The sequence below is a fragment of the Dermacentor andersoni genome, chromosome 3 (genome assembly GCF_023375885.2).
Source record: "Dermacentor andersoni chromosome 3, qqDerAnde1_hic_scaffold, whole genome shotgun sequence".
Taxonomy (NCBI): Eukaryota; Metazoa; Arthropoda; class Arachnida; order Ixodida; family Ixodidae; genus Dermacentor; species Dermacentor andersoni.
In genome coordinates, this window is record NC_092816.1 from 207,961,674 (window position 1) to 208,083,569 (window position 121,896).

Genomic DNA, 121,896 nt, shown 5'->3' on the forward strand with positions numbered 1-121,896 from the left:
ATGAGTTGGGGTGGGTGTGTGTAGATAACGCACAAGAAACTTACTGTGAGAGGCAGCGGCGCTACTCCTTTTCTCACTGTGTTACGAGCAGCATCGTCACTTATGCCGGTGTTTCGAGGTTGAAGTCCTTTCTTTGAATATTAGCGATACAACGCGTGCGGAAGAGTGAAATTTTTGATCATCGAGGAAAGCCGTGCATCACGAAAGGCCGGCAACACAGGCAGTCCTTATGCAGCAGCAGTCTGTGAACTTCGCCTCACAGATTCCTTCCATTACTTAAGATGCGATTCACTATTTTCGCAGCCAACCATTGCACACGTATTCCCTCTGCAGTTCCACACTTTGGAGCCCGAATGGAGCACAGTGCGTTAGCGAACACCCAGTTGCATTTCCAACAGCTGATCGTACAGTGGCAGCGCAGAAGCGGTAATGGTTTTGTATACTCTCGTTGAAGCAAGGTACCGCGCATCGCCGAAAGTGCCGTCTCATTTCTCTAGAGCAAACTGCTCCGCGAAAAGGGTCTATAAATAGACGACGCCCTTCACCCGGAGATCCGATTTCGACGAGTGGGCTTGCCGCTGTCATTGTGCTGTAAGGGTTCGTTCTCTTGCTGGGCGCAAGTTCTCCCAATAAATAGTTTCGTGACTTGCAGTCGGGCCACTGTGGTTCTTCACCGTCACTAAGACGTATAGTTTGCTCAGTGCACTGGAAAGCCCTGTCTGCTAACGCCGGGAACAGATTTCAGAGAACAGTACAGACAGACCTAACCTAATAGCGCCTTCACACGTTGCTAATAATACTTCTGAGCTTCTGCGTAATTCCGTAACACGTGTTACGAATAGATATCTCGAAGCTAGCGCTTGTCTCAGAATTGCTATTTCCAAAATTTCAAATGGGGCCTGAAGTCACTGTAGCTTAGTTGTAGTAAACACCTTTGCATGGTTATGATTTGTCGCGAAAGTAATATTTATCTGTAAGTAACGGATCCGAAAAGAAGATATCTTCCAAAATCGATTTCTGAGAATTGTCTTCGTTAACCTGCGGTGTAACGACAGTATAGAGAATAACGTCTAGTTCTAGTGATTAACTGCATTCCATCAGCCCCTAACACGTGGGCACTGGTGCGAAAGAGCCATCATGATTAAGACACGTAAAGCACTTTTTGTTGTGCGTAGCTTACCAATACTTCGTCATCAGCACCGTAGACATGGCTGGAGTATTTGGATATCAGGTTCTCCCAATTTCCAGCCTCGCAAGGCGCCAGGTGATTTAGTTCTGACACCATGTAGATGAATTCGCCAAAACCCTCGCCCGGGTTCGAACGCCCGATGAGCTCCGCTATCGCGACAGTCTCGGCGTTGATGATCTCCCCAGCCGCGTCTCTGGCCCAGGTGCTCTTCGGGTCCAACCCAAACGGCCCCAGGTGCCGGCGGTAGAAGGAGTTGGCGTCGGCACGGCCGCGATTGCCGAGCCACCAGAGATGCGCAGCGCTGAGGCCCACACGGAGCACGCGGTGACCCCGGTAGACCCGCGTGTCGACCAGGGACAAGTCCAGCACGCTGCCCAGATTGTAGCGGAAGAACAGCATGACCATCTTGTCCAGGGGCTCAGCGCTGGCGTAGGTGTTCGCAGTGAGGCCCACGTGCTCCATGAACTGCTTCATGAAGGCGCTGTCGTCCACTTCCCCTTTGCGGACCCCCATGCTGCAGGCTTTGTAGAGCGCGGCCGCCTTCTCGGGGGCGGTCTGTTCGCTCGGCGGGAGCTTCGCCTTCTCGAGCGTCTTGGCAAGCGACGCGTACATTTCGTCCTCCATCTGCGCGAGCATCTGGCGCGAAGGGCTCTCGTAGTTTCCGCACACGAACCGGTAGAAGTTCTCGCACGGGTCCGCGTCCGTCTTCATGATGGCCTTGAGCCTGGCGGTCGCGTCGGCGCAACGGCTGCCCTGGCACAGCGGGTCGTTCCGAGCGGCAACCGAAGAGCCGGAGTTGTCACCGTCCATGTCGCTGGGCCAGAAGGACATGTACAACCCCACTGCCGTCAGCACGCCCGCCAGCACGAGCACGACCACGGCGCACACGACGCCTTCCTTGACGTTGTCCGTCTTCTCTAGCTCTGGCGCGTCCACGCGGGTGGCCATTGAACCTGTAAACTGCGCCACGACGAGACGCGATTATTGCACTTCTCGCGAGAGCGAGTCTCACTGCAGGCCGCACAAGAATGCCCGCACGGGCATCTCGGAAATAAAGCCTCACATTTTTTATTCGTTTCAAGAAACCCCTAAAGGCCCTCATAACGAGAGTACTACATCGGGGGGGGGGGGGGGGGGGGGGGGGCAAAATTGACATGGGAAACTAGAGAACCGCGATAAATGAATAGGAAACAAGAATCAAAATGCGGTGGAACAACAACACTCAATGCAAACACAATGCGAGTCACTTGATTTGTACAAAGACGAAATCTGGCACAGGTGCCTTCTACCGTAGCCGCTCTGAATACGTTGGCCGATTGGGTTGGCCGATTGGGTTGGCCGAAATGTCATACAGAGTGTATTTTTCAGATTATACATATTTTTATAAGACGTTTGCGAACGTAGCGTTATTGCAGATTAGTTGTAAGGCGAGGCGGACATACTTTGTCACAAATGACGTAAGTTTACGAAGAGTAGCAGTGTGTTCAATGGGGCTGGTTGGTTCACCTTTAAAATAAAAACAGGAACAGCGCAACACCGGACGACCGAGTGAAGAGCACAGGACTGAGCGCTCTGTCCTATGCTCTTTACACGCCCGTCCGGTGTTGCGCTGTTCCTGTTTTTATTACAAAGATTAATCAGGAAAACTCAGGGCTAGTTGTTTATGTGGCGAATATGCAGGTGGACACATCTTAATACAACCACATTTTTAAATGTTGAAAATTGCATCTAATTCGAGGTATCATCTAATCTTAACGCTCAACTCAGGCAATATGGAAACCGAGGGCGCCGGGACCACGGGAAGCGCACCCGCGGTATTATGTCTGACTGAAATGCCCTGTGACAGAGTCCGCCTGACGAAGTTCGAATGGCAGGATCTTCCAAAGCACTGAATACGATCCCGTACGACGCTGCATGCTACAGCACGCGACAACCCAGGATCGCGCATCCGAACGCGCGGGCGGCGCGTATAATTTCGGGCCAGATTCAGCACCCCGGCTCGTGCGCTCGCAACACTTCATCTGTTCGTCGAGGAGCACAAAACAAACAACTTTGCACAATACTGCTTCCCGTTACGCGAACATTGGCCCTCTTTGATTTTCGGAGTTTGGGCATATAGACAAACATACTTAGGTAAAGAGCGGAGACTCGAGCCGTTTCGTGTCCGAGCAAGTAAGGGTCTGACCACCTGTCAGGTGCGGTAGCGATTTGCGCTTCCATTTTACCTCAAAGACAGACAGCTAGTCATACGGCTACGGAGGCTTTAAGTTACCATAGAAGAGACGTTGATGCAGCACCGGTCCAGTGCCGCTGATCACGCCCCCACCCTCCCCCCTCCCGCACTTTTCCACGCACCGCCTCGCTCGTGCGGTAAGGTGTTTCCTTTTCTATGCAGAGATAATTTTGCAGTCTCTTGCGTTAAGAACGTTGTTAGCAAGAGGTTTGTTATGCTGGGTGTGGGTACTTTGGACGTGTAGCATGGAAAAAGTCACGTGGCACCCGTTTACCGCGCAGCCACCCGTTTGTTCTTGCACCCATCTTTTCCGAAAGAGAATTTGTATTACTTCGAACGCGTAAGTTTCCAAAAGTCACTCGCGAGACCTTCGGTTTAAAGTACAGAACTTGTTATATGCGGCTCACCCGTACCATCACACAAACGTGTCATTTGGCGCGACTAGCGCAGTGTAATGCGGATTTGGGATCGTCTTCTGAAGGATGTTTATCTCATTGCACGCTGCATGCACCTGGCACGGTTCGTAAGTGCCACTTTTACTTTACGCGTTGCTTGTCATTGCTAAAACGCGATTCTTGTAGTTTGTGTATTTATCAAATGTGTGGTCTAGTATATTTCTGGGCATTTGCCTATGTAAAGAGGATAAAAATCAACTTTTTTTGGTATGCAACCACTGCTTCCTGCTGTGTGCGGCTCAGAACTGTAAAAGAATTGCAATAAAGAGAGCTCTCATCGCATTATTTTTCCAATCTGCATTATCTGATTCAGCGTTGTTGGTTCTTCGACAAGCTTGGCGGCTTTTCGAGTAAAATGTTTGCGATCCGCGCGTTTATTACGTCCATTTGTACGGCAGGCGTAAAAGTAAAATACTAAAGCTTTTGCGGTCCACTAGAGACGACGTATTGAACATTTTTGCAGCCAAATGTAAAGCAGAATCGAAAACCATTCTTATCGAAACCAAAACCAAAACAGATCTAAACCACACGCCTAAACTCTCGGAAGACAAAATTAGGGATCTGACCAGCCGCTCAGGGCGCTGGTGGCAGTGCAGTAGCTCGACCGCAGGGCCCCGTAGGAGTGTCCGCTCTTTACCGATAAGTTTCTCTATGGCATCTCTATGGTAATGGCAGCCCGCTGGCAGCCAGACGACAGCCAGCTAGTTCCGGTCCTGATAGGAAGTCCCGTGGGCTGGGTTCCTAAGACAACCCGAAGCTGCCCGAAGTTTCTAAAATCGAATGCCGGGACAAATTTATGGGTTGCCAACTTGAAAATGTATAGTTGCATTCAGGGATGCGATCACTTTCGCGAGATTTTGACGACTCGGCACAGGACGCGCACTGGGCCTACCTCACCATGCACGGCGCAACCAACAGCCTTCGACGCGTCCATCGTGCGTAAGTGTTACTATCCCCGAAAGCGATCGCTCGAGGATCTTTGCTCGCAGCGATCACGTCGCCCACCAGCGACATTGATGAGTTGGCCTTATGGGGTTACTTGACGTGAAAAAAAAGGATATAGGGTACATATTATACGCATAAACTTTCGTGGCGACCTCCTTGGGCTTCGAATTTAGAAAGTTTGTTTCGGCTGATCGATGGTGCTTCTCATTTTCACCCTAAAGAGCTGGGGATGCGGCTGGCGCACGAAAATGCATGCCGCCTGTGTTCAGCGAAAATATCACACGAAAAACCACATTGGTCGCGATCGTGAGAGCAATAAGTTTACGTACGTGTGCCTAATGTACAGTGGCGATCAATTTGAAGGTGATCGCGCGAGCATCGACCGGGGGGCCTTCCAAGCAGCATAGCGGCCGATTTCGGAACTGCGAAGATAAAAATTGCGCTGCCTTCTTCCCCTATTATGCTCTTCCAGGCTGCAACCATCACCCCCAAGACCAACTCGCCACATTTTTGTGTTTGTTTCCCTTTCATGGCAATGATCTGTGTGCGTCGCTTCCTCATGCATATCTTGGCTAACAATGGCGCCTCTGAGCAAAAGGTCATAACGCAATCGAAATGAATTCGCAGGTTATGCCGTGAACGGTGACGGGAGTGACAGCTTTTCAGGGAACACCAAAAGAGAGAGAGGGGAGCTATCTGATGTTTCCCTCTCGACCGACGGTAATGACGTAACGTGGCGCTGCTCCTAGTTTTGGTCGCCGCTCGAGCGATCACCTTCAAATTGATCGCGACTGTACGTGTTCTTCTTAATATGAACGGCCTGCAGTTCGAGCACATATTGGTTTCGAGCTGCCACCTAAGCATACGACGGAGAGACGGAGCGAACACGGGCTAGGTGCAACGCATTGGCTAACTGCAGAAAAAGATGTCGCCCACACGTACGCGAGATATGGGAAAAAGAACACCATCAGAGCAATACGAACCGAAAATGTGCCGCAGTGTTTGTGAATGAGCGTGTACAAGTTGCGCAGAACACGATGCAGATAACATGCACTCATGAGAGCGCAGCGCGCTGATTAGCGCCGCGAAGAAGCCTTGATGTGACGCACACACATACGCACACAAAATCTTGAAACGGTTCACCGCCACTCGTATCGCACTGTCTCGAAATGCGGAACGATGCGTTAGCACCTAAGATAACGCTAGAAGTAAGGAAATCTGAAGATGACTAGAGGCAGTTGGCTGAGCGAGGTACATTTAACTCCTTAAGCGCCCGCGTTGCAATCCGTCAAGTCGCCACAAAGATGGCGGCGAGCGTCCATCGCCTCTTTTTGTCGTCTGCTAGCCAGAGAACTTCCAGAGAGCAGCCCGACCAAAATCGTCCTGGCTAGTTCTGGCAGCCCGCGCGTAGCCAGAACCGTCCAGCACGAATAACACGAACGCCCGGCCGATGTGCGTGACGCGGTGGGCGGCGCAACCCGAGAAAAACGAAGACGCTCTGGCTGGCTCTGGCAGCCCGCAGTTGCCAGAGGTCGAAAATCGAAGAGGCCCATTGTCAAAAAAAAACTTTGGAAGACTTAACAGTGGAACGCGATAGCATTCAAAGATCCTTCACTGCTTCTCACACTTCCCGGCAACTGGAGCGTATGTAACCGTAATGTTTACCAGGAAACGCTGGTCGCCAACGCTATGCACGAAGGCGGGCTTTCTGGTAGAAACGCGGCCTCTAGCGTGGGCCACGATGCGGTGGAGGCGAGTGCCACTTGGAGGTATCTGCAGGACCATGGGTGAAAAATTCAAAGCAAAAAGCCGCCGAAACGACACAGACATCTGGCAGAGCAAGCACCAACATGGCTCGCCCTTTTGTTCGCTCAGTACTGCAACCACGACGCGTCTACAGGGCCCAGTTTCATCATCTCACGAAGATAAAATGGGCTCGCCTTGATGCCATTAATCACGAAGCCATGCGGGCCATACGGGACTACCACGTCTCAATCCGCTGCCAACCCTACAGGCCTAGTCCCAACTCAACACTACCGACGAACTCACGCACCAACGTTTGTACTCGCGCGCCCTTAAGCCATCAAAGGTTTGCTCGGCCATTGCATTGACCCGTTACATGGGACATGAAATGGGCAATTCAGCTTCTGCGACACCCGAAGTAGCTCCGTGGAACCGAATACAATTAAGTGGCAATAAGCCTCTTGGTCACCTGTATAGCCCGGTTCCTCGCCAAGCGGATGCTCAAGTTTCCTGCCTTCGTGCGCCTATGATAATCAAGACGATGTGACTCTCCTAGCATGCACTGATGCCAGTGCTATGGGCACCGTGATTCACACAGGACTCGTGTGCCCACTCATACCAGAGGCAGGCCAGACCTGCTCGTATGTTGCCGATCCTGCACCATTGGCCTATCTTGCCGAGCTTACTTCCATACGAGACGGTTTGGCCGCGTTGCGCCCTTTTGTACAAACTGCTCGGTGTTCTCAGCTCATCATTCGCACGGGCTCGACTCATCCACGAAAAACGTAGAGTATCTCGGTTCACTCTACTCTCAGATAGCATTCACCCACCGTCTTGCGGTCACTACGAATATCGTGATACGCACCCAGAGAGCGCCTCGAGCAGCCCTGCCGGGTCTCCTTGAAGCAGGTTTGGCAACCCACAAAGAGAGTATAACGTATCCACTTCCGCATTTTCCTTGACACGCCTGCGGACAACTGATCCGGAAAAAGCAAACCTCCGTCATACCACACGAGCTCTTATAACCACGTGTGGGTTCTACGTGTGGGTCCCTGGTGGGTTAAACCGCCGAGAGGAGACTACGTGTCGGGGTCGCACTTACCCCGTCTCTGACCGCTCTCTAGCCACAACAGCATAATGCTTACGATAGACCGAGCCCATTTTGCGGCACTACTATCCAAAATGTGACAGCGACACACCTATATGGATGTGCCCGGGACTTCATCTAAGCCACCGCGGCCACAGGCCTTTGGCCTGGCCGCACACGCGACGTTGAACGTTGGATTCATGGACCATATCATCGTTCACATCTAGATATTTTGGGTGAGTCAAGTCTATTCGTGCACTTTTGACACGCTCTCTATTATGCATAAGGGCAACCTTTCAAAAATGAAAGAAAAAAAGCTGCGCCGTGCACAAGCTCAAGCATCGCGAGATTTCGCGTCGCATAGGCTGAACATAACCATATCACACTTTCGCCATAAGAGCAAAGCAATGAATGCGATAGTAGGAACACGTTAGAATATTACAAGTGTAACTCGAAGATGTAGTGGCAGTATGAATTAAACGTAAGCTAGCTAAATAAAAGAGAGCCGTTGTGCTTGGTGTACTTTGTTTGAACCCTGCCATTGTACAATTTAATTTATGCTTATTAATAACACCCAAAATCAGCGGTTGTGCTAGCAGTACTCTGTTTGAACTCTGCCATCGTACAATTTAATTTCTGCTTATTAATAAAACCCAAAGTCGTTCATAGCAACTTTACCACCGCTTTTCCGTATAGGGTATGCTTCAAACCTCTTTCCTGGGGAGATCCCGGAGGTAGTGCACAACCTCTTCAATAAATCTACATCATTTTCGGGTTTGAGCTCTATTATTGTTCCGCACATTTAATATTTAAGTCTGAGAAGATTTAAGATAAGAGGCTTGCGATATAGATGTTTTATTTCGTGACATTAATTTGCGGGCTGCCATCCTAAAAATTCTGACAAATAATTTTGTCAAGTACGTAATACCAGGTATGAGCAACTTTAGTGATAGAATGGCGTGGCAGTATAACCCGCATATGCCGCTTTCACACAGCATGGCATGGCACATAGCATACATATGCCTAAATATATACGGAACAGCCGGGCAACGGTGGCAGCGACGGCAAGAATTCGCTTTTAGTGTCCACAAAATTGCTATCGCAAAAAACAGTTCTACGCATCAGTTTACAGCGTTTCATTAATCTTAAAGCATATTTAGCGCCAGCGAACAAGGACGGAAGGGAGACGACACCACAATGCGCTATCTTCAACAACTTGATTTTCAGGAAATACGCCTATATAACCCATGCAGAGTGGCGCCACCTCATCCAAATCTTAGCCATCCAAAAAGCCGTCTCCTTATCTGACAAGTCGACCGAAGGGGCACTAACACACGCATCACTATTCCGCCAGATAACCTGAGCCTCAATCTCTCGCACGTCTTTATCTTTGTGCTTCGCAAGAACCCGGCAGGATCCATACACCGGCGCACAGCCGCATTCCTGACAGTGAGTTGACAGATGACCGTATTGCTTATTTTTCACGTTTAGGCTATGTTCCCGTAATCGGTCATTAAGACATCTCCCTGTCTGTCCGATGTATTTTTTCCCACAGGACAGCGGAAGCTCATATACAACAGCTTCTACGCAACCCACTGGTGCTTTTCGATGATTCGTAGAGCATCCGGCAGCTGGCTTACGGTACGCGTCCGTGAATCGACATATTTTTGCCAGCTTTTCTGGTGCTGAAAAGATCCCTTTTTTTGTCCACCCGGCTAGCCATTTTCTTAAAACTATGTGCCGTTCTATGCAGGTAGGGCATTACCGCTACCTTCCCTCTGCGTTCCGTTCGTTGATTTGCCCCGTGCCGAATTGTGCTATCTAACCAGCACCGTTTTAGCAGCCCCTCTTCGACCGAAACTTGCACTGATTCCGGAAACCCTGCTGCTGATAACCTTCCCGACTGATCCATAAGACTCGTATAGATCTTATGGTGGCAAGACTTCTTTAAAGCATTTCCAAAGCATAAGTTGGCAATGCTCCTCTTGACGAGCTTCGAGTGGGCTGACCGATACGTAACAGGGGCTTATTAGCTCTAGGTTTATACTCCCAACACGTGTGCCGTTCCATGAACTCGAGCTGAATATCTAGGAAACGCAGCACGTTATCGGTGGGCTCTTCAGTCGTGAGAGTAAGTGGGCTAAGGCCTGTAGAAAAAACTTCGTAAAGCTTGCCTACTGTAAAACGTGCGTCTGCTTCAAAAACGACGAGATAGTGATCAGCGTACCTGACGACTTTAACCACCATGTACTGCGACAAGGTACGGGACAGGTTTTTATTATGGTGAGCAAGAAAAATGTCACTTAGTCAAAAATGTCACCCTAACGAAACGCAGAGGGAAGGTAGCGGTAATGCCCTACCTGCATACAACGGCACATAGTCTTAAGAAAATGGCTAGCCGGGTGGACAAAAAAAGTGATCTTTTCAGCACCAGAAAAGCTGGCAAAAATATGTCGATTCACGGACGCGTACCGTAAGCCAGCTGCCGGATGCTCTACGAATCATCGAAAAGCACCAGTGGGTTGCGTAGAAGCTGTTGTATATGAGCTTCCGCTGTCCTGTGGGAAAAAATACATCGGACAGACAGGGAGATGTCTTAATGACCGATTACGGGAACATAGCCTAAACGTGAAAAATAAGCAATACGGTCATCTGTCAACTCACCGTCAGGAATGCGGCTGTGCGCCGGTGTATGGATCCTGCCGGGTTCTTGCGAAGCACAAAGATAAAGATGTGCGAGAGATTATTGAGGCTCATGCTATCTGGCGGAATAGTGATGCGTGTGTTAGTGCCCCTTCGGTCGACTTGTTAGGTAAGGAGACGGCTTTTTTGGATGGTTAAGATTTGGATGAGGTGGCGCCACTCTGCATGGGTTATATAGGCGTATTTCCTGAAAATCAAGTTGTGGAAGTTAGCGCATTGTGGTGTCGTCTCCCTTCCGTCCTTGTTTGCTGGCGCTAAATATGCTTTCAGTTGACCAACGCGCCCAACAAATGGCAATGCTGATTAATCTTTTCACGAAAGCCAAGTTTCTAACATATTCCAGCACGTGCGTTATATCTGCCTATGCTTCTTTTGTCAGATGTAGCGAGGCGTACGTGGACTGTCCGCCATAGATCGGGCTTTGCGAGGAGGCCGCGGCGCAACCAGTGGCCTAGCTCTCTTACGTGGCGCGGCTTTCACTGAGCGACACGCTGCAGCGAATACGTCGCAGCTCTTCACGACGATTGGCTCCACGGTGCGGCCGAGTTGGTCGCGTCGTCGTAGCCATCGTTATGATGGCTGCGGTCGGCACAATTTCGGGCGGGGCGGCAGCAAATCCCATCAAAATAGGGGGTTTTCTGTCGCCGTCTATATTAAGACGTATTGTGCCCGCGTATCCGCAGGTGCGGAGTAAAAGTAATTCTAAACGTACCAGACTATTGAAAGCTATAGACCGCTTTTTATCAAAGGCGCCACCATTTTGTGATCACAGCGCCGTATATCGTCCGTCACCATGCCGGTATGTGGGATCGCGCTGTATTGTGCAGGTTTTCGTACTTTCCCGAGAAGTCTCAACAAGTTTTTGCGATTGGGAAACTTCTTAGCATGTCGTTACTAAGATTTGAGCTTCGATATAGCGGCAATGTCAAACGGCTATGTCAAACGGGTCTTGACGTCAGCACTTATGCGAGACGCCAAGTAGCTAAAGCTTAACGCCTATCTACGTATACCTTTATCAGTAGCGGGAGAATACGCTGAAAAAACTAACTGAACCAGGTGGTATAAGCGCGAGCTTGCAGCCATGAAAGGAGAAAGAAGGTGGTTGTACCATACATGCATGGTATATCTCATGGTTTAAAGAAGGTGGCGCGATAAGTGGATGTGGACGTCGTATTTTCAGCTCCACAAAAGCTATCAAGCATATGTAAAGTCACCGATCCGTTGAGAAAGACGCGCCGAGGCTGCGCGAAGAACCATCGGCCGCCGTTTGTACACAGCGCGCAAGGCGCCGTATATCGCTTCCCTTTCTCATGCGGCAAAGTGTACATAGGGAAAATAGGCAGATGCCTCAATTACAGGCTAAGGGAACACAAGCAAAAATTGAACTGCTATCGAGATGCACATGTCTCCGTGCATTGTGATGATTGCGGGTGTAAACCACTGTTTAAGGATTATGTAGTCGTCTTTAGAAATACACAAACATACGACGGAGATTGTAGAAGCAAGCTTGATTGCAAAAGAAGGTGTAAGCTGCGTCAGCACTACGCTGATTTCTCTGAGCAGAAAGGAAACAGCCTATCTGGAAAATACTGGGTTGCGCGTGCAATGATTTCAGCTTGTTTGAGCCGGTATAAGTACCATGCTTTTCTGAAATAAAAGTCAGTTGATAGTTAGCGCACGCCCTGTCGCCTTTCTTGTCCGTGTCAATTCAGCTCTATGGCTTCAATTGATGCAACGAACCAACTAGCCCAAACATCTGCACTCCTGGCAGTGGCGGAGTCCACGGAGTCGCCGTGGCTGAAGCTGCACTTCGCATTCACTTCAGAAAGTTATTTATGGAGTCGAATACCGCAGGGTTGTCTGACATCGCAGGAATCATGGACGGAACCCGGTAGAATTGCAATAATTCGCAATGGCGCCACTACCGTTCCAAGCTGCCGCTGGGATAAAACGGCCATCAGCACACACCAAAGCGAGGAGAGCGGCGCGCTGATGTGAGGCTACGTTCGTCCTCGGCGATAAAACGACCTATAATGCATGTCTCTTATTCTTTTTCAATACATCATCAAATTAAAACATATGCCCGATTTCCGTGTTGTTTTTTCGTAACAATAGAGGTGTGAACTCATTGAGAGGCATTCTTGCGCGTCGCTGCGATGGCAAACGAGCCGTCACCAACGCATATGAAAGCTGGCAGAGAATATCGCACTGCGACGCGCGCGGCAGCAATGATTTTTTTCGCAGCAGTTGCGTGTGAAGCAGGCGTCAAGGAGAAAGAGTTAAGAGTGTTGGCGTCTAGTTCTTTCTATTCCCGCATTGCCTACCTTTGACAGTGTAAGATAATAATGTTATCTAGCGGCGTGGACACGGTGACGCCTTTATATGAGAACCCACAACGCATCGCAAAAGCACGCAGCTATCAACGTGCTTTCCCCGGTCAGCGCATCGGGCCAATAAACGAAATGCCGAAAGGGCCCGCTCACCGACATGGCTGATGAAGTCGGCAACTGCGGCGGACACAGAGGCGATGATAGGCAAGGGACGTTCTCTGCGGCGAGCACCGTCCAGGGAGCGCGTGTAGCGAAGAGCGCGTGCAAACGCTGCAGCTGATACCGAACTGTGTGGCCTTTACCCACCACAGACGAGAAGGGGCAGAACAAGGGATGTCGCTGCAGCCAACGTTTCCCCAAGGGGACTCGTAAGGGCATCGACTGCTTTCCTTAGCAGCGTCTTTATGTACGCTTCGCTCACTCTTGCCCACCATCGACGGGACAGGAGGGGCAGAACGAGCCGGCGCGTTGTGTGGGGCAACCATTGTCAATGCAGTAAAAAAATTCGGCGGAACCTGATCACTTTCGTCGGTGGTGTATCTATTATTAGGAGCAAATAACACGCGTGTTTTCTAACTTAAGAACGTTTTGAATTTTAAATTTGTTTTTGAGTGCGCAACGGCGGTTCCTGAAATTCAGTGCGAAGAGAGACGGCGTACGTGAACCCATCTGGTTGTTCAGCGCTGTGTTTTCTCATTTGCCTTCTATGTCTATGTCGTCCTGCCTGCGCTACAAATTACAATATGGCCTATCAACAAGCCCATATCGCCACCCTCACCGCAGTATTCGGCTGCAGCAAAGTCGTTGTTGTTGTTGTTGTTGTAGCCTGTGGCACGTGTGGCTCCTACCCACGATGGGGCATTGGCCAAGAAATGGGTAGATTATTCCAAAATAATATAGAGCATAAATTTCGTAATATCTATGGGAATAGCATTGAATAGGGTTGAATTACCGGCTAAAATAAAATCAGGAAGATGCTGTTGAATGAGAAATAATTAATTCCTATCAGCGCAGCGAGATCCTCGCGCTACCCGTGCTCAGCGTAACCTTCTGAAGAAATTATGTGTATATATTGCTCGTGATTGCACATAGCGCGATTCCGTGGACGTGGATCGTCACATTAGCCTCTTGACAGCTTTAATTATCCCTGACCGCCCGCAAAACCTCTGCAGAAATTGCAGCGCTTATCTTTCTACTATACCCAAGTCCAGGGGAAAGCTGGATAGAATGGCAGAGAGGAGGCGGGAGAGGAGGCAGAAAATGGGTAGAACAAACGCAGTCGCGAAACGAGTGAATAACAGCCTTGCCACTCTTCGCTCGCAGTTCCCATGCAAGGGAGGGGGGAGGGGGCAATGAAAATGTGACGTGAGAAGGCAAGGAAACGCTGCTACTATACGCCTCGTGCACCGCCTATAGAGGCGCCACTGAAAGCCACCTAGCGGACGCTTCCAACAGTACACGCGGGAGTAGTAGCAGACGACAACCCTTTGCAGCAAGGATGGCTGAAGTTCGCGGCTGCGATTTCTCCTTTGTTCGGGTGCCAGGCTGCTTCTTCTGCGGTGACAGCTGTATGGAAGATGCTGACCTCTGTGCGAGCGGGTATAAACACGATGTTACCGGTGTTTGGGACAACATGGTCCACATACGTGCAAGGTGTGTCCCGCAGACAAACACCATGAACCCCATTTACATGAAGTGGAGCTCATGTTGACTAGCCGATATATTTTGTTGAGTGATGCGATCTCTCGATGGTATTTTTTTATTCTACCCTTGCCGCAATGCTGCTTCTGTACCTGAATAATAAGCACCCGTCATTAGTGCAGACTTATATAAACAAATCCGCACGGTGCAATCTCCGCATATGCCGTTGTGATTTTTCTGCCGATGAATACATGCGACAGCGCCGAATAAGTGCAGTCAAAGTCGCCTCAAGGAGAGTAATTGCCAATTTATTGATGGAAACGCGTACACTAGCCAACGAAGTCACCAAACACACGGGTTAATAAAAGCGCGTGTTAGTGCTGTACCGCCGATGAAATTTTGCTGCATAGGCCGATGAACTACTGTTGCCGCTGCAGTTTGTGCAAATTTAAATTCCCCAATAGAGCTGCTTGGAAACGTACAAAGCTAAAGACTGACTAACTTTTCAGTACTTTTTTCTATTACTAGAGAGAGGTTCCACATGATATATTTAAAGGCAGAGCAGCGCCAGTCAAAGTAGATGAGCGCTGGCGGCAAGGCCCGGTTTAGTCGTCTGCAGCGTAAGTATAAGAAAGAATTCAGTTGAGTACAAAACTCACATGCAAGAAGGGACTACGTTGTGAAACAAAGAAATCACTTGGCGTGTTAAGTTTGCTCAGGCAGCATCGAGGTGTGATGACTTCCCAAACGGGACGCGAACTTTTCAGTGAGAAATGGAACACAAATACCACATGCAGCAGCTATTAGTAATTCTCGCCCTGAACTACCTATTTTCTAAACACATTTCCAAAAACGCAAACAATATCTAAGATGCCCTCGGGTGAAAAGAATAAAGCTCTTAAAGAAGCACTTCCTTGGTATCATTCCGATAAGACACAGCGTGATTTATACCCTTTACAAACATGGCAGGGTGAAAACTTCGTAGCTCCAAAGAATCGACAAGCGTTATGCATGGAGCGACTAGCAACAGTTAAACGTGTGCGAAGCCACGCATAAAATAGATGTAAAAACATGAAGTGCGCGACAGCTGGTGCGAAGATTTACCGCGCCACATGAAACCAACAATTTTAGTTCTTGCAAACTTCCGTAGCTTTAACATACAACGCAATGCGCTCGTGCGGTCGTGCTGTCAGCTAGCGCAACGTGGTAAGGAAGCGGAAACCAATATAAGCGGCAAACAGCATTCCGAACTTTAGCGAAATGCCTTTAAACCGCATGCTGCACTGCAGACGAACTTCGTTGCCCACGCGTCTTACTATGATCGAGTGGAAAAAAACACCGACGAGACAAAGGAAAGGATGAGAACAAGAAATTTCCCGTCGAAGCGACTATCCATTTTTGCTACCGTTGCTCCCGCTAATGAGGCTTTGCCGGGAATGATTAGAACCGTATCGCGGGCACGTTTTCACCGGTATTTGAGTCCCTCCACCCTGCAACAATTCTTCTTCGATGTTCCCTGAAGCTTTGGCCACCGCACACGTGCGAATGGTGTTGCATATCTTGCTTTGAAAACGTGAATAAGACAGAGAAGCAGGATCAACAACACAACAAACTACGGCGTGCGCCAGGCTCCGCTCCCGCGTTTTCTGCGCAAGGCCGCCACCAGTGGCGCGTCTGTCGGCGTGCACGGCGCGTATAGAGACGACAGCGGTTGCGGGGAACTGGATGAATTGACGTTCTAGGTACGGTGACACGACAACCCTCTCCGCCCCCTTCGGACCGCTGCTAACCCTCACCTTACTTTCAGATTCAAGCTTTCCCTTTTATCCATGTCGTCCTTTCGGAGCCCACCTTCTGAAACTTTCTGTTCCGTGGGAAAGGAGGGATCTTGTCAGACAATTTCGGGGGGGGGAGGGGTTGCCACCCACAACTCCCCCCCCCCCCCCCCCCCCCTGGCTATGCCAATACCGTGTGTTCTTTGTAGGTGAAGGGGCCCTTCGTTGAATTCAACATAACGGCTTTCAATAGAGCTTGTTCTGAAGGCGCCTGTGGCCAGGCGGATACCCAGATGGTGGACGGGATCCGGCGCCTTGAGTGCGCTAGGCGCGGTAGTGATATACCATGGAACCGTAATCCAAATGTGATCGAACAAGGATCCTGTAGAGGTTTAATATGTACTTCCTGTCACTTCCCCGTGTTGTATGACATGGAATTTTCAATAAGTTCATTGTCTTTAGGCATTTATCCTTGAGAGATATTTGATATGTGGAATGAAGATCAATTTTTCGTCAAGCGCGATGCCTAAAAATTTGTGCGCCTTGTTTACATGTATTCGTTGCCCAGACACTTCTATACTGGGATCTAGGACTAGTCCTCTCTTCCTTCCAAAAAAAAAAATAAAAAAGCACAGGAACTTTTCGAGGGGTTAAGTTGAAATCCGTTTTCTTGTGCCCATTTAAACACTTTGTTTCGGCCTTGCTGTACCTGTGGTTCACAAACTCCGAGGTTGCAAGGTTTGAAGTCTAATTGTACGTCGTCTACACACAGAATAGATAATTGCTGGAGGTAGCGTTGCACGGAGCGGGGTCACCTTAACAATGAAGAGCGTGCAGCTGAGCACACGACGCCTCCTTGAGGAATACCAGTTTCTTGTGTAAATGGACGGACAATATATTGCCGATCCTGACTCGGAAAGTACGGTTGGACAAGTAGCTTTCTATAGTGTTAAGCATATTTCTTCGAATGTCCACGTGCGACAGGTCTCGTCATATACCGTACCGCCTTGTTGTTTCGTACGCCTTAGCCATATCAAGAAATATACGCAAGTATTGATGTGTACAAATGCATCACGGATGTTTGCCTCGATGCACACGAGATGGTCGCTTGTAGATCGGCCTTCCCTAAAGCCTTATTGAAATTGGTCAAGCATTTTGCTGGATACTAGGAAATGTATGAAACGACGATTGATCATTTTCTCAAAAATCTTATACACTCAGCTCGTAAGCGCTACAGGACGGTAGCTGGTCAGCAATAAAGGATCCTTACCGTGCTTCAAAACTGGAATCACAATACCTTCTCTCCATTTAGATGGGAGATACCCAGCAGCCCAGATAGTACTGAAAAGTGTTACTACCGTAATTTGCATGTCACAGTGCAGGTGCTTAAGCATATCGCACATGAGTCTATCGGGGCCCGGTGCAGAGCCCTGGCATGCTGATAAGCAAGCTTTAAGTTCGGCAATGTTAAAAGGACGGTTATAAGGAACCTTTGGGGTACATTTCCGATTCAGTGGCTTAAGTTTATTGCTTTACATTCGAGAAAGTGTACAAATAGTGAGTTGAGCTAGACACGCACTCGAAGTGTTCCCCAAGAAATCGGCCTGCTCTTCCAACTTTTCTTCTTCTTTACGAACAAGAGGCAATGGATGAATTTGTTGTCCCTTAAGCCTCCTTAGCCGGTTCCATACTCTTGCCTCCTGTGAAAGTAATGCCGGACAGGACCCTCTCCCAGCTTGCCTTCCTAGCTTGTCGTCGCGTTCGCCTGCCCTGTTATTGAATGTTTTTAAATTCTATCAAATTTTCTGCAGTTGGAGAGCAGCGAAGTATGCCCCACGCTTTATTTTGTTTTTCCGCGCCTCCTTGCACTCATCATTACACCAAAGAACTCATCTTTTGGATGAGCTACCACGTCGTCAATAGTAAAATCGGTGATAAAATGTCGTGATAGGTAGGTCGATTCCTTAAAATAATCCCACTCGGCGGAAGCTAGCTTTCACCGATGCGCATGTGGAGGACATTCTTTTGTTGAATTAAGTTTAAAATTACAGGAAAATTTTCACTTGCGTAAGGATTTTTAATAGCGCTCCAAGGATAAGAGCTACCGAGCCAATCGATAGGTCTATAGAAGAATAAGACTTGTGAAACATATATAATAATTTGTTTCGTTTTTATTCAACAGGCATGTACCGGTGTTTACTAAGATGTTCTATATGAATCGGCTTCACGCATCCCATCGTGAGTCTCCCCACATCGTGGTATGAGCGTTTAAGTCCTCCATGAGTATGCAAGGCTTGCCAGCTGATCAATGAAGTTCTAAAACTCCGTTTTTCTTTTTTTTGAGCCGATGATTCGGGGGTATATAAATGGAGCAAACGGTTACCAATTTACTGAGAATGGTATGAACTGACACAGCCTCAAGGGGCGTCTGAAGGGCCACATGTTGAGAAGCTACAGGCTAGTCGACTATTACTACACCGCCAGATGAGGCGTTCGCCTCGTTGCGGTCTTCACGATATATGGTGTACTGACGAAGAAAGCTTGTGTGTGTGGGCTCCAGGTGTGTTTCTTGAACACACAGCAACTTTGGATTATGCTTGTGTAGGAGTTCAGTAATGTCGTCGAGGTTATGAAGGAGCCCTTTAACATTCCGTTGTAGTATTTCTGTCTCCATTATGATAAATGTGTTTTGTGCTGTGTGTTTAAGAGACGAAGATTAGCTCACGCGTCCTTTCCAGCCGCCGTGGCTCGAGATTTGTCTTTTTTGGAGCGATAGCGACAGTCTCGCCGCTCCTTAGGGGCTGGTGGCGCCGCCTGGATAGTTGTGTCCATCGCCTCTTGCGAGGCACTGGACACTCGCTCTTCCGAACGCAGCGTTTGACATGAAGGCCTCGCCACGTCAGACGAGCCCTTTGAGGCCACCGGCCCGGAGGTCGACAGTCCCTTCTGCTGGAGTGGCGGAACAGCGCTAGTTGCAGCAGCCGGGGGAGAGGGGGCGAGAAGGGGACGGGTTCGTCACCGCCGGCTCGCTGCCTGTGGGCCGTACAATCCCGGATGGATGGACAGATGTTATGAGCGTCCCCTTTGGAACGGGGCGGTGGGTTACGCCTCCAAGCTCTTGCGATTATACTGCCTTATGTCCTACCTAAGTAAAAAAAAAAGAAAAGAAACGCACGATGAATACCCATAACCAAATTTTCTGACCCCCTGTTTGTTTATTTATTTATTTATTTATTCATTTATTTATTTATTATTTCATTTATTTATTTATTTATTTATTTATTTATTCATTCATTCGTTCATAACTCAAATACCCCGTTTGGGGTTTTACATGAGGGGTGGGCATATTTAGGTCATATTTTCAATGAATGCCTTGAATGATGAACGAGTGGAGTGGTGCACCGCTTCAGCAGGTAAATGATTCCAGTCTTTCCCTGTTTGAATGAAGAAAGAGTTCAGATGAGCGGTGGCGCGAGCTGGAAGGGGATGAACAGCCTTTGAATGGCTATGACGGGATGAAGTGCGATGCGCAGGCGTGAGGTCGGTCTGGTGAAGCAGCGAGTGATAAAATTTGTAAAAGAGACAGTCTTGTTGTTTTGCGGCGGCACTCGAGGGTTGGAAGGTTCAGCGAACACTTAAGTTGAGTGACGCTAGCGTGGTAAGAATAGTCAGAATGAATGAACCTTGCCGCGCGATTCTGTATGGATTCCAGTGCTGTTGCCAGGTTTAATTGGTATGGGTCCCACACTGAGCATGCGTATTCCAGTATGGGTCGAACAAGTGTTAAATATGCGAGTAGTTTTACTGACGGGGGAGGGGGGGGGACAACACGTACATTACGGCGCAGGTAGCATAGTACACGATTGGCATCATTGCTAATGCTGCAGATGTGGGAGGACCAACTGAGGTTAGTGGACAAGTTGATACCTAAGTACTTATAAGAAGTCACAGCACATATTTGAGAACCGGTAATAACGTAATTAGTTGAAATATATGAGTGGCGACAGTGGAAAGTAAGTAGCGACGTTTTTTTGACGTTGAGAGACATTAGCCAATTACTACACCAAGTTTCAATGACGTTAAGGTCGGACTGGAGAGCACGAGAATCAGCGTCGTTAGTAATAGGACGACAGATTGCGCAATCGTCAGCGAATAAACGAATTTTGGAAGAACAACCTATCGGTAAGTCGTTAATGTATATCAAGAAGAGTAGTGGCCCCAGGACTGTGCCTTGCGGCACGCCTGAGATAACTGGTGGTAAATTAGACGAGCATTGGTCAGCGTAAACGAACTGTTGACGGTTAGTCAGAAAGTTGCGTATCTATTGGAGAACACAAGGGTTAAGATTAAGACGCGATAGTTTTAGGAAGAGTCGCTCATGAGGAACCTTGTCGAAAGCCTTTTGGAAATCTAGGAAGAGGGCATCTATGGGTACGTTTTGATCAAGGTGTGAGCTGATGTCATTAACGAAGAGAGCTAGCTGAGTCTGGCAGGACATGCCTTTCTGAAAACCATGTTGATTAGGATTAAAGAAATTAGCGGATGTTAGGTACTTTACAACATGAGAATAAATTATATGCTCCATTATTTTGGAACAAACACTGGTGAGGGAAATTGGACGGTAATTGTTGCACGATGACGATGATCCTTTTTTAGTACTAGAGTTATCTTACCTATTTTCCAGTCTTGCGGCACCACTCTAGATGACAATGCTTGCTGAAAGATATGGCATAAAAGTACACTAGATATGTGCGCAGTGTTCTTGTGCATCTTGGAATTGATTCCATCGATACCGGCCGAGGATGTTAATTTGAGGGATTCTATTAGCTTGGTGATACCGTATGCCTCAAGTGTTATGTCTGGCATGGTTGGGTGGTTGAGGTAAGGACAGTCTGGGAGGTCAGTGTTAGATTCAGAAGTGAACACGGAAGAGAAGATAGAGTTTAGTACTTCAGATACTTTATGGTCGGCAACACGGTTATTGTCGTTGGCGTATAAAAATAATGGTTTACGGTTATTTGGGCTAATGTACTTCCAAAATTGTTTTGGATTGTTTTGCAGTATGTTAGGGAGTGTTGTTGAGTAGAAAGTTCGTTTAGCTGTTGAGGCCAAAGAATCAAACGCCTTTTCAGTGGTGTAATATTTTCCCAGGCAGGAGCGGTATTGGAATGCTTGGCTTTGCGAAATAATCTTTTCTTTTTATTGTTTAGTCGTTTTAATGTGTTGTTGAACCATGGGGACGAAGGTCACTCGGTTAAGGTGGTAGTTGGTATGTAGGTCTCAGTGAGTTCGATCATTTTATTTTTGAAAAAGCGTCCAGTTAGTGTCTACTGTGCGCTTCGGGAAATCTATAATATACCAGCTGTAGGATTCGGTCAGTGCATAGTTAATACTGATGTAATCACCTTTATCGTAAAGTGTGATTTTGATTTTTTTTTTTTTTTTGTTTTGCTCTGAGGTAGTTGCCAGGATAATTCTGCATGCAGTAATGAGTGGTCACTTAGTTCTGGTAGATGTGTTACAGAAAAAACACTGTCGGTATGGGATGTTAAGATAACTTCGAGTATGTTAGAGCACTGTTAGTTCTTTCACGTTGGGGTAGATACTAGTTGCGTCAAACCGAAGGTGAGACATGTGTTAAGAAAAAAAAAAAAAAAACATTCGAGGTTATTCTTAGACAGTGGTATGGCTGGTTCGGACCATGTTATATCAGGAAAGTTAAAGTCACCTAAGAGGGGTAGTTGCGCATGACTAAATGATGTCGTAACAGTTTGCAGTGCCTCGCGGAAGTGAATAGTGATGGAAGCATCTGCGTCGGGGAGTCATTAGCATACACCGATAATATTTTGTAGGTACGAAGAACTTCACAATACGTACAAAATTTCAAGAGGTGAAGTGATATTGACAATGGAGCAACAGAGGCTGCGATGGCGAGCTATCAGAACACCACCTCCGCGTTTGCCTACACAATCCCGCCTAGATATGTCAAAATTAGGGAGGAATTAATTAAGCTCTGTGTTATCGACGGTGGAATTCAGCCACGTTTCTGTTAGTACGAGAAGCTTACAATCAGAACAATCGATGAAGCTACAGAGTGCTTCGAGTTTGGGTAACAAGCTTCTAATGTTGGTATAAACAAATGATGCAGGGATGCTATCTGGTTTTGCGGTAATGCGGGATGGTAGCTATGAAGTTGCTATAACTCTATTTGTAGTGTTATCTTACTTGTAAGTTCTCTTCTCCATGATTAGTTTATCGTACCGAAGTTTAAAAGGCTTCTGTTGTGACTTTCCGAACTCGTTTAGTTGTTTACGTGCATACCGAGTATTAGCTGAGTAGTCTTCTAATATTCTGTGGTTGGACCCTCCTAGTTGGTTAGCCTTTGAAAGAATGCGTTGTTTTACTTTGAAATGTGCTAATCTGACCATTATAGGTCTACTTTTATTTGAGCTGTATCTGCCAATTCTATGAACGCGCTCGATATCTAAAGGGTGTAACTTGATGTTAAGCTTAGAAGTACAAAGTTCCGCAATCTTGTTCTCCGATTCTTGCCACGTTTCCCGCTCAGTATCAGCTACCCCAAAAAAAACACAAGTTGAAACAACGAGCCCTATCTTCTCAATCGTTTAGTCGGGATGATATGTCGGAAATGGCTTTTGTGTTTTTATCGACCACTGTCCTGATACAACTAGCTTCGCTCTTCAGTGTAGTTACGGAGGAAACATATTCTTCAATGTTTGTGAGTCGCCTCTTAATGACGTCAAAAATTTTATTGTTCTGTGATAGTTTACTTCGAATTGATTTCATTTCGCTTAGAAGAGACGCCTGACCCGAGCTTATTTCCTCCAATGTTGCAATTATGTCACAGGATGCCTGCGTAGAACTGGAACGGGTGTCAGGGCCGGGATTCGATTCTATGTCGCCAGAGAGAGCAAGAAGTTGTAGGATGACATGCGTGCAGTCACGAACGATGGTGATGCAGCAGCCTGGGCTTGGCAGCACTAGCAAAGTGGCATAGCGGGAACGACACGCATAAATTTTGCAATTGGTTGTTACCTGTAATGCGAAAAGGCATCGGGCGTCCGTGAACCGCATTGTCGGAGCGCTTCCAAGCCCACCGATGAGAGCGAGGGGGTTACGTGTTTTATGCGTGAAGGTTTATGTCTGTGTCGATGCGTCGGCTGAGGTAGCTAGGGTAGCATGGCGACGATAAAATGCGGTGAATTTCCGTTCAAGGGTGGTGCGGCACAGTAGTCAACAGCGCTTGCGTCGATTTCAGAGCACTGGAGGGTAGACGAGGATGTCCCGTCTGTAGTACTAGCGCGCCGAAGGTAGGGCGAGCCTACACCTTGAACGGCGGCATACAGCAGGCTGTAGACGTGGGGTGGCGCAGAGTATTGGTCCGCGTTGGCATTCCCTGGCCCACGACTGAGGATGCTCCGCCAGGTAGGCGCATCCCGCAAACCAGCACACCGTAAGCCGGGGGTGCCCGCAGGCTTTGTGGAGACTCCGGGAGAACAGCAGGTGCCAACGGGAAAGCAGAAACTTGTCAGCACCTGTAATGCGAAAAAACGTCGAGCGTCAGTGAACCGCATTGTCGGAGTGCTGTTAAGCCCACTGTTGAACAAAGTTCGTGAACAAAGTTCACTTGTTAACTTTGTTCGTGTACGTCTCTGTTTTTTTCTCGTTTCCCTACTTTTCTTCCACCAATTTTCCAATCGCACCATACTAATCTCTATTGCGGACATGTTTACTTCCGCCCTCCTCTCGCTCACCCTAAGGGCTTCAAGGAGTCCATTGGTGCCTAAACCGACCTCTGGGCAGATATTTTCACATTCTAATAAAACATGCTCCATCGTTTTCCTAGCTTTACCGCGGCAAGCACATGATTCTTCTTCCTTCTGATATCTCACTTTATAGGTGCGTGTTCTAAGGCGTCCTCACCTCGCTCCGAAAAGTAATGAGCTTCCCGTTGAGTTATCATAAATTGTTTCTTTCCTGGTTACGTTTTTTTTCCTCTTAAGTAGTTACTCATGGCAGGTTTCTTTTCCGTTCCGCCACCCATGAGATTATTTCAGCCTCTCTGACTTTCCGCTTGACGTTCTTTGTTGCTGTGTTACTCGCCCTACCGGCCGCATACTTTCTTGCAAGCTCCCCAGTTCTTTTTTTCCACTGTGAATCAAGGTTATTTCTGTACAAATATCTCAACACTCTCCCATCCCATTGACTTTCCTCCATATTCCTCAGTCGTTCTTCATACTCAATTTTACTGTGAGTTTCCCTCACTTCAAAACTTGTCCAGCCCATATCATCCTGCACAGCTTTATTTGTAGTCTTCCAGTGAGCGCCCAATGCGAGGCGTCCCCCTGACCTGTCGTTGCCATCGAGTCCTGATTGCACCCCGATTTCAAGCAAACAACCGCATTTCTAAAAGTAAGTCCTGGATAAAACACGTTGGCGGGCTAGTTGGTTAGAATCCATGGTAGTGTGTATAAGCGCGACTGCACCAGGACGAAGAAAGAAACAGATACACAGACACAGCGCTTCACTTTCATTTATAGATTTTATTTTCGCACGCATCGATAAATATATATGAAACAGATACAGAGACACAACGCTTCACTTTCAACTATAGATTTTATTTTCGCACGCATCGATAAATATATATATATATATATATATATATGAAACAGATACACAGACACAGCGCTTCACTTTCAACTATAGATTTTATTTTCGCACGCATCGATAAATATATACCGTATATCGCACGGTATATATTTATCGATGCGTGCGAAAATAAAATCTATAGTTGAAAGTGAAGCGCTGTGTCTGTGCATCTGTATCTTTCTTCGTCCTCGTCCAGTGGCGCTTATACACACTACCATGGATAAGTCCTGGAACCATTACACGTTTCCACATACTCCGGAGCACCTCGTGCCTATTGTATCCCCATAGAGCTCTGTGCTTAATTGTGGCTGCATTTCTCTTCCCCTTTACTGTTATTGTTCTTTCCTGTCTTTCCATATATCTATTGCCTTCGTTTATCCATATACCAAGATATTTCTATTCTTTTAACCGAGCTATTTCCTGGCCCTGTATTGCCACTGTCTCTTCACTGTTTTCATTGAATACCATAACATCTGACTTTCTAACGCTAAATTTCACACCTAAATTCTCGCCTTCCTGTCCACCGATATTAACCAGACGTTGCAAATCACTTTGCTTGTTCGCTAGCAACACAATGTCGTCCACATAAAATAAACCGGGAAGCTGCTGCTCTACTACTGTACCCGCCTCTTTGTACGAGAGATTAAACCCAGTATTACTTCCTTCTAGCACCCTCTCCATCCTCACCATGTACATCATAAACAGCAGTGGGGATAAAGGGCACCTTTGTCGCTTGTTGATATAAACTTTCTCCTCGCTCCTCATCCCTTCCCATTCAACGCAAGCGGTATTTCCTAGGTAAATCTCTCTCAAAAGCTGTAGAGAATCGTCGCCTAAGCCTTCTTTTTCCAGACTATCCCACAAAATGTTGCGGTCTGAGTTGTCATACGCTCCTGTAATGTCTAAAAAGGACACATATAACGGTCTGCTTGGTACTCTTGATATTTCAATACACTGAGTAAGAACAAATAAGTTATCATCCAAACGCCTACCTATTCTGAAGCCATTCTGAAGTTCTCCCAAAATGCCACTATTCTCTGCCCATGCTTACACCTTTAATTTGATTGGCTGCATCGCTAACCTGTACATTACCAATGTAATGGTCAACGGTCTACATGAGTGCATTCTTCTTTCTCCCTCTTACCTTTACCAATTAAATTCATTGTACTTTGTCATCAACTGTCTGGTATTCTATCTTTAAAATTATTTTCCACTGCTTTCACTAGACCTTCCTTACTTTTGGTTCTAGTTCATTAATCAGCCTAACGGGAACCTCGTCCAGCCCTGTGGCTGTGCGCTTGAGAATTTTCTCTTCGGCTTTCTTCCAGTCAAAATTTGTCAGCACCAGCTCCTTTTCGTCTGGTTCTCTTTCACGCTCTTTCTTTCTTCAAGTACAACCTCGTCATTGCCTTGGAAAGATTCGGCTGTTATTTTTCGGATGTAATTTAATGCCGCTTCTCCTTCCAGTTTGTTTCCATCTTCGTCTAGGATATGTTGTTGTATTGTTGTTGACTTCCTGCCTAATAATTTTATGTGGTTCCAAAATTCCACGTATTTCTGATAACCAGCCTTCACTTTCACTTTCTACCTTTGCTTGCACCAGTATTTCAACCACAGACTTTCCCTCCCGGTAAGTTTCCCATTTACTGGCCACTACATTCTGCGGCAGCTGCGCCTTCTTTGCCTCCCTGTGCTCTCAGGATGCTTCCTGTCGTTCGGTGATCGCTTTTCGTATCTCTCTGTTCCACCAGCTTTTCGGTTGCTTTTTTTCCTTTCCAATGAACATGTTTCTTTTTCCGTATTTCCGTCATTACACTTAGAAGCTCACTATATTCCCACTCTTTATTTGGCCATTTGGCCAGTTCTTCCCCGATTCTAGTGACTATATTTGTTATTTAATTGTTCAGCATTCAAATTTGGACTGGCCATTTTGCACTCCCTGCTCTCTTTCCCAACTAACTATTCCATTTTCAACATGACGCGTTTATGGTCACTCCCTGTGCTGCTATACCCTTCCTCGTCAATGACCATTTCTCTCAACTTATCATGAATTCCTTCTGTCATCATACAGTAATCAATGGTTGACTGCCGGTTTTCCACTTCCCACGTGATCTGCCCTTTACACTTAGGCCCTGTATTCACGATAACGAGGTCATGTTGCTCACAAAGGTCTAGCATTGACTTCCAGTTGTTGTCGGTATAGCCATATAAATCCTGTATGTGGGCATTCATGTCATCTAATAGGATAACTTCAGCACCATTCCCGAAACCCTTAATATCAGCGCTTATGCATTCCACTAACTCTTTATTCTTCTCTGTGCAATTATTTCCGGTTCACAAATACGTAGCGCCCAGCCGAGTTTTTTTCCCACTCATTGTACGTGATAAGCAAAGATGCTCTTCACATTTTGAATTTACTCTATTCTATTTGGCTCCCTGATGGATAAGCATTCCGACTCCCCCTCCCTTTACTTCCGACTTAGTTCTGTTCCACCCTTCCCAAACATAATTCTCAATCACTGGCAGCTCTTCTGAGTCTCTAAGGTGCGTCTCTGTAACGGCATACTCCCCTAGTTGTTCTCTATTTAACTGCTCCTCAATCTCTGCCCACTTTTCCTTTCTTCTGCTGCTCTACATGTTCATGTAGGCGGCGATAATCACCCTTTCACTCTCTCCTACCTCTCCCTGCTTCGCTTTGTGAGCTCTCTTGTTTTCCCCCTTTTTCTGTTATTGACGGCAATGCTATTCTCAGGTTCTACAAAGGGACCTTCTTCATTGCTACCTACTGTGGCCTCCTGGGCTCCCGTGGGCCCCCTAAAGAAGCAACAGCAGGACCAGCAAGTCGCCAGCCCGCTTCTCGTCCAAGCCTGTAACTGAAGTGGATCCCGTCTCGTTCAAAACCACGACACCTACTCACTTCCCTGTTTACTTCGACAACCTCGAAACCTTTCACTCGGCTTATTTTGCATATCGCCTCATTAGCAGCCACTACGACTCTTTGTACTTGACTGTCACGTACAGGCACCTCCGGCACCATACACACTACGATCTACACCTGAGGGGACAGCTCGCGCAAGCCGTCTACCCCCTTCGTCAAGCGCTGGGCTAGTCCTGTCCCTTCCCTGTTCAAGGCGTCATTTAGCCCACCTGCTACTATGACAAGGTTGCGCACGTGGGCATTTTCCACGAGCTTTTCTTTTGCTCGCTCCATGACAGACCCCAGTGTCCGCCCTGGAAATGTCCCTACCGTCACTCTTTTTTCGCCTTTCACCCTGTCCACAATTGCTTCTGAGCACCCAGCCAGGTTTGAGCCTCCGGCAATAATCACCTTTTCACTCTCTCCTACCTCTCCCTGCTTCGCTTTGTCCTTTTCCGCCTGATTCGGACTCGACAAGGGGCATTGTCCCCTGTGCCTCTGCTTTTTCCGCGTGGCAGCCTCAAGGTAGGTGCCGCTGTTTCCAGCTAACCCTTCACCACGTTGCACGCATTCCACGTACTTTGGTAGCACTTCCTCTCCTGTCACGTCGGGGTACTGTGTTCCATTGTCACGCACATTCTCGTTCACAACGGCGGCCCTGTTCAGCTTTTCCTGCTTCAAGTTTTTTTTGAACTACCTTTGGTGCATCACGCTCCCTGTTTAGCTCATTTTAGAGATTCGATGGGGCCGAGCCACTGCACTAAATATCGATAACCGCATGAAAAGGGTGGTGCCGGCGTCTGCGATTGGTCCGCTTTCTCTTAGCTTGCGGTGGCTCGTCGACAATCGTGGCGGCATGTAAAGGAAGCTTAAGAAAGACGCTAAAACAGATCATCAGCAAAGAAGAGTTGGCAAAACCAGGTCGTAAACGTGCCGAAAGTTCTCGAAAACGTTACACGAAGTTTTATTACAAGCAAATAAACCCATGCTCTCCGGCAGGGGCGAGTAGCTAGTGCCGGAGCGATCGGCGGCAGCCATCTTTTATTCCTTTCGGAGCGGGGCAGCCTGCGGCTGTTCAGAAGAAAATTCAGTTTTGTTCGGCATATTAATGCATCTTTAACGCGTAGGCGTCACTGTGACGCGGTAAGTTTTTGCGGTTTTGTGACGTCGCGTGAGAGGCAGGTGAAGTGGGTGCAGCACGAAAACTTTTGACCAATAGCCGAGGGCTAATGGCAAAAAAGGCGTCGAATCAGAAATAACTATTTTTTTTATCGGTCAAATTATGCATAATCAGTGTGTACACGTACACGTAATATCAGATGGGGAGTTATCGCAGTTTTCGTGACGTCGCCTGGCAGACAAGTGAAGTGGGCGTGCTTCAAAAAAGTTTGTGACCAATCACGGTGGGCTGATTGCAGAATTGGAATAGAAAAGTTTGGAATAGCTTTACGTTATAGCGCCCCTGCCTAATGCCCTACCTAGGTTAAACAATAAAAAAAGAAAAAGCCCTATGAAGTCCCACAAACAAATTTTCTGATCCCTTATTGCGAACTGCAACATGTGCTATTGTACGTGTCCGTTTTTTGTCGTTTCCCTACTTTTATTCCACCAATCCTCCAATCGCCTCTTACTAATCCCTATTGCGGACATGTTTACTTTTCCACTGCTCTCGCTGAACCCAAGGGCTTCAGGAGGCCAGTGGTGCCTAAATCGACCGCTGGGTAGACGTCTTTACATTCTAATAAAAGATGCTCCATAGTTTCCCTAGATTTACCGGAGCAAGCACATCCTTCTTCTTCCTTCTTATATCTCGCTTTATAGGCGCGTGTTCTAAGGCATCCCGATCTCGCTTCGAAAAGTAATGAGCTTCCCTTTGAGTTATCATAAATTGTTTCTTTGCTGATTTCGTTTTTTTCCTCTTAAGTAGTTACTAATGGCAGGTTTCTTTTCCATTGCCACCTACCATGAGATTATTTCGGCCTCTCTGACTTTCCGCTTGATGTTCTTTGTTGCTGTGTTGTCCACCCTACAGGCCGCATACTTGCTGGTAAGCTTCCTAGTTCTTTTTCGATAATTTTTGCAGCGCCACCTCACGGGAATGAATAAAACTATCCCAACTAAAGCATGGCCTGCGAGACATGTACGCATACACAAGCCTGCCGACGCCGGCTGGACGGTGTCGTCAGGCTCCTCTTGCTTCGCTGGCTGTGCTTCCCGAAGCCGTCGACGCAAAAGGGGAAACGGGCTGTAGTAGCCGACGTTCGGTGACCGCGAAACGGCGCAGGTTCGAATACCACTAAAAAAGTGATATTGTGCCTGTGCTTTCATTCTTGCTAGTTGTAAACAAAACTGTGGACATGGTAGTTTGCACGAGCGAAGTGTATGTAAATGAGATTTATGCGTAGAGATAGGTTTAATTAATTAACAGCGAAGACTACATTTCTTGAACAGCCTTCTTTATTGGCATAATCCTTTGACTTTTCAAAATATTTACCGGAGTGCATGCTTCTTGCATACCATCAGCGACGGGATACTTATCTTGAGGTGCATTCAGTGCATGAGAACGCGCGTTGACGCAGCATATGCAGTGGCTGTTGAAAGCGCTGAAGCGGATGCAAGAATGAGCGTTCTAAGCAGAGAGACCAGAACTTGAGCATATCGAGAGACAGGCATGGATGAAGAAGATAAGCGAGCGGAAAGCACGCTGGAAATGTTTGGCCGGTGCTTGGTGTGTTGCCAAAAGTCAATATGATTGGTTTAAGCTTCCCGTGCACAGGTGCGTGTGGCTGAGAGCGTGTCCCATAGTGAATGAATTAGCCTGGTCTGAATCGTGATCAAATGAATGGAAAGCTGGCGCGCAACTAGAAGCACTGCCGACGGAGCTGAAGAAAACAGACATTTACTTTCTCTGCATTTGCATCAGACCTGTACGTAGGTAATTGCAGTTAAGTGATTAATTATATTAATTAATTTGTAATCAATAAATTTTCTGCTAAATTTGTAATTTAATTATTGCTTTGTATATTGCCACCTGGTGTTTTGAGCCAGCGTTGCGTGCCCAGCAAAAACGGTGATTGAAGACGACGAAGTCAAGGATCTTGCGCCGGCTGGTGAACCGTCCTCCTTGTGTCTGACATATTCGTGTCTGGCTGCTGATACTGCTGCTTATTCTTGCCTTAGCGCGTGACAAACTGGTGGAGGTGCTGGGTAATCTAATCTATGCACCAAACCCCTCCGGGCAGCAGGAGCTCCAGCCTCGTACCGGTGGTTACGCCTGTACACCGCGCCAGCAGAAGGATCCGTGGACAAGCCCTTGAGTTTGGACTCCTCCCAGAGAAAATGGCAGCTCCGACCACCCCAACCGGTATGGAAGGCACAACGCCGATTCATTGTACGCTATTCAATCCGCGAACGCCGAATCCCTTCCACGGCGCCATACATAAGGACGTTGAAGATTGGCTGGTGCACTATGAACGTGTCGCCGCGTTCAACAAGTGGGATGACGCAGACAAGCTGAAAAATGTCAGACACAAGGAGGACGGTTCACCAGCCGGCGCAAGATCCTTGACTTCGTCGTCTTCAATCACCGTTTTTGCTGGGCACGCAACGCTGGCTCAAAACACCAGGCTCAAAACACCTTAGCGCGTGACAATATACTTAGTAAATCTCACTGTAAATTAATCAATATGTAAAGAGTCATTTTACTGACGAGATAAGCTAGCTCTAACATGGTGACACGACTTTGAGAATTAGCCTGAACGGATTTGCCGGGAAATCCAGTAGAATTGAGACCTAGAGCGTGCTCGTCTGCCCCTCGGATGTGAATGTTCAGGCACGGAAACCCGGGAGCTCATGAAGTATTTGTTTCCTCTTCTGAACACTCCACCAGATGAAGGCCAACTAATTGAACCGATGTTGGTACGCCTCGAGAGCGACGAACACATATCTAAGACGTCGCTTAAATGCCTGGAAATCACATAAGGGCGATTTTTTTCAACGTTTTTTTGGGCCAACCAGGCGCGTCTTTTCTAAGCCACATCAGCAATGAAGCGCTACACTTCATAGATCGAGGATCTAGATGCTTGATCCAGTAACGATCAATCGTGTGCGTATGTTATCCCTTCATTGCAACTTTACCGCCCTGCCCTCCAGTGCGCACATCGAATGAGTTTTCAACGTCGCTGTACATGCATTCACTACAAAAATAAGGGACGATGACCGGCAAAATTTTCGAAAATCAATATTGTTGGTGAAGTTACCCAATGTATGTTAAGGGCCGCAGAGGACGCACTGAAACTGGCAAGCCAGCTGGTCGGTCTGTTTAGTATATAATAAAAGTTCGAAGGAAAGTAATGTGAAAGTAATCAATTATGAATACTGCTATATGAATACAACAATCAATTATGACACGTGTACTCATGTATCCTTACCTCGGGGACTGCATTTCACCCGCTGACAAATTAATGTTATCACTCAGCGTTAGACGCGCCTGCGCGATGTCGAACTGAGTCGAATGTTAGCGTCGATTCTGTCTGTTGTGCGTATTCTCGCCAAGCCTTGTATAAGCAGATTGCATGCTCGACACAAATTGTGTAGCAGTTTTTGGAAGGCGCGCGGGCACCAGCAATTACGGCCGTAATTTTCGACGAGTCATATGTGTAAAAGCCGACGCGCTCGACTCGCAGATCAGATATCGATGATCGCCGACTGTGCTTACCGCTGTCTTTGTGCTTTGAGTGCCGCTTTGTTTTGCTCGGCACAGGTTCGCCCAATAAAGCATTAATGTTTTGATGTCAGGCTGTTTGAGAATATGTTATTATACGACGTGACGACAGCGTGACAATATTTTGAGTAATTCCTCAATTACTTTTCTGGGGCCGTAATTGGTAACCGCGATGAGTAACATTTTCGAATGAAGTAATTGTGATCGTTGAATTTTCTTGTGGTATGTGTGCAAGTCTGATTTGCATACTGCATGAATTAATGATATAGAGCCCGGGCTGGCTCAGTTATAAGCACCTGCTTTGCTTTCTCTCTTGCGCAGATCTACGCCTAGATGGTCGTGCACGGTTCAATGCTTTGCCGTAGAAGCGCATGCAGCCTCGTTAGTAGACAGAAACCCATGATCCGCTCAGTCAGCTGAACGCAGTGGTCTTCACACCCCACTGGCTTGACTTTGTTGCCTTTTAGAATTTCCACCAAATCAAGAATACTGTTGTAGTGCACGCGGCGTGCGCTAAAACAGTCTGTGAATGTGTCCTTCAAAAAGGCTATAAAGTCAAACAAACTTGACGCCGGGTACAAAGGGCCACCGTAATCGCACTGCAGGGTGAGCTCGCCGACGGTGCTGCCTGCATCTTGAGAAACGAGCAAGTGTCTTTCACAAGCGGTACACTTCAGTGGTGTTGCGTTTCGCCTACGACGCGCGGTATAGCCGGCGCGGATGCAACGGACGCCGGGGCTTCGTTCAAAGCGGCGGACATTTTGGCCCGTTCAGCGCTGCCGCAACGCCTCCCCGCCAAGCGCGTCCAGGCATGTTTCAATGCCACGTGTCTTCGTGTGCGCGCGTGTGTGTGTGCATGTTGGTGCCCACGCTTGTCAAAGCGCGGCAGCCGGGGAGAGGAGCTCCCCCAACTGTGAAGCGAGGAGGTCTGACCGGCGCCGGCCCGGCGGATGCGTCACCTACTCGTTCCAACGTGCCCGAGCGGCGCCGTCACGTGCGCCTCTATCGAGGCGTTCCCTCTTGCCCTCAACTCCGAGAGTATAAAAGCAGCTGCCCCCCGGACGCCGGGAGAGGCTCCGATTTCTTCTGTCGAGTAACGTGCTCTCCCGTCTCTCTACTTCGGTCGACCTGACCGCCCGCTCTTATGCGATGCTAGAATAAACAAGTTGTTCTGTTACCAGTCGACTCATGCTTTGCCGGGACCTTCGGATGCTTCCAGTTGTACCCAAGGCCGCCAGGCCAACGCTACCCTTGGGGCTTGCGACCCAGATGCAACAACTCGTGCCAACGGTGCGATTGCAACAGTGGCAAGACACATTCTCGTGCCACATACCCGCCGATGTAGTGCACCAGCCAAGCTGAGACATAAGCTGCATGGCCGTTCTCGTCTTCTAACAAATCGTTGAGCAGCTCTTCGTTGCCTACAAATGGAATGCTTGCAAGTTCATGTGCGAGACACGGTTTCTGAGGTGAGGATCGAGGGCGCATTTGGCAGACAAAATAGCTTGAACCGTGTTAGGCCCTACATTGCCCTTGTCTGGCGAGCGCACAAGGTTGGAGAAGCTGATGCAGGACATTGTGTCTAGGAACTGCTGCGGTCTAGCGTGGCCATTATTGCCGCTGCACTGCCGCACTATAGCAAAAGTGCTCTCCAGCGGGTCTCGGTTGAGCCTGGAAGTCATAAGGTATTTGTAACCTATTTTGACCGTCAGGCACTCTAACAGCAGTAGTGCGCTTTTGACCCGTAAACCTGCTGCTGTTGACTAACATCCTGCATATATAAAAAAGAAATAAAATATAAGAAAAGATCCGTCGCATTAATTTTTTTGAAAAAGTTTGTGTCGTTACTACGCGCGGTCTGATTTTCTAAAACAATGCACAGATACTGCCTGCTATGCGCGGAACCAGGTGCCTCATTCCATTATTTAGTCTCACGACCATCTCGTATAATTTCGATCTAGAGAAATATATACACCGTAATTTTTACGCAGATGATCAAAGGCGCGAAAGGTTGCAAAATTGCCAGAAAATAAACCCAGCAACTTTAAAATGAGACAGAATGTGTGTAAACAAAATTGGCCTTTCACTCGATAAACGCGATGCTTCTGGACACGCCGCTCTGATTTCGAAACAACGAAACTTCAGGCGTGCTAACAAGCGCAGCCAGCTTGTTCCCGGTGAATTCGGGAGGGGAACGAAAGGTCCTGGCGATGAGGTGTCCGGTGCCTACCATAATACTATGCAGTTCTAGTGGTTAGATTCAGGCGCTGAAGAGTCCAAGTGGAAGCACTGCAGGATGACGCAATGAATAAAATGCCTTAGTGACCGTCTGCACTTGCCTGTCATCCCTTATGACAACAAGCATGGCTCTGTAGAGTGATACAAGTCGACACCTTACAAGCTTAACTGCGATATGTGCGCTACACTCACCCTAGAGTATATATGCTCGCCCCAGCGCCTTGCGTAAAAGCCCAGCTCGGCACCGTCTACATGATTCCGTTCGTTTTCCTATCTTAGATATCACCTCGTTGGCTTTTTCCTTGTGGCCACCTCTAATACTAGGCAAACTTACTAAAAAAAACGCAGGGTTGGCTCTATACGCAACTGCCTGTTCCTTGCTCCACATCTTGCTGGATAAAATGCAGGCCACGGATTACTTGTGGACCGAACAGTTGGTAGACGTACGTGACGCGCATTTTCTCGAAGTTGTTTGGGTTCAGGTGGGCCTCGTGTATCCCATGCATCACGCGAAGTATCACGGCGCTTCCATCCTTGTCGTAGACATATTTTGATGGCGTCCAAAGATACCAGCACGATGAGGGCCGTTTTCCAGTCTTCGGGTAGCGCTTCGTTCCTCCAGGTTTTGTAGATTTCCTCTGTGAGGGTTTCGATGGAGGTTTCGTCTAGGTTTTAAGTGATTTGTTACTTATGCCGTCTGGCCCCGACCCTGACTTGCTGTTTGATGCTACAGACAGAATTTCTACAGACGCTTCATACGTGACTTTTCGAAGATTGCTGCACCTCTCCAAGTCGCCAATCGGACTGTCGTGTTCGAGTGGACACCTGAGTGCCAGAGGGCCTTTAACACTATTCGCTCTGCACTAACATTAGCGCCAATACTGGACCATTTTGATGCTGATGCACCTACGACAGTCGCCACAGACGCATCTGCTACAGCCCTTGGGGCAGTGCTCGCCCAAAAGAAGGACGGCAAAGAGACTGTGATCGAGTATGCCAGCCGATTGCTCAGAGAACCTGAGCGTAAACTGCACAGCAACGTTTGGGAAGCTTTGGCCGTGCATTGGGCCATTACAGTGAAGTTTCGACATTACCTACTCGGACGAAGGTTCCATCTTCTCACAGAAAACTGGTCAGTCGCCTGCTTGACGACAAACTTTAAGCCGTCTCGACGCTTCACAGGAATGCTATTCGATCTAGCAGAGTTTGACTTCTCTGTTGAACATCGACCAGGACGTCAGAACCATGTGGCTGACATGCTTTCACGTTACTCATGCGCCACAGTGTCTCAAGTCCACACCCTCATCACAATGCAAGCTGAAGATGAGACATACAAAGCCATCCATGCAAAGCTTCTGTCAGGACATGAGAACCAGAACTTTGTTGTGGCCAATGAAATCCTCTGCAGGGTTGTGAGTCCAGATCTGTACACAACTGTTGTCCCAGCCAAGATGCAACAGCAAGCCCTTGAACTTGCTCATGATGCCAATGGACACATGGATGTGTCACACACCCTCACAAACATCAAAGACCACTATTGGTGGCCTAAGATGGCTGCTACTACAAAAGAGTATGTCGAAGCATGTCAAGTTTGCCAGGTGCACAACCAGCCTACCACACGTTCAGTTGGCACAATGTGTTACATGCTTACTACTGAGGTTCCCTTCAGTGCCATAGCTCTTGACCACATCACAATGCCAGGAACAGAAGAGAAGTACATCCTCAACGTCATTGACTTCACAACCAGATACATCATCCCAGCAGCGGTGCCCACAGCCTCAACCAAAGATTTCCTGAAGCACTTGCATTCGTTGTTCTACAGATTTGGAGCCCCTGACGACTGTCTCTTCGATCATGCCAAGTCATCTGAGTCTCCCCACTTCAAGAGTTTCATGCGCATGTATGGTGTGAACATGCATTTTTTCAGTAGCATACCGTGCTACCAACGAAGGACACGTCGAGCGTGCCAATCGAACACTTGTCGCGGTACTTTGGAAACTGTGTGATGGTGATCAGTCACTTTGGGTCACGAAACTAAAAGACGCTGCTTTTGCTGTCAATACAACCCACCATCGAAGCATTGGCTTTTCGCCCTTTGAACTTTTGTTTGGGTTCATACCAAAGCTGCCACATCAAAAAGTTTGCCCACATTAAGCATCTAACCTCAGCGAAAGGCTCCTGACACTGCCAGACCAGCGAAGCGAAGCAGTCAGTAACTCGGAACAAGCGCAAGAAACTCGGAAAACAATATATGACAGGACCCACTGCGGTGCATCATTTGACATTGGCGACTTTGTATGGGTACGAAGACAAAAGCCTATCCTACAGGGATCTGAAAAGTTTGCTCCCAAGTTCAAAGGCTTATGCCAAGCCATACGCAAGCAAGCTCCAGTCATCTACGACGTTCGACAGGTAACCAACTCCACAATGCCTAGACAAGACACTCGAGTTGTTCGTGAAAGCCAGATGAAGAGGTACCGTCCACAATACTTCGACCCAATCCTGGCCCATCCGAATGAGGTCGATGAACCCCCTACTCCAGACTCCGCCGAGTCGCCGCCTGAGGACCACGTCCCTGTTCACACCTCCGCTGAACTTGTAGACGCACATACCTCACCTTCATCCGTAGATGAAGGCTCGGCCCACCCTCCAAGTCGATGACCCCTGCGTCATCGCACACAACCCTGATATCTACAAGACTATCACCTGTCAATGAAAGAGTAGTTTTTCTTTTCCAAGTGGACTTGGACTTCTAGGTGGGGTGGGATGTGAGCTTCAGCTCTAAACATAGCTGTATTCACAAACCAGGTCAAGCAACCCTGAGAGCCATTGGACGTTTTTCCGGACAAGAGCGGAGAGCCAGGTTATTTCAGTCTCGTGCAATGTGACCGTACTTTGTAATTCTGCCCAATTAAACGTTTTCCACCCTTTCCGCCCGCTTTCTCCGCTCACACATGCAGAGCACGTGCCTTCTAAAAAGAACTGATACGCACAGTATCTAAATCCTTAAAATCTCGCAAAGTAATTCTCATCAATGTTTTAAAAGCAATCAATGACGCATAGACTTAAGGTATGCCGCGTTTTTGCACGTGTTCAACCACGCAGCCACGCTCCCACCTTCCTACCAAAGCAATATTCCCAATACCAAAGCACGCACAGTAAAATCACTAATAGCTATTAGTCTTGCCATTTCCTAGCTATTATTTAAAGGCTACAAAGACTTAACGTCCCATCCGGTTGCACGTGTTGAAGCCCGTGGCGCGAAAGGACGCTCTGACTATCCTGCATGCAAAACCAAATATACACGAAACACACCCGCGCAAAAGAAAAAGAAAAAAGGAAACTACCCAATTATTATTTAAAGGCTAAGAAATTCAGCAAATCAAAAACAGAAGCAAGCTCAAAGCATGCATAAAAAAGACATGATTTCGCCGCCGCCACGGAGCCCTCGAAAAACACGTCCATCCGCCACAAAATCTCCCGAGGAAACTGTTGTGTCGCCGCACCCTGACGTCTGAGGTCTCACATCGGCAAAGGTGTTCTTTGGCAAAGGTAGGATACCTGCCTGCACGCCTCCTTAACAGTTATATTTTCCTTTACTTTAATTGTTACTATTTGTTTTTCTTTTTTCCATGATGGGCATGACGGCGAGTATGCGGCGGGCTCTCCATCACAGTTCACACAGTGGAGAGAGTTTTCACAAGGCTCACATGAGTGTTCATTAGTACTGCATTTTGCACACGTTTGGTGGCCTCGGCAGCTCTGTGAACTGTGGCCGAACCTTAAACACTGAAGCATCTGAGAGGATTTGGAACGTATGGCCTGACACAAAGCTTGATGTACCCGACCTCGGTTGACTCGGGCAGAATACTTGAGCCGAAAGTAAGCACCAAGGGCTCAGTCTGGATTTTCTTGCCGTCAAGCCACATCTTAATTCTTTTAACATTGATAACATTCTGCTCAATGATGCACTCCAAAAGTTCAGCCTCACTCAGTTCCAACAGATCATCGGCCGGGAAAACACCGCAGGGTGGTGTTCATAGTACGGTGCGGGTTATGCTGTCGTGTGAACGTTCCCAAATGACACGAGGCTGGGCAGCTTTACATACTGTTTCTGATCATGGAGCTCCAAGAGGTGATCACCACTTGCCATGCTTGATGCCTTAATTGCAGCTTGGTCCATCTGCCTCAGTTAAAGACTTAGAAACTAGAAAAGGGGCGATTGTTCGTACTTGGTTTTCAGGTTTTTCGGAGTGGATGATGTGGAATGGTGGGAATTTTGGTCTTTGATGTCCAAATAATAATTGGAATGCATCTTCGGTGCACCTTCTTTTTTGAGGGCGATCAGGGAGTAGTAGGAATTAGCCATAAGTATACGTGCAGATTTCGGCAGCAACGCTAGCCACCCACCAGGGAGCCCTAAGGGCGCCGCCGGAGTTGTAAAAAACATTCCCTGTGGACGTCAACTGTACGTTATTGCTATAACCAAATATGTGCAGCCAACATTGGTTGCTCCACACAAGGTTAACCCTTGCTGTATGCGAAGTCAGAAGTAAAAGAAAATTAAAGAGAGGAGAGGAAAGACTGAAAATGAGAGAAAGACGAAGGTTGGAGGGAGAGAGACAGGAAAAGGAAACTAGTGATTTCCCCCGGGTACGAGTCCGGGGGTGCCATCTACGTGAATTGTGGTCCTCACGATTGACTTCAAAGCGCGGAAAGCACAACGCGTTGCATAATGCCGGCTCCCAAAAGTCAGCTTCGCCTCAGTGCAGCAATGTTACGCGGTGGAGCATATGCAAAAGTAATGCAGTGAAGCATAACAAGCGTGGGAAGGGGCAACTGTCAAGGGAACACAGTATATAATCCTCAATTATGCACCTGCCATCTCCCGTTGCAGTATGAGCACCGACATGCCTAATAAATGCACTAACTGGCCTTCACAGCTTTTTCGGATGTACCTGTGGCAATTTGAGCCCTCAAGAGCAGTAAAAAAAAATTCATTCATTTTTCCAAACTACCCGAATTTTTGGACGTTTTCGCGGCCCCCTAGGGAGTCCTAAAATAGGACGTTGACTGTACAACTGACCAAAAGAATGCTTCAAATGGTCCGTGGGGCAAATGCGCGGCGGAAGGAGGACGAGAACAGAGAGGACCTGCGCATTGAGGAGGGAAGGAAGTGTGCCGGCACTTCTTTGAAGGAGTTTGAGCTCAAAAAACAAATTGTTAGGCGTCGCTGAGATGCAGGTGTCCCTCATCCAAACCAAAATAAACTCTTTAAAGCAGTGAAATTCAACACTGGCGTTGTGCGCAGGCTGACAGTACGTCAGGACAATTAAGTCGACTTTCCAGCTGCGGTGAGAGAATCTCACTTGTGACGAAGTTCGGGCCTCATGTACCAATGAGCTTGCCACCAGTTGATAGTCACTGTTCACATTCGAAAATATTTGCTTCTGTATGCATCTTCTTTTTATTCGTATTTGCCAATGTACGACTCGATTTGCAATGGGTTTTGAATTTATTAATATATTTTATTTGCTGTGTATTTTACTAACCCCTTCCGTCTTCTTTTTGAATAAAATAAACACTACTCCTTACTATTCAGACTGGATTGAGTCGTTTTTTTTTACTTTTTGACATGCTTACTAGAGAGTGACAGCATCGGGCGACATGGTGTCAAGTTCTGTGTCACCCAGGGAATTTCGCAATGGCACTTGGGCAAAACCTGGAAAACTTGGGGAATTTGGAAGTGTCAACTTGGTAGACACCCTGTAGACCTCCCTATCTTCAGCGCACAAAAAAAATTTTTTCCCTTTGAAGTGGCAACCTGAAGATGAGCATTTGCTGCAACATGCTTCTTTGGTGGTACTGCTGCGGGGGCCAATGCAATTAACCACTGCTGCTATGTTGAGCCCAGTGTATGAACACCAACCAGGTAACGCTACGGAGATATGGATATAGCAGCTCATCTCCAGCGTCGCCTGAATCAATGCATTGGCCTTTCGTGGCACCTGATTGCATTCTAAGGAGTGCTGCAAGTTTTCAAAAATGAGACAAACATAGAATCTTGCTATCTAGTGTCAGGCTGAGTGTATGGAAAGCATTGAGAGGGTTTAAAAGGGCTGATTTGGTACTGCTAGGAGCGGCTGAGCACTCTCTGCAGCATGGTGTGGTCTGGTGCCACTACACTTGGCTGACTAGTGCATGCCAAGTGTGCTGTGGCACCAGGCAACCACTAACTACAATTACACTTACATTCCTTATGATCCATGAATCTACACACAAATTGGCTATTTTTCACTCGCATGGAAGTATGATATAGTTATTCTACTCGAATAACTTAGAGAATACCGTGGCTGTACTTGGACTGCGTGCTTGCTTACTTCAAGAAAAATGAGGCAAAAATTGATATACTTCCCAATTATAACAGCTTTGTGCCATCTGCAAGTCATTTGTGAGAGAGAATATGTTAAAACAATTTTTTTTTTATGTAGCAGCTGTGTTCCGAATTTTTCTTCTTTATGGAGAATCTAATTTGGCCCCCTTTGCAGCAGGGCGTTGCCTGCTTCTCTTACAGAATTTATCATTGCGCTAACATACTGGTGGTTTTCAAGATTGTTTTTCCTATAGGATATTGCTGTTTTGGGCCTTCAGCTGTTGCTCTCATTTATTTATTTATTTATTACATACTGCCAGCCTAGATGACAGGCTTTAGGCAGGACTGGGGGTACATAGTAATACAGTATATAAGAATGCGATGTACATTTGGTCGAGCAAGTGCGGCATTAGAAGAACCTACACAAGACATACAAAGCGAAGTACAAACACAATGCCACAACAATGTGAAGCATCGTTAGCGATTGCGGAAGGCACTCAAGAAAGAAGACACCGTCGAACACTCAACCTCATTGGCAGGTAGATTATTTCATGTGTGAACTGTGCTCGGGAAAAATGAGGCTTTGAAAACATTTGTTCTGCACAAGAACTCGCTCACCTTCTTTGAATGGAAAGAAGGGGTTTGTCGCTGGGTCATTGAATGAAAATATGCATTTTTATCTATTCCAAGTTGGTTATGGTAAATTGAGTAGAACAGTTTTATTCTTTCCTGGCGTCGTCTTACCTGTAGGGTCTCTAAATTGGCTGTTTGCAATAAGGCTGATGGGGATTTTTTCCAACCATAACAATTATATATGAACCTGACACATTTGTATTGGACATTCTCAAGTTTGGTAATATTGCTCTTTGTGTGTCGATCCCAAACAACTGCTGCATATTCTAGAACTGATCTCATGAAAGTTTTGTACGTGAGTAGTCTAATTTCTGTTCAGGATTTACGAAGGGTTCTTCTTAAATATCCAAGTTGTTTCATTGCCTTATTTACAGTGTACGTTATGTGGTCATTCCATTTCAGATGATGTAATTATGACTCCTAAGTATTTGTATTTTGTAACCTGAGATAAGGTGTTGTTATCAATGGTGTAGCCGAACTTCAAAGGATTAACTTTGCGTGTCATAGTTATAGCTACTGTATTTTTATAATTAATGCACATTTGCCAAGTTGAGCACCAGGCCTGAATTTTACACAGAGATATATTTAATAATTCCTGATCGTTGTGGCACAAGTAAAGTATACAATCAGTACTTTGTGCACCATTCAGCGTAACGGAAGAGAAAGGAAGCAGGAATGCTGTCAATTCCTGGCGACTTTCTGATATCTACATTGAGCAGAAGTGTCAATACACCCTCTTCACTAATAGATAGATTATTTATTGCAGGAATTTCGTCAAAGGCATTGACTTGTGGAGTTCCATCATCATCCCTGGTTTAACTACGCTATTTCTATTTTTTTGCTGAATACAAAGCTAGTCAAATAGTGCTTTGATGTTCCATACGTGAATTCTGCTTGTGTTTTTATTCATGAGAACTGTCCCATAATGGGAATTCACAATGAAATTAAGTGTCAATTTGGGAAGTTAACCACAAAGAACCGATGGGACGAAGAAAGAGACAACGCAAGGTGGTGCCTACTTTTGAAGCAATGTAACTTAGTAGAGTGTGGGTGTAGGCCAGTTGGTGATTCATGATTTGGGAAGTTACCACAAAAAACACACAGAATGAAGAGAAAACACTAAGCGGTGCCTACATTTGAAGTAATTTTGATGCATAAATTGGGTCGCAAGGTTCAAAACACCTTCAATTGTGCCGTTTACATTTGCTTGATGAGGATCAAAAATAGCACAAGTGTACTGGAAGTTTTAGAAGGATGAGAGCGGCATAGGCCAGTGCCATGATGTGCGCTGAGTTGCCATGTACACATCATCAAGGACTCGCGAGTTTATGGTGCTGCACAAGCTTTGTGTGCGATGATGACGTGCCATGCGGCTTTGGTGCGAGCGCGCCAAGCACCACAAGAAAAGACAAAATAGAAAACAAATATTCAATAAGAGAAGTCTGCGGGTGACTAGAGAGAAAAAGAAGAAAAGGGAGGAGAATGAAAGAGACATGTCGGCATATGGGATTCGGTGGAAGACGACCTGGAATGCGGATGTTAACACTCGTTGGGCCACAAGGACCCCAGTGTACAAAGTCTTCACCCAGCCGCAATGAAGCTTCCCCGATGGCCTGGTGCCGGGAAATGGGCACAACATGAGCAGGGACTGTTCTAGGAAGGCTGCTAGGATGCGGAAGCACGGGCTTGACGGGCTCCTGGACCCGGACTCGCAGAGACCTCCACCCGGACGCCTTGTGGTTTCCCGACAACCTGTGGTGTTGGCTCTCCCGGTGTTGCAGAAACTGAGCGGCATTTCAACGACCAGAAAGCTGCACAGCTCGGCCGTTCTCAAGCGTCTGCGAGCGTCACTGTGCTGCCTACGCTGTCCGCACTTCTAACCAGGATAAAGAAACAACCAAGGAACTTTTTCTTTCCCAGTTTTGACAAAATGAATTCGGACTCTAGTTAACTCTGTACATTTGCAGAAAGGCGTTAAACAACACGTTTATATTTTGACCTTGGGCAATTTCTTCCATGCCCTGTTTGCACTCTTATGTTGCGATCCCCTTCTTGTCAATCGATGTTGAGATTTTGTAGACTCAACACCGTCACACTGTTTGCCACTGCTTTGATTTGTTTTATAGTGTTTTTTGTGCGTCTTAAGTTGCAGCTGGCTTTGTTTATTTCTGAAACCGAGGCAACACCTCGGTTTGTTAAATAAGACATCAACCAAATCGTTGCAGCCAGTAACATTTGAGAGCAATGTGCGGGGGACAAATTGCAGTGCAAATAGCCAAGGGAACAGTTAACTTATGTGAATCATGTCAAGTCCAGGTTAGATCATGAGTAATGTAGACACCTAATTACTTAACACAGTCAACCAGTTATAAAGCGGTCATTTGAGAAGTGTGAAGGAACATATAGTAATTACTTCAGTAATGAAATGAAATTAACGATGACACCAGTTTCGGGATGTTGTTTTAGAGTGCGATGAAATACATGAGATTTGCAGTTACATTTGTGCTTCAATGCACAAAAGAGCGGTTTCTTTAAAAAGCTAGCGGCACAATAGTGCATTCTTACTGCAAGTTTCACGGTGCATATCTCGAAGCCTGTGTGATCTATAGAAGTCATTCTAAGTGGATATGCCTTAGAAACTCAGACTACAATTAGAAGATTGCAAAATGGGACTGTAAGTAATCAAATGTTAGTGAACATCAAATAAAATTTACAATTATGCATTTCGCCTCCTTGTGTGAGTAATGTCTGCCGCTTTAATTAATGCAGCTCAAGGACTACAATTAAAGGGTGTTCCAAGGTAAGTTTCACACCTGCAGGTGAAGGATGAAAAGAGGCCATAACATGAGCGAAACAACATTTATTGCACACATCGAAAAGCGATGTAAAGCTTAAAAACGACAGAATGAATTTTATCGGTGGCTTCCTCGTGGAGTTCCGTTTGATGGGCTTATCAGAAATGAAAGGCAATAATTATATGTAAATTACAGCTATATATACTGACGATGCATATTTTTATCTAATTAGTATCATCATCATCATCATCATCATCAGCCTAGTTACGCCCACTGCAGGGCAAAGGCCTCTCCCATACTTCTCCAACTACCCCGGTCATGTACTAATTGTGGCCATGTTGTCCCTGCAAACGTCTTAATGTCATCCGCCCACCTAACTTTCTGCCACCCCCTACTACGCTTTCCTTCCCTTGGAATCCAGTCCGTAACCCTTAATGACCATCGGTTATCTTCCCTCCTCATTACATGTCCGGCCCATGCCCATTTCTTTTTCTTGATTTCAACTAAGATGTCATTTACCCGCGTTTGTTCCCTCACCCAATCTGCTCTTTTCTTATCCCTTAACGTTACACCTATCATTCTTCTTTCCATGGCTCGTTGCGTCGTCCTCAATTTCAGCAGAACCCTTTTCGTAAGCCTCCAGGTTTCTGCCCCGTAGGTGAGTACTGGTAAGACACAGCTGTTATACACTTTCCTCTTGAGGGATAGTGGCAACCTGCTGTTCATGATTTGAGAATGCCTGCCAAACGCACCCCAGCCCATTCTTATTCTTCTGGTTATTTCAGTCTCATGATCCGGATCCATGGTCACTACCTGCCCTAAGTAGATGTATTCCCTTACCACTTCCAGTGCCTCGCTACCTATCGTAAACTGCTGTTCTCTTCCGAGACTGTTAAACATTACTTTAGTTTTCTGTAGATTAATTTTCAGACCCACCCTTCTGCTTTGCCTCTCCAGGTCAGTGAGCATGCATTGCAATTGGTCTCCTGAGTTACTAAGCAAGGCAATATCATCAGCGAATCGCAAGTTGCTAAGGTATTCTCCATCAACTTTTATCCCCAATTCTTCCCACTCCAGGTCTCTGAATACCTCCTGTAAACACGCTGTGAATAGCATTGGAGATATCGTATCTCCCTGTCTGACGCCTTTCTTTATTGGGATTTTGTTGCTTTCTTTGTGGAGGATTACGGTGGCTGTGGAACCGCTATAGATAGCTTCCAGTATCTTTACATATGGCTCATCTACACCCTGATTCCGTAGTGCCTCCATGACTGCTGAGTTTTCGACTGAATCAAATGCTTTTTCGTAATCAATGAAGGCTATATATAAGGGTTGGTTATATTCCGCACATTTCTCTATCGCCTGATTGATAGTGTGAATATGGTCTATTGTTGAGTAGCCTTTACGGAATCCTGCCTGGTCCTTTGGTTGACAGAAGTCTAAGGTGTTCCTGATTCTATTTGCGATTACCTTAGTAAATACTTTGTAGGCAACGGACAGTAAGCTGATCGGTTTATAATTTTTCAAGTCTTTGGCGTCCCCTTTCTTATGGATTAGGATTATGTTAGCGTTCTTCCAAGATTCCGGTACGTTCGAGGTCATGAGGCATTGTGTATATAGGGCGGCCAACCTTTCCAGGACAGTGTTCCCACCATCCTTCAACAAATCTGCTGTTACCTGATCCTCCCCAGCTGCCTTCCCCCTTTGCATAGCTCCCAAGGCGTTCTTCACCTCTTCCTGTGTTACTTGTGGCATTTCAAATTCCTCTAGACTTTTCTATCTTCCATTATCGTCGTGGGTGCCACTGGTACTGTATAAATCTCTATAGAACTTCTCAGCCACTTGAACTATCTCATCCATATTAGTCTCTTAACGCATACATCTGATTCTTGCCTATTCCAAGTTTCTTCTTCACTGCTTTTAGGCTTCCTCCGTTGCTGAGAGCATGTTCAATTCTATCCATATTATACTTCCTTATGTCAGCTGTCTTACGCTTGTTGAATAACGTGGAAAGTTCTGCCAGTTCTATTCTAGCTGTAGGGTTAGAGGCTTTCATACATTGGCGTTTCTTGATCAGATCTTTCGTCTCCTGCGATAGCTTACTGGTTTCCTGTTTAACGGCGTTACCACCGACTTCTATTGCGCACTCCTTAATGATGCCCATAAGATTGTCGTTCATTGCTTCAACACTATGGTCCTCTTCCTGGGTTAAAGCCGAATACCTGTTCTGTAGCTTGATCCGGAATCCCTCTAGTTTCCATCTTACCGCTAACTCATTGATTGGTTTCTTATGTACCAGTTTCTTCCGTTCCCTCCTCAAGTCAAGGCTAATTCGAGTTCTTACCATCCCATGGTCACTGCAGCGCACCTTGCCGAGCACGACTATGTCTTGTATGATGCCAGGGTTCGCGCAGAGTATAAAGTCGATTTCATTTCTAGTCTCACCATTCGGGCTCCTCCACGTCCACTTTCGGCTAACCCGCTTGCGGAAAAACGTATTCATTATCCGCATATTATTCTGTTCTGCAAACTCTACTAATAGCTCTGCTCTGCTATTCCTAGAGCCTATGCCATATTCCCCCATTGACTTGTCTCCGGCCTGCTTCTTGCCCACCCTGGCATTGATATCGCCCATCAGTATACTGTATTTTGTTTTGACTTTACCCATCGCCGATTCCACGTCTTCATAGAAGCTTTCGACTTCCTGGTCATCATGACTAGATGTAGGGGCGTAGACCTGTACAACCTTCATTTTGTACCTCTTATTAAGTTTCACAACAAGACATGCCACCCTCTCGTTAATGCTATAGAATTCCTGTATGTTACCAGCTATGTTCTTATTAATCAGGAATCCGACTCCTAGTTCTCGTCTCTCTGCTAAGCCCCGGTAGCACAAGACGTGCCCGCTTTTTAGCACTGTATATGCTTCTTTTGGCCTCCTAACTTCACTGAGCCCTATTATATCCCATTTACTGCCCTCTAATTCCTCCAATAGCACTGCTAGACTCGCCTCACTAGATAACGTTCTAGCGTTAAACGTTGCCAGGTTCATATTCCAATGGCGGCCAGTCCGGAGCCACGCATTCTTAGAACCCTCTGCAGCGTCGCAGGTCTGACCGCCGCCGTGGTCAGTTGCTTCGCAGCTGCTGGGGACTGAGGGCCGGGGTTTGATTGTTGTGTTCATATAGGAGGTTGTGGCCAAGTACTGCACCAGGGTGGCCAATCCTGCTCTGGTGAGAGAGTGCGTTACCGGTTCTGGTCACTGGGATCAGGCCGCACTCCAGGCCTGTTTGTGCAATTTTCTCAACACACGGTTGTTTTTTTTTTTCTGGTATTTTCCGGTGGAGAATTGTGCGGCCCGGGATTTGAATCACGGTCCTCTTGCACGGGAGGCGGATACTGTACCGTCCCCGCAGGAGTTAAATTTAAAAATAAATTGTGGGATTTTACGTGACAAAACTACTTTCTGATTATGAGGCACGCCGTAGTGGAGGACTCCGGAAATTTCGACCACCTGGGGTTCTTTAATGTGCGCCTAAATCTAAGTACACGGGTGTTTTCGCATTTCGCCCCCATCGAAATGCGGCCGCCGTGGCCGGGATCCGATCCCGCGACCTCGTACTCAGCAGTCTAACACCATAGCCACTGAGTAACCACGGCGGGTGCCGCAGGAGTTGTACGCCTCATTCAATATACAGTGGTGCCCTATTTGATCAGTCAAGGTGGACCAATCTGAGCTCGGTTATACCGCACGGATGGCACTCGGCTAGAGAACCTGTTATTTATGACCTGCACATGTGAGGCCATACATATTTGAAGATATATATCTTTATTTTTTTTATTTTAGGACGGTTCCCGTACAGTGATAAAATTAAAAGACATTAAAAGAAAGAAAAAAAAAAGAAAGAAAAAGGGCCGAAAAAAAAAAAAAAAGGAACATAATAGGTGATTTGAACTCGTGACCCTTCGATGTTGCCCGGAAAGATAGCTCAGTCGGTTGGTTAGTTAGGCCCCAGGCTACTTTCAAGCGCCACAGCTCCAGCTCCGAGCCTCACACTTTCGTGGAAAGGGACTCATGTTGTCCGCGATAGTCGGTTCGATAGTCGGTATATATATATATATATATATATATATATATATATATATATATATATATATATATATATATATATATATATATATATATATTCATCTCATCTATGGGATCGCATGCGCGCGCTGTTGCTTTGTCTCTGCGTGTAGTAGTTAAGAGAGCCAGTTTAAGGGCGGAGAAGAAGGAAGGAAAGGAAAGCAAAAAACTGCAGCGCCGTAGTTTTAAAGCGCACCCGTGGTAGAGAAACGGAAGGCGATATAAGCGTGCGTAGCCATGATACGCACACGACAAACTGCCTTAATATATTTAGACTTGAGGGAAAGCTTCGGTAACAAACAATAGCACAGCAATCAGCACTCGAATATAATTTTAACCCTAATAATAATTGTAAATATTCATCTCATCTATGGGATCTAATGCGCGCGCTGTTGCTTTGTCTCTGCATGTAGTAGTTGAGGGAGCCAGTTTAAGGGAGGCGAAGAAGGAAGGAAAGGAAAGTCTCTGAAGCAAAATTGCAGCGCCGTGGTTTTAAAGCGCACCCGTGGTAGAGAAACGGAAGGCGATATAAGCGTGCGTGGCCATGATACGCACACGACAAACTGCCTTAAAATATTTAGACTTGAGGGAAAGCTTCGTTAACAAACGATAGCACGGCAATCAGCATTCGAATATAATTATAATCATAATAATAATTGTAAATATCCATCTCATCTATGGGATCTAATGCGCGCGCTGTTGCTTTGTCTCTGCGTGTAGTAGTTGAGGGAGCCAGTTTAAGGGAGGCGAAGAAGGAAGGAAAGGAAAGTCTCTGAAGCAAAATTGCAGCGCCGTGGTTTTAGTATACCAGATGCCAAAGTTGCCCCGAATTCCGATACACTACCTGCTATAGTTGAAACACCCCGTAGAGGCAAAAAGGACAGAAGTAGGCATTTACAGTAAACTATCAGTTGTACGAACGTCAGTTTAGTGAACCCCTGCTCATTTTTGAAATCAGGTCAACGAAGTTTTGCGCTGGCATAGCCGATGCCCATTGACCCCAAATCGCCCCTCTAGCGGCCACTATGTGCAGTGCAACAATGAGCTGGTTACCTGTGCCGAACCATCAGATCGGGAAATCATTTCCAGTGTTCGTGCAAAGCGTGCGATGAGGAAGATGCAATGTCAGAGGCAGATTCAAATTGTGTAATTCTAGCCGAGGCTGTAGGATGCCTTGGAAAGTTGCAAGACTTCCGTGTCTCAGCAACAAGTTGTGCCAGATGGAGATGCACAAAAACACTCACTGGACAGCTTTCTTACTTCTTGCACTTTAGGAGCACCAGTGCAAATGAAAATTATATATATATTTTTTAAAGTGAGATAGGCAGCAACGTAACTATTACACACTTCGTATATATGGATGTACAGAACTCCATAAATTGCATTTCACACTTCGGACTCAATGTCTGCTGTGCCCTATGCTGTTGCATGTTCTAGTGAATATTCAGTTTAGTGAACTTTCAGTCAAGTGAACCATTTCCTTAGGTCCCTTACATTTCACTGAAGTGAGAGTTCACTGTGCCAGCTGAACCACTTCTTAATCCACATTTCATGCTCGTACAGTCGCCGACCGATTTTCCGGACTCCAAAAATTCGGACATGCCCGATTATTCGGTCAGCTTCGCGGCACCGCCGTTCTCCCCATAGACCATAATGTATAACAACTGCCGAAAGTTCGGACACCTTGCAACCTCTCATCTGATTTTTCGGACACTACTTGAGCCAACTCGATCGAGGGCATCATGCACCGACTCTGACCGGCGCATAGTTAGACTTGCTGAACGCCATTTTTGTTTTGAACGGAGCCTCCTTGCTGCCCCACGAAGTGTCGCTACTGGAAATCCCCGCTCATCATCATCGTTTCGCCTGGTTCGATAGAGTGGCCGTACAGCAGTTCCGGTTTCAGCTTAGTAAGCCATGTCGAGACAATCCAGCACCTGATTTGTTTCTTTCGCGCACGACGCTGCGAGCAGGCCGCGCTTTTCGTTTGTGCGACTGGTGTCGGCACGGTGGTGTTTGCTTTGTGTGCTGTGTCGAGGTTTCGGTGTTCCAACGCGGCGTACAGAAACATCGCGTCGAGTGTCTAATGGCGCCGACAGTGCCCGCGCAGACTGCGCTGGGGAATGCCGGCAAGCGGTTGCCGGGAGGCCTAAGATTTGTCGCCTTCCGATGTGCTCCCTACTGACGCGGAAAATGTTCTGCCGAGACCTGCGCAGTGGTTGCATTGCGATTCCGGAGACCGTCTCATTTGACAGTTTCACAGGTACTGACACTGCTGTACTGACATGCGCAGAACTCGACGACGGCGAGATCATTAGTCAGGTTTCTGCTGCACCCATTCTCTATGCTGCACCGCCGGACGATGACTCCGAGTCGGAAGATGACGCACCATGTGCTACGCTGCCGTCGCATGCGGAGCGTGCACAAGCAGTGACTGTGCTTTCCGCCGCCTATAGTGACCGTGCGACCCTCTCCGAGATTCAGGCTTATCTGATTGCGCGTAAACGGAACAGCGTGCAACGGCGCACTCACGATTTCTTCAAGCCTAATGCCGAGCCCGAATAAGTGCGTGGAAATAAAGGATTTCATTTTTTTAATTTAATCTGCTTTTTCGGACACCTGTTTATTCGGACATTTCCGCAGTCCCCGTGAGGTCCGAATAAACGGTCGGCGACTGTATACCAAAAGTGCGGAGGCATTTACCTGTGATTTAGTTAGTGCAAACTATTTTGCAAGGTCCTTTCTATAAGCCTATGTTTGAGAGTAATGTGAAACAGTGGTCCACTGTGGTTGTGACAAGAAAAGGCAGGCAATAATGTGCTTTGAAAATTGTCTTTTATTATCAAAACATAAAATCTATTGTCCTGAGATCATACAATGAGGTCATGTTGCACAAACATGATGAGTGGCCAATCACTTTACGTGGCTACAATCCAGTCACACACGACTAAAACAAAACTTTCTGTACAGTTCGCAAAAAGGTGATGGGAAAAAGAAAGAAGCAACAAAAATGGCAGGAGATTCTCACACAACCAGAAGGCAATTCAGGGCAGCTTATTGCTCACAACTTTGGCTACCTGAGGCACAAGCCATGACGCATTTGCTTTCCACCTGATGCTCCCACAGTTAATGCCAATGTGAGTATTTGCTGGAAGCATGGTGGAATAATAAAGCGAACGAATGATTGGCCGCTGATCGTGTCGGGTGCCAGGGATACATATGATGCCAGTGGTGGTGTATGTACAGCAGCAGGGGTGAGCTCAGGGTTGGAACTCGGGCAGGCGGCGAATGCGGGCCCGCTCCTCCTCGCTCTCGTCCCTCGCAATGAACACCGAGTGGCCCAGGCCACAGGCCACAGTGTGCACGTGGATGCCCTCCAGCAGGCGCACCTCCTGGGGGGTCGTCGAGGATTTCTGCCGACCTTCGCCATAGCCCTGCGCAGAGGCACTCGCGATGAACCTTGGTGGTTCGCATCTTCGTGGGATTTGTGAAAAGCACAACATGGGTAGGTCTTAACGTCAGTACTAGTGTGGCATACAGCCTGTGGGCATTGATGACATGACGAGGACCCTGGCATGTAACGCTCATTTTGGCCGACACTGTGCAGCAATTGTGCAGCTTCTGCAGCACTCACTGCCCAGAAGCCGTGCAAACAAGCTCTTTTTAACCGTGCACTTCGAGAGCGACATGCTAAAATGAGCATAGCACTGAAGAAGCATGGCATTGAGAACGTGGATCCAAATGTTTGGCAGCAAGTACTAAGAGCATAAAATGCCCTATTCACTTTAAGGAGACAAAGAAGAGCACACCCGTAATTCCAAAATACTACGATCCGAGCATGCAAACCAGATACTGCATTTATTCACCTAATGAACTCACTTCCTGAGAAACCAAAGCAAAGTTACGGAGCACATACTCCTGTATTTTGACTAGGTGTAAAGTTCCCATGAAGGCATACACAAAGAAACAATATCACAAGAACTATGAACAAAAAATAAGCGATTCACCAAAGCACGTGACGTTGGCAGAAGTAAGCCTACACTGGAAACATCACGCTGCTGATTGTACGTAAGCTCATGCAAGTCCACAAACATTAAAGGGCACCAAAGAGAAACACCAAATCAGTGGATTCTGATAAAATATTCTTTTGAAGCTATATTTTCTTCAATTTTGTGGTAATAAGTGATTAGAGAAGAAAAGGAAGGTCGCAGTTCCATTTACATTCGTACCTCGTAATAACGAAACAGGGTTTACTGAAGTAACTAAAATTATCCTTGAAATCCCCATAGAAATCAACGTATCTAAAACCTCGTTTTAACGAACTGAAATTGTCCTGCCAATGGATGTAATGAACTAGATCAGCCTCCGAAACCAAAATATAGCCAATCGTTGCGTGCAAATTGCGTTACTTTCCGCTGGGTTTGGCACTTGTGGCAGTTCAAAGCTCCCGCATCCCTGCTTCGAATACGCCGTCGAGCAGCATTGCTTTTCATGGTCGTGTGTAGCTGCATGTCTGCGTATATGCATCAACTTACTATCACACTTCTCTACCGACCTCTCGCTCTTGTGTGTGCCTGGCTGTGCAAGGCTACACGCAGCGGTGCAAAAGATTAGTGCATTCGCATCTGCACACCACAGGCAGGCGTGGCCTCCGAGATCTCCCCAGTGCAATCTCGGGGTCATGCCGCACAGGCAGCCACAGCTGGGCCTTGCCTCAGACCTCCAGACACAATCTCGGGGGTCACACCACAGGTTGTGCATTCACTTCTCCATCTCCCTGTCGACGTGCCACATGGGCTAGTAGCTGAGTGTGGCCCGAGAGATCTCAATGGCATTGGTGCAATCTCGGAGGCCATGAGCCAGCCGAGCCAAACTGGCACGGCGAAGTTCGCTTGCTGCCTCGATCACAAAGTGGAGGTGGAGTGCTGTGTTGTGTGCCAAGTGCTTGCCGGACTGCGACAAGCCAAGTGGAAAGGGGGAGCGAAAGACAATCACAATAGAACAGAAGGCAGTCATCTAATGGCTGTCGTGTGAGGTGCTAAGCTGCTTGTTGCGCACGCCAAAACATCTTCCGTTTCTTTATTCAAATTTCATCACATGCGTGGTTGTGTAGTGGCTCCATGGGCTGCAAAGTGGTTTTATTTCCCTGTTTAAACTTGCCTCGAATGTAGGCCGAACAAAAAAGTGAGGACAGTGCTCAGAAAATGAAAACGGCATTTATTGAATATGAACCTGCCGCGCTCATTCTGCGCTGCTATCTTCCTTATCGCTGTCATCTTTTTGTGGCCGGCACACACAACAGCGTCTCCCGTTGCCCCTCCAACAGCAGACATATTTCTTATCGATGCTTAAGTGCCACATGGCTTGAACACTTGACAATGCCTCTGTGACTAGCACAACTTTTCGTCCGAAAGTGGCAGCATAGTGGCATCGCCCGTTTGGTTCTATTACAATAATGCCACGCCGCCCGTCGATAAGACACAGGTCAAAATGTCGACATTGCTCATGTACTCATTGGCTAGAGGTGCTGCTAGCTGTAATACAGACTTCTCTAGATGGCACGAGCCATCACACTATTTATTAATTTCTATTAAAACTGGTGCACTTTTTTTCAAATCCTCGAATGTAAGCGAACCCTAGAAGTTTGGTATATCATACCTGCCAACCTGGCGAGATCACAAATTGGGATACTTTTTATTTGCGCCAACGGGGGTGGGTGTTTCGTTTAAACTTTCAGGCACTGTTCGTTGAGTCCTTTTGCAGGGACCTTGCAGTAGCAGACTTTGCTCACTTAAAAAATTTGCCGGAGTAGCTTTGCTCAAAAGATGGTCCAGACTGACGGCCCTTCACTACCAGAAGGTGTTGGAGGGTTGTGTTGCACGCTGATGAGTGAAATTCAGTCCTAGTCTTTTGTGCCGTGCTAAAGGTGCTATCACACTCTGCGTTGCTATGCGGTATCACGAGTAAATCCAGCATCACCTTAGCAACTCGGTGAAATATGTTTTCCATCAGTGTTTTTCATTTTTCCAACCCTAGACCACTGCCTGTCCCACCTTTCTAGATTCACAATGTCCTCTGGAAGACTGTACACCTGTAGTGTGGCAAACTCAGCTTCGAGAGCAGCTAAAGCGTCTTCAGCAGATTCATTGGAATCTCAGGGCAGCAGCTGAGGGAAACTCTGAATGAAGAAACGAAGACTCGAAACCTCACATGCGGGTCCCAGCGATTACTCTGGTACATTCGACGACTGATATATAAAAACCGACGCGCTTGACCCGCTGATCAGATTTTCGCCAATCACCGACCGTGTTCGCTGCTACCATTGTGCTTTAAGTGTAGCCTGTCTTTCCGGGCACAGGTTCGCCCAATAAAAGTTAATTTTGTCTTTCAAAGTATTGCTGCTGTGTTCTTCAACGTCACTACCACGTGACAATACCCTCAATGCACGCACCTTGTTGAGGTGCCAGTTTCAATAGGCAGGATCGAAAAACTGTAAATGTACTGAAATGTGGTGGCTATAACCGGCGCGCCAAGTGCACTGAATACCCCTTGGCAATTTTTTCCTTAAGACTAAGACAACGTTTCCGTTTCTCTCTTCGGTAGTGTTCATCCTCAGCAAAAATACCCACGCATGTGTCAGCAAAGCACAAACTTGACACCTGTTTCAATGACATGATGTAGGTTAATGAAATTGCTTTCACAATGCACAGTGTCTCTGTTTATTGTCATGGTCTGTAAATAATAAACTACCAGCAATTTGATGTGATTCTGCTGGTTTTCTGCAACCTGACACCCGACTGCCTACCGAACCTTCCCAAATTAGCTGTGTTTTCCTTGATATTTTCTGAAAGGTTTTCAAATTTGGGACATGCGCTGGATAACTGTTGACAAATTGAATTAGGAAGGAACAGCGCCAACTAAGACAATCACAAGTGGGGAGTACGACACAGGACAAGCGCCTGACAAACTGTTGACAAAATGCTTGCATTATTATTCATTCTTGAAATAAATGATATGCTTTTCAACTGGCATCTCAACGAGGTGGATGCATTGAGGGTACTGCTTCCGCCGCCGAACCTGCTTTTTAAAAACATACCGTCTTAAATGCCTACTCGTTTGATTTGTGAGCTCTACGAACATGCAAGAGCTCATACTGCTGATGTCAGGTGTCGTGATGACAGCAATGCCCCCTAAGCCTCACATGACCACACTGCATAGGACAAGAAAGGACAGACATACCAACTCGCCGTAGGTGGGGTGTGGCCCCCAAGATATGACGCTCTCATCAGCCAGCACCACGATGCTCTTGTTGGAACAGCCAATACCCCGGACGTGCCAACCCGTCAGGTCTTGGATGGGCTTGGGGTACATGGTTGCCTCGCCACCATGGTTGTTCATGCCCCAGAAATAGAGCACCCCTGCAAAGCCAACAACCATACCAACTAGCATTGTGGGGCCTGCTGCAGGCTATTCCATAGATATAACAATGTTTCACTGCTACCTTTAACAATATTGCTAATCACAACAAACCAACAGAGGCTTTCAGAACGTACCTTTGAAAGGTATAGTACAAGGTTACATTACGTGAGCAAAAGTAAATGGACCACAAGCCCGCCACAAAAGCTTGGTTTCTTTTGCACAATCTGAAATGCATATGCAATCTGATGCATAGTCTGAAACTAACAAGTTTGCATTACGAAGTTTGAATTGCAGTCTTGAATTTCAAGTTACGTTCACAGGCAGGGAAGAAAATTGGCTTTATCCTGAATCTCTGGTCCACACACATTTTCTTGAGGGAGTACATCAATTCCAGCACTCCTTAATGATTACTGTGCATGGACGTTTATTTCCCAACAACTTTAGGGTGTGCACGCAACTAACACTTCCCATGTGCGTCTCGCTTTATGCACTTGCGGCACTGCTGCAGTGACCCTAACAAACAATTCCATATGTTTGCCCCTTTTTAGAGAAGCAAGTGAAAGGCATAACAGAGAGAAAACTGCCAAGCTTGACAACGGGAGCTCTGGTAAAGTTGTTGAATTGCTGTTTTTCCATCAGATATTACGTCAACCTTTGCCCAGTGCCCATGGCAGCCATACAGAGTGCTGTGCCTAAAAACTGAGAAAGATGCAGATTGATTAGCTCAATGAGTACACTATTTCAACCACGCCATAACCCACATTGCATTCTTGCTTAGCGGCCCCATGGTGTGAAAGCCAGGGAGAGAGTTTGCCAATGCGATCTGTGCATGAAACCAAGAAGTGCTTTGAGGATTTAGTTGCTAAAAGATACACAAAGAAAATGTAATGCAGTGACCTATTCTTTTTGGTGAAACTTGCACAACATACACTGAGGAAGTGCTCTAGTTCTGTGAGGTTCTTGATCCTCAGTCAATGGAAGAGGACAAGGAAGAATTGCTGAGGGCAGTTCCTCATCAGGACAACTCTCTTTGAGTGTTTGTATGTGTGCCTGCTAGTACGCTACCCCTAGCTGATTATGATGATGATGGGAGTTTATTGGTGCAAGAGCCAGAGGTGGCCGAAGATCACCAAGGCTATGGTAATAGACAGCCATTGGTAAATGAATAATGAATATCGAGACGTGGATGAAACATAGCTGCATAGAGGCCTAAAAAATATTTGTTAGAAAGTGCGTAAATATATTCATAATAAAGCTGGACAATGATACATGGCATGCTATGGAGAAAAGATGTGCTATGAAGAGATGTACTAAAATATGTCCCTACGAGTAGCACTACTGCTTCACCAAGGCCCTTAAATCCAAGTGCACGGAGGCATGTGCCATACAGGTCACTAGAATTGCAGCATCAGCCTCTCATTAGAGGATGCGCTACGAATATTGTGGGCTAACAACACACAATAAATCAATATCTTGTAAAAAAATTTAAAACTGATTTATGATCAAAAACTGGTTCTGCTCCAAGAAACAATACCGGATGAAGGGGAATGTGGCAGCGGTACGCTAGAGGAAAGTGCTTTTTTTGTTCAGCTTCTGCTTCCGGACACTCCAAGACGTGGAGAACGGTCAGCCTCTGACCACACGTAACACAGAGGGGAGGTTCACTACCAGTCAACAAGTAAGAATGTGTACCGTATGCATGTCCTATTCTCAGTCGACAGAACATGACATCAGTTTGTTGCCCTTTTGTTACTGAAGGCCACTTTCGTACGTTTGGCTTAGTTAAATGAAGTTTATTACAGGTTTCATGGTCTCAGATGGATTGCCAAAAGTTTCTCAGTGTTCCACGCAAGAAAGGCTTGAAGTCTGTGGGAGTGATAGCTATGGTAGTGTTACGGGCTCTCATTATACATGTAGCAAGTTCATCTGCAAGCATACTGCCCACCACACCTTGGTGGCCTGGCGCTCAACATACTACTATATGTTGGTTATATGCATACATAGTGCACAGACTTGAGTAGAAGTCACCGACTACTGGATTTTTATGTTTCCGTAAAGATGTCAATTTTTTGTAGTTTTAATACCTTTATGTGTTTCACAGTTAAGAGTAGTAAATGAACTTCTGCAATAAAGATGCTCGCTTCTACGTGCAGAATATTGCATTCCGAGACGGATGGCCCGGCTCAATGCATCAAATTTTTTTATTCTTACAAGTTTATTTCATTTTTATTGGTATTCATGGATGAAGAGTGCATATATACCAACGCAAAAGATTTTTTTCTCACTTTACGGTCATCCTAGAAAAATTACGGTAAATTTTTTCGAAATAAGTCCCTAAGAAGAATTGGAATCTGCAATAAAAGAATCACCCCTGGGCGGTCGCATACGGCGAAAAAAATCGACCCTCAAAGGGTTAAGCAGCCCCCATCACTGCCCCATGTCATGTACGCCAGAATTAAAAAAATATTGTTTTCGAATATATTATTTTCAGATACTTTCAGCTAGCGGTGTGATGAAACTAGAAATAGAGAAACAAATGCAGCGAGATGCTCGAGCAGTCGAGCGTGCGCCAAAAAGCGCCACACCAGCAGGAGCGAGGCGCACGGGGTGTGCGCGCGCTTTGGTCAATCAGTGGCACGGGCACATCCTTCAGAAATGGTACAACAGCACCACAAAATGTGCACAAAATGTGCACCAAGAAAACGGCTTCAAAACAAGTGTAAGATGGTGGCCACTGTCCACCGTGTCCGCAAATGGTGATGGCGCGAGGTTCAAACATCTTTTGGCCAATTTTTGCTGTTTGATGTCCACCCTGGCTCGTATGCGCGGCGCGATGGACGCGCCGCTGGTGGCGGCCTTGCGCATAACACACGGGAGAGGAGCCAGCCGCCCGCCGTAGTTTGCTGTGTCGTTGATAGTGCTTCCCTGTCTTATTCTCGTTTTCAGAGCAAAATGGGCAACACCTTTCTAATGTGCGGGGTAGCCAAAGCTTCAAGCAACGTCGAAGAAGAATTGTTGCGCAGTGGGGGGCTCAAATACATGTGAAAACGTGCCGGCGATACGGTTCTAATCATTCCCTGAAAGCCTCATCAGTGGGAGCAACGGTAGCAATGGATCGTCGCTTCGGTGGGAAATTTCTTGTTCTCATCCTTTCCTTTGTCACTTAGGTGTTTTTTTCCACTCGATCGTAGTTAGACGCGCGAGTGACGAAGTTCGTCTGCAGTGCAGCATGTGGTTTAAAGGCATTTCGCTAAATTTCGGAATGCCGTTTGCCGCTTATATTGTTTTCCGCTTCTTTACCACGTTGGGCTAGCTAGGCAGCATGACTGCACGAGTGCATCCTGTTGTATGTTAAAGCTACAGAAGTTTGCAAGAACTGAAATTGTTAGTTTTATGTGGCCCGGTAAATCCTCGCACCAGCTGTCGCGCACTTCATGTTTTTACATCTATTTTATGCGTGGCTTTGCACATGTTTAACTGTTGCTAGTTGCTTCACGCATAACTCTTGTTGATTCTTTTGAGCTGCGAGGTTTTCACCCTGCCTCGTTTGTAAAGGGTATAAATCACGCTGTTTCTTATCGGAATGATACCAAGCAAGTGCTTCTTTAACAGCTTTAGTCCTTTCCCGAGGGCATCTTAGATATTGTGTTTTTTGGGGAAATGTGTTTAGAAGATAGGTATTTCAGGGCGAGAATTGATAATAGTTGCTGCATATGGTATTTTTGTTCCATTTTTCACTGAAAAGTTTGCGTCACGTTTGGGCAGTCATCACACCTCGATGCTGTCTGAGCAGACTTAACATGCCGAGTGATTTGTTTGTTTCACAACGTAGTAGCTTCTTGCAAGTGAATTTTGTGCTCAACTGAATTCTTTCTTATTATGCTTACGCTGCAGAAGACTAAACTAGGCCTTGCCGCCAACGCTCATCTACTTTGACTGGTGCTTCTCTGCCTTTAAATATATCATGTGACACCTCTCTCTAGTAACATTAAAAAAGTACTCAAAAGTTAATCAGACTTTAGCTTTGTACGTTTCCAAACAGCTCCCTAGGGGAATTTAAAATTGCAAGAACTGCAGCGGGAACAGCAGTTAATTGGTGGTACAGCGGTAACACGCCCTTTTATAACCCGTGCGTTTGGCGACTTCGTGGACTAGTGTACGCGTTTCCATCAATAAATTCGCAATTACTCTTTTTGAGGCCATTTTAACTGCACTTATTCGGCGATGTCACATGTATTCATCGGCAGAAAGATCACAACGGCATATGCAGACATCGCACCATGCGGATTTGTTTGACGTAAGTCTGCACTAACGACGGGTGCTTATTATTGAGGTACAGAAGCAGCATTACGGCAAGGCTAGAATTAAAAATAAACACGATCGAGGCATCGTATTAGTCAAGAAAAGTTATCAGCTAGCTCACATGAGCTCTACTTCATGTAAATGGGGTTCATGGCGTTTGTCTGCGGGACGCACCTGGCACGTATGTGGACCATGCTGTCCCAAACACCGGTAACACCGTGTTCATACCCGCTCGCACAGAGGTCAGCATCTTCCCCGCAGCTGTCACCGCAGAAGAAGCAGCCTGGCACCCGAACAAAGGAGAAATCGCAGCCGCGAACTTCAGCCATCCTTGCTGCAAAGGGCTGTCGTCTGCTACTGCTCCCGCGTATACTGTTGGAAGCGTCCGCTAGGTGGCTTTCAGTGGCGCCTCTATAGGCGGTGCACGAGGCATATAAGAGCAATTTTTTATTATTTTCTGATTAAATTTACCTTCAAGATTTCACGGAGGAGTTCTTGAATGCAGGGTATTTACAAAGTTGACATTTTCAAGTTCCCTGAGTATTCCAGGTTTTCCTTGAGCGACACAGAACGTTACTTTATGTCAAGACAGGTTAACAACACATCACCCAACGTTATCACTCTCACGTAAGCATTAAAAAAACAAAAACAAAAAAAGAACAAACAATAAACTTAATCCAGTTTGAATAGTTAGGAGTAGTGTTTACTTCATTCAAAATAGAAAACTTAAGGTAGGGGACAGTAAAATGCACAGCAAATAAAATATCTTAAAAAAATGATAATGCCCATTGTAAATCGAGTCAAAGATTTTCAAATATAAGTAAAAAGAGGTGCATATAGGTACAAATATTTTCGAAAATGAGCTACAGTCAACAACCGATTTTTCGGACCCTCTAGGGAACGTAAAAACGTCCGAAAATTCAAGCAGTCCGAAAAAATGAATGCATGCAAAAAAACGCACCTTTTTTCTTTTTTTCTCGGATCTAGAGGTAAAGGGCGAAGTACCACACTTCCGAAACCCTGCCATAGCATCAATGAACGTGCTATAAAAAGAGGCGTTCAAAAACTCTGTATGCAGCCGACTGCCGGTTTATTATGTACATGTGCATCGTCGGGCAGCCAGTGTTATTGCTGCAGTGGCTTGAAGAACTTGTTGGTTGTTGTTTGGACGGCGTTCCGGTTGCATGCGATCATATTCACCTCGATCTGAGCAAGGGTCATGTCAGCACTGTACACCGATGAAAGAGTGAACAGTGCTCGCGTCAACTCGGCGCTTGTAGGCGGCGCAGGCATTGGCTCCTCATTTTTAACATCGGAGTCTTCTGAATCCCCCGCAACCTGACGGACTATTCCCTCGTCAGTCAGTTCTGCGCAGAAGTTGAGCTCGTTGTTGGCGTCAACAAACTGTTCAAAAGTTATGTCTGTGGGTACGGTACTGCTTTCCGTGCTTCGATGCCATCAGCGAGGATGACGAAGACGAAGTGGGGGCCATCGAAGGCAAGCGAAATCCTCAAGTTGCGAACAGCGGAGTTCGCTGACGAGCGTTGAAGCACCTAGGCCTAGCGTCGCAGAGCACACTTGACACAACAGCACAACCACACACTACGCTAGCCAAAACGTGGCCTGTGCAAACAAACAAAATAGCGCCGCTCCGGAAACTCCGCCGGAGGCGGAAGTGCGGCCATTTGCGGCGATGAACATAGCCAGCGTGGCCAGACCAAATCGGTGTGTGTGACGGCTAGGTTCGGCTAGTTGTGGTTCAAAGCGGTGATATGCTTCGGCTGCGTCGATCTCCTTCGCAAGGGCGCTGTGCGAGGAGCCAAAGGACCTTCCGTCGCATCAAAAAGTCCGGAAAATTGGACGGCGGGGGGTTCGAGCATCCGAAACTTCAGATGTCCTTATGCATCGATTCTATGGGGCTCGTGGCGGTGCCACGAAGACGTCCAAAATATCAGGCATGTCCAAAAATTCAGTCGTTGACTGTATATCCATCAAGTGATAACAAGATCATTAGTATTGGGCCCGAACTTTGTCACAAGTGAGATTTTCTCAGTTGGAAAGTTGGAAAGTCAACGTCAACTCTCCTCACATACTCTTAGCCCCTCACATACTCTTAGCCCACACACAATGCCTGTTTTGTGCTTCACTGCTTTCAAGAGTTAATTTAGGTTTGGATGAGGGACACCGCCATCTCGGCATCAGCCAACACTTTGTTTTTTGAGCTTCAAGCTCCTTTAAAGAAGAGGCTGCACAGTTCCTTTCCCGATCATTCCTCATTGTGACGGTCATTTCTGTTCTTGTCTTACTCCTGCCATTCGTTCACCCCACGGACTATTTGAAGCATCTTTTTGGTCAGTTGCACAGTCCACATCCAATTTGTCAAACTGCTTAGGGGCTGAGAAAACGTCCGAAAAATCGGCCAGTTGGAAAAAATAAATGCATCTCTTGATGAAAAAAGAGCGCTACCAAGACGAGGACGAAAGAACAACATGTACGACAGACAAGGCGCTACTGTAATTGCCAGCAAGTAACACCCTTATCTACTGCGATGGCCACACTGCCTGACAAGGCAAGTCTGCCGGTCTTTTGGGTAAATGGCATACTGTGAAGGATTAAGATGCGTTTCTTGGACACACGGCACCTTTGGATTGCACTTATGTAAGAGTTCCTTAATGTCTTCTAGATTGTGGAGTAAACCCCTGACATTTTACTGTATTACCTGTGTATCCATATTACATGTGTTTTGTGCTGTGCGTCTAAGTGATACAAATTAGAGTAACTCACGAGACCTTTCCAGATCCTGCGATGCAGGATTTTCTTTCTTCCTGGTGTGCTTGAGGGAGCTACACTGTTCCTTGGGCATCTGAAATGCCGGCGTTGTGTTCATCGTGTCCATCACCTCATCTGAGGCAGCGGATAGTGTCTGCGGGCGTTTTGGATCTATCTGCACAGGCAGTGGCCCCGAGTCCGGCGGGCCCGGGCGTCTGCTGGCCCTGCTTGGTAGGGAGCAGAACAGCGCTAGCTGTTCCAGCCGAGGGGCTGATGGCGTGACCGACGTCCCACTCCGTGCGACTTAGGTGGCTGCCGAATTATGCGGCGCTGCCATCCGGTGCAGGAAGGACTGGACCAATTGTGCGAAAAAACGTCTAAGTGCTTCTGCGAAACAGATTTAGTTTGACCTTCAGTTTTATTATTTGTTTTTCTTTTTTCCACGCGGGGCAGGATCGCGAGTAGGCAGGGTAGTCTCCTTCACAGTTGGCATAGTGGGTTGCTGAAGTGCAGATGTCAGAAGTGTTCAGTGGAGCTACATTTAGCAGGAGTAGCACGCGCTCTGCAGCTTTGCTGACACTTGAAGCATTGATGCGGATTTGGGATGTATGGTCAGACACGAAGCTTACAGTAACTGGTTTCAATTGATTCAGGAAGGTTGCTGGTTCTGAAAGTAATGATTATATGCCTAGTTGGTATTTCCTTGTCATCTCGCCTTATTTTTATCCTTTGCACCTTGACAACGTTCTGTTCTTGCCATCCTTCTAGTAGTTCACCTTCATTTAGTTCAAGAATGCCATTTTCCGAGATGACTGTGTTCACTGACCTGTGTGGGCTTACTGAAATAGGAATGTCCCCAAATGCTACAAGTTTAGAGAGCTTCTTGTACTGTGGTTTGTCACAAAGTTTGAGAAGATCACCACTTCCCATCTTCGTTACTTGATAACCTGGGCCTATTACTTCAATGAGAGATTTGGCTAAAAGAAACGGTGAAATCATTTGGACTGTCTTAGTTTTGTGCTTACTGTGGACAACGTCGTACAGTCTATGCTCGTTACAACGGACCCGCCTACAACAGACTTTCGGATATAACAGACTATATATACTTCAGCATTAGTTTGTTCTACCTATTTTATTAATGCAACGAAGTTCGCTTTTAACGGACTGGGCTACCACGGTCTATTGGCTACAGCGGCCGAAATTAGCGCGAATTTTTGAAGCGAAAGCTTTACTAACCTAGTCTATCCAAGTTTTGCCGTCGCCAGCAATTTGACCTTCACTTGACCGCAGCTGCGCCGCAGCCTTGGCAATGCATCACGTGACTCGCCGTGCCGAGCTCCGCCACCAGCATGGCGCATGCGCTCTCCGCAGCTGTGTCGGCGCCTGACCACATGACATGCCGTGCGCCTGGCTAAGAGGAGCTCCGTGCTCGCCTAGTCGGTGTGAGCTTGGCCATGGATGAGAGCGAGGCCGGGCCGTCTGCTCTGAAGAGTTGCGCGGGAGCGGGAGGCTTTGAGCCGTTGTCGCCGAGCTGCGTCTGACCACCCTGCGGATATCGCCCGGTGAGCTGCTTCACTGGAGAGCATCTGGAATGCCAAGCACGCGAAGCTAGCGTTGAAGACTGAGGAAGAGTGAGCCGATCGGCTCTCGAAGCCTAATCACAGTCATGTCTAGCCACTGATTTAGGCGCAGCCATTATACCTGGCTTAACGATGATTGTACAGTCGCCGACCGTTTATTCGGACCTCACGGGGACTGCGGAAATGCCCGAATAAACAGGTGTCCGAAAAAGCAGACTAAGAAAAAAAACATGAAATCCTTTATTTGCACGCACTTATTCGGGCTCGGCATTAGGCTTGAAGAAATCGTGAGTGCGCCGTTGCACGCTGTTCCGTTTACGCGCAATCAGATAAGCCTGAATCTCGGAGAGGGTCGCACGGTCACTATAGGCGGCTGAAATCACAGTCACTGCTTGTGCATGCTCCGCATGCGACGGCAGCGTAGCACATGGTGCGTCATCTTCCGACTCGGAGTCATCGTCCGGCGGTGCAGCATAGAGAATGGGTGCAGCAGAAACCTGACGAATGATCACGCCGTCGTCGAGTTCTGCGCATATCAGTACAGCAGTGTCAGCACCTGTGAAACTGTCAAATGAGACGGTGTCCGGAATCGCAATGCAACCACTGCGCAGGTCTCGGCAGAACATTTTCCGCGTCAGTAGGGAGCACATCGGAAGGCGACAAATCTTAGGCCTCCCGGCACCCGCTTGCCGGCATTCCCCAGCGCAGTCTGCGCGGGCACTGTCGGCGCCATTAGACACTCGACGCGATGTTTCTGTACGCCGCGTTGGAACACCGAAACCTCGACACAGCACACAAAGCAAACACCACCGTGCCGACACCAGTCGCACAAACGAAAAACGCGGCCTGCTCGCAGCGTCGTGCGCGAAAGAAACAAATCAGCTGCTGGATTGTCTTGACATGGCTTACTAAGCTGAAACCGGAACTGCTGTACGGCCACTCTATCGAACCAGGCAGAAACGATGATGATGAGCGGGGATTTCCAGTAGCGCCACTTCGTGGGGCAGCAAGGAGGCTCCGTTCAAAACAAGAATGGCGTTCTGCAAGTCGAACTATGCGCCGGTCAGAGTCGGTGCATGATGCCCTCGATCGAGTTGGCTCAAGGAGTGTCCGAAAAATCAGACGAGAGGTTGCAAGGTGTCCGAACTTTCGGCAGTTGTTATACATTATGGTCTATGGGGAGAATGGCGGTGCCGTGAAGCAGACCGAATAATCGAGCATGTCTGAATTTTCGGAGTCCGCAAAATCAGTCGGCGACTGCATTGGTTTTGAAAGGCTAAAAAAAAAAAAAAAAAAAAAAAAAAAAAAAAAAAAAACTTCATAAGCGCCATTTGCATCTTTACATTCAAATACAGTATTCTAGGCTGTTTGCAGGATACAGTAGACTCGCGATAATTCAAACTCTGATAATTCATACTTTCAGTTAATTCAAACAAAAATCAAATTTTTGGTTGGTTCGCCATGTTTTCAATGTATTTTAAGGCCGCTTAATTCAAACACCGCAATTCGGTTAATTCGTACTTTTTGCTTGTCCATACCGGAAAATTATCGGCTATCGTTGCCACCACTGGTGAAAAATCTGACTTCTTAAATCACCACAACGGCAGAAAATGTTAAAATAAGCGCACTATGGCCTAAAAAAATAAAAGAAAGCAAACAAGAGCCTAACAAACAAACGTTCGAAACAAAAGCCTCCCGAAGGGCACATTGTTGCTCAACTTTCTGTGGCTTGCTAGCATGCTTGCTAGCCAGTTCAAAGCAGGAAGTTCGAAATTAAAACACATAACCCTCAAAACTTGTGGAAATGACGACTGTCCACCTGCGTTTGTGAAAACGCTCAAAACTGACGTAAAACCTGACGTAAAAAGAAAGAGCACGAGAAAAGGAAAAAAAAAAAAAGGTGCGAAAGTGACGCGAGTAGCATCGGCCGATTCCGAATCACGTGACGGCTCGTGCTTTTCTTTCCCTGGTCGGTCGCCCGCGTTGGTAGCATCATGTCTCCGCGGGGGAAGTACCGAACCCTTTCTGTGAAAGAAAAATTGGCAGCTATAGAAGAAGTTGAGGCTGGAGCGAAGAAGACTTCTGTGGCATTGAAGTACGGAATCACAAAAAGTACGCTGACAACGATTGTGAAAGCGAAAGACAAGCTGCGAAACAACGCAGGCCATTTCGCTCCCGACAGAAAGAGGCTTAGGGAGGCGGCGCATCCGGAGCTTGAGAAGGCAGTTTTTCTTTGGCTGAAGCGCGCTCGGAGCTGCAGTCTACCAGTAAGTGGACCAATCCTGCGAGAGAAGGCCGAACAACTGTCTTTGCGCTTTGGAATTGAAGACTTCAAGTGTAGTGATGGATGGGTGTCGCGATTCAAGGAGCGACATGGCCTCACTTTCAAAACAGTAAGTGGAGAAGCGGCAGCGGTCGATGAGGCGGTTACTACCGACTGGCAGCAGACGCGTCTTCAGAGCCTACTGCTTGAATACTCCCCGGCTGACATTTATAATGCTGACGAAATGGGACTGTTCTATAAGTGCCTTCCTCAGCAAACATTGTGTCGCAAGGGGGAACGTTGCACCGGCGGAAAGCTGAGCAAGGAGCGGCTCACAGTCATGGTTTGTGCCAATATGGATGGTAGTCACAAGCCCGAACTTTTCGTTGTTGGCAAATCGAAGCGTCCGAGATGCTTTAAAGGCGTCCGAACTCTTCCAGTTTCTTATGCAGCAAATACACGTGCATGGATGACGCAATCTTTGTTTGAGGATTGGCTGCGGAAACTTGACGTGCGGTTTAAGCGCGATAAAAGAAAAGTGCTGATGATAGTGGATAATTGTCCCGCTCACGGTGACGTGGAGGGGCTGGAGGCAATTCGTCTTGAATTCCTCCCTCCAAACACAACAGCTGTCCTCCAGCCTCTGGATCAGGGGGTAATCAAATGTCAGAAGATAAACTACAGAAAGCTACTCCTTAAGAGGATGCTAATATGCATGGATAATTCCATGTCGTACAGCATAACACTGCTGTCGTCTGTGGGAATGCTAGCTGACGCATGGAGTGCAGTAACATCGGCAACGATACGGAACTGCTTCCAGCATGCCTTCCGCATACCAGGCCACACCAGTGATACCTTGCCTGACTGCGCTCGAAATGAAGGTGAAGACTGCCTCCAAATGGAGAGCGATGAAGCAAGGCTAGTGCTTTCTGCACTCCAAGCACACAACATAGCTGCTGACCTCAGTGAATTTGCGGCTGCCGATGATAACCTCTGCGTGTGCAGGGAAGACACCCTGGACGACTTGGTGGCTGAGGTGCTGCCAGCACAGTACAGCAGCGAAAGTGAAGAGGAATCAGAAGAGCAATCCTCTGTGACAGCAGCACAGGCCTTCCACTACCTTGCCGAGGTCCGCAAATTTCTGACTGTAGAAGAAAATTCTCAAGAACAACTGGCTGCTCTTAATGGAATAGAGAACTTTGTTCTTAATGCACATGTAAAGAAAAAACCATCAACAATTCATCATTTCTTCAAACGGTCTAGTCAGCCATAGATTTCCATTAAACTTGTTCTGGATCCTTCACCTCTGCTCTGTTTTTACTGTGTAATTAAAGAGTGAAATGTTTAAAATATGATTTAAGTGGATAATTAATTGTAATGTGCGCTGTAATCTTGCTCAGAGTCATATATGCGAGAACTTCCGATAATTCAAACTTCCTGATAATTCAAACAAAATCCTGGGGTCCCTTCGAGTTTGAATTAACGAGAGTCTACTGTATTGGTACGAAACATAAAAAGATTTTGATCAATTATTGGTTGAAGAAGGTGTGTAGACTGCGATTCCTTATTCTGTAGATGACCCTTGTAACATAGAAATATTGGCATATGGTCACTCAAATCCGACACGAATACGCCAGTTTTAACTGTATCTCTATTTATATTTGTAATGAATATGTCGATTAGAGATGACGTATTCTTGGTCACTCTGGTAGGCTGAAGCGTGACATGCTTTCCAGTACTTTAAAAATGTTACTAGAGATATGCCACATGATACTTAATTTAACCCTTTGAGGGTCAATGACATAAATATACGGCGCTGCGAACAAGTCCGAATTTAGTCCGAACAAGTCCGAATGCCGTATATTTACGGTGCCGTCTGTACATTTAAAAAGCGCGCCCATTTCCTAACTTTTTCTTTTCTGTCATGTGCTGCCACTATGTGAGAATACAGAGAATATTTCTCGCGCGCCTCCCTCTCGGTTTTCGTTGCATGGTTTGTTTTAGTGCTAGTTCGCTCCCACGCGTCTGTATAGTACCGCCCGCGCATTGGCATGTGTGCGGGCGGGTGGCGGTTTGGGTTTTATTTTCGCGGGCGATTTCGGCTTCTTGCACTTGCAAAATTGATGGCTATCTCGTTACTAATCGCTCAAAGGGCGACCGCCTCTTTCTCGCTTGTTCAGTGCTCACAGGGGTGCGCATAGGAAGGATGCCGCCGTGCATGCATTTCCGCTGCTTCTTTTTTTGACACTCGTGAAAACTAATCGCCTCTGGTTGGCGATAAGATGAAGATTAGCGGAAGTTTGTCACACGTTTTGCTTTTTTGACGGGCACACAACCACACAGTTTTGTTGAGTGTTTGCACCTACGCAGTTCGATTACGCTATGGATGTACATATTAGTGTAAGAGCAGGAACATTTGAGTCTTGCGAAACATTCTTGTGTGCGCATTTTCAAGGCCTTGAACTATTTGTATACAATTGCATCAAATTTTTAGTCCCTATAAGTCTTTTTACTTTTTTTATTGTTGTTATTCATGAATGAAGAGTACATATATACCAACGCAAAATATTTTTTTCTCACTTTACAGTCACCCTAGAAAAATTGCAGTGAACTTTTTGGGGAATAAGTCCTTAAGAAGAATTGAAATCTGCAATAAAAAATATCGACCCTCAAAGGGTTAAAGGAAGAGCAGTGCCAGTCAAAGTAGATGAGCGCTGGTGGCAAGGACGGGTTTAGTCCTCTGAGGCGTAAGCATAATAAGAAAGAATTCAAATGAGTACGAAATTCCCATGCAAGAAGGGACTACGTTGTGAAACAAACAAACCACTCGGCGTGTTAAGTCTGCTCAGACAGCATCAAGGTGTCATGACTTCCTAAATGTGATGCGAACTTTTCAGCGACAATGGAACAAAAATATTATATGCAGCAACTATTAGCAATTTTCGCCCTGAACTACCTATTTTCTAAACATATTTCCCAAAAAAACACAATATCTAAGATGTCCTCAGGCAAGAAGAATAAAGCTGTTAAAGAAGCACTTGCTTGGTATCATTCTGATAAGACAAAGCTTTATTTAGACCCTTTACAAACAAGGCAGGGCAAAAACTTCGCACCTCAAGAAAATCAACAAGAGTTATGCATGAGGCAACTAGCAATAGTTCAACATGCACGAATCCAAGCATAAAATAGATGCAAGAACATGAAGTACACGACAGCTGGTACAGTAAAACCTCGTTAAACCGTACCCGCTTAAACAGTAGTTTCGGTTTAAAAGTAGTAAAGTCAATTCCCCGACTCAGCGGCCATTGAACATAATGTATTTAGTATCCGCATAAACCGTACCAGCTTATTGCGTACGCATCGGTTAAAACGTAGCCTTTCCACTTTTCGTCGCGCGAACACGGCGGTGCGTCGTCTCCACCGGGCGGTCCGGCAGAACAACAAGCCTCAGAGATCGGTACAACGGCCTCCAAGCGCCCTGTGCGTTTGCACGTGAAGCCGCATCAACATCAACATCATTTCGACGCCATTCCAGAGAGCGAGAGAGCGTCATGGCGTCGCGCAAGCGAGGACTCGCGTCATGCCGAAGCTCGGATAAAAAAGACGCCGGGTGCTCAGCATAGAAGAAAAATTAGACATCGTCTGTGCTATCGAACGTGACATGAAGTCGGCGCTGGCCCGCGACATGGATCTGCTGTTGACTACAGTGTGTGGCATTTGGAATGCGAAGTTGCTCGGCAGCGCTGCTGCGACCGCAAAGAGATGTCGGCTACGAGGTTCGACTTTTCGCCATCGTTGCCTCTGTTGTTGCCGAAGTGTCGACTAGCGACAGTGATGAGGACGACACGGAAAGCGACAGCACGGGCGATTCAGGCCCGACAGTGGCAGAAGCTGCGCGTTACGTCAGCCTCGTGAATGCAATCGTCGCAACGAGAACAGGGGCGCGATAACGTAACTATTCCAAACCAAAAGTTTTCCGAACTCCGGCACCCGGCAATGAAAAAGGCGCCCCAGAACTTATGCAGCACTAGTGCGCGCGTACACGGAGAATACGTAACGCCAACGAGGAATCTGCCGTGCGAGTGTTTGCCGAGAGGAGGGGGGCTGGCTGAGAAGCTGGCACGCAGCTTGAGTAAGTTTGAGGCTGCTGTCGTCGTGCTAGGCCGCCGCGGCATCAAACGAAAATAACACTTATGTCGCGCGAAGTGAATAAATACTGCATGTTTTTTCCCCTTTCATCGCACTCTCTCTGAGTTCCGTTTTCTACAGGTAAGTGGGCGATCTCATGCTATTTCGGTTAAACAGCACTACCATTTAGTACGTACTTTTTCCGAGCTCCGGCCAACTACGGTTTAACGAGGTTTCACTGTACAAGGATTTACCAGGCCTCATAAAACCAACAATTTCAGTTACAGGCCTCAGTAGATTTAACGTACAACACAATGCGCTCGTGCAGTCGCGCTGCGTAGCTAGTGCAACGCGGTAAAGGAGCGGAAAACTGTATAAGCAGATGGCAGAAGCAAATGGCATTCAGAACTTTAGTGAAATGCCTTTAAACCGCATGATGCATTTCAGATGAACTTCTTTGCTTACCTTTCTAAATATGATAGAGTGGAAAAAACACCGAGGCGACAAAGGAAAGGATGAGAACAAGAAATTTCTTGCCGAACGGCAACGATCCATTGCTGCCGTCGTTCCCACTGATGAGGCTTTGCGAGAAATGATTAGAACCGTATCGCCGGCACGTTCTCGCCAGTATTTGAGCAGCCCTCCATGCAATAATTCTTCTTTGACATTCCTTAAAGCTTTGGCCACCCCACACATGCGGAGAGTGTTGCTTATTTTGCTCTGAAAAAGTGAAAAGACAGAAGTACGATCGACGGCACAGCAAACTACGGCGCGCAGCTGGCTGCTTTCCCGTGTGTTCTGCGCAAGGCCGCCATCAGTGGCACGTCCATCGGCACACACTACGCGAATAGCACCCGCACGCTTGCACATCACCTGCATTGACGGAGTGAAAAATCACTGTCGCTTTGTGTTTCCTCCTCTTGTTTTCGCCTCTGTCCGTGGGCAATGTGCGTCACAGTCCTCCAGTAGTGTGCCTCGATGTGCGAGCTCCCAGGCGTGGCACATCAAGGCACCCTAGCCTCCAGGATCGATAGTGGTGGCGGTCACTCCGAATGTTTGTCTTAACTGAAGAGTGCATCCAAGGCGGTTCATCTTAGGCGGACTTTTTTTGCATTCAGTCTATGGAAAACCAAACAAACATTCCCATGTTCATTATACCTGAGAATTCGGCTCGACCAAGTATGTCTTAACGAGCGTTCACTGTATATTTGTAGTGCCTGTAACCGTATAGTGGAACTTTGGGTATGCGAAATTGTTAGGCATAAGGGATAAATCTATGTACATGGGTTCGACTGTACTACTAAAATTGCTTTGCGTATAAAGGCTTTTTGCTGCAAGTACAATACAGCGTTTGTATGGTGCACTAGGAAAACTCTACAAATACCCTGGATGATGATGCTCCAGGGGTCAATGCCCCATTTAAAACTGGTAGGGTTCCATCTGGGGAGCTTTTGCTTATGTTTCAAGACAGCCTAATGGACTTCCTGAAAGCCAGCGTGTTTCAGAGATTCAAACAGACGTTGACTATGCTGCTGGAATTTGAACTAACAGCACAGAAATGACATGCAGAGTCCTCCTCGCAACACAGGAGGTAATCGAAGCAAACTTTACATGGTAAGCATTGACACCTGGCACCCAGAGCAGGTCCATTATGAATTAACTCTAGGCATAACTGTTACTTTGATGCACCGGCCAGGCATTCTCGGTGGATGCCACTGACTCACCGAGCTCGCTGACAGCCATGCTGAACGTGCCACCCGCATAGACTGAGCAGAGTCCCCGGTTGGGTCCCTCGAAGGCCTTGATGAGGCGGGGCACCATCTCGTCCTTCGGCTCATTGTGGCCCAGCCGCCCATAGCCGCCAAAGCCCCACGAGAAGCACCGCTTGCGCTCGTCCAGGGCTATCTGTGCACACGGAAACAAGTGGTGCAGGCTCATACACCGCTTCCTTCACAGCCCCTCCTGCCAGTCGCATGCAGGAGCTCAAAACTGGGTTTGCAGTGTCCACCCATTTCATTAAACTCATGACAACCATTGTCATCATGCCTGCCCATCATGCCATTACACTGGAGACAAAGCCCCAGCAAGGCTACTCAAATAATACATGACCCGGACCCACACAGTGGTGCCAGTGAGCATTGGAACTGTTAAACCTGTTAAAAAACATATCAGGTGCTGCATACAAACGTGGGCAAAATGTGCAGTGTACATAGCCAAATATGTGCTTAAAAAAGAATTGTATTCTGGGGTTTTACGTGCCAAAAACAAACTATGATTTGATTATGAGTCATGGCGTAGCGAGGGACTCCGGATTAATTTTGACCACCTAGGGATTCTTTATGTGCACCCAATGCATGGTACACAGGTGTTTTTGGATTTCACCCCCATCCTCATCGAGATGTGGCCGCTGCAGCCGGTATCCAATCTCGCACCCTTGAGGAATATGTGCTTAAAACGAAGCTCTGCCTCACATCAGAAATGGGATTTGAACTTGGCAACATGCACATTGGAGCCAGGCGTGCTAACCACTGCACTATTGTGCAACAACGCAAGTGCTTGCAGAGCACAAGGGTCGAGTCATTGAGCAGAGCAGCAATAGCGATATTTACATTTTGATACGTCACCGGGGCCTGCTCAAAACAATAGTAAAGATAATACGGGTCGTGATTCTGTAGCGATACCTTCTGCTCAATTCTATGCCATTTTTATTAACTGTTTGTAGCCAGCTGATCTCACTGACAACACATGCGGAGCGTCACTCTGGCCACTGATGAAGCACAAATATGCGTGAAAAGGCATGTCTAGGCCTGAGGCAAGCGTATGTGCACATAGCAATGCATAGACAAACTAGGACGATCACTTTTAAAGATACTTTCATTTTCACAATATTTCTTGTAGCTAGCACAGCATTTCTGCACTGTGATAGCGTGCTTGGTACTGTGCTGAGAATGCAGTCACTCATAGATGCCAATGAGTCTTGCACTAGTCACATGGGATCAAAGGTATTCCTTGAAGGTGACAATCCAAGAATGCGGCACCCTTTTTTTTGCTGCTTGTGGAATAAAGTCTCTTATCTTTCGCAAATCTGGTATTTTGTACTCTATTATTCTGACTTCTTGGCTGTCTCCAACGAGTATGAATGATTGGTCGGCAACTGTTTTGGTATGAAATTCTTCGTTGTCATGGTCTTAGAAACAACATGAATGGCTCAAATGAGGTGTACAGGCGTGGCCACTGCTAGCGGGAACACGGGAACTATGGCATTGCTCTGCAGAGAGCCCCACCACCAGTATCTCATGAAGCCTTGAAATGCATCTGCTTGGGCCCCTTTTCCTCTGCCTAGAAGACGGGCCGCATTATTTTTATACTCAAGCCTGGCCGTTTCCCTCACCTTCCTTCCGCCTGTAGAGCGCTCATTATGAATTCTCTTTTCGGTAAAACTCTTGAATGCCTTCTAAATTTCCTTAGATTTTACTGGGGCTTTTGATAGCATCTGGCATGATACGGTGTTATTCTTTCTTTGCAAACACTATTGCCCTGCGAACCTTTATCACCTTCTTCAGTATTTTCTCACTGGCAGCACGGTGGTTCTTCGGACAAAGACTGAAATCTTGGCCCGCCCTTCAATTGGCAATCCACTTTGGAATTTAATCATTCATTCCCTGCTTAGTCTCCCCTTGCGCGAAGGTGTTCACATACAAGCATATGCGGATGACACCATCGTCCGCCTTTCTGGTTCATCGCGTTTGCGATTGCAGGCTTTAGCAGAATTGGTTTTAATCTGGTCAAAATCAGTGATCAAAAATCTTTTTTTGTCTTTTTCAACAACGGGCCCATTGGCACTTCTAAGCGTCACCCGTCAATCCGATTAGACGGTGCTTTTTTAAAACATCAGGACCACATTAAACTACTCAGCATGGTCTTTGATGACAAACTAAATTTCACGCCCACGTTCACTACCTTAAGACTAAAAACCAGATATTGGTCCCCCAAGTGCTCAATTTTGTCTCCATGCATTTTACGCTGCAGCCTGTACTTTTATGTCGTTTACTAGACAGGTTCTGCTGCATACGATTGCATATACGTCGCCAGTTTGATAGCCACCTTTCTTGATGACGCACCTTCACATGCAAGTGCTGTCGGTGCAACATTCTCTACTTGTGGCATTGACCGGAGCGCATCACGCCACCAGAACTTCGGCGCTACAGGTTTTGTCCAGCTGTCCATCCCTCCCAGTGGAGTCAGGCCGCCTGAGCACTGAGTTTTCCCTCTTTATGTTCCATCAGGTCACTCATTATGGCTCTGAGATGTTCCATCCGCGTGGTATCGACTGCCCGTTCAACCCGTGGTCCCGTCACCCAAGAGAAATTTGTCTCTTCTCATTCACGTGACTCACTTCCGACCTTTAAGAGTGTGGACATGCTGTCAAAGCGCTGGTGTGACCAAGTGCGGGAGCAGCAGCGAACTAAATTATTTTCGTGCGGCCTCTCACTTCAATGCGAACTAAATGTCGAAAGCACAACGCATTTGAAGCTACTGGCACTGGGTGCACTTTGTCTACACTGCAGATCACTTTCAAGGTATGGCGGCTGCAAAGCCGCACCGTAAGCAGCAGCCGCCGGAGTAGAACGCCCTCGAGTGCAAAAAAAGACGGCACGTCTCCACCCCCCACCTTCCTCCGTCGCGCGTGTGATAGTGAGCTGCAATCATCCACTGACCCTCGCAAGCCAGTTGTCAGCCTGTGTCGACACGGCAAAACTCCGTTTTATACGCCTTATTTTAACAAAAATTGCCGCTAATTTCACCCACCATAGCTGAAAGCCCGTTGTACCATGATCCGTTAAACAGAAACTTCGTTGCATTAATATAAATAGGTAGAGAAAACTAAGCTTGAAGTGCTGTTACATGTGGAAAGACACAGACGAAAGAGGCTACTTACACTAGAGCCAGACAGACAGGCCGACACTCGCTCGCACCAAGGGCACAGACCAACTTCGTCGTTCTCGCGGCGGCTCGTCTCTTGAGCATCGCTCGATGATATCGTAATAATATGGTTCATTATACCTAAAAGTCTGTTGTAACATGCGTAGACTGTAATCACTGCCTGACATGGCACATCACATCGTGGCAGAAGTACCTTAATTTAATTATGGCGCTTTAAGTGCCAAAACTGCAATCGGATTATGAGGCACGTCATAGTGGCGCACTCTGGATTCTGACACCAAGTTGTTCGTTAACATGTACCTAAATATTAGCGCATGAGTGTTTTTTATTTCACCCCACTTGAAATGCGGCTGACGTGGTCCAAATCAAACCTCCGCGACCTTGGGCAATGCCACAGCCACAAAGCTATAATCTTAAATACTCCTTGGGTATCTTGTATGTGTATTATATGTCTGCAAGATGTGTATCAGTATCTGTATTTCTGATGCATGAAAAAATGTATCCTGTATTTAAGATACAAGATACTGCTACAGTTGAACCTCGCAATAGCAAAATCAGCAAGGAATGCGATGTTGCAATTTCGTTGTTGCAGAATGAGACAGCGCAGACAGGTAATGAGTTGCAGAACAACACTTTACTGTCAAAATTCTGTTAACCTACTTTGGCAAATAAATTATCACAGAGAGTGTGCACAAGGACAGGTGCTGTCCTTGTGTGCCCTCTCTGTGATCATTTATTTGTGCTGTTAAATGTTTGCTAATATGTACCAAGTTGCCCACCAACAAGTTCTATACTTTGGCAACTTGCGAGGATATAGAACTGCATTGCTGACATTACAAAGTGCACTGCATGCATCTAACAGCACTGCTGTGGAACAGTATTCTCAGTCAACTGTTTTCAGAGATACAATAACTTTTGCAAGACATTGCGTAACTCAGCACTGGATGCAGGGCAACAGCGCTCCATGCATGCAGCAGCCTTTCTCCAGTGCAAGCCATTTCCCTAGGTGCCGATGCGTCCAGTGCCGAGCGCGAAAGTGATTGTATCTTGTATACCTGAAGGCAGTCGATACGAGTTTACGGCCCCTTTGCACAAATCTATGTCTGGTGCCGAATCCGCAAGCAATGCCTGTCAGGTGGCACTAAAACCAGCATCCTTGAAGCAAGGAATGCGGATTCCCAGAGGATCGCTCAATCATGGCCCGATGCATGGCGCTCCATGCTGCGACTGCCATCTCAAGCGCCATATACAATACCACGTCGGTGGGATGTGGATTTCGCTGTTTTTGCTACATTTTTCTTTCCCAGGCACACATTACGAGCTGCACTGGGTGTGCAGAAACCGTCGTCACATGTCGGTAGCAAAATGCTGCAGCTTCAAACGGGCGATCAACAAGATGGCAGACATTACGTGTTTCCAGTGCGATGGCTTCCCGCATTTGGTTGTTTTTGTAAACAAAAATAGCAGCACCCATGGAAGGGTAATGTTGAGGTATATTACGCAATTTTTAGGCAAACCAATTGCAACTGAGCACATTTTGGAGCCTGATTGTAATACAGAGACATTTCGTTGTCGAGAGGTACGAAATGCATTGAATCCTATGGGCATTCGCCGAAGATACGAAAATATTTTGTTATAAAAATTTCATACCCACAGAATTTCATTATCGCAAGTTTTGACTGTAAAGCAACACCACCATGCGAAACTATAAACGTTGGCAGAACTCGGCTTCTCAAGCTGAGGACGTATTCTGCTACGATCACTTTCGATCACTATCTCCATCAGGCGCGCTTTAATTGGCTGCTTGAGCAAAATCGGATGATGCAGTGTTAAACCTGCCAATCAGCTCATCCGATTTTGCTCAACCAGCCAGTCAGCGCGTGCCTGACGGCCAAGGCGTGGTCAAGGCGCGTGGGGATGCGCGACCCTCGCGCCTCCCCTGATGTTTTCCCCGCATAGCGCGCCTCCTGTAGTGCGGCGTCGCCGCGTGGCCTGCGTGATGCCCGCGGCGGTCGATGTGGTTGGGGCGCAGTGCAAGAGATGGCGCGAGTGTTGCGCTGCTAACGCCGCCGACAGGCGGGGCTACTTGGGCGCCGGAAGAGAAGGCGCTCACTCTTGGATTCGAGACAGCGAGCGGGACGGACGTGCCGTGCCGCGCGTGTGCCGATGCATGCTTCGGCGAGACAGTCTCGCGTGGCCGCCTTGGAACACGCCACCGTTGGCGTGACTGTACACGCGAACGACCAGGCGTTGGGATCCAGCATGGGGCGAACATATTCGCTCGCTATGCGGTCGTCGCGGTGAGTTGGACTTCTAGATTTGTCGCGCGCCCATCGGCATGTTTTGTGGATTCAACACGGCTAGCTGGCATTGATCTATGAAAGGTGCAATAAATGCCCTTGTGATTGTTTGCACTACTGTGTTGTCGTTCCTTTGTCCCAAGAGTACGGAGGAGAACCCCGTATCTCCCACAGGCGACAGTGTCGCCAAAGTGGGTCATCGCAGAATGATGTACCCCTGAGTCACCTGTATATTACCAAAGACAGTGACAATTTTTTTATCTCTCCACCAGAGCCCTCCAGCAAGGGCAGGCGATGATATCCGTGCTTGGTGGAGCATTGGTGCAGCAGAGTCATGTGGTGGCTGTCAGTCAACACTGAGACTAACTCAAGGCCTCCGCATTTTGCCGCTACATCAGACGTACATGATGGGCCTGGAAGTTGGGGGTTCACCTTGTGCAATGTTCTTCAGCAGATTTTGAGCGTGCTTTTTATAATAAGGGCCGTCAATACCATCATTTTGGCCATGTAAGAACAAGAACTAGGACTACTGTTAAAAAGTTTGTGGAAAGAAACACTGGAAAATACTTTGTTCTATGGCTTTGCCTGTGCATAAATGCTTGTGTCCCACGGAGGCCACAATGAATGTTAAGATGTCAGTGATTAGTTTTCTTAAGAATTCGCTGAAATGTTTGCGTCAATCTAGGCTACAGGCAGAATATGAACACCATCTTTGCGATTTGAGAGAAGGCTCTGAACCATGAAAAGATTAGCTGTTTTAGCTGGACATGAATCGTTACCAGCAGCACCTGTGACAAAACCACCTTTGTAGTCAAAGTATGTTTGTAAATGGACCTCATCCATCATCACGGCCACAGTTCATGCGTGCTCTTTCATCACATTTAAAATCGACTTTGCATAGCTTGGGAAACGAGTCGGGCTGCTCTAGGGCAGGGCTCACTTGATATGAAAAACAGAGACGCCTTATGTTAACAGGGTTGGGCAATTTCACTTTCATGGAGCTTTGAATAAACTTGTAGTAAACAGCAGTCCTACAAAAACAAGCATTCCTGGAGAGTACCATAAAAAATTTTTCAAAATAAGCTCCACTTCGCTGCTTACAAATAAGCTCCACTTCGCTGCTTACACTTCGATGCGTACCAAGTGCCGTCTGTGAAATTCTTGCAACTGGTACTGATTGCACACATCCAGCAGCCGCATCAACACAATTTCCAGAAGACTATGAGCTTTTTGGCTGCCATTTGTAGAGCAATTAATGGGTAGCTACTCAAAAGACTGCAATACATCACTTAGTTGGCTGAGGTCTTGCAACTGTTAAAGCACATTTACACTGGGAAGGTTCTCGATGCAGGTTTCTCCAATAAAGACGGAGAACGCGCAGTCGACTAGCATCGTTGAAATAGGCACAGCGGGTGCACGGTGAAGTGCAAGGTTCAAAGACACGACCTTTGACTCCTTGATGATCACAGTCCAGAAGTCTTGACACTGAAAAGTTTGAACGAGCATCGCAAAACTCCATGAAAATGCCGGCTTTGTCCTTCCGGTCTTTTTCTTGTACAGCAACAGAAAGCTTAATAGCTTTTCGCAACGATGCCGCTTTTAATCAAGCTTTCTTTTCTTCTGGTGCCACTTGGGCGGGCAGTGTAGGGCGCAATATATACTTGTGGCACTTGGCAAACACGCTGGGGACTGCGGTTTCTTGAGGAAAATACGCTGCAGAGGCATTTCAGTCACCTTGCCGGTCTGCGCAACCGTGTACATTGCTGTTTCGACGAAGTCTGTAGAGCAAAATGTTTCTCGCAGAGCTCAAAAATAAAAGAAGAAAACATAATTCTATGGCCGCATAATACGTGAAAAGGTGGAAGCGAGCACAACAGACGACGCTTATCCCTACAAAGGAGAGAGCTAGTGCGCTGCAGATAACAGAACATCGAGATAAAATCTTAAATGTTACATAACACATAATGTTCACAGTGGCAATACTGTGAAAGACAAAACTAACTTTTATTGGGCGAACCTGTGCCCACAAAAACAGGCTACACTTCTAGCACAACGATAGCGGCGACCACGCTCGGCGATCGTCTAAAAAATCTGATCAGCGGGTCAAGCGCGTCGGCTTTTATAGATCAGTCGTTGAATGTTCCAGAGTAATCGCTGGGACCCACGTGTCTTCTACAAAGTTCTACACCATTTGCGTCGCGCATACATGAAATCAGATTACACAAGGTTCGGTGACAGACAGCGGATGGAACCATCGATAACATTCCAGAAACTTCCGATACATACAGGCATGTTCTGCGCTGTACGATAACATTTGCTAGGCGGTGACAAGCAGTCGCCTGGAAAAGATAAACAAGTACACGTGTGAATATGCTCTGCGCTTGTCAGCTCAAAATGGCCAGACTTGGTGAGGCGCCTTTAACCCCTTCAGGGTCAATGACGTAAATTTACGGTGAAGCGAAGAAGTCCAAAATTGTCGATGCCGTATATTTACGGCACCGTCTGTACATTTAAAATGCGCTGCAATTTCTTAACTTTTTCTTTTCTGGCATGTGCTACCACTATGTGGAAATACAGGGAATTCTCTTTCTCGCGCCTCTCTCAGTTTTTGTTGCATGGTTTGTTTTAGAGCTAGTTTGCTTCAGCGTGTCTATATACTACTGCTCACGCATTGGCACGTGCACGGCCGGGTGGCGGTTTGGGTTTTGTTCCGCGGGCTGTTCCGGCTTCTTGTGCTCGCAAAACTGATGGCTATCTCATTACTAGTCGCTCAAAGGGAGACTGCCTGTTTCACGCTCGTTTAGTGCTCACAGGGGTGCGATAGGAAGGATGCCACCATGCATGCGTTACTTTTTTTTTTTTTTTGGAGACTCGCAAAAAGTAATTGCCTCTGGTTGGCGATAAGACGAAGATTAGCTAAAGTTTGTCATACGTTTTGCTTTTTTGACAGGCACACAACCACACAGTTTTCTTGAGTGCGCTCACCTACGCAGTTCAATCATGCTATGGACGTAAATGTTAGTGTAAGAGCAGGAACATTTGAGACTTGCGAAATATTCTCCTGTGTGCATTTTCTAAAGAAGCCTTGAACTATGTGTATAGCAATGCATCAAATTTTTAATTCTTATAAGTTTATTTCCTTTTTTATTGTTGTTATTCATGATTAAACAGTACATATACAATCGAACCCACTTATAACAATATTCACATGCCACGAAAATTCCATCGTTATAACCGATAATTGTTAAAACCGGGTTGCATGAAAAAAATGAAGGGGTAACACAGAGCTGACCTTAGCAAACTATAACGGCGGGGAGGCCAGTGTCCCTCCCACTATATCCCCACCACCTTCCTCCATCCGGCTGCTGATTGTGCTCCCTCGTTTAACTGCTTCCTGGGCGCTCCGATCACATGTAACAAGCTGCGGCTGTCGGCGTTAAAGAATGGCAGTGCTATAACTGCAAAGAGGGGTCACGGACCGCAAGCGATATGTGAGCACCGCCGAGGCAGCGCTTTGGTGGGCCCAAAAGGGGCCTTTCAAAAGATGCGAGGAGATTGCCGCGGCAGCCTGTCAGCTTGAGAAACCTAGAAGAAATGCTGAGGCGAGATCGCTGCAAGCGTCTAGCCACATACGCCGCACTGCATTGCACGAGAAAACCCTATATCCATCTGCCTTGCCGACATACTTCTCCAAGGTATCCACAAGTGTTACACGTAGTGCAGCGGAAGCTTCCATGCGAAAACAAAGCCCCGGAGGGACTGAATCATCTGCCGGGCCTCCTGTGAGGACAACGGTGAGGCAGCCTGCCCTACCGCATCATCGCTGTCGCCGTCACTATCCGATGCAAGCACGTTCGCAACTATCACCTCATGGGTTAGAAGCACTTAGTTTCCAAATCTATAACCGCACTTCTTTTCACCGGCAATGTAGTGCACTGCTGATTATCAGCGGGGGGGTCAGCCACCTTCTGTTTTCACGGTAAGTCATAAGAGGCTGAGAAACTATGTGGCCAAGAATGATTTCAACGCAAAAGACAAATGCAGGGCTGTTTGCAGAACTCCACTGAATGAGGAGCCAGTAAGCAAGATGCGAGCAGCGCAGTTGGTACGGTCCGTTCGTGTTTTGGAGGGTGGCGCGGCGTAGAGATATGGGCGCAGCCCATCTGTGTTTGGAGGGGTGGAAGGACGACGGGTGAGAGGAGCGTGGAGAAGGCTGGAAAATGAGCGCGCGGCGGCCATTCAAGCAGCAGGCCATCGGCACCGGCTCGAATTTCTAGTCTTCTTTTTTTCTTTTCAAGGATTTCGCAATTCACTACCTTTTGGCTCGGACACCGAGCAGCCAGACTTCATCGTTACAACCGATAATGCAGCATCGAGGCATTGTAGTAAACAGGTTACTTCACCAAGCAAAACATATAAAAGTTGACAGTGCAGCAGCTTTTCATTGTTATAATGGATATATTGCTAAAACGGTATCGTTATAAGTGGGTTCAACTGTATACCAATGAAAAATATTTTTTCTCACTTTACGGTCACCGTAGAAAAATTACGGTAAATTTTTTTTCAAAATTGGTCCCTCAGAAGAATTGGAATCTGCAATAAAAAAATCAACCCTGAAAGGGTTAAGGTGCTCAGGGCGGGCTTGAACCTGCTGCTAGAACTGCTACACAGACAAGGACATTTGTCTGTGTCCCCCTGCCCTCTTTTTCTTCCTAGAGACGACAAGCTGCATTAACTGTGAAAGCTCATTTGATGGAAAAAAAAAATGTTTTCCTTGTGTGAAGTAAATTCTGCGTGTCATTTTTTCTAATCGTGCACGTGGAGACATGCTAATTTTTGTGTTCTAAATCTGGCGGGTGTTACAGTCGGGTGCATGTTACATTCAGGTGCACTTTTATTTGTTTTATTTCAAGCCTGTGAAAATTAGATGCGCATTACATTATGTAATAGGTTAGATATTCACTTCGTATATTCAAGTATTCACACACTCTATTGTGAAGAGGCTGCTGAAGTGTGAATTTACAAAATGGGATGTGGCACATGCACAAATTTTTGGGGAAATATACTGTAACTTTCCTTGCGCATACATCACACGCCAGTGCTGTGGAAACAAAGCTTACGAAGAGTTGGATCCCAACTCACCGTGTGGTTGAGCCCCGACGCCACGTCAACAATGTGGACATCGTCGACGGAGACAACATGCCCCTCGCGGTTGCGGTCAATGAACACCTGGACACGCCGAGGCACCAGCTCACACTTGAACTGCAGCTTGTTGCTGGTGACGAAGTAGCGGCCGTCAGTGTTGTGGCCCAGCTGGCCGTACTCGGGGCAGCCAAAGGTGTACACATGGCCCCGACAGTCGACGAGCACAGAGAACTCTCCCCCACACGAGACACGCACGGCTGGCCGTAGCTTGAAGGCGACGCGTGTTGGCACATGGACGGAGGCGTTCTGAGAGCCAACGCCACACTGGCCCATTTTGTTGTCCCCACAGGCGAACACTGAGCCATGGTCGGTGAGGAAGAGCGTGTGCGCACGGCCACATGCCGCAGACACCACCAGCGAGTCCTTGAGCGTGTCCACCAGGGCGGGCAGGTCACGCCGCTTCAGGTCACACTGGCCCAGCTGGCCCTTGTCATTGCGCCCTGGAGGACAACCGTCACCATTCATTGCTCTACTTGCCAACGACAGAGGACCACAGTGAAGCTGTTAAGGGGAGTTCCACAATGGGTTTTCGCATGCAGTGGCAGGGTGACAAGAGCCAGAAATATATTGGTGCTGAAACACAGTCATCGCGAGTTATCGGGTAAAAGTTACTTCTGCAGATATACCCGACACGAGACATTCATTTGAAGGATCGCCAGCCATTTGTGCGCAGGCACCAGTAAGAGCGGGCACGAGAGAGAAAATTTTGGGGGCTTTTGCTTCTTGAATACATGACTCGGCCTAAGCACTACAGAGGAGGTTTCTTAGCGGGTGTTGTATACGTTTGTGACCACCGCATGCAAGGTCATGGTTCCAGTGGCATGCGACAGATTATTACATGGTGAAACAGTTGCAGAAAGCACTCTCTTCTGCTTTCTCAAGATGTTTTTATAGCAAGAAGCCTTATTGACCTCTATGATGGCCATTGTGAGGTTCTTGTCACGAACTTCAGCTACAAAGACCAGCACCTTTTTCCCGATACTGTCATCGCCTGTCATGTCAATGTCATTGAGTGTTTTGTTTCCGAGGTGACAAGCACTGCAGAAGCACCTCTACGCAATGTCAACATCAATCCAATGCTTCCTGAAGAGAACGAACAACCCCTGCACGAGCGGTTGCTCAAGCTTTACACTTGCTTTGCATGGTCTTCGAAGATACGTCGAACATCGATTACGAAACACCACATCAGCCTATGCGGCAACAGCCCTATCATGTTTCTCCAACCAAACAACATGCGATTCAAATGCAGGTGAAGGAAATGCTTCAAAATGGCATAATACAGCCTGGTCCTCGCTAGTCGCTCTTGTTAAAAAGAAAGATGGCATGCTTTGGTTTTGTGTTCACTACCGGAAGCTAAACAATGTCGCAAAGAAAAAAAGTCTACCCGTTGGCTCGTGTCAATGATTGTCTGGACAGGCTGAGGCGCGCGAAGTATTTCTCCTCTATCGATCTCAAGGCTATACAGGGTATTACTCAAGTTCGTGCATGCGCACCTGACCCTTCTCTGGATCCCACCATGCCAGCGGAGCGGCAGTTGCTGGCTAGCACTTTCGCAGCAGCCCTAACAGTCAGAGCTGTGACCCCTAACCTGCGGTTCGCAGCGAGTTGCGACCACAGCGAGTTCAAGCCAGGAGGGGTAGGGCGAGTCTCGAACTTAACCCTTTGAGGCTCAATTTTTTTCGCCATATGCGACCACCCAGGGTCGATTTATTTTATAGCAGATTCCAATTCTTCTTAGGGACTTATTTCGAAAAAAATTTACCGCAACTTTTGTAGGATGACCGTGAAGTGAGAAAAAAGTATTTTGTGTTGCTATATATGTACTATTAATTCATGAATAACAACAATAAAAAAGAAATAAACTTATAAGAATAAAAAATTTGACGCATTGTTATACACATAGTTCAAGGCTTTGCAAATGCGCACACGCGGATATTTCGCAAGACTTAAATGTTCCTGCACTTACACTAATATCTAATATGTACATCCATAACGTAACAGAACTGCGTAGGTGTGCGCACTTAACAAAACTATGTGGTTGTGTGCCCGTCAAAAAAGCAAAACGTGTGACAAACTTCCGCTAATTTTCATCTTATCGCCAACCAGAGGCGATTAGTTTTCACGAGTGTCACAAAAAGAAGAAGCAGCGGAAATGCATGCACGGCGGCATCCTTCCTATGCGCACCCCTGTGAGCACTGAACGAGCGAGAAAGAGGCGGTCGCCCTTTGAGCGATTAGTAACGAGATAGCCATCAATTTTGCAAGTGCAAGAAGCCAAAACCGCCCGCGGAACAAAATCCAAACCGCTGCCCGCGCGTGCGCAAGCGGTAGCATATAGACGCACGGGAGTGAACTAGCGCTAAAACAAACTATGCAACAAAAACCGAGAGAGGGAGGCATGCGAAAAAAATTCCCTGTAGTCCCACATAGTGGCAGCACATGACAGAAAAGAAAAAGTTAGGAAATTGGCGTGCTTTTTAAACGTACAGACGGCGCCGCAAATATACAGCATCGACCATTTTTGGACTTTTTCGCGGCGCCGTATATTTATGTCATTGACCTTCAAAGGGTTGTGGGGATGCGCGACTCTCGCGCGTCCCCTGATGTTTTCCCGCATAGCGCATCCCCTGAGATGCTGTTTTCCCGCACGGCTCGCGTGGCCTGGCGCTCGGAGTGGTACAAGCGCGGTGCGAGAGATGGCGCGACCGTCGCACCGCGGCGGGGTTACTCGGGCGCCGAGGGACAAGGGGCTGGCTCTTTCCCGACGGGTCGGCGCGCGGCGGAGGACGTCTCCCGCGAGCGCGCGGCGACCGATGCATCTGCGAGACCGCCTCGCGTGGCCGCCTTGGAACGCGCCACGATTCGCGTGACTATACACGCGAACGACCAGGCGTTGGGATCCAGCATGGAGCGAACATATTCGCTCGCGAGGACGCGGTGAGTCGGACTTCTAGATTTGTCGCGCGCCTATCGGCATGTTTTGGGGATATGAACTCGGCTAGCAGGCATTGATCCATGAAAGGTGCAATAAATGCCCTTGTGACTGTTTGCACTACTGTGTGTTGTCGTTCCTTTGTCCCAAGAGTACGGAGGAGAACCACCCGTATCTCCCACAGGGTTAAGGTGTTTATTCACCTTATAGTAACAATACCAACTGAGCAACCACAGCAACCACAAACACAAAAACCACAGTGGCGGAGCATTTCGCATGTCTCAGGCGAAAAAAACCACACAATGTTGGAAACCACAAAAGAGGCTGAGAAGGGTTCAGGTTCACCCAGAGTGCATCCGCGCTCGGGCCTTGGGGCGGTCAGTCCCTCACGAAGGCCGAGCGCTGCAGGGGGACGGCGTGCGGAAGTCTCAGCGGCTGAGTTGAGATGCGGCCGGTCGCAAGCTCCTCAGCCGAAAGACCAAGACGTGTGGGGGGAATAGCACTTTTCCCAGAGAGGCGGAGAGGGAGTCTCCCCGGTTACAAGAAAGGGGAAGGAGGGAATGGGGTGCCTTGGCTGTGGCGTTGTGGCTGGATGCAAAGAGCAGCGGGAGTGGCGAACGTCCCCTCTCCCTGCTACCCTCCACGAGCGAGCACATGATTATCACGTGATAACCGTGTGGCTGCTTTAGAGATATTGGGATGCGCATGCGATCCCACAAGACAAATTGAAGTAGATGAGCAGTACCGCAAGAAAGCTGCTTTTGTAAGTCCGGCCGACCTTTACGAGTTTAGAGTACTTCCTTTCGGCCTCTGTTCCACTCCAGTCACATTACAGAGAATCATGGATATCATTCTTGCTGACCTCAAATGGAAAACCTGCCTCATCTATCTCGATGATGCCGTCGTCTTTTTGTAAACTTTTGACAAGCACCTTTGTCGCCTTCGGAATGTACTTGAAGCTCACGCTCGAGCCTCAGAAATGCTATTTTGGCTACGAAGAACTTAACTTCCTTGGTCACGTCGTGAGCGCCGCTGGAGTGCAGCCCGATGCTGAGAAGACTGCTGCAATAGCCGCTTTTCCAGCCCTAGTCGATAAAAAAAGTGTCCAACAATTCTCGGGCTTGTGTGCATATTATCAAAGCTTCGTTGCGAATTCTTAGAAGATTGCAGAGTTGCTATTTCGCCTTACGCGTGACGACACACCATTGCTGTGGACTGATGAACAACAGACTACCTATGCAGAGCTACAATGTTGATTGTCTTCTCCTTCCCATGCTCGGTCATTTCAACAAGGGTGCTGGTACAGAAGTATGCACTGACGCCAGCAATATCGGTCTCGGAGCTATCCCGGTACAAAGGCAAAACGACGGGACTGAACGAGTTACAGCCTACGTAAGCTGCGCTCAGTCATGTGCAGAGTCCAATTATTCCACCTCAGAGAAGGAGTGCCTTGCAGTCATTTGGGCTACCACAAAATTTAGGCCATATCTGTATGGGTGGAAATTTAAAGTTGTGAGCGACTATCAAACTTTGTGCTGGTTGGCCAACCTCCAAGACCTTTCTGGACGACTGGCACATTGGAGTCTGCAACTCCAGGAATTTAACAACAGTATCGTATACAAGTCAGGCATGCTATCACGAGAACATGTTGAATCTAAGAATCCAGACGAGGAAGTCGACAGCGCCTTCCTGGGAGCTCTCAGTGGGCCGGATGTGCTGGCTAAACAGCAATCAGACGCCGAGTTTGTTGTTTAGTGACGCAAGGGCCGTGTATGGCCAAAGAGCATCATGCGATTGTTAGTGACTTTGCAGTGAAGTGACGAGTTCTATGAAGTTGATGCGACATGGCTGTAAAGGGGCCTTAAAAAATAGTAGCTGTAACGTGCTGAGTTAAGGCCCATCATTGATCATTGGCAACGTGTCCATTCCTCACCCTATTTCGTGAAGGTTGTCATTTTGCCTACGAGGGGGCATCTTATACAAAAGAAACACAGAAGCCAGTGTCAAATCCCATCTAGTAGTGCCTCGAGCCCTTTGCAATGACATCTTGTTAGCCTGCCACAACAAGCTATCTGGACACTTGGGCTACTCAAGGACTCTGGACAGGGGTGTGGCAACTGTACTACTGACATAGACTGGCTGCTTGCATTAAATGCTACGTGAAAGGATGCCATGAATGCCAGTGCTGCAAGTCACCATCCTTCACACCTGCAGGCCTTCTACAACACATCGACCCACTGCATATGCCATCCAATCAAGTTGGAATGGACCTTCTTGGACCATTTCGCTCGTCTTCTTCCGGAAACAAGTAGATCTTTGTCGCAACTGATTACTTGATGCGTTACACTGAGACGAAGGCACTGCCACGCGGGACAGCATTTGAGGTTGCCCAGTTTTTTATGCATCACATTGTGCTTCGGCATGGCGCACCGTCATACATCATTACTGTCCGAGGGACAACATTTACGACGAAGCTTCTGGACGGCATTTTCAAGCTGAGTTGCACGAGTCATCGGAAGGCAACTGCATGCCACCTTCAGACTAATGACCCGACAGAAAGACAAAACGAAACTCTGGCAGACGTGAGCTCTACGTACGTGGATGTGCAACACAAAACTTGGGACGAAATTCTGCCGTACGTGACGTTTGCGTACAGCACTGCCATGCAGAAAACTAGATGATTCATGCTGTTTCGCAACATTTATGGCCAAGATGTTCAAACTATGCTAAACGCCAAGATTCTGTATGAAGACATCGATCAGCTCAACCAGTTAGCTCCTGATGTCGAGGGGTACATTTAGCACGCCGAGGAAGCACATCAACTGGCCCACGCACACATAAGACAGCAGCAGTGTGCAGATACAATAAGGTACAATCTCCACCATGGACAAGTTACCTATGAACCTGGAGACAAAGTTTGGGTTTGGACCCTTATTAGACGGCAAGGCCTCAGCGAGAAACTCCTGAGCAAGTGCTTTGGACCATACAATGCAGTAAGGCACAGAAGCAATGTGAACTATGAAGTGATTCCAGACAGAGACGTGCGATCGCCCAAGCGCCGATTACCACGCGCAGAGATTGTACATGTCCTCCGCATAAAGCTGTATTTTACGCGGTCCCCCAGAAACTACGAACCATTTCTTTCTCTATATTTTTTTTGTCTGACCTAACTTGTGTGCCTTCCGTGTATGTCTTGTGTTTGAGCATGCAGCTGATGCTTCATTGCGTGGGAGAAAAATGCGATCTGGCGTCAAACACTAACGGTCAGCACAGCATGTCCAGCAACAACAGCGAAGCAGAAAACAACGAAGACGCGCCGGCTGGAGAACAGTTCCTTCATGTCTGGCTGCTGTTCTGCTGCTTGCTTTTACCTAGCCACATGACAATATGTTCTACTTTGTAGTTGATTATGCGGAGTTTGGGCAAGGCATCATTTGTATAACTGACAGCAGCACGCATTAAAGTGGAGTTAGATCTAGCCCGGACCCAAGGCTATCAACTGGCAACTGCCGCGAACGCTTACCAAGCTTGCATGTGGCTGTGCTGGTAGGGACATTGAAATATTGCATGTGGACATAAGCTAGAGCTCCAAACTGATTTTGCAAAATACATTCTAAACTGGCAGCGTCAGGGAGCGAAAGTCTCGTGTGCAATGTTGCAGATCATGACAGGGGAACGCGAAATGCCCTTGTGGCCTTGAATGTCATAAAATAACAAGTGCAACATAGAACACTATTCTGTAAACGATTTTTCAACGGTGCTGCAAAATTAAGCTTTTCCAACCTCCCAATTATTCTTACATTTTCACAACTCCATCTGTGTCCGAAAGGTTGCTCGTATTGCCGTCACGTTTCTCTTTTGCTCGTGTCTCCTTTTCCTCCTCCATATTGGCCTCGCCACTCTAATCTGGGCTGGTGCATCTGGTTGAGAAGCACGCTTGCTACCTCACCTGTCTATGGGGCAGCTGCATCATTTGTCTCATGTGGCTGCACTACAGTAGATTTTCATTAAGGGGGGGAACAAGTGTTCAAAAACTTTTTTTTATTGTTTGGTTAAATTTAATACAAATTGTCACCCAGGCAGTTTTCATGCTGATTAAAAAAATATAACTACTTGTTAAATTGACTGACTGGTTCCAGATATAATTAAAATTAATTGCCTATTGTTTATCAGAACAGCTGCAAGATGAGCATCAGCCAGAATGTTTATGAAGACATGGCTGGATACTGCAAAATGCAAGGAACACAAATGTAGGACTAATTTTTTTATACTGCAGGTATTACCGATTTTACAGCAATTTGAAGTTCAATCTCCAGACATGGCTATGATGCGGTCTAATTAGTAGCCAGATTTTAAAATTTTGCGAAAACAATATGAAAAATCTGCTTCTAGCGCTGTGTAGCACACACATGTAGCTATGTGCAGTGTTAAAATTATGGTTCTATGTGCCCTGAAGACCGAGATAGCGCTTTGGCAAGTTTGAAAAACAAGAAAAACGAGATTCCGAGAAAAGCGAAAAGCTTTTTTTTTTTTGCATAATGAATCCTTACTAACTAGCTCAGCTTTCTGTTGTTCTAAGCTTAATTTCTAGTACTCCGAGCCCTTTTCCATGTTGCCCTACTCATCTTCACAATTCTGCTTCGTCAGCTTCCTTAATTGTGATACGTATGTTCCGTGCTAGAACCATGTCGTGGTTTAGTCGTAATCGTGTCGTCCCATTGGAAGTTCAAATGATGTGTGGCTTCCTTCAACCATCAACTGAGCATGCAAGGAGGATTGAAGCTATTCTTTCCGCTGAATCATGGCGCCAAGTTAGGTTCTATCAGGAGTGTCTAAAGGTCCGTTGCATGGCCTTGGGAGTCGGACGCCATTGGAACCACCCCTATGCCGATTGGAATAGGCTAGCCGTGCAACACGCGGACTTCCTGTGGAGGATGAAACTTCCGGAGCTTCAACAAAGTAAGAGGAAACACCTTTCTAATAATTCGCCGTCAAATAACGTACTGGTTCTAGGAGACGCCATCGTAAGTGATGCCCATAGAAAAACCCTTGCTTTAGGTCTTAAGCACTGTTTTAAGCCCAACGTAAAGCCCGTTGACGTTTTAAGCATACCGCGCTGCATAACCAGGTTCGTCCCAGAAGAACGCTCGCGCTGTATTTCAGATTGCATTGCTAGCATTAAACAATCAAATTCTCATTTTAAGACATCTGGCCCTGTCCGACCGTTATTTAATTACCTTGTGGAGCGTAAACTTAGGCCAGTAATATCTGACAAGGAAGGTTATTTCGTAATTATGCCAGATGACATGTTTTCATTCAGCCATAGAAAAGAATTTACAGCCAGTAAAACTCAAGCCGTCGGCAGTTAAGCAATGTGCGCTTCACTTCCTGTCAAGACATAATCTTGATAGGTTTGTTTCTAATGTCAAGAAAGCAAAATTCCTCCCCTTAGAACTGTTTTTCTCGGCGAAGACCCATAAGCAAGAAATTCCTTTTCGTGCTATAGTGTCAAAGAAAGGGACGTGGCAGGTCTGTGTCGCTAGTTACCTACAGAACTGCTTAGCTTCACTAGCTTTTTCAGACCCCTTTTGATTATGTAATTCTCAGGCACTAGTTCAGTACTTGAGAGAGGAAAATCCTGGTGATTGTACAGCTTTTAATAAGGATATCGAAGACCTGTATTATTCCTTGCCGCATGACGGGTTGCAAGAGTCGGCCTTTATTGACAGATGCGGTGTTTCCACGGAAGCTTTTCTTGAAATTCTTTCAATGTACTTGAAGTCGACGCTGATTGGTTGGAGAGATGGCGTTTTACTGCAGAAATCAGGCATTTGTATTGGCTCAAATTGCCCCTATTCTTAGCAATATTTACTTGAGTAAGGTAGACAGCTGCTTAGAGAAAGCCTTAGGTGATAGCGTTATCAAGATATTTCGTTACGTTGATGATTACCTGATTTTCTGCAATAGGGAAGAATTTGATTCCGCTGCTACCTCAGTAAGTGAGCAATTTAAACTTTATGGAGGAACATTAAAGTTTACCAAGGAAATTCCTCAGCGACGCGTAATTCAGTTTCTTGACATTTCCTTGGTCTTCGAACAAAATCCCGTTTGTTGGCAGTACTCCCCAAGATCTTCGAAGCCAGTGCTAAACTTTCAATCCAAGCATTCCAAAGTAGTAAAAAACGGAACTGCTATGTCGTGCCTCAAGTCTTCTCTCACCAGATGCTGCATGCACAAAATGAGCGCCAGTTTTAATGCACAGCTACGGGGCCTATTAGAAGCAGGTTATCCTGTGTAGCAGTGGCCACTGTGGCTGAGCGCCTAAAGAAGTCTGTTTCGAGGGGGACGGACGAGATTACAGAAAGCAGTAATAGCAAAAAAAGAGTAGTGGCTATTCCGTAGATTCATTCAGTGTCGCACAGGCTTAAAAAAGTTGCAAGTAGATATAACGTTAATGTTGCTTTCACTGCTCCCAATAAGCTAGGTAAGATATGCGCTGCCGTGCAGAAGAAAAAGGAGCAGGTAAAAGGCAAAGAAAGAACAGATTTGTCCAGTGAAGCACAATAAGAACAACAGGTTTACTGACTGTTGTATGGGTGTGGTTTACAAAATTCCCCTTAGCTGTGGCCAGTTCTACATAGGGCAAACGGGGCGGTGTATCAATCAGATGCTAATGGAACATAAAAGGTCGTTAACCGGTGGAGCGCCTTCTAATCTTTCCCTACATTGCCAAGATGTAACTGCACGCCAGAGTTAGATGAATGCACGATATTGTACAGGCATAAGAATGAAGATACGCGTCTTATGGTAGAGGCATGGCATATCTATAACAGTGGAAGTGCGTGCGTGAGTCAGCCTTCGATTACTTTACATAAGGAAGAGATTAAGTGCCTTAACAGTTATCTCTCACGTAGACCGACACATGTACCCGACTGACACGTGGTGATACTATTCCTGAGCTTGCGCAGATGAGTTTTGAGTCTTCTTTCTTTTTTCGCCTCAGTGCTACCTTCAGTTGATAGTTGACGTTCGTGTTGTCCACTTCTCTACTCTTGTGTCCTGTCTGCACGCCTCACCTCTTTTTTTGCATAATGCCTCATTTCTTTCATCACTTTTCGGCACTTCCATGGCAAAAAAAAAAAAAAAAAATCTACAACCAAACTTGCCTTTATTTGTGTAGGCTTTATAATAGTTGTGGTCAACAACAACAAAAAAGGTGCCTTTTGATTCTCGTCTGCACTCGTGAACACGCAACAAATCGCGGGCAGCAAAGATAGTAGCCAAGTTTACTCTGATACGTTAGAAGTGCACCCTATTCATACGCAGACGCTTGTAACACAGCTAAGATATTCGCCCACCCTTAGTGGAAACGTGCTGTATTAGGATAGTAGTGAAGACAAATGCCGCAGTTTCCGCAGCATGCCCGCCATGCGTTTCTGTGTCACTGGCAGCTAAGCGCGCCCATCTGCTTCTGTCCACTCAAAGTGCACATGGCTATGTTATTGCCGCAAACTTGCCGATATTAATAATATTATTGATTGCTGATACGGAAGCAACTGTTTCAGTGCACGTAGTGTACTCACGAGAAGAAAAGAAATAGCATTCGCCGCGTTCGGCTTGCTCCGCCAGCCGCCATTTTTGTTTTGGTGTCCCGCAATACATACAGTGGCAGCCACCTATTTGTTGACCTGTTGTCATCCCGCAGCAAACGCGGGATGAAACAAATTTTGTTTTTCTCGTTGCGGGAAGTTTAACCGGCGTAACGACCGCACCCCTGAATTCGTGTCAACTTTTTTGACAGAAAAGTGCGATCATTATGTGAGTAAATACGGTATTGATTTTTTCGCAATTTTTCAGTCTCTAAAGCTCGTGTCCCCCCTTTATTCAAGCCTGAAGAGGCCTATAAAATTAAACGAATTACCAGCGGGCAGAATGAACAAAAGGCAGAAAAACATGCTTTAACACAACGCCGATTCACTTGGCAGTATTCGCCCGAACCTAAAACGTCCCTGAATCAAAGGTCTTTTATAGGTTCAATGTGGAAACTATCATAGATATTGTAACGAAGTGAGATCGACGAGGACGCGGAGCAGCACCACCAACAACGTCTTCTTTGTCTCCACGCTTAGCCTAAAGACTCGCGCTACTTCAGCCTTATCCTCCATGGCACATACCCATGGCAATGTAGTTGTGCCATTTTCTCCCCCTTTAGAAAAAATCATTGTCCCGATGATAGAGGCTTGGAAAACGGCGAAAAAAAGAACTGCGCCATCCTGTCCGTCTTCATAGTACGGCTTTATACGAAGCATGAGGACGACCTCAGGTAAATGCCATCGGCACTTTGAACAGTGAGAGCCATCTGGAACGACTTTGTAGTTGATGTCGCTGATGCGTCGGAAAACTATGTAGGGCCCGAAGTATCTGCGCAGGAGCTTTTCAGAAAGCCCACGCTGATGAATAGGTGTCTAGACCCACACTTATCACCGATGTTGTATGTTATGGGTCTGTGCCAAAGATTGTAGCACCTGGCGTCACAATCCCGTTGTTCATGGATTCGCAGATGCACAAGCTGCCTAGCTGCTTCTGCTCATTGTGTGATCTCTTCAGGACCTGTCTCACTGTCATCAAATTCATGAGGCAGCATTGCGGATAATGCTGTCGTAACATCACAGCTGTATACGAGACTGAAGAGTGTCTTGCGAGTGGTCTCTTGACGAGCCGTATTGTACGCGAAGGTGACATAAGGTAAAACCTCCTCCCAGTTCTTGTGGTCTACATCTACGTAGATGCTCATCATATCAGTTAGTGTCCTATTGAGTCGTTTCATCAGTCCGTTTGTATGGGGGTGATAGGCCGTTGTCTTCCGGTGGGCGGTACACTTAGACGTAGAACTATATCTAAAAACTGCGCCATGAACGCAGTACCTCTGTCCGTGACGACTAATGCGGGAGCGCCGTGCCTTAAAACAATGGATCCTAGAAAAAATTGTGCCGCTTCGTCTGCTGTTCCCCGTTACAGAGCACCTGTCTCGGCATATCTAGTGAGATAATCAATGGCAACAATTATCCACCTCATGCCGGTAGTAGACGGTGGGAAGGGTCCAAAAAGTATGTGCCTACTTGTGCAAATGGTGTAGCCGGTATTTGAACAGGGTGAGGGTGCAGTAGGCCAGCTGGCTTGACGGATGGCGGTTTGCGACGCTGGCAGTCCAGACATATCTGAATGTAACATTTAACGACCACATTAAATCTCGAGCAGTAGTAATTGTGCTGAATCCGTACCAATGTGCAAGTGTAGCTCAAATGGCCAGCAGTCGGCTCGTTGTAGCAGGCATGCAAGATTTCACGTCGAAGCGATGAGGGAACAACGAGAAAGTAGTTGCTGCCGCTAGGTGAGAAGTTCTTCTAGAGGATGTTAATGCGCAAGCAGTACGACACCAGCCTTCTTGCAAAGAGCCTCAGCGCGCTGTTGGTTCGTCCTTCCAGGTAATCAATAAGCGGCAGGAATTCCACATCATCCTGTTGCTGGCGTGAAACACAGGCAGTGTCCACGAGTCCCAGAAAGACCATGTCACCATCGTCCTGTGCTGCTGGCTCAACAGGAGACCGGGACAGGAGGTCGGTGTCTGTGTGCTGTTTTCCCAACTTGTATGCGACAGCGAAGTCGAAGTCTTGGAGTCGAAGACTCCAGTGTGCGAGTTGGCGGGAAGGATCTTTCAAATTATTGAGCTAGCAGAGCAAATGGCGATAGGTAACGACGGTGAAAGCCCGACAGTACAAATACGGACGAAATTTGAGAACTACCCATACCATTGTGAAGCATTCTGTTTCAGTCGTGGAGTAGTTAGTCTTGCCTTGGGATAATGTCCTACGGGTGTAAGCGATCACATTATCGCTGTCGTCCTGCCATTGTACGAGCACCGACCGTAGACTAACATTACTAGCATCTGTATACAATGTCATCGGGGTGTCTTCATCAAAGTGCGCTAGCACGGGAGGCGCTGCATGCGTTGCCGGTGCTTGTGAAATGCCCGCTGCTGGTCTTTGCCCCAAGTAAAAGGGATATCTACTCTGGTGAGCTGTATAAACAGCCATGCGATGCGCGAGAAATTCGCAATAGATGGGCGGTAATGTGCACAGAGTCCCAGAAAACGTTGCACAGCCTTTTTGTACGATGGGGTCAGGAAATTAGCGACAGCAGCAATTTCATCCGGATCATGTCGGACTCCTTGGCTATTGACGACGTGACCGAGGAACTGGAGGTCTTGAAAACCAAAATGGCACTTCTAAGGCTTCAAAGTGAGACCGGCAGCACATATTGCTTCAACAACAGTTTTCAGCCTCTGTAAGTGTGCCTCAAATGCTGTGGAAATGACAATCACGTCATCCAGTTACATCAGTCATGTTTGCCATTTGAGTCCCGAGAGCACAGTGTCCATTAGACGCTGAAATGTTGCTGGCGCCGAACACAAACCAAAGGAAAGTACCCGAGATTCGTAAAGTCCGTCAGGTGTCACGAAGGAAGTTTTCTAACAGTCTCTCTCATCTACTTCAATCTGCCAACAATCACTTTTCAAGTTAATTGACGAAAAGTAGCACGCATTTCGCAACCTGTTCAAGGAATCGTCAATGTGTGGCTGTGGATAAACGTCCTTCTTTGCTACCTGATTAAGCTTCCGATCGTCGACGCAGAAGCGCAGGCTATCGTACTTCTTTTTGACTAAAGCTACAGGTGATGCCCAAGGACTATTAGATGGTCGAATAATGCGATCTTCCAGCATCATCTTCACTTGCTTTTCTATTGCTTCGCGTACCTTTGGGGCCACATAATAAGGGTTTTGTCGAATGAGTCTGGGGTCGACATCAGTAATGATGCGGTGTTTGGCAAGTGGCGTTTGACTGACTCTTGATGCAGATGAGAAACAGTCCTGGCACCGATTGACGAGTTCAAGAAGACGGTCTGGCTCAACGACCGTTAACATCGGACTAATGTCTACAATAGGCGCAGCTGTGTGGATTGTATAGGCCGCCTCCTGCGCTAAGTGACAGCCTTGTTTGTATTTGTGTTACTTCGCCGAAATAAGCTACAGCAGTGCCTTTAACGATGTGTTGATGCACCTTACTAAAATTTGTTAGCAAGAGTTTGGCGCTCCCATCGATTACACTGATAAGTGCTCTGTCAATGGAGACGCCGCAGTTCGGTGCTAGTGCATTGATGTGTACAGCGACTCCAGTCCCATTCTGCAGGCTGTCACAGTGCATGGGTACGAGAGAGCAACTCTGCGGCAGAAGTATGATGTCATCCGCATCAATACGTAAGCGAGCTTGTTGTTGCTCCTCATGGGTGGCATTATGCGAGTTCGTGGCAAACGTGATGCTTCTGTTACGGATGTTAATCATGGCGCTGTACTCGCGTAGGAAATCCATCTCCAATACAGTCGCCGACCGTTTATTCGGACCTCGCGGGGACTGCGGAAATGTCCGAATAAACAGGTGTCCGAAAAAGCAGATTAAGAAAAAAGAGAATGAAATCCTTTATTTCCACGCACTTACTTGGGCTCAGCCGTAGGCTTGAAGAAATCGCGAATGCGCCGTTGCACGCTGTTCCGTTTACGTGCAATCAGATAAGCCTGAATCACAGAGAGGGTCGTACGGTCACTATAGGCGGCAGAAAGCACAGTCACTGCTTGTACGCGCTCCGCATGCGACGGCAGCGTAGTACATGGTGCGTCATCTTCCGACTCAGAGTCGTCGTCCGGCGGTGCAGCAGAAACCTGACGAATGATCTCGCCGTCGTCGAGTTCTGCGCATGTCAGTACAGCAGTATCAGCACCTGTGAAACTGTCAAATGAGACGGTGTTCGGAATCGCAATGCAACCACTGCGCACGTCTCGGCAGAACGACATTTTCCGCATCAGTAGGGAGCACATGGGAAGGCGACAAATTTAGGCCTCCCGGCACCCACTTGCCAGCATTCCCCAGCGCAGTCTGAGCGGGCACTGTTGGCGCCATTAGACACTTGGCGTGATGTTTCCGTATGCCGCGTTGGATCACCGCAACCTCGACACAGCACACAAAGCAAACACCAGTCGCACAAACGAAAAACGTGGCCTACTTGCAATGTCGTGCGCGAAGAAACAAATCAGCTGCTGGATTGTCTTGACATGGCTTACTAAGCTGAAACCAGAACTGCTGTAGACCCACTCTATCGAACCAGGCAGAAACGATGATGATGAGCGAGGATTTCTAGCAGCACCACTTCGTGGGGCAGCAAGGAGGCTCTGTTCAAAACAAAAATGTCGTTCAGCAAGTCGAACCATGCAACGGTCAGAGTCGGTGCATGGTGCTCTCGATCGAGTTGGCTCAAGGAGTGTCCGAAAAATCAGACGAGAGGTTGCAAGGCGTCCGAACTTTCGGCAGTTGTTATACATTATGGTCTATGGGGAGAAGGGCGATGCCGCGAAGCTGACCGAATAATCGGGCACGTCCGAATTTTTGGAGTCCGGAAAATCAGTCGGCGACTGTAAAAGTTCCTTTAACACTCAGTAAGAATGACGAGGGTGGCGACGAAGTTTGACTGGTGATTAAGAGTCGGGCCGTGCATTTCCCTGACAGGTGTCATCAGCTAACCCCCAGCAGTTCTTTTGATGGGCCTGTGCTATAGCCTCTTCACCTTCCTTAGTTTGTTGGCCAGCTGTAAGCTTGTGATTGAAAAATGGGAGCCAGCGTCAACAAGAGCGGTTACTTGGTGGCCGTCAATGCGAACAATGAGGTCGGCGCTGACACCAATTACGTCTTTCATAGTTGTATTCGTCGTATTTGTCGTTGCATTCGGCGTCTTCTTTGCCATCGGAGTCTTCACATCGTCGTTCGTCGATAATGGGGGATGTGGAGCAGTTAGAGTACTGGCAACCTCACCCCCGGAGGTCGCTGCAGCTAGTTTCCTCGTCGCAGCCTAGGAGACCTGCACCTAGTGCCATTAGCAAAACTGCGACAAGTTGGTGAATTGTAGTGCAGAGGAGATGGAGAAGAATATGACCGGGCGTCATTGTATTTTGCAGCTGACTGTTCACAGGAGCGTCATTGTAGGCACGTCGACCATCATACGGAGTATGCTGTTCACTGTACAATCAACGCAACTTCGACGCTGTTGACACTCGCAACTAGAACATCACCTACGCTACAAACAGAGTCGATATCGTCACCCCTGTCAATTCTACCGACCCCACCGATCACGCCAGCACAAGGAATGCCGTATCTTTGACATGTACACATTACTCTTTGGCTCCATGGAGAATTGCCACCGAACTATCCGCGTCGGAAAACCGATTTGTGGCGGACTGTCAACCAATGTGCTACCATTGTGGCGAAGCTATACAGGTCTATCGAGTTTGTCACAAATGGAATAACTATTGCGCCGCTCAATACCCAGAACCACCAACAAATACACCTTATCAGTCGTCAAAGAAAACCAACATCTTTTCGTCTCCACGCTTAACCCAAAGACGCATAATACTTCAACCTCATCACCATTGGCACCTACTCGAGGCAATATAGTTGTGCCAATATGACATTCGAGCTCCTAAACAAAGTATAAATCTAGCACACACCTAAACTTTGCCTTAAATTTATTTTTGCTTAGTGGCCACTATCATCACTCACAGACAGCACTTTATTGATGTCTACATGAACAACATATGGTCTATTCTGCATTTGACATTTTGTGTTTATCAAAAGACTCCACAATTGTAAACGGTATGGTGGCCCAACTCCAACCAACGCCGAATGTAAAATGAAGCAGCATGATGGGACAAGGACAAGAAAACAACCATGACAGGTGGCCTTTCTCGTTCTCATCTCATCGCACTGCTTCAATTTATATTAACGACGAACTAACTCAACTAAATCAAGTTGCTGCTGCTAGGCCAACCATTTCACTAGTTTGCCCAGCAGCGCATGCAATTCTTTGGAATGCATAAAGCACTAGACACAACTTGTTGTCACTAGCTTAGCATTTAAAAACATCCTTTCAATGAACTTTCATAACTGAAGAATGAAAAAAGTGCTTCGTTGCCATTGTGCCATGCAAGCTCATCTGTTGCCATCTTGCGGTGGCAATGACGATGATGCTGGCTAGGCTGGCTACATTTTCAAGTACTGACAGTATAATTTTATTTACAGATTTACAAATTACCACATGAACATCAAGGTCTTACTTCTGCAAGCATTTCATTGTTGCTGATTTTGCCTTCAAGAATTTTTTACAATTTAATGAAATTCTCGCGTCTTACATTCTACAACCACCATCTGATTATGAGGCACGCCGTAGTGGAGAACTCCAGATAAATTTAGACCATCTGGGGTTCTTTAATGTGCCCCCAATGGACAGCACATGGGAAATTTTGTATTTCGCCCCCATTGAAATGTGGTCGCCGTGGCCGAGATTTCATCCCATGAACTCATGCTTAGCAGTGCCAAAGCCACTAAGCAATCACGGCAGGTGTTGAAAAATTCTTCAGGTAACAGTTGATTGTAACAAATTGCATTACTTTCACATTTTACAAGGAGGACACTTCCCAGCGTCTTATCACACATGGATGAGCAGAACTGTGTCCATCTTTTTCACCATGTTAAATTGCCGCTCGCACTCTGCACTGCTCTGTGGCATCAACAAAATACCCAGAGTCACTTCGGTTTACCACTACATTAAAAATACTTGAAGGTACTTTTCCAGTTCGTGCTCCTTGCTTAAAGGGGTATGGTAGGGTAAACCCCTCAAAAAGCGAATTTGCGATTTCGGCACAGAAAAATCGACAGCGCTATGAGGAACAAACCTACGGAAGTGCGACCTCGAGCGCCCTCTCAAAGCGGTTCAAATGTCGCGCCGAATTGTGCCGCGCGCCTTGGCGTTTAAAAATGACGGGCGAAGGCCGGTTTGTTTATCGTTGTCGTTTGCGGTTTTCTTTGTTATGGCATGTTTTTTATATCTTTTTGCTTGTGTGCGTGTGGCAAGTAAATGATGTGTACTAAAAAAGTCATATATTAAAATTTTAAAAAAATGAGACGTCCACCCAATCGTAGCAATAAGGAATCCCATACGGGTTCCTCGGAAGGAAAGCATTGCAATTGATCAAAATTCGTTCTGGTCCGGGGCCCGAACCCGGGACCACCGCCTTTCTGGGGCAGCCGCTCTACCATCTGTGCTAACCAGGCGGCTAGCAGATGGCAGAGCGAAGTCAAATTTGTTAACTCGAAGCAAGAGTTTGACGTAATAGTCCTTTGTAGAAAAGAACTATATTACGTCAAACTCTCGCTTTTGCTTACGTGGTCGTGATCGCCTCTCTGTTTCGAGTTTCAAACTTATTACTTGCCCAGGAGATGGCACGATCATCCAGCAAATAGAGCAGAAAGAGAACTTAAAAAGGTAATCGGTATTCTTAGCAAATGCATTCATGGACGAACACAGAACACCAATGAGTCGCTCAACCAACTCATCTGATGCCGCTCCCCCAAGAAAATTTTATCAGTGCTTAGACACTGAAGACAGCAACTAACAATGCTGTAGCCTACTACAATGATGGTAATTCTGCATGAAAAGCTGTTCTGGAGGCCCTTGGAATTGTTCCAGGTCTGTTTTGTAATATTGCCCTTGACAGGATGGACAAAGAGCGTGTTGACAGGGCAGAATTCTATGACTCTGTCAAGAGCATGGAAGGACGACGGATAAAAAGGAACACTACGAACGGTTTTGGAGACACCTGCAAGAAATTCAGCAGTGAAATATATTCTCCTGTGGCATATTGAGCATCCACAAGCAGTATTCGAACATAAAACTTCCATTTTTCTCAAATTGAATTTTTTATGAATTTGTCAAATTCAATGTACCTTTTCTCAGAAAGTATTCATCCCATTCCAGTGAAACTTTGTACGCATGTACTACAACCAGTAATAATTATTCTGGACTAAAAAAATCTCTGGCAATATCAATGGCAACACTGGAAAAATTTACACTGCAAGAAACCTCCCTTGTGGCTTTGTGCAAGGAGAGATATTTTTTTTGGGTACGAACTCCGAAGTGGATATGATATCTCTTTATAGTTCAGATGTAACCTATGAGTATTTAGAATAACACTGTGTAATATCATCACAACCCTCTGCGTGATTGCAGAGAAAAGGTACATCAAATAATTAAATACTCCTGAAATTTTGGGAGTGGGCTACAGGAAAGGCAAGCCATCTAGACACAAACAAAGTGTCTCGCGTTGTACCCAAGAGCATCTTTTGTAAGCACTTGAAATTTGATGCGAATATCTGCAGCCGTTTCTAAAATATTACATTTAAACTAACATGTACCATTTACCCTACCATACCTCCTAAACCCATTCGCTGCCGCACGCCGCGCTCATGTGTGGGCCATCCGTACCGCGTATTTTTTCACCGAAAGTGCGCGTGTGCCACACGCTCACCTTTCTGTGCGTCATGAGCGCCTAAGCAAACTATTTGCTGGGCACTGATAAAAATACATTCATCGACATTTGAGAAATCTTCACAATTTATTATGTGAAGTTTTTTCAAGTCACAAGCGTGTGAAAAATCTGGAAGCACTCGGGCATGTGCAGAGCAGCATCACACTTTTCGCCCTCCCAGCGGCTTTCACTTTTCTTTCTTTTAGCCTCACACACCTGGCATTGCCTTGAGGCTACTCATCCCTGTCACTATCGAAGAGCATATCCAATATCTCATGCTCGGAGAGCGCATGCCGTCCACTGGGCACCGCCATTCCTTCAGCCACCAGAGATCATCACGAAAAAAAAAGACGAAAACATAGAAAAGTGCGTTCAAATGACACAACTCAGTACTGCCATCTATCAGTAATATATCCAAGCATCTTCAGATCAGGTGATAAGTGCTGCCACCTATCAACAGCTTCTCGAAATCCTAAAAGCAGCAGCCCGGCGATTCGCCGGCTTCTGCAACATTGCCACTGCAGCTATGCCCGTCGATTAGCCGGAATTGGCAGCGAATGGGTTAAAGCCATGACTGACCGTAGGCCTACGCAACGCCAGAGCAGCTGACACCGAGCAGAACGATGGAAAGTCTAGTGTTGCCAGTTGTGGAACGTGGCATTTGCTCACTAGCTTGAGACTAAGGCCACTAGGGCACCCAACAACCTGGTCAGCATAAGGAAAAGCGGTGCAGTTAAAGAAATAGTGCATGGATAAGGTTTGGCAGGTATGCTACTGCATAAGCATCAGTACACGTACATGGAATTCATTGCAAGGGTAAGCAGGAGTCAGAAAACACCCTGTTATATCCATTCCTGCACTACAAGCAGTTACCTTCTAAGTGGTTTCAATTTTAACTGTAGCGATAAACCTGTGCACTGATGAATGCCTTACGATACATGGGTGAATTGAGAGTAAACAAGCTTGTGCTGGTGAACAGAATGAAACCTTTTGAAAGGTGTTCCAGCCCTGACTGACACGTAAAATTGTTTCTGGCACTTGACAAGGAAATGCAATTGTAATGAAATTTTCAACCTTATGAACTTAATGAAAGCAAGAACATTGTCATTGAAAGTGGCAAGCATCTGTGCAGTTTTGTGCAGACAACAGAAGGAACTGACCCCAGGTGTAGGCCTGTCCCTGTTCAGTGAGCAGCACTGTGTGGCAAGCCGAGCAGCCAGAGAAGACGGCCTTGACCCGGTGCGGCCAGGCCAGCCGGTGGGGGCCCCACAGGTTGCGCTCCTGGGAGCCACCTGGACAATGACGACACTTCTAGAGCCCTTGTTTTGTGACAACAGACAACTTACAATGCTGCAGCACAATTCAGGTAAGTGGTGCCTACAATGTGGTGGCAATCAAGTGTTTCTAGCTTCAGAAGCACATTCGGCACATGACGCCCACAACACCACAGCCACTGAGATATGTTAAAAAGACACGAGTGAAAAATGATTTCATCTGTGTTAGTAAATTACCTAGCTACAACCCCAAAAACACCACTTTACCACAAGAAGATAGCTTGGCACACCAGAGAAAATGCAATAGTTAAAGGCGTATGGAGATGCTGCCTTGAAGTGAATTCGTCTGCTGGGACCTAGATTTAATTCTGTATCAGCAAGTTCTAAAGACTGAACACGGCAAGTTTAAGGAACTTTAACTGAATCAACGAGGCTTCAATACGAAAAAATATTTTGAAACGGGTGACCGCACTGCCAAAGCAGTGCTGGGACTTTGGTGCAAAATTCAAAAATGTAACTGACCTTCGTTTTTTTCTTTTGTGTGTTGCGTTAGGTTTAATGGCACATAAGCAACTACGGCTGTTATGTATCAAACAATAGGCACAAATTCTTTAAAAAATTGGGTGACCTCAGTGAATTCATGTCTGGGCAAGAGCCCCCGGGGTGGTCCCAACAAATTAACTAAAGACCTTGGCCTTCTCAGAGATGACAAGGCGGAGGACATATTCTATAAGATGTAGTGAAGCTCACTGTGATGTTTTAAAGTTTATGCCAACACCTGCTTCCTTTAAAAGGCTAAAAACACACAACACACCAACAAGCGCATCTTCGTCTAAAATCAAAGCTGGGTGAAAAGAAATGTGTTCACTGTAAAACGGAGTAAGAAGCTTCTTCCTCAGTGTTTCAAGTTTTCTGCATGAAAGTAAGACGTGGTTTACTGTTAGTTCAGCTCCCCATGTTTCACATTGGAGTCTGTCTTGCTTTGTTAGCATGAAGTTGTATGTGAGGTGTGTGTGTCCTATGCGAAGATGGCATAGAATCACTTTTTTTCAAACGTTGCTGGTGAGTGCAAGATTTCCGTTCGCCTAATACGGGCTTCAACGAGTGTAGTTTGTTGTTTACTTCACTGTTCTAAGCAGACTGTCATTTTCCCTTATAATGTATTAACTTCATGAAGTCTTTAGAAGGCATATTTATTTTCTTGATTTGTTTGTGTTGAGCTTGTGCCACGCATATGTCTGTACTCTCATTGTCACCAAGTCCAATGTGGCTTGGAACCCAGCATAATTTGATGTCCTGTCCCTGTGTGGCCGCTTTTATTAAATTGTGTATAATGTACCCCAATAGCGGTATGACTGCATTTCTGGAGTAAAGACCTCCGAGTACACTTAAGGAGTCTGTATATATATGCAATATTATTTATGAGGTTCTCCATTACTATTTTCTCTACGGCTATAGAGATGGCATAACATTCAGCAGTGAAGATGGATGTACACTACGGAAGTCTTACTGTTTCTTCCCAGTTCCCTTGAACCACTGCACTTCCAACATGACCAGCTGTTTTCGAACCATCAGTATACAAGCCCGTGAAACTGCTGCATTTTTCCTCTAGTGCAAGGAATTCCTGAACAATGTGCAGGTTGTGGGAAAGATGAACCACGCGGGCAGTAGATCATGTCTGGGGGCCATGCCAGGTAATGTGTCCACTATGTCAAGGTTCTGACACATCTCTTGAAATCGCAAGAGCAGTGGTCTACTAGTTTGTGGTTTGTTGAATATTATTCTGCAAGGAAATTTTGTTACAAGTGGATAGCAAATGTGTTTTGGTAGAGAGTGTACCTTAAGAATATATGCACAGGTCAGAGTGGCTCCTCTACTTTCTACATAAGGGCTGGCTGTAGGAGAGGTTCTGTATGCGCTGCATGAAAGACGCAAGTTTGAGTTATGTACTGGGTCTAATTTCTTTAAGTATGATGGTCTTGCGGAACCATACACTATACCGCCATAATCCAAGGAGGAACATACCAAACAGCGATAGATGTGCAGAAGGCACATTCTATTAGACCCACAGCGTTTACATGACAGTAGAGAGTTTTAGTTTAGGGGACACAAGCGGCTTGCGTAGGCAAGAACTAGGGGCGACGGTACTGTGCATGCGGAGACCGCTATGTCTGCTTGCATCCTTGGGTTGTTACGCCGCCGAAAACCGCTGTCCCTAAGAGGTCACGTTACCCACGTAACTCTCTCGGTGTTCGAGAACTTACGAGAAGCGAGACCAGCCAAGACAAGCCGCCCATCCCGCCACACAGACGGAGAACATGGCTGCACTGGCGAGGACACGTGCACGCGTGCATTTCACGGCTGACGTGCTAATAAAGAAGCTGGCCGCAGAGCACACCGGCACGCTGTCGCCGCAATGGTGGCACGTCAAAATTTGCAGGAGGCTCTAAATAAACAAAACACCGACCACAACGGATTATGCTGCACGAGTCACCTAACTACAGTTCACCAAACGTATGTTTGGATTACTACGGCTCAGCCTCAGTCGCAACGTAGGCACGTAGATAATATTATAAATCTTTTGCCTAGTGTCGACAGACATCGTTTTTATATATATTAACTGCTTTTAATAAAAACAGTTTAATCTACTTCGTATGCTTGATTTCATATTTTAAAAAATGATAACGCGGCAACGATCAGACACTGATGGCGCTGTCAGCACATGCGACCTCAGCGAGGCTTGCGTTTGGAGTTGCTAACATATAACTTTTTTCTGCTTGCGTACCCTAATTTAAAACACTCTAGTACCTTGAGCGATTGAGAAGCTTTCTTTCTAAGGCTGCTTATGTGTGGCAAAAATCTGAGCTTTTTGTCAAAAGTTATGCCTAAAATTTCTTTCTTTATCTACGGGAAGTATGGTAAACATAGGAAAAGTGTATGCAAAAACCGCTAGCAAATAAAATTTACTGAAATTGTGCAAAAGGTCTTAAAAAAAGAAAGTCGTCAACCACTGATGACATCTACACTTAGAGAAGAAGCTGCTAATCAATCTCAGGTGGAATATTTTCCTTGTTATTTCTGAATAACAATTATTCCATGCCAAATGCCCTAGGCCAAGAACTCAACTCTCTCTAATTTCCATTTCTAAATATACAGCCTATTACTACACTAGAGAAGTGCATTCCTAAAATATTTTTTGCAACTGTCCGCCTTAGTGGCATTTAAATTTCACAACAAAAGGCAATAATGACACTCAAGAAATATTGGAAACACTGATCTTAATCTCATGAGTACAAGCCATCTGATAGGTAATTTCGTGAAATTACACTGATATGTGTCCACTGTTATAGGCCTTGATCGTAATTTTGATCTCCTGTCAAAACAAAATGCACTATCTGCAATATTCTAAACAGAAACTTTAACTTTGTTCACTGTCATTTTATTATTTGACAATGGTACACATATATATAATTGGCTAAATAAGCTTTGGCAATCAACTCGCACAAAATGTGAAAATACAGTTTCAAGTTTGAGAAAATCTTTCAGTGTACTGCGACGTAGTTCTTCCTAAGACATTTCATTTTCCAACATCATCCTGTATGCAGGTATGTGTTCGAGGGGCCTCGCAGCAGAGTATGCTGCATGTGAGAACATTCTCAGGGTAACCCTACTGTTGCTGATGTTGAGTTAAATGAAACATATATTGCTATGGAACAGTATTTGCGATGACGAATAGGCGAGCAGGGTGAAGACAACGACGACGATTAGAGGCTAGCGCGGGCTGTTGTCGGTTGGCCAAGTGCCGCGTATTGACTTGTAAATATACTTGTATACAGCTTTTCATATGCATCTTCCTACGTAACATATCTGGTGGAGGTGGACGTTCCCTGTACCTCATCATGGAGCTTCGCAGTGGATGGTATGTCGAGCCTTCCTTCATGGCTCCCAGCAATGACAACTCGACTCCGCCGGCTCCGACATCCGACACCTGCTGCCACTTCGATGACCTACATCACTCTCCCCACTCCCCGTGATCCTGGCGTATTCTCAGGTAAAGATGGGAAAGACGTCGAGGACTGGATCAGCCTGTACGAACACGTCAGCCGCAATAACTGGTGGGACCCTACTATCATGCTTGCCAACGTAGTCTTTTACCTCGGTGGCACACCTCGAGTTTGGTTTCGGATGCACGAAGATGAGCTCACCAGTTGGGAGTCGCTTAAGCAAAAGCTCCGAGACTTGTTCGGCAACCCCTACGGTCACCAACTTGCCGCGCAGAAGGCGCTTTCCGGCCATGTGCAGACGTCAACAAAGCCCTACATTACGTACATTCAGAACATCTTGGCTCTGTGCCGCAAAGTTGAAACAGACATAACTGAGTCAGATAAGGTTTCGCACATCCTCAAAGGCATTGCGGATGACGCCTTCAACTTGCTCGTTTTCAACAACGTGGCAATGGTGGATGCAGTTATAAAAGAGTGCCGCCGCTCGGAACTCACTAAAAGCCGACGTATCGACCAGCAGTTTGCCCGTCTGCTCAGCACCTCAGCGACATTTTCCTGTGCCGACGCTCCTCGTCCTAACACTGGTGATGTTACCAGAATCATCCGACGTGATATCGAGGCCGCCTATCCGGCTGCCTTCGACTCCAGCCCCTCTAACGCACCTGCAGTCATGGTTTCCCTGATCCAGGCAGTTATCCGCCAGGAGTTCGCAAACATGGATCTTCACGTTACCTGCTTGGCCCATCGCCCTGATACCCAACAGGCTTCTTCGATTCCGCCCCGTCCCGCATCTTCTTACCCACCACGTTTCCGCCACCCGTCTGAATAGCGCATAGCTGACAACAAGCCCATTTGTTTTCACTGCCATCGAATCGGGCACATTTCTCAGCACTGTCGCAGTCGCTGGAGTTCCCCGAACCGGTCTACTTATACTGTCTACTCTCGCCCCCCAGGTGGCCCTTGTCGTCCCTATGCTGCTCGCTCTGATAATGCCGCCACAGATTATCCTGCGCCGAACCGCCCCTATTCTCGTTCGCCTTCGCCCCAACGAGGACAATCTCGCTCCCCTTTCCCCCTGTCGCTCCTATTCGCCGACTCCCTTTGGACGCCGCTCCCAGCCGAAAAATTAGACGATGCAGCGCCTCGAGGTGAAGCTGCATTGCTCCCTACACCGCCAAATCCTCTCCTGACATTCCCCACTCATCTGAACCTTCTCGACATGAAATTCGACGGTGTTTCTGTATCTGCTCTCATAGACACTGGGGCGCATTTGTCGGTAATGAGGGCTTACCTTTGTAACCGGCTGAGGAAAATAATCACACCCGCCACGACGCCTGTTGTCCAAGTCGCCGATGGCAGAACAGCCCCCGTAATTGGTATGTGTGCCCCTCGCGTCTCCTTCGCCGATCACTCCACTATCGCGCTATTCACAGTCATCGCCCATTGTACTCATGACGTTGTCCTCGGCTTAGACTTCCTCTCCGCACATTCTGGTCTCATTGACTGTTCCGCCAGTACTCTCCGCTTTGACCTGCCTGTTCTGGATCCCGTTGAACCACACCCCGGCCGCCTCAGTCCCGTCGACTTCGTTCGCTTGCCACCTTCGGCACTGACTTACGTTGACTTCATGTCATCCCCACCAGTCCCCGACGGTCACTACATTGCTGCTCCTATGCAAGACGTCCTCCTTACACGCGGGATCACAGTACCTCATACAGTTTTATCTATTACGGCGAACTGCGTCTGCCTGCCAGTGGTCAATTTTGGCTTGACAACACAAGTGCTGCCACGCGGGATGTCTCTGGCCCAGCTTTGCTTATTCGAGGATCACTCAGTAGCATCTACTGCAGTAGACGACAATTCAGCCGATCCTCCTCTACCATCGCAGTCAGCAACTTGTACCATCGCCGACTTACAGAAAATGACTGCACCCGAGATGCAGTCCGAGCACGCTCATGAGTTCTACCGCGTTCTGTTTTCCTACCACAATATTTTTTTACTTTAACGATCGTCCTTTGGCCCAAACTACAGCTGTTAAACATCGCATTAATACCGGCGATGCCCCTCCTCTTCATAGCCGCCCGTATCAAGTATCACAGACTGAGCGTCAAGTTATTCACGCCGAAGTTGACAGAATGCTTGCCAAGAACATTACTGAACCGTCATGTAGTCCATGGGCGTCACCTGTTGTACTGGTAAAAAAGAAGGACGGGTCATGGCACTTTTGCATGGATTATCGGCACCTAACAGGGTTACCAAAAAGGACGTGTATCCCTTAGCTCGGATTGATGACGCCCTTGACTGCCTCCACGGTGCTCGCTATTTCTCCTCTATTGACCTTCGCTCCGGCTACTGGCACACTGCCGTGGACGAGCTCGACTGCGAGAAGACTGCCTTTGTAACACCCGACGGTCTTTATCAATTCAAAGTGATGCCGTTCGGTCTATGTAACGCTCCTGCCACTTTTGAACGCATGATGGACTCTGCACGGTTTCAAATGGTCCACGTGCCTGTGCTACTTGGACGACGTTATAGTATTCTCCCCAACATTCGCTGCGCACCTTGAGCACCTCTCAGCAGACCTCGACGTTTTTCGTTGAGCCGGTCTGCAACTCAACGCATCGAAGTGCCAATTCGGCCGTCACCAGATTACCGTCCTTGGACATCTCGTTGACGCAAACGGAGTGCAACCAGACCCAGGCAAGATCCATGCTGTTACGCACTTCCTTGTTCCAAAGTGTGTCAAGGATGTGTGCAGCTTCATCGGCCTTTGCTCGTACTTCCGCCGTTTCGTAGAAACTTTCGCGGCCATAGCACAACCACTAACCGTGCTTTTGAAAAAAGACGCCTCTTCCCAGTGGGGCGATAATGAGGCCTCTACATTCTCATTTCTAATCGACCTTCTCACAACCCCTCCCGTTCTGGCCCATTTCGATCCTTCTGCGCCTACCGAAGTTCGTACAGATTCCAGCGGTCACAGAATTGGCGCAGTACTGGCACAACGCCAGCACGGCCACGACTGTGTTATCGCTTACGCCAGCAGGCTCCTCTCGCCCGCGGAGCGCAACTATTCCATCACTGAGCATGAGTGTCTGGCCCTAGTTTGGGCGTTTGCGAAGTTCCGCGCATACTTATATGGCCAACCCTTTTCTGTTGTCACAGACCATCACATGCTTTGCTGGTTATGCTCACTGAACGATCCTACAGGAAGACTTGGTCGCTGGGCCTTACGCCTCCAAGAATATTCGTACTCTGTCACTTACAAATCTGGCTGACTACACAAGGACGCTGACTGCGTGTCTCGCTACCCAGTAGACGAGCCTGACGCCGCCGCCAGTAGTACCGCCAATGGCATTTTCTCTTGTGTCTGCCTTCGCTAACATCGCCGATGAGCAGTACCGGGACCCATCGCTGCGAGTACTCATCGAGCGTCTGCGCTCTACACCAACCGACATATCCGTTCGCCGATATGTCCTCCAGGGCGGCATTCTGTACCGAAAGAACTTCCTCCCTGACGGCTCTAATCTTCTTGTCATACCAAAACATCTACGACAGACTGTGCTCTTTGAGATGCATGACGCACCCACTGCAGGACATCTTGGGGTAACCCGCATGTACGACCGTGTCCGCCGCTGCTTCTATTGGCCTGGTCTCGATCGCTCCGTCCAACGCTATGTTGCTGCCTCTGATCCCTGCCAGCGTCGGAAAACACCTCAGGTGCTACCTGCTGGTCATCTTCAGCCGATCACCATCCCTGTGGAACTGCTCTTTCGTGTTGGATTAGACCCCCTCGGTCCCTTTCCCATGCCATCCTCTGGGAACAAATGGGTAGCCGTCGCAACTGATTATGCCACCCGATACGCTACCACGCGGGCTCTCCCTATCAGTTGCGCCACTGACGTCGCGGACTTTCTCTTGCGTGACGTTATCTTACTTGATGGCGCCCCACAACAGCTGCTTACTGACCGTGGTCATAACTTCCTCTCGAAAGTTATCGCCGAAATTGTGCATTCCTGTTCCATTCAACACAAGCTGACTACCTCATACCATCCTCAAACCAATGGCCTGACAGAGCGTTAAACTGTACGCTTACTGATATGCTGTCCAAGTACGTTTCCAAGGACCACCACGACTGGGACATTGCCCTTCCTTACGTCACATTTGCGTACAATTCTTCCCGGCACGACACCACAGGATTTTCTCCATTTTACCTATTGTACGGTCGCGAACCGACCTTTCCCCTAGACATGGCACTTCCTCCTGCTGCGATCTCAACAAGCGAGTATGCGCGCCACGCCATCGCCCTCGCTGACCATGCACGCCAGCTTGCCTGTACTCGACTGACGGCCTCGGAAACCACTCAGCAGCGTCAGTACAACACCCGACGCCGTGACGCACAGTTTTCGCCTGGTGCGCTCGTGCTCCTGTGGTCGCCCTCTCGTCATGTCGGACTTTCAGAGAAGCTTCTTTCGCGATACACAGGGCCCTACCGCGTGCTGTGCCAGGTGACGCCTGTGACGTACGAAATTGCTCCTGTGCGTTCAACCTCGTCCTCTACTCTGGCATCTAGTGATGTTGTGCACGTCAGTAGGCTCAAGGCCTACTACACTGCTTCCGAGTCCGGTGTTTAGTCGCTCCGGGACGGCGCTTTTGCCGCTGGGGTAGTGCTAAGGAACAGTATTTGCGATGACAAATAGGCGAGCAGGGTGAAGACGACGACGATGACGATTAGAGGATAACGCGGGCTGTTGCCTCTTGGCCAAGCGCGGCGTATTGCCTTCTAAATATACTTGTATATAGCTTTTCGTCGGCGTCTTCCTACGTAACAATATATATATATATATATATATATATATATATATATATATATATATATATATATATATATATATATATATATATACATATGTCTGCGCTCTCCAAAAGAGTGAATGAACAGCTAATCTGTGGACTGGCAGTCTACACACAATGTTCCATATAGCATCATCTGCCACGGCTGCCACTGGGTGCTGCGACAAATGTCGCCACCGAGACAAACATTTAGGCAGGGCTTTGCGCCCTTGGCTTTTCCACTGCAAAGCTTGTAGTGAATTAATGGAGACGAAAGGAGAGAGAAATCCACTCACCAGTGCAATAACTACATCTAACTCTGCTTATACTTAATAAATTAGAAACAAAATTTGCGGCAGGAGATTTACAAGGCAACATACTCGAATAGCGAGGTAATTCCATGATTAGTTCGAAAAGTGTTTTAGGGCCCCTTTAATATAATCCCCTCTTTGGTCAGTTTTGGTGTCCTTTCTACTGCATTGCAATGTCATGTCACAGTATGCGGTCATGTGAAAGCAGGACTTTGCAATGTTTAACACTCTCTCCGGCTCACTCAGTCGTCCACTCTGTTGCTATGTCAGCTCTCACAACTAGTAGCAGCATACAAGGCAACCAAGTGAGCTGGAGGAAGCAAAAAACCGTGTCGCACTCCCACGTGACTACACACTGCAATATAACGTCACAAAAGAGCATCCTCCTGAGAATGAAACCAAAACTAGCCATAGAAAGCCTGTTATATTAAATTATTTATTGCGCTCCGAGGTTTGCCACTACATTTACTAAGGTTTAGAGGTCTATCACTCTCCTTTAACCCAAAAATATTTTTCCAGTAATCTTGCTGGAAGTAGAGTGCTATGGTTTTTATCTTGATCTGTGTATCGTGTGCTTTTAGACTGAGTAATGCAATTTCTAGCATGTGTTGTGCAATGGCACACATCAAGGTATTCCTAGGGGCCGCGAAAACGTCTGAAAAATCGGCCAGTTGGAAAAAATTAATGCTTGTCTTTTATTGCATTTAAGGGTTCAAACTGCCACAGGCACATTGGAAAAAGCTCTAAAGGATTGTCGGTACACATATGAGGCATACCGGTGCTTATACTGCGACAGGAGATACCAAGTACATGTGCATATAATTAAGGAATACATACTGTGTCTGGTGGCAATAGCCCCTTCCCACGTTTATGCTTCACCACAACACTTTTGTGCATGCTTCGCTAAGTAACATTTCTGTAAAGAGGCGAAGCTGACTTTCGGGAACCAGCATTATGCAACACACCGTGCTTTCCGAGCCTCGAAGCCAATTGCAAGGACCACAAAAGCCATTGGTGCCATTGCTGACAGCGGCAAATTCTTTCAATTAAAAACACAACACTCAATGGCAAGAAGCTTAATAGCGAATGTTGAAGCAGTTAGGCCTATCATGGCCACAGTGGTGGCTACAGCTGCCAGCAGATCTGTGTGCGAGAGTGCCAGTTCGAGGCGGCCAGGTAATCAAAACTGCAGCCGTGGTGGCTTTTATTAATGCTGTTTTAGACTTGCGGTCACGGCAAAATGTCTGGAAAATCAAATGGCAAAGGGTTCTTGCGTCCGAAATTTCAGATGTGCTGATATACATTGACTCTATGGGGTACGTGGTGTACCGCGAAGCTGTCCAAATTATCGGGCATCCGGAAAGTCGGTCGTTGACTGTACCCTGGCAACTCCTCCAGCCGATGGCAGGGTGTCAAAGACGATTTGTTACAATTCCTGTCTGTTACTCAAGCCAGCATTACCGCGACTTTCGTTCCTTTTAAGTAAAATTCCCTGTTTTCTCGGTTGGTAGACACACGGGTTATGTCTTTGTACACTGACATTGATGCGCATCTATCCGCTTGTTCATTACCTGGTATCCCAACATGGCTTGGACACCAGCAAAACCTAATTGATCTACTATATTTGTTTGACGTTATGTTTAAAATGCCACCTAACAAGGGCTCACATTTGGATTTCACGTGTAGAGCCTTCCGTGTGCTTAAGGAACTAGTGTACATGACTGTGTCTTTGCGTTTGTCAGCGATCTTTTGTACTACAGTCCATATTGTGTAGACTTGCCTGTGTGGATGATGATGACGTGTGGTGTTCCTTGGCAGAAGAGCCAGTTATGGCCAAAGAGTGCCATGACACATGGTAATGTTACAATATATTGCAGATGGCATGGGCAATGAATTCGTCATGGTAAATGTGACATGGCTGTAAAAGGGCCTAAGCACTCGCTGTAAATGGCATATGACATATAAGTAGTAAAATATTTGACACTGACTGGTTAGTGATGTGGGCTATGGCAATTAGGTTTCATTAAAAACGGGATACAACAAAACATAACAGTGACACAAGAGCTTCAAAAGAGCTCTTGCATACAAGGGCTGTTAATCATGTGCTAAAATTACGTGGCCAAATGACTTTCAGGGTGTTTTTTTACCTAAAAACCCTAAGGCGGTTTGCTGATCAAAAAGTGGTTCATTGCCAACGATTTTCTTTTTCAAGCCTACACATGCGATCAAGCCGAAGGATCTGCTTCGATCGAAGTCAACAAAAAATGTTACACTTCTCAATATTGGCTCTGGCCCAAACAATCTGTGCCGCTGCTGCTGTGTCAGGAGCACCAGCTCTTGCTACTAGCGTTGTTGCTGCCATGCACCTACCCGGTAAAACAAAATTACAAGAAGTTTTTGGGCAAGCTAGAACTCTATTACAGGGCTTTACTGGCAAGCATGCTAAATAGGCAAAGCAAACTAGGTGCAGGGGAGGATGTGGTGGGCAATTTATCGCTTCAAGAAACACTACTTTGCAACAGTTCTGATCTGCTTAAAACTTCTCATTACAATATATGATTAGTCCTGTAAGTGCAGTGCTATATATACTTATAATAATGCTACAAATAGTTCAGAACCAATTGAAGCAGAGTAACTTGTTCGCATGCAGGATTTTCAGAACAATGACAAGCAGTAACAAAATGAACAACCAGACATTTGCAGCATTAAGTGCAACGCACGAGAGGGACCAGAGATTGGTAAGAACAATGAAAGAAGGGAAGCAAGGGCTCAGAAGTACTGGTTCCGCAAGAACTGATCTCACTGTTTTCCAATACATTTCTAGTCGGCGGGGAAAACTGGCTCATCCTCCTCCCTAGGCCCAAAATAAGTCAACAAAGAACCGAAACACTATTGTTATTGTAGCGTGGGTATATGTACTTTGGAAGTACTGCGGTACAACCGTGTGTTTGGGGGTGTTGGCATACGAACATGGATAACATTTTAGCGCCAGAAGACAAGCACAGAATGGTGATTACCGTTATGTCGGGAAGCAGCAACTATCATTTCTCAGCGTTTGGTTCATGAAACCTGGGCATGCCAGTCAATCTCATTTTATACGGGTGTCACACGGCTCATTTCTGATCGCGATTGGTTCCTTTGCGCAAGCTGCGCGAGGGAGCCAATCGCAGTCGAGAACTTCGATCTGGATCGCGATCGAAAGTGGCCGTGTGACACCGGTATTATCAGATTGGGCACAGACGCATAAGGATCACACCGAATAACTTAGCTTAAGGAGCCTCCGCCCCCCCCCCCCCCTAACCACTGTAAAAAAAAAAAAAAATATTAATTCTGAAAAAAAAAAAGACATCAAACAAGTATTTTGATTTGTAACTTCATAACTGAAACACGCCTTCCAATGTTCAAAGGCGAGGATCATCAGCCACCGCGGTTTGCACCCTATGCACGTGAGTATGTCACGGCTTGATTGACTGCGCCATGGCGCACAAAGGCCACTCACCGGCGGCGGCCGCCTTCTGCTTGTCTTTGGGTCTGCGGCCGATCGTGTCCCAGTTGGTGCCCCCGGTGAAGAGCAGCGTGCCGGCACAGCCCGTGGCCTCGACGCGCTGCGCCGAGAGCGGTGTTCACGCGCTGGCCATAGCCGACAGAAAAGGAGACACTCACGAATCCGCGCTTGGCCTTGTCAGCGGCGTCGGCGGCGGCGTCCGGACCGTCACCGTTGGGACGCGCGTCGTCCGCCTGCTCGCCATTGTCGGCCCCGGCCGCCGGTGTACCCGCCTCGTCGTCGAGTCGCGGTCGCTTTGCCTCGCTCGCCGCTTCGCCGTCCATGTTCACGTCTGCGCTGCTGCCGTGCCGCCGCGACCGTTATTATGCCCCTACCAAAGGAAAGGACGACGCGATGAGCCCGCTCCGGTGGTCGTTGGAAATAGGCCGCACCTGGTGGCCGCGCGGATGGACAACGGAGTGATGTCGACCGCTCGACGGCTTTGCGATCGCGTTATCTTGCGTTTTAACGCACGCATGGAGGCGTTTATATTTTTTGTATTCGCATGGGGCGTCCGAGGCTTGTATCTACAACTTCCTTATCCTACGGCTTTCCGGGGAGCAGTAGATCAGAGTTTTTTTTCTTTTTGCCTCGCAGAAAGCATATGATTATCTGCATGCACATAATCAAGCACATGATGCGATTTCCGTCGTTTGCGACGAAAATCGCAGTCGCAGTGCCGGCCCCCCGAATTTCGGCTGTGACCAACCGGTTGGTCGCACAGTCGCAGCGATCGCTGCGATTTTCCGTCGAAATTGCGCGGAAAGCTATTTCGCCGGTTTGTTTTGGGAAATGGCCTCTCCCTCAACAAGTGCAATGCGCGAAGATGTGGATTACCGAATTCGGTACGTACGCTAAGGGAGAATAAAAAAACTTGTACCGCAGGTCCCATACTCCCATTTCTACCCGTTTGATGACACGCTACGCAGCAAATGAAGTGCATATTCACGTTTGCTTCGTACACCTTTGCGAGTTGCCACGAGACGACATGGCCTTTTGGGGTTTTCGCAATTTTCTTTTGCTGAATAGCATACCAAAATCGCGCGTACGGAGCAGCTTAAATAATTTCAACCTCGACAAGGACAAATGACAAGACGGCAAAGTATGCAATGTTTCAACGTTGTGCTGTGTTGCATCTTCTTATCGGTTTTCAAGCGTGAATACCCCGATGCATCTTGAAAGGTTATCTTACCTGATTTATTAAATTTGACATGGCAAAAGTGTAGGCTATCGTAATGAATTTTCTACGACAGCATTAAATCCGTAGCTTGAATAAACAGCGTCGTTAATTTGTTTTCGAATATTACATGCACGTTAAGTTGCACCTCTTCTCTGGAGAATTTATTTTTCTTCCACAGAAACCAATAAACATTGAATATGTTGCGGACTTTGCATCCTTACTGCACCTCTATTAAAGGCGAGGGGTTGAAGTGCCAGCCATGGAAGTCTCATTTCGATGGGAGTCATAGGTCAAAAAAGGCTCTTGCACTTAGATTTAGTTCATCACTTTTTATTGAACCCTTAAACTTTCACATACTATCGCGTAGGGGGGCATGCTTATGCAATATCTAACACCAATCGAAAGCAAAGGGCACAATTGTAAAACAACCAACTTTCGTGATCGTTCGAGTGTAAGCATTCATTGCATCAATATGTATTGTTCAACAGCAGTGCACAAATAAGCATAATCAGGTATAGCAAGTACTCTGTCAGGAAGCTGGTTCTACAGATGTATATATGTCAAGGCGTGAATGCTCATACTATGTTGCACACACAGCACAAAGAAGACCTTTTTCAAGAGTTGTCCCTTCCAGCAGATATGAGTGGGCCATAAGCAGCAGAAACTTTATTGCAGGGCCTTGTGTAATACCGCTTATGAAAGAATGAAGAGGCTTTTAACAGCAGTAGCTCATGCTACTCTAATAAGAGGAACGATGAGCAAAGAAAGTTCTGGTAGAGCACTTAAAGTTAAACAGTAATTTTCTGAAAGGCAGAAAATTCCAGGTGAGGGTTGGAGGTACATTTTGCCCACCCACACCAACAACACAGGCATACTACAAGAAACACTACAGCCTATAGTGTACTGCAGTCCATAGGAAAGCTATCTTATACAGAAATCAAGAATGATGCAACAAGCTCTGGACAACACTGCAAACTTTCTTGGCCAGTCTGGCCTCTCACTTTCTGATAAGTCAGCTTACATCGACATCGGAAAAAAGACTAGAATCAAGAACTACCCCAGATTGCACATTGTGCTCCACATAAGCTGGACAAACATACCCGCAAGTCAACATCCACAAATCCTCAGTTAGTGTAAGACCATGACGGCAGAGCCAGCGCGTCGGTGAAACCATAGAGTTTCCTACAAAAATTACTAGAGGGAACACTGGCGCTCGTGTCTACGGGAGCTGCAATGGGAGCGGTTGTCCCAGTATGAGAATTATGGGAAGTACATGGATTTGCCTAAACTTCGTCCTTTTGGCTTCAAACGGCTTTGTGACTTTCTAAACTCGTCATTTTCAACAGTGTATTGCGTAATAAATAATTAAATGACCATCATTAAAATTGCCAGACGGCAGGATTCGAACACAGGGACTCTAGCACAGAAACTTGATATTGAAATCATTAAGCCACAGACGCACGCATCGACAAGCGAATGAAACGTCCTTATGAATTTATCGCGGGCATGCCAGTGCCTTGAGACGCTTGGCGCGTTTCGATTTGGCCACCTGCACAAGCTCAATTGTTGCAATTAATAGCAATTGTATGCATTCCCGGCGTCTTCTGCACTTCGAATAATATAGATTGCGCTGAAATATACGACAATAAGATTTATATAGCGTAATATACAAAGCCTTAAGAACGTCTGAATCCACAGGCACGAAGATCAGACAAATCCATGTACTTACCATCATTCCCATGGTAGGACAACGACTGCAGCGCCAGAGTTCCCTCTAGTAATTTTTGTAGGAAACTCTATGGGTGAAACAATTATGCCATGCCTGGAGGCAAATTCTACACCTTGTGAAAGTATAATATTGAAATCATGGGGGGTGGACGAGTGGATACTATGGAAAATAGCAGATGCTGTGCTTGGGTCCAAGGTATTGTACGGTATGAATTACCAGCAGCACACAAAAAAGACAACTCATTGAATACAGGCATCGGGTAATAACAGGTCTTTCCGGCTTACCATGCTTGAAGACCTCTATGAGAAAGAGCAAACAAACAAGCACCTAGACAGAGTAGAATTGCAGCCTGCGGCACAAATTCTTTGCCTCAAGAGCTCAGAATCTGGTCCCAAGATACTATGCCAGCTAGCATATGAGATGCAAAGACAACTACCCCTCCCTTCAGAAACAACCTCGGGAGCACCTGAACTTGAAACACAACAGGCCCATACCGTGCAATATGAAGGCAAACAATTAGGCCAGGAGACTATATACAACTGCCAAGCACACAGAGGAGGTTGCTAATCATGAAGATGCACACAAACATCAAGCACATATAGTATGCTGATGTGGCAATAGCAGTGTAACAGTAGTATGACGCTGCACAAAATTAAACCCCATATAAGTGAGTACCATTCCAGGTCATCCTACACCTAGAAAAGCTGAACTGAAAGCAATCAAAGCAGCACTTGTGCAAATTACACCCTGCACACCTGCATGGATTCACCAGAAACTGTCTGGGCCTGCACATCACACATTGTCAGAAAAATCAGGAGATTGACACGCGACTTGCAAGCACATGGCCAAGATTTAAATTACAGGATACATAGGCATGCAGATATTCCAGGACACAAGCGGGCTTATAAGCCCGACATAATAACTGAAAACTGGATGAGTTGGTGTGTATTCATTATTACCTAAAGCGCAACAGATAGACAACAGACAACATCGAAGCGCTCTGTGTGTGCATTTCGTTCTTGTCCATCGTATTTCTGTTGCAATGAATTCATGAGGCTGCACAGGAGAAGACTGATACCTCTGCTCAAGGGCCTATTTCACATCCAAGTCCATGCATGCGCACGCACACACACACACAAATGTTGCAAGGGTGCATAGCATGAAGCAGTATCCACAGGATGACACTAGAAATGGATGAGGACTAACTTTCAGCTAAGGTTCATTGTAAAAATGTGGGGAGTTATACAAATTACCAGGAAGAAAAAAGACATCTTTGATGGCTAGATAAAAATTGGTGCTTGATGCAGCCAAACATAAATAAAAATGCTACAGAAAGAAAATACATAAAAATTCCAAGTGCAGGAAAAAAATTATTATAATTGCCAATCGTGCATGCCAGCACCTTTCAAGAAACACTGTTGTTATTCCAATAGATGGACTGACAGCTTGCTTATGCAAGCACGCTCTTCCAGTTCCATTCCATTGGGAGAAAAACGAGTTTATTGGAAGGTAGCCACATGCGCACTTGGTGATCACAATGTTTTTTTTTTCCTGGACTTGTATATTTGTATTTATTTTCTCTCTTTCTCGTTTTTATGTTTGATTTCATCGAGCACTAGTTTTTATCAGGTTTTATTGCTGTACTATTTCAGGTAACCTTTATAAATCACTGCTTTTTCACAATAAACCTTTTGATTAGAAGTTAGCGTGCCCTGTTCTTACTGCTTCACACTATACATTCTTGCCACATTGGCCAAATAAAAGATTTTATGAGGTACACAGAAGCATCATAAGGGCCATTAAAGTGACTTCGTCATCATCATCATCATCAGCCTGATTACGCCCACTGCAGGGCAAAGGCATCTCCCATACTTCTCCAACTACCCCGGTGATGTGTTAATTGTGGCCCTGTTGTCCCTGCAAACTTCTTACTCTCATCTGCCCACCAACGTTCTGCTGCCCCCTGCTACGCTTCTCTTCCCTTGATATCCAGTCCGTAACCCTTAATGACCATCGGTTACCTTCCCTCCTCATTACATGTACTGCCCATGCCCATTTCTTTTTCTTGATTTCAACTAAGATGTCATTAACTCGCAATTCTTCCATCACCCAATCTGCTCTTTTCTTATCTCTTAACG

At 46.8% G+C, this 121,896-nt stretch overlaps 2 protein-coding genes across 4 annotated transcripts in view; both read right to left on the minus strand.

The window, feature by feature from the left end:
- Nucleotides 1-2,145, minus strand: part of LOC129383028 (membrane metallo-endopeptidase-like 1) — a 37,312-nt gene extending 35,167 nt beyond the window's left edge. Inside the window, exon 1 of the mRNA XM_055067218.2 lies at nucleotides 1,181-2,145. Within this exon, the coding sequence (XP_054923193.2) occupies nucleotides 1,181-2,137 (957 nt within the window). The 5' untranslated portion in view covers nucleotides 2,138-2,145. The remainder of the gene's footprint in view (nucleotides 1-1,180) is intronic.
- A 49,252-nt stretch (nucleotides 2,146-51,397) lies between these two features.
- Nucleotides 51,398-117,546, minus strand: LOC126524337 (protein RCC2-like). 3 transcript variants are annotated; one of them, XM_050172667.3, is made up of 7 exons: nucleotides 116,969-117,367; nucleotides 116,805-116,910; nucleotides 104,047-104,178; nucleotides 83,427-83,929; nucleotides 72,765-72,945; nucleotides 55,819-55,997; nucleotides 51,398-52,013 (listed from the first exon to the last, which is right to left on the minus strand). In XM_050172667.3, exons 1-7 carry the CDS (start codon nucleotides 117,131-117,133, stop codon nucleotides 51,840-51,842), a joined length of 1,440 nt encoding a protein of 479 aa, XP_050028624.2. In that variant the 5' UTR covers nucleotides 117,134-117,367; the 3' UTR covers nucleotides 51,398-51,839. The 3 variants fall into 3 exon arrangements, 2 of the variants coding, with proteins under 2 accessions (XP_050028624.2, XP_072143513.1); XR_011893522.1 differs by lacking the exon at nucleotides 51,398-52,013 and adding an exon at nucleotides 71,914-72,159 and having other exon boundaries at nucleotides 55,912-55,997; nucleotides 116,969-117,546; XM_072287412.1 differs by lacking the exons at nucleotides 116,805-116,910; nucleotides 116,969-117,367 and adding an exon at nucleotides 116,323-116,589.
- Between the last annotated feature and the right edge of the window lie 4,350 nt (nucleotides 117,547-121,896).

Excerpts from the sequence above, each read along its gene's own strand:
- LOC126524337 (XM_050172667.3), bottom strand. The coding sequence starts at position 117,133 with ATGGACGGCGAAGCGGCGAGCGAGGCAAAGCGACCGCGACTCGACGAC. Across the intron at positions 83,930-104,046 it reads GGGACAGGCCTACACCTGGG|GGCGCAATGACAAGGGCCAG; the intron begins GTCAGTTCCTTC and ends GTTGTCCTCCAG. Across the intron at positions 72,946-83,426 it reads CGTCGGGGCTCAACCACACG|ATAGCCCTGGACGAGCGCAA; the intron begins GTGAGTTGGGAT and ends CCGTGTGCACAG.